Source organism: Mangifera indica, chromosome 8 (assembly GCF_011075055.1).
Source record: "Mangifera indica cultivar Alphonso chromosome 8, CATAS_Mindica_2.1, whole genome shotgun sequence".
Taxonomy (NCBI): Eukaryota; Viridiplantae; Streptophyta; class Magnoliopsida; order Sapindales; family Anacardiaceae; genus Mangifera; species Mangifera indica.
Window position 1 is genome coordinate 3,143,854 of NC_058144.1, and position 137,206 is coordinate 3,281,059.

General features: G+C 35.0%; 22 protein-coding genes and 2 pseudogenes across 34 annotated transcripts in view; 10 read left to right on the forward strand and 14 right to left on the reverse strand.

Moving 5' to 3' along the window:
- The first annotated feature begins 602 nt into the window (after positions 1-602).
- LOC123224517 lies at positions 603-2,637 on the forward strand. Of its 2 annotated transcripts, none has more exons than XM_044648207.1 (3): positions 603-1,744; positions 1,830-2,349; positions 2,443-2,637. In XM_044648207.1, the coding sequence occupies exon 1, from the start codon at positions 668-670 to the stop codon at positions 1,409-1,411; it is 744 nt and encodes a 247-aa protein (XP_044504142.1). In that variant the 5' UTR covers positions 603-667; the 3' UTR covers positions 1,412-1,744; positions 1,830-2,349; positions 2,443-2,637. The 2 variants fall into 2 exon arrangements, with proteins under 2 accessions (XP_044504142.1, XP_044504140.1); XM_044648205.1 differs by having other exon boundaries at positions 605-1,744.
- Positions 2,638-3,579: 942 nt separating this feature from the next.
- Positions 3,580-6,610, reverse strand: LOC123223380. Its single transcript, XM_044646540.1, has 6 exons — positions 5,791-6,610; positions 5,555-5,695; positions 5,015-5,470; positions 4,577-4,936; positions 4,255-4,488; positions 3,580-4,167 (listed from the first exon to the last, which is right to left on the reverse strand). The coding sequence occupies exons 1-6, from the start codon at positions 6,226-6,228 to the stop codon at positions 3,769-3,771; spliced, it is 2,028 nt and encodes a 675-aa protein (XP_044502475.1). The 5' UTR covers positions 6,229-6,610; the 3' UTR covers positions 3,580-3,768.
- A 3,424-nt stretch (positions 6,611-10,034) lies between these two features.
- Positions 10,035-13,540, forward strand: LOC123222690 (probable galacturonosyltransferase-like 7). Of its 3 annotated transcripts, none has more exons than XM_044645594.1 (2): positions 10,035-11,623; positions 13,216-13,540. In XM_044645594.1, exon 1 carries the CDS (start codon positions 10,516-10,518, stop codon positions 11,587-11,589), a length of 1,074 nt encoding a protein of 357 aa, XP_044501529.1. In that variant the 5' UTR covers positions 10,035-10,515; the 3' UTR covers positions 11,590-11,623; positions 13,216-13,540. The 3 variants fall into 3 exon arrangements, with proteins under 3 accessions (XP_044501529.1, XP_044501528.1, XP_044501527.1); XM_044645593.1 differs by having other exon boundaries at positions 10,037-11,623; positions 13,226-13,540; XM_044645592.1 differs by having other exon boundaries at positions 10,040-11,623; positions 13,221-13,540.
- Positions 13,541-17,129: 3,589 nt separating this feature from the next.
- On the forward strand, positions 17,130-19,369 carry LOC123224548 (COBRA-like protein 7). Its single transcript, XM_044648272.1, has 2 exons — positions 17,130-17,715; positions 17,887-19,369. Exons 1-2 carry the CDS (start codon positions 17,190-17,192, stop codon positions 19,299-19,301), a joined length of 1,941 nt encoding a protein of 646 aa, XP_044504207.1. The 5' UTR covers positions 17,130-17,189; the 3' UTR covers positions 19,302-19,369.
- A 242-nt stretch (positions 19,370-19,611) lies between these two features.
- Positions 19,612-21,729, reverse strand: LOC123223390 (two-component response regulator ARR2-like). The gene is made up of 6 exons (XM_044646554.1): positions 21,567-21,729; positions 21,055-21,210; positions 20,635-20,973; positions 20,480-20,565; positions 19,889-20,380; positions 19,612-19,788 (listed from the first exon to the last, which is right to left on the reverse strand). Exons 1-5 carry the CDS (start codon positions 21,727-21,729, stop codon positions 19,889-19,891), a joined length of 1,236 nt encoding a protein of 411 aa, XP_044502489.1. The 3' UTR covers positions 19,612-19,788.
- Positions 21,730-22,992: 1,263 nt separating this feature from the next.
- Positions 22,993-26,500, reverse strand: LOC123223673 (syntaxin-42-like). 2 transcript variants are annotated; one of them, XM_044646973.1, is made up of 8 exons: positions 26,017-26,500; positions 25,154-25,427; positions 24,893-24,982; positions 24,578-24,655; positions 24,208-24,285; positions 24,072-24,137; positions 23,909-23,989; positions 22,993-23,650 (listed from the first exon to the last, which is right to left on the reverse strand). In XM_044646973.1, the coding sequence occupies exons 1-8, from the start codon at positions 26,202-26,204 to the stop codon at positions 23,543-23,545; spliced, it is 963 nt and encodes a 320-aa protein (XP_044502908.1). In that variant the 5' UTR covers positions 26,205-26,500; the 3' UTR covers positions 22,993-23,542. The 2 variants fall into 2 exon arrangements, with proteins under 2 accessions (XP_044502908.1, XP_044502907.1); XM_044646972.1 differs by having other exon boundaries at positions 25,154-25,430.
- Positions 26,501-26,590: 90 nt separating this feature from the next.
- LOC123223672 (L10-interacting MYB domain-containing protein) lies at positions 26,591-29,540 on the reverse strand. Of its 2 annotated transcripts, none has more exons than XM_044646969.1 (5): positions 29,383-29,540; positions 28,571-28,910; positions 28,390-28,483; positions 27,807-28,309; positions 26,591-27,302 (listed from the first exon to the last, which is right to left on the reverse strand). In XM_044646969.1, the coding sequence occupies exons 2-5, from the start codon at positions 28,904-28,906 to the stop codon at positions 26,712-26,714; spliced, it is 1,524 nt and encodes a 507-aa protein (XP_044502904.1). In that variant the 5' UTR covers positions 28,907-28,910; positions 29,383-29,540; the 3' UTR covers positions 26,591-26,711. The 2 variants fall into 2 exon arrangements, with proteins under 2 accessions (XP_044502904.1, XP_044502905.1); XM_044646970.1 differs by lacking the exon at positions 29,383-29,540 and having other exon boundaries at positions 28,571-28,720; positions 28,797-28,910.
- A 1,055-nt stretch (positions 29,541-30,595) lies between these two features.
- LOC123222475 lies at positions 30,596-34,958 on the reverse strand. Of its 4 annotated transcripts, none has more exons than XR_006503637.1 (7): positions 34,336-34,957; positions 33,352-33,548; positions 31,920-32,199; positions 31,704-31,789; positions 31,508-31,599; positions 31,109-31,416; positions 30,596-30,937 (listed from the first exon to the last, which is right to left on the reverse strand). XR_006503637.1 is itself a non-coding variant. In XM_044645267.1 (6 exons), exons 1-6 carry the CDS (start codon positions 34,645-34,647, stop codon positions 31,163-31,165), a joined length of 1,218 nt encoding a protein of 405 aa, XP_044501202.1. In that variant the 5' UTR covers positions 34,648-34,958; the 3' UTR covers positions 30,596-31,162. The 4 variants fall into 4 exon arrangements, 2 of the variants coding, with proteins under 2 accessions (XP_044501202.1, XP_044501201.1); XR_006503636.1 differs by having other exon boundaries at positions 30,596-30,983; XM_044645267.1 differs by having other exon boundaries at positions 30,596-31,416; positions 31,920-32,196; positions 34,336-34,958.
- A 2,753-nt stretch (positions 34,959-37,711) lies between these two features.
- LOC123222518 (nicotinamide adenine dinucleotide transporter 1, chloroplastic-like) lies at positions 37,712-43,066 on the forward strand. 2 transcript variants are annotated; one of them, XM_044645339.1, is made up of 9 exons: positions 37,712-38,091; positions 38,252-38,347; positions 38,549-38,655; positions 39,078-39,126; positions 39,236-39,345; positions 41,663-41,757; positions 41,857-41,945; positions 42,021-42,115; positions 42,515-43,066. In XM_044645339.1, the coding sequence occupies exons 1-9, from the start codon at positions 38,022-38,024 to the stop codon at positions 42,749-42,751; spliced, it is 948 nt and encodes a 315-aa protein (XP_044501274.1). In that variant the 5' UTR covers positions 37,712-38,021; the 3' UTR covers positions 42,752-43,066. The 2 variants fall into 2 exon arrangements, with proteins under 2 accessions (XP_044501274.1, XP_044501275.1); XM_044645340.1 differs by lacking the exon at positions 38,252-38,347 and having other exon boundaries at positions 37,713-38,091.
- A 4,943-nt stretch (positions 43,067-48,009) lies between these two features.
- LOC123223783 (kinesin-like protein KIN-14I) lies at positions 48,010-53,920 on the forward strand. Of its 2 annotated transcripts, none has more exons than XM_044647143.1 (19): positions 48,010-48,583; positions 49,170-49,336; positions 49,435-49,575; positions 49,664-49,900; positions 49,996-50,067; positions 50,191-50,259; positions 50,348-50,425; positions 50,534-50,665; positions 50,769-50,850; positions 50,996-51,091; positions 51,191-51,364; positions 51,463-51,569; positions 51,655-51,833; positions 51,996-52,157; positions 52,239-52,492; positions 52,588-52,751; positions 52,845-52,976; positions 53,064-53,545; positions 53,634-53,920. In XM_044647143.1, exons 1-19 carry the CDS (start codon positions 48,466-48,468, stop codon positions 53,761-53,763), a joined length of 2,976 nt encoding a protein of 991 aa, XP_044503078.1. In that variant the 5' UTR covers positions 48,010-48,465; the 3' UTR covers positions 53,764-53,920. The 2 variants fall into 2 exon arrangements, with proteins under 2 accessions (XP_044503078.1, XP_044503079.1); XM_044647144.1 differs by having other exon boundaries at positions 48,012-48,583; positions 52,845-52,967.
- A 483-nt stretch (positions 53,921-54,403) lies between these two features.
- LOC123223786 lies at positions 54,404-58,002 on the forward strand (annotated as a pseudogene).
- Positions 58,003-58,200: 198 nt separating this feature from the next.
- Positions 58,201-61,231, reverse strand: LOC123223785 (probable polygalacturonase). Its single transcript, XM_044647145.1, has 6 exons — positions 61,001-61,231; positions 59,766-60,083; positions 59,462-59,582; positions 59,203-59,377; positions 59,053-59,123; positions 58,201-58,953 (listed from the first exon to the last, which is right to left on the reverse strand). The coding sequence occupies exons 1-6, from the start codon at positions 61,010-61,012 to the stop codon at positions 58,274-58,276; spliced, it is 1,377 nt and encodes a 458-aa protein (XP_044503080.1). The 5' UTR covers positions 61,013-61,231; the 3' UTR covers positions 58,201-58,273.
- Positions 61,232-62,701: 1,470 nt separating this feature from the next.
- Positions 62,702-78,984, forward strand: LOC123223189 (annotated as a pseudogene).
- A 309-nt stretch (positions 78,985-79,293) lies between these two features.
- LOC123223188 (60S ribosomal protein L19-3-like) lies at positions 79,294-81,968 on the reverse strand. The gene is made up of 5 exons (XM_044646285.1): positions 81,667-81,968; positions 80,864-80,986; positions 80,203-80,516; positions 79,757-79,806; positions 79,294-79,672 (listed from the first exon to the last, which is right to left on the reverse strand). Exons 1-5 carry the CDS (start codon positions 81,776-81,778, stop codon positions 79,648-79,650), a joined length of 624 nt encoding a protein of 207 aa, XP_044502220.1. The 5' UTR covers positions 81,779-81,968; the 3' UTR covers positions 79,294-79,647.
- A 2,991-nt stretch (positions 81,969-84,959) lies between these two features.
- Positions 84,960-86,258, reverse strand: LOC123223187 (ethylene-responsive transcription factor RAP2-3-like). Of its 2 annotated transcripts, none has more exons than XM_044646284.1 (2): positions 85,960-86,258; positions 84,960-85,877 (listed from the first exon to the last, which is right to left on the reverse strand). In XM_044646284.1, the coding sequence occupies exons 1-2, from the start codon at positions 86,129-86,131 to the stop codon at positions 85,144-85,146; spliced, it is 906 nt and encodes a 301-aa protein (XP_044502219.1). In that variant the 5' UTR covers positions 86,132-86,258; the 3' UTR covers positions 84,960-85,143. The 2 variants fall into 2 exon arrangements, with proteins under 2 accessions (XP_044502219.1, XP_044502218.1); XM_044646283.1 differs by having other exon boundaries at positions 84,960-85,880; positions 85,960-86,249.
- A 9,485-nt stretch (positions 86,259-95,743) lies between these two features.
- On the reverse strand, positions 95,744-97,085 carry LOC123224492 (ethylene-responsive transcription factor ERF071-like). The gene is made up of 2 exons (XM_044648173.1): positions 96,806-97,085; positions 95,744-96,719 (listed from the first exon to the last, which is right to left on the reverse strand). Exons 1-2 carry the CDS (start codon positions 96,981-96,983, stop codon positions 96,349-96,351), a joined length of 549 nt encoding a protein of 182 aa, XP_044504108.1. The 5' UTR covers positions 96,984-97,085; the 3' UTR covers positions 95,744-96,348.
- A 2,522-nt stretch (positions 97,086-99,607) lies between these two features.
- LOC123224546 (neurofilament medium polypeptide-like) lies at positions 99,608-101,781 on the forward strand. The gene is made up of 3 exons (XM_044648269.1): positions 99,608-100,119; positions 100,206-100,293; positions 100,456-101,781. Exons 1-3 carry the CDS (start codon positions 99,842-99,844, stop codon positions 101,623-101,625), a joined length of 1,536 nt encoding a protein of 511 aa, XP_044504204.1. The 5' UTR covers positions 99,608-99,841; the 3' UTR covers positions 101,626-101,781.
- A 1,004-nt stretch (positions 101,782-102,785) lies between these two features.
- LOC123223780 (putative GTP diphosphokinase RSH1, chloroplastic) lies at positions 102,786-110,063 on the reverse strand. Of its 2 annotated transcripts, XM_044647139.1 has the most exons (24): positions 109,755-110,063; positions 109,397-109,590; positions 108,593-108,769; positions 108,409-108,474; positions 108,223-108,315; positions 108,004-108,135; positions 107,788-107,889; positions 107,630-107,707; positions 107,476-107,547; positions 107,281-107,388; positions 107,001-107,098; positions 106,570-106,630; positions 106,412-106,474; positions 106,283-106,339; positions 106,069-106,170; positions 105,709-105,867; positions 105,452-105,583; positions 105,269-105,355; positions 105,072-105,143; positions 104,397-104,483; positions 103,833-104,310; positions 103,533-103,594; positions 103,368-103,436; positions 102,786-103,229 (listed from the first exon to the last, which is right to left on the reverse strand). In XM_044647139.1, exons 1-24 carry the CDS (start codon positions 109,777-109,779, stop codon positions 103,125-103,127), a joined length of 2,679 nt encoding a protein of 892 aa, XP_044503074.1. In that variant the 5' UTR covers positions 109,780-110,063; the 3' UTR covers positions 102,786-103,124. The 2 variants fall into 2 exon arrangements, with proteins under 2 accessions (XP_044503074.1, XP_044503075.1); XM_044647140.1 differs by lacking the exon at positions 106,069-106,170.
- Positions 110,064-112,990: 2,927 nt separating this feature from the next.
- On the reverse strand, positions 112,991-115,627 carry LOC123223086 (endoglucanase 17-like). Its single transcript, XM_044646153.1, has 8 exons — positions 115,344-115,627; positions 115,016-115,222; positions 114,658-114,858; positions 114,479-114,571; positions 114,240-114,401; positions 114,040-114,151; positions 113,778-113,941; positions 112,991-113,693 (listed from the first exon to the last, which is right to left on the reverse strand). The coding sequence occupies exons 1-8, from the start codon at positions 115,557-115,559 to the stop codon at positions 113,361-113,363; spliced, it is 1,488 nt and encodes a 495-aa protein (XP_044502088.1). The 5' UTR covers positions 115,560-115,627; the 3' UTR covers positions 112,991-113,360.
- Positions 115,628-118,212: 2,585 nt separating this feature from the next.
- On the reverse strand, positions 118,213-121,897 carry LOC123222422 (pectinesterase-like). The gene is made up of 3 exons (XM_044645184.1): positions 120,927-121,897; positions 120,680-120,840; positions 118,213-119,080 (listed from the first exon to the last, which is right to left on the reverse strand). The coding sequence occupies exons 1-3, from the start codon at positions 121,751-121,753 to the stop codon at positions 118,386-118,388; spliced, it is 1,683 nt and encodes a 560-aa protein (XP_044501119.1). The 5' UTR covers positions 121,754-121,897; the 3' UTR covers positions 118,213-118,385.
- Positions 121,898-126,634: 4,737 nt separating this feature from the next.
- Positions 126,635-128,487, forward strand: LOC123222424 (probable pectinesterase/pectinesterase inhibitor 7). The gene is made up of 2 exons (XM_044645185.1): positions 126,635-127,612; positions 127,687-128,487. The coding sequence occupies exons 1-2, from the start codon at positions 126,661-126,663 to the stop codon at positions 128,376-128,378; spliced, it is 1,644 nt and encodes a 547-aa protein (XP_044501120.1). The 5' UTR covers positions 126,635-126,660; the 3' UTR covers positions 128,379-128,487.
- Positions 128,488-128,902: 415 nt separating this feature from the next.
- LOC123222427 lies at positions 128,903-129,849 on the reverse strand. The gene has a single exon (XM_044645189.1). The coding sequence runs from the start codon at positions 129,590-129,592 to the stop codon at positions 129,011-129,013; it is 582 nt and encodes a 193-aa protein (XP_044501124.1). The 5' UTR covers positions 129,593-129,849; the 3' UTR covers positions 128,903-129,010.
- A 99-nt stretch (positions 129,850-129,948) lies between these two features.
- Positions 129,949-130,899, reverse strand: LOC123222426 (RING-H2 finger protein ATL5-like). The gene has a single exon (XM_044645187.1). It carries the CDS (start codon positions 130,749-130,751, stop codon positions 130,116-130,118), a length of 636 nt encoding a protein of 211 aa, XP_044501122.1. The 5' UTR covers positions 130,752-130,899; the 3' UTR covers positions 129,949-130,115.
- A 4,176-nt stretch (positions 130,900-135,075) lies between these two features.
- Positions 135,076-137,206, forward strand: part of LOC123222425 (epoxide hydrolase A-like) — a 2,901-nt gene continuing 770 nt past the window's right edge. Inside the window, exons 1-2 of the mRNA XM_044645186.1 lie at positions 135,076-135,651; positions 136,787-137,025. Of these exons, the coding sequence (XP_044501121.1) occupies positions 135,187-135,651; positions 136,787-137,025 (704 nt within the window). The 5' untranslated portion in view covers positions 135,076-135,186. The remainder of the gene's footprint in view (positions 135,652-136,786; positions 137,026-137,206) is intronic.

The following is a 137,206-nucleotide window of genomic DNA, read 5'->3' on the forward strand; positions in this document are numbered from 1 at the left end:
TTAATTAAAATAGGCAAAAAATTTGCCGCTTATACGTTTTTAGGCCAACTAACAAATGTTTTACCAAAATAAGCAAACCAATATTTTTTTACCTGTTTTACCCTTTTCTCATTTCACATAACTAATCAATTTGCGCAGCTTTCATCTTATTTCACCATCGTCTCCTCTCTGAACGTTATTCTTCTATCAACACTTCAACGACAACAAATTTTTATGTGTTTTCTCTCTAGCATTCATCATTATCATATATCAAGTAAGTTTCTTTCGTTTTTTTTTTACATAAATAATATCTGTATCCAGAAAACTGTAAAACTCAAATATAAAAAGTTTAAAACTGTAATCAGTAACTCTAAACTGCTTAAATCTTTTTATAAATATTTAGATTTATAGAATCTATAGTTTTATTAGCCAGATCTAAGTAAAAACGGAAATCGCAGTACATTTCTGGTTAATTGCGTGGTATGCGTTTTGCGGCGGTTTGCGTTGCGCGGTTTGCGTTTGCGCGGTTTGCGCGGTTTGCGTTTGCGCGGTTTGCGTTTGCGCGGTTTGCGCGATATGCGCGGTTTGAGTTTGCGCGGTTTGCGTCTTGCGTGATTTGCGTTTTTTCCTTTCCGTTTTGCGTTTTGCATGTCTGCTCATCTCTTTTACAATTTCTTTGTGCAGAAATATGGGTCATCTAATATATTTGCTTGGATACGGTGGACATTGGGTTAACCGAGGTGATAATAGTTTGAAATATGTTGGTGGAGTTCAAACATTTGTATCAGTTAGTAAAAAAATAAAGTTTGATGGATTTGTTGAAGCAGTATGCTCTCGTTTAGCCATTAATCAAAGTTGCAATAGTGTAAAAATTTACATGCAAAATCTGACCACTTACAGTGATTTACCATATTTGTTGAAGGATGATTTTGATATACGGATTATGATGAGATTATCAAAGACACATAAAAGGGATCCGTTATTTCTTACAGTGTTTACAAGGCCTACAGAAGGTATAACTAATATGCAACAACAGCGAACTGAACCTATGGATGATGCAATAAACTCTGTGGATAATATATATTCTGAGACACAGCCAGAGGGTATGCCTGAGGGTGATGGGGTTGAGGTTATGATACATGATGAAATAAGAAGGCAGCAACGCCCTTTACGGGGTACAACAGATAGATGTGATGAGATGGATACTATTCTGAGAGAAAATTTTCAACCAGATGAGGAAGAATATGGTGGTTATACTGATTGGGATAATAGGGGTGATGATTTCAGGGATAATGGAAGTGATAATGATAATGGTGGTGATGAGGAATATGGTGATGCCGATGATGATAATGATGAAAACATCATGCTATCATTCACTCCGTGCGAGAAGTATTCCCAAATGCACACCACGGTTGGTGTAACCACCATATAAAAGGTAATATGCGAAGCAAGTATAAACAGACAAAGCATATAGATGGGTTGTTTTGGCGAGCAGCGAAAGCTTATCGATTACCAGATTTTGAGGGTGCAATGCGAATGATTAATGAAGAAAATCCTTCAGCAGGTGCATATTTACAGGGTATAGACTATGGACGTTGGGCCCGTGCTTATTTCCCAGGTATTCGATATAATATAATGACAACAAATATTGCTGAGTCGTTTAATGCCTTAGCACGACACGCACGAAAATTACCGGTTATGATGCTACTTGAGTTTTTGCGTTCTACCATTCAGAAATGGTTTTACTCTCGGCGCACTATGTCAGGTTTGTTTATAGATTTTTTATTTTATCATTTTTGGGTATGATGTTTGAATATACATTTATAATATATATTTTTATAATCATGCAGAGGCTTCTACTAATAAACTCACTCCGTGGGCTGAGGAGAAAATAGCAGGTCATATCCTAAAATCAGCTAACATGGTTGTCAAACCAATAAGTATGCACCGATATGAAGTCCACGGTGTGGCCCAATCGATCGCTATAGTGGATCTATGTGCGCAGGAGTGTAGCTGTAAGAAATTTCAATTGTCACATATTCCGTGTACACACGTTGTAGCCGTGGCTAGGTTTCAGAATCTTTCGGATTGTTATCAATGGGTTAGTAAATACTATTCAACCGAATATTGGCAAGCAGTATATCGAGAGAGTGTTGAACCACTAGGAGATCCTTCTGAATGGTTACGTCCGGAGAATCTTCCCGAGATCCAGCCACCTCTAATACAGAATCGTCGTTCAGGCCGACCGTCAGAACAAAGAAGGAGACCATCGCAGGGGGAGGAAGTACGTCAACCTGTTTGTAGTCGGTGTCGCGAGCGTGGGCATACTAGACTTACTTGTGCGAACCCTTTATAATTGCGTACATCCAGGTATCAAATTACTATATATTACATTTGCATTTCAGGTTTTTTGTTTTATTTTTTTGGGTCTATAATATTTTATTTTATATTATTTTGTTGCAGATGTTTAGGATGTGCAATTTGAGGAAACTGGGCACTACAGCGCAATTTGAGGATAATGGGAACTAAGGGAAATTATTTTTTCTGTTTGGATGTATCAATAGATTTGTTTTTATTTTGTATTGTTGTGTAATGATATTTTTTGCAACATTTACTTTGTTTGTATCCAAGGGAAGATATACTAGGTGTTTTTGAAAATCTTTTTTGAGTTTGATTTCTTTTGTTATAAGAGTTTGATGACTTTGTTATAGAATTCTATAGTTGGCACAATTTAATTATACTTGTCTTGGTTGTATTCAGCTGCATCTATTAGTATTTCCATTAGGATGTTCTTTGAACGTGGGCATTTAAGATATGGTAGTATTATGACGCATATTGGCATATAATTTTTTCCAATTTGGTCTTTGCCACTTAGTGCATCTATTAGTATTTCCATTTGTTTGACCCACCATAACTTATTCTCATTGTTTGGATGCCACATACCTGGAATATTTGTAGGATATTGTTCAAGCTAGGCCTTCCAGCTTTCCTATATCTTCCCAAGAATTATTCAGTATCCTTGATGATGCTAGTGAAAAGACATTCCTATCTGGGATACAACATTTACTTTGTAAGAATATATAGCACTGTGGACTCCATTTAATTAAAAAAGTACAATCTACCTTTCAACATCCCATTTTAAAATTTTAAAATTATTAAGTGAATGGTTAAATTTTTAAAAAATTTTGACAGAATCTCCCTTATATTATTACCATTATCCAAATCTTCTTCCTCCTGTTAACATTTTATTCAAAAAAATACACTTTTAATCCAATCATTTCAACCAAAAAGCCACATTAAAATCAATCCAATCAATCTAACCAAACCAACAAAAAAGACACTTTAAAATCACTCAACTCAATCTAACCAATCCAACCAACAAATTCACTTCAATAGCAATCTAACAAATCCAACCAATCTAACCAAAAATGCACTTCAAAATCAATCCACACAATCCAACCAATCGAACCAAAATTGCACTTCAATATCAATCTAACCAATCCAACCAATCTAACAAAAAATACACTTCAAAATCAATACACACAATCCAACCAATCTAACCAAAAATCACTTCAAAATTAATCCACACAATCCATCCAATTCAACCGAAAATGCACTTCAATAGCACTTCAAAATCAATCCAACGTAACTCTTTCGCAAAGCATGAATAATATGAAACATCAATAAATTACTATCATGCTAAACAACATAACAGAATAATAAAAATATATGTACTATTTACACATACAATCAAAAAAATCTATAAATTTACATAACTAAGAAACAATATCAACAAGTGCATCCATGAGCAAAAATCTTAGCCGCGATCATCCTACGCAAAGTAATACTATCAGAGGATGTATAGTCAAATTTCCGACCGGTGGCTAAATACTCTATCATCAAAAGTGTGAATACGCCACAATCACCAGAGGCTTTGCCTTGTTGTGGAACATCAGTACATCGCATCAACGTGAATGGCTCCAAGTTAGGGTTATCACCCCTAACCTCCCAGTATCTAGTGGCATTAATGATAGCCGGAAGATGTTGATATCGTGCCATCATATTAATGAACTTATCCGTAGAAGATATGAAGCTAGTTGAAGAGTCGTATACGGTAAAAGTCCACGCTTTGAGATCAATTTCCCCACATGCCCAATGTTGACAATCATAATTGATAGGAATGTACACCTGCAAAAACAATAACAAAAATCTAGTAAATAACATAACATAATCTTAATTAAAATAAAATACTCTAAAATATAACATTTTAAATACTTTATCAACTTTCGCCCATGCAACGTATCTCATATCCCTTTCCTGTTGTATAAGCTGTGGACAGCTCCCTTCGATAGGATCTAATAATAGTCGAGGCCATTGAAAGTCGTCAACATCAGCCACTTCTCGATCTTGTAAAATACGTGGTAACCAACCATCCCAAAACGTGTCAACACATGTCCAATTGTCAGTGGGATATGAATGACGTAACATCACTAAGTAATTATCCATATGCTGAAAAAATGTCAAAAACATAAATTATAATTACTTTATTTTACAGAAATAAAATCGTATAAATATAAAAATATATTGAATTAAGCACCTCATCCGTTAACCAATTGTTTTCAGTGCAAATGTGGTCCCACCAGTCAAGCTTCTTACAAGGCCCATGCAAATAAGTCAAAGCAGTGTCGTTATTGTCAGCATTATCAAACCATTGGTCAAAATTAATATTTATTTGTTGGTTCCCTTCTCGTGGCCGGCGTGGTCTCATAGGATCAGTAAAAGGGCTGAGTAGTGCCCGCCCCTTCTTGATAATTCTTCCACGTAATGTCCTTCGAGTATTCGACCGAGGTTGAAGTGGTGTTTCCGTAGGTCTACACTCAGTAGCTACCTCATTATAATCAGGTGGACAAACATCATCATCCTGTGCTACCTCAAAAATGACCTCAGCTGACTCATCCTGTGTTATTATAAAAGATTATAATTATCATCATCTCATTTTAAATATAAAAAAAATCATTTAGGCATTTTTACTAACCTCATCTCCGGGGGTGGCATAAAACATACGTTGCATATCAGAAACTTTTGTTTCAATTGATGTTTGTCGCTCTTCAAAGTGTCTAAAACGTTCTTCCACTGTTTCCATGAATCCACGTAACATTTCCTCAATACGAACATATCCAGTAGAAGATGTGGATGCAGCATGTGTAACACCAAGGGATCTCCTTGTAGTTTGCCGAGGAGACATTGATGTTCGATGTGTGGATTGATGCTCTGACCTAGTAACTGGTGGTGGAGTCCATTCAGACCTTGCTGGACTATGTACAGATATACTTTGACGTGTAGGGTGAGAAGATTGGATTGCATCACTAGATTGAATAAGCATACGATCATCATCAGATTCTTCTGTGTACCCCATATAATCCATAACTTCTTTGAACCAATCAGATTGCTTTTCCTCAATAGATGGAATCAAGACAGGAGTGACAACATCCTAATAAATATTTTACTAAATGTATCAATTTTTTATATATAACAAATTAACTTAATTTTTAATATAAAAAATATATTAATATACCTGAGAAGTTTCGAATAGGCAGTTAACAAGATCCCACCCTGGTCTCTCAAGTGTCTTCCATCTCAACATACGAGGAATTCTATCTGTAGATTTGCAAGCTACGAAACCCCCTAAGTTATTGAGAGTTTCATATATCCATAGCTGCACCCAAATATAAGGATATTTATTTATAAAATAAATAACTTAAGCATCAAAACAGAAAAAATAATATAAATAATATTTAAAACGAATGATACCTGAAATGCAACTGTAAATCCCATTAATGCATAACATTGCACTGGAATTTTTGGATCGTATGCCCGATGATCATTCATAACTTCTTCATATCGTTTCTCTATTGCTCGGCTCATTGATTCTGCAGTCAACGTCCAAACCATAGTCCCCCACGGATATTTATTGAAACTATCCCAATCATCTACTAACTGTAATATAAGTTCTGATACTACTTTTCGATTATCTGCTCCTAATAATCCATAATGTATCAGATATAATGCAGCCATCTTGACAGCATCTTCATCATTGTTTCCCCACACCTTAGACATGAAACTTTTACTTAAATCCTTATAAGTCACCGATTTATCACTTCGAAAGTATTTATTTTTAAAATTCAATGAATCTGTAGTTATGTAATCAATCATATCTAATTCTTTACTAAACCTTAATCCAGTAATCATAGCAAACTCAATCGGACTAAATCTACAATCAATCCCATTTAACCGAAACCAAAATACTTCTCCCAACTCTTCCTTATTCACTTGTCGAAATAATACACTATGTAATAAAGTTGAACTATATCCATGGACTTCAAGATCCAAAAAATGCCCAAAACATGATTGTCTAAATAATATTTTCTGCTGTAAATTTAATTTTGCTCTTATATGTTGTACCGTATCCTTGTGACTTCGAATATTAATAGTAACTCTAAAATCATGCGCATTATTAAATCTTCTCTCACCAACTTGATTATTAATAGGAAATTTCTGAAAAAAACACGTCAAAAATGAAATGAAATGATATAAGTTTGATTCAATAAATTTAAATTTAAACAGGTGAATCGCAGTGCAGAACGTATTTTGCGCGGTTTGCGTTGCGCGGTTTGCGCAGTTTGCGTTGCGCGGTTTGCGCGGTCTGCGCGGCTTTGCGTTTGCGCGGTTTGCGCGGTTTGCGCGCTTTGCGCAGTTTGCGCGGTTTGCGCGGTTTGCGCGCTTTGCGCGGTTTGCGCGGTTCCGTCGTCTGCAACTTTCCGTCGCGTTCGTCTTCCGACGGCCATACTTCCAGCCATCTATTACCATTCCAAACGCAAATATATAAAAAAAATATACTAGGTTTTACTGTGCAAACCCTAGCCACCGTCTCAAGCATTATAACTACCCTTATATCCACCGTAAATCGACGCACATTCTCATAATCATTCAATCAATAACATAACATCCCAATATTAAGCAATATCCACAATAAATTATTTTCAACCGATCAATGGAGATTACATCAACCAAATAAATAAAATAAATATAAACTGTAGCTAACCTCGGAAGCCATTGTTGATATATTTTATCACTTCGAACAGATTTTGGCTATTTTTCCTCTAATATTCGCCGGTGACGGTGATTTTTGCTCTGTATTTTCAGATTGCTGCTTTCGGCCTCCTTTTTTCCGTTTTCGGCAAAGAAACTTTCAAAATATGTTTTACTAGGGTTTTTAACGTAAGGGTAAAACAGGTAAAAAAATATTGGTTTGCTTATTTTGGTAAAACATTTGTTAGCTGGCCTAAAAACGTATAAGCGGCAAATTTTTTGCCTATTTTAATTAATTACCCATTAAAAGACGATAACAGTACTATTAGGGCTGGGCAACAGTAAATATATTGATTACGTGTCAAACAGGCTCGGGCAACCCATAAAACCAAACGGGCTTATGGGCAAATTGGATTAGGATCAGTTGTTGATCCACATAAATGGATAGTGGAAGCCAGGCTGGTGTACGGACTGGCCTATCAATTGTGCTCTCACCGAGGAACACGCTTCACAAAGTTAATCATGATGCACAGCTGTGTTGCAGGTGCACGTACACCCCACACCATGAAATGACGAGACATATTGTCACGTGGCGTCAAGATATTGGCTTGACCCGATAGCTGTTCTACACTATCGTTAATTTCACTAAACTGGCGAGCCTGAGCGTCTGATATTTTCTGATGGTCATCACTGCTGACTGACTGCGTTTCCTCAGACATGTAGACTTCTTTACAGTATGGAATTTCGTGCAATTTTATTTGCATGTTTAATGTGGGCTAAATGACAAAGAATAGCCAATCAGATAGCCCATAGATTATGCGGCACCCGCTATGCCAGGACAAAATTGTCAATTCATAAATTGTAATTGGTTCAGACTTCTCCAGCGAAATTTAAATTACAATAATATTATATAAATTTATCTATATATTATAAAATAATATTATATAATTAAATAATTATAAACATAAAAAAATAATTATTATATTATCATATCACAAACTATTATCTTAATTTACTGATAAATTAGTAAAAAAAATATATATAATATTACTCTTAAAATAATTGCTAGAGTCAGGAGGTATTTATTATTGTGGAGAATATCCAACACTAAAAGAATGCACCGACACCTTTGGCTGTAGCATTTAATCAAGGATTTCTGGTTTTAAAGAACAAATCATGCTTGAAGTTGGGAGAACATGGTGTTGTACCAAACATACTGACCACCGTTCAAGCAGCCGAGATTAATATCACATGGGTTCTGGATTTGGCTGGCTTGATATCATGTTAATTGCACTATATTATTGAGCGAATTTCCCGTTAATATTTTTCTAAAGGTTTCCGTTAAAATTTTCTTAATATATAATAGTTATGCTGGTCAAGACTGACATTGATATAAATAAATTAGAGTACATGTTTAGATTAATGGTGGATATTGATAGAATCAAATTAATTTTTTTTATTTAAATAAAAAATAATTTAATTCAAATTTATTAAACCAACACTAAAAATAATTTAAGTTTGATTTGAATAAAAATAATTTAGTTCTAATTCAATTTAAATTTATAGTTCAAATATATAACATAAATTTATAATTTAAATTCATAACCTATTCATAAAACGATTTTATTTAATAATTATTTAATATAATTTTAATTAAATTATAAATCAAATATAAACTAAATTAAATTATTTATTTAATTTATAAGTTAAACTAAACTGAAGATTTTATAACTTAAATTTAATTTAATTTTAAAGTGAATTTAGATCCGTTAACTTAAACTTCCGGTTATATTCAAAATAAATAGATTCAACTCAACGCCATTCTCGTTTTACCCCAAAACCAACCCATTTTGGTCCAGCCTTAGTTGGGGTTATCCCAATTCAGAATTCGAAAAATTGTTTCCTTGTTAAGTACGGCAGGACAGAGACGGTTGGGAATAAATATATATTCCAAAATTGATACACCCAATGACGGGAGCAACTTTACTGTAGCCAATTGCATGGTAAAAAAAAAAAGGATTCAGTAGTTGTTACTATTTACCGTCTGCGTTGCATGATTTTAAAATTCACATCAGATTTGTCAGTTCAATTGGGATGACCAGTTCAAACCATTGTATACGTTAGAATTAAAAAAAATTGCATTTATTGTCAAATCTGTGAAAATAATCACATGGGCAAATTCAATTTTAATTAATTATAATTTAAATATTTAAATATACATAATTATAGATTGGGCAAACATGAGAAAGTGTTTGATTTTAGCAATAAAAAATTATTTTTATAATCTATTTTTTAGAAATAACTAATTTTTATTATTAATATTATTTTATTTATTTATTAAATAATATATTATTAATTATAATATGATAAATAATATAACAGGATAATATTATCATATTTTGTATTAACTATTAAAAAATTATTAAATTAATATTAATTTTATTAAAATTTTAAAATAAAAAATATCTTAATATTAATATAAAAATAATTTAAAATAATTATTTAAATAAAATAATATTATTATTATGTCAAATCCAACCGTGATAATTATTTATCCGAATTAAACGATCCTAGATTGATTGTTAATATCATGGGGTTCAGTTCAGTACAAACTTATGTCAGTTAAAAGGAGATAATTCGGGTTGGGCTCAGATTCTGGTTCTGGATCAACCAAATTGTGAGGTTGACCCAAATACAATAAATAGTTAAAATACGTACTAAACGTCAAGAGAAGGGGTGATGTGTACAAGAATCCAAGTGTGCACAAAGTACGTACTGGGCCGGGGACGCAATCGTCATTGTCAAAGAAGACAAGGACAGCTGGTCCTTTCCCTCTACAAGGCTCTTGTCATATATATATATATTTTGCTGTATATTACCATATAATAAAAAGCTACTAAATTAATCAAATTATCCTGCTCGTTAATTGATCTAAAAAGTGAATTAAATTTAATTTCCCGTAGATTTCTATGGTGGAAAACGCAATCTTAGGGAAAACAAAAAATAAAAAATAAAAAATTTTGATTAAAAGAAAGAGGCAGTCTCTCCAGTACCCACTCGTGTTTTTGTTCTGCTACTATCGCCTTCTCTCACGAAGAAGAATTTAACACAAAGAGAGAGTGCGAGTAAAGGGGACAGTAGACGCCTAAACGGCGGACGACGGTAGCGCCGGGCCCTAGTTTTGCGGCCTGGTTCGGTATTATGGATTCTTCTACTTTATCCCTCTTCCAAGGTCGCTTCTTTCCCACGGCAATTATGTTTTGATACCCAGTAAAAGATCGATTCGTGAACTTTCAAATTATCTTTCTTATATATTTATCGGAATTATTCATAACACTGACATACCTTAAAGGAAGTCAAGCGCTTCTTCGATTATCCTCCATTATAGCAGATCGATTTGATTTCAAATCGAAGAAAAAGAAGAGTGGAGGATTTTACCGTGGAAAGATGCTATCTATTTTGAGATTCTCTGGATATTTTTCAGCCGCAACCTTGTTGATTGTTTTATCTCTTTCTTTTCAATCGTCTCCTCCTGCAGAAGCCATTAAATCCTCCCATTTGTACTCCATTGATTCACTAAATCCTTTTTCATTTCGAAAAGCGTCGATATTTCGCAATGCTGATGAATGTGGCTCCACTGCCAACAAAATCACCGGTAGAACCGGTGTTTGTGATCCCTCGCTGGTTCATGTCGCCATTACTCTCGATGTTGAGTACCTCCGTGGCTCAATCGCAGCGGTTCATTCCATTTTGCAACATTCAATGTGTCCAGAGAGTATTTTCTTTCACTTCTTGGTCTCAGAAACCAATCTGGAAAACCTAGTGAGATCCACTTTCCCTCAATTGAAGTTCAAGGTTTATTATTTCGATCCAGAAATTGTTCGAAACATGATCTCCTCTTCTGTTAGACAAGCGCTTGAACAGCCCTTAAATTATGCCAGAAATTATTTAGCTGATCTGCTAGAGCCATGTGTTGGTAGAGTGATTTATTTAGACTCTGATTTAGTGGTTGTTGACGATATTGCAAAACTCTGGACAACAAGCTTGGGTTCAAAAACAATCGGTGCTCCGGAATACTGCCACGCGAACTTCACCAAATATTTCACGGCGGCATTTTGGAGTGACAGAAGATTTTCTTCTACTTTTTATGGAAGAAGACCTTGTTACTTTAACACCGGAGTGGTGGTTATAGATCTGGTAAAGTGGAGACAGGCTGGGTACACCAAAAGAATCGAGAGGTGGATGGAGATCCAGAAGAGTGACAGGATCTATGAACTCGGCTCACTGCCGCCGTTTCTTTTGGTTTTCGCCGGAAACGTGGCGCCGATTGAACACAGGTGGAACCAGCATGGTTTGGGTGGAGATAATGTGCGTGGCAGCTGTCGTGACCTACATCCTGGTCCCGTTAGCTTACTACATTGGTCCGGTAGCGGAAAGCCTTGGATTAGGCTTGACTCTAAGCGACATTGCCCCCTTGATACATTATGGGCACCATATGATTTGTACGGCCACTCACATTGAATCAGCATCCTCTTTTTCTTGGTGGCACATGCTGGTAAATTTCATTCAAAGGCTATTTTTTCAACTTTGCATTTTCTTATTTTTATCTTCTTTATATGGAGTCTTTTTTCTCGTTTACTTTGATTCTACTCCAAATTTTTTCTTTTCTGACTTTTGCTCTATGCTCATATCTCAGCGATATGTATTCTATTCTATTATTTCTGTCTCTTGAAAATAAAAGAGAAAAAGATATTCAATAAATTCTGTGTATATAGAGTCCATGTAGTGTATTTTAGATATAATTCGGATTAGGATTGTAGTTTGAGTAACAGTTGGGATTAGGGCCAAAAATGAGTATCCTAGCAAAACCAGAGATAGAAAAGCTAAGCCTCCCATGGTGGCAGGCTGGCAGCACTACACGTGGGTGTGGTGGCATTAAAGTGGAATGCTTTTCTAATATGCCGTTGTAAATTGTGATTAGCAAATAGGCAACTGGCAAATATAAATTATTAGGCTGTCGGTACTGTTTGTTTGTGGAGAATTTTTCAATTTTCTTTTAGTTATCATCTTCTTTTTATATTTATTTTTCGAATGCCCTTGGCCGACTTAGTGCGGAGAAGGCAATGGATCATTTTCCTCCTTTCATTTTTCTACAGAATGGTACCTGATGGGGCCATTTGGTATTGTTGTACAGCATTTGGTAGGGACCTTAAAGATGTAGCCCTGTAGATTTTTACTTACGCTTTTGTATCCCATTTCTACTAGAACGTTAGTAAGATTTAAGAAAAAGTGAATAAACAATATAGTAATAACAAAAGTATGTGGCGTTTTTAAGTAAAAAAGGTGGAGGGGCATGTGGGTTGAACTGTATTTTGGTTTGTCTATAGTCAATGATGGCCTAAAGGAATCGAGTACAGAACAGAGCATTTTGTTTCTAAATTGGGTTGTGGTGCTGCTTGTAGAACTCAATTAGGCATGGCAAGAATCCAAAAAGCTTATGAGTTTTTATAGTATCCAAGTCCAGGAAGTCTTTAGTACTTAGGTGGCAGCGGCTGAAGAATTATGAACTAGCTCGCACTGTCTCTTGTGCATTTAGGTGGTAATCCCGTTTTCCATTAGATTTATTAATATTAGTTGTTTTAATTAAACTCTCTGTTCTATAGATAAGTAATTATAAGTACAGCTATATGGCACCAGTTATAAAAGGAAAATAATAGAATTGAGAGGCTAACAATTAAATTTATCGAGGGACCCATAATCTCATTGTTGCGTGAGAAGTGTCCAAAGAAAGGATGGGAAGGGTTCTTTTTGCCCTGAACCACACGTGGCCAGTCGCTTGAGCCTTGTAGAATCAACGGGTTACATGTTGCCATTGTTTTATAATCTGCATGGTTGAGATGATCTCACATAGCCTTGACTTGCTTAAAGATTTGGGGATTTCTGTTCTTCCACAATCGTCTTGACGGTTGAGCTTTTCCCTTTCTTTATTGTTTTATTTTTATGTTAAACTCGATTGGAACACAATGTTCCTACCTAATTTTAATATTTTGAAATCATAAAAGATTATCTGACCTTGACAGCTTTGTCTATTTCCCACTCTTCATATATCTTATTCAGATCCTAACAATACCTTGTTTTAATGATTTGGTAAGGTTAGATGGCTCTAGAAGAGGGAGAGAAGTGGACATCAGATCAGAGATGGCCTTCCGACTGATCCAGGGGCATTGCATTGCCTGAAACTAAACTTCAAGTGTATGGCTTTTGTATAATCAACTGTTATACATGGAGATTGAACTGTGGAGTTAACAAATTGATCTGATGCGTTGAAGGTGGATAGAAGTGGGTAATTCTTTTTGTTCATTGGTTTTTTGGATGGAGAGAGTAAATGTTAGTCTTAGTGCCCTACAGCTAATGGATTATGCGTAAAAAAAAATTGACAATTTTGCTACAATAAAATCGAGTTGTTTATCTATTCATGTATCTTTACATTAATTTATTTTGATTTTATGTTAAACAAACAATTGCACTGCACCCTACCCCTGCCTTTCACTTACAACTTCAGAATCATGCGGATAAGAGAATATATGTTGGTTTAGGCAAATTCATTTAGACAGTTAAAAGTAAAACACACTTATGGAGTCGGAAGAAAAGAGAATAGCGAACAGAGCTAATTGGTTGAATTGAAACTCTTATTTTCCTTATTTTATTGTTGAATCGAATTTGTTAATGGCTTAAATTCCAAATATTTATGATTAATAATTTAAATATGACATATAGGTACATAAGAGTAAGAGATTATTTTAAATTTTTGAAAATTCCTTTTTTTTTTCCCATAAGGTAGGTTATTCATGAGGAAGGAATTGCGGGTTGGTATGTGAAATGGAATTTTTTTTTCATTTAAATTTAATTCGAGCTAAATTAATAATAGCACCTGCAGACATGCTGCTTCCATAAAACTGCCAAAAAAGGTGTAAAGAGCCATTACTGTGTTGATAGTCGCTGGAGTAGTACCATAAGACATCGCAATCCAATAAATTTTGGGTCCATCTATGAATGTGGTAAATGGTATGGCAACTGTTATATAATTAGAACCATAAGAAATTTGTCCTTGAGACACAATTTATTGCTCTTGATGGACTGCCTAGGCTTGGATTGGATGTGATCTTAGTCAAATTGGGCTCGTAAAGATGTTTAGCTCGATTTCATAGACATCATTGCATTAAAATTTGTCTCACAAATTGAGAAAGTATTCTAATCGAACTCAAACTAGCTTTAGACTCAGCATATTTCATCTGACTATAATGCTTTCTGGACAACCTTTCTTCTGAAGTAGTAAAAAAATTTGTAAACATGGGTGTTTTTGAAGATTGGTTTTGTTTTCTTTTTCTTTCTTATGAATATTTGTCCTTTTCTATTGCATGTGCTCATAAACAAATATGAAGATAATTTCTGGTATGAACTCCATAGCTTGTGTCCACCTTACTGACCAAGGATTTATAGTTGTAGTAGCGAGTCTGATGGTGACAGAAGCTTGAGGCATCTTTATTTTGGTCTAAAAACATCAGCCAGTCTTTGTTGTGGCATGTGAGGAAAAGAACAAATGAAGGAAAGGGGCAATCACATATGTAGTGGAACTGGAAAGAGAAGTTTGGAGTTGAAGAAACTTTACAGCTAGAAGCAGGGCTTGCCTCTTGGGTTGATCTGTCAGGGGACCATCAACCGTCTATGGTCCACCACATTTTCTTTCTCAACATTTTGTTCACATTTACAAACTGGCCCGGTCTCCCTAATGTGAACCCAAATAAGATATGGTGCCATTGCAAATGAATGGTAATCTCAGTTTTGGGTCCAAATGTGCACTGTTGCATCAAAGTAACGAAGAATTTTGTATATAAATGTTATGAAATCCTCAAAAATTCAGATCATTATGAACAATTTTATAATCGTGATTCTAGTTTGGCAGCCGAAAGTTGTAAGCATCAAAACAAAGTATTCAGTCAGAAAGAAATACCAGGCACTTGTGAGGATCAGGGAAGTGATGGTAACACTGATAGATATTCATATCATATTGGTAGCTGACAAATGAAATTATGGAGGTTTTAGAGTTTGTGGGCTACGGCTGGGTAGGAAGGTTCAGTGAAAGAGATCAGCAACATTCAACATATCAGCCCCACAGCATTTACTAATCGTCGTCCTCATCAAGGTGGACAGGACCGCTCAAAAGCATTGGCTTGCCGATTCTAACTGTGACCATGAGGGGACCCGATCACAATCTATGGCGCCTTGCCAAACATTTTCCTTCCATAAATTTTGTGACAGGAATGGCCAAGTTCGAAAGAAGTCGATTGTTAACTATATGTGTGGGCTATGGATGACTTGTGACACATGAATGTGCGAAAAGGATAGAAATCTTTAAGTTTACAATGATGTGGCAGTACAAAAGACGGAGAAATAGATTCCGTGGGGTGCCCTTGTCCACCCAGTGACCCAGGAGAGAGCTGTTGAGACTTGAGAATTCATAGGAACCACCGACTGCATAACCCACAAGATGAACCCAACAAATAGGACATGACAGGTGCTAAATTTGGATTTTGTTCGTTTGGCTATTTTCTGGTGATTATCATTGAATGCTTGAGGAAGTGTATGAGATTCTGTAAGGTTTGTACCATAAAATAGTGCGTAACAGCATATTCAGATTTATCGAAGTTGTGTAATGGTTGCAAGTAGACGTTTCTGATAGATCCTGCCTTTGACATGGAATAAGAATCTGGCCTTGGATAAATCGACTGCCCCAAAATTTGACGTCTAATGGCCTACACAGATGTTGCATTCCAAATATTAGAATACAAAGCCAGTACCAGAAAAAAAAACTTCACTCAATTCTGATGCTTCAGCTTCCTGGACATCAGGGGAATTGGAACTTCATGTAAACTATTTGAGATTTTGAATTCAGAATTATTAGAAGATTGTTGGAAGATATCCCAAAACAATTTTAGATGGTAGTACGTACGTCTACTTATATGTCCATTGAAGTAATACTTTTTCTAACTGGAGACTCACACAGGCATTCAACTATGGAGGAAAATATCAAGACATTATTTATTTTATGATTCATGATCACTATCATAAATTATACAAAATTTTAGGTTAGGTTAAATAATGATAATGGGTGTAGTCAAAATAAAAACATTTTCAATTGAAAGGATAATCAAGTTTGTTTGATAATGATAAATGGGGATGGGCTCAAGTTGACTTAACATGAGTTTAATTATTAGTTCTTCTTAAACAAGCTTAAAATAAGCTCAAGCTCGAGTTTAAGTTTAAAAATTTTGTATTGTTTAAGTTTGAGTTAAGTCTGAAAGATGTTTAACTTGTCAAATTTACAAGCATGATAAAATTCAATTTAAATTGGTTAAAATAATACCATACATTTTGATTAGTATAAATTAAAATGATTTCGTTTTGATTTAGTTTGACTTGATTATAGTACTGAGTTGAGTTTGAATTAAACTCGTTTGATATTATACTTAAACTTGAGTTCAATTTATCGTAAACTAAGTCAAACTTAAATTTATAAGGAGATTTAATTAAACTCGAGCTTAAACTTGAATTTAACTCTTTCAAGTTAAGCATAACTTAAGTTAATCTAAACTTAAATGTGACTCAATTTGAATCCACCACTAATGATAAGAGCTAGTTTCAATTTCAAAACAAAAAGTGGAGGCAAGGCAACTTTGGCAGCCCTTCAAGGCACCATGAAAGAGACATGCATGATGTCACTCAAAATAATCTTCCCGATTGCCTCATGTTATCGACATGTTAAAACGGTACTCATGCAAGCTGCCTAGCACTTGCAGCCTGCAGGCCGTTCAATCTCTTATGCAGAACACTATTGGCAACTTAGAAAAAAAAAATCTACGGAGAAGGTGTACATGTCGAAACAGGACCCGTTCTCTTTAGACTGCTTCCCATGCATGAAATGCAACAACAAACAAAGCCGGCACGTCAAAACAAACTCAACCCATTTCCATTTTATTTAACTGCTAATGCAAAGCTTTCTTCTTCACAGTTCTTCTTTTACGCACATAATCTCCATTCCAAACTACTCTTTTGATGAAACCATGTCTCTTAATTTTTTGTGCATCATTTTCTTCAGCACAATCTCAATTTCTTTCAATTCTGCCGACGCTCAACCAGTAGATTCACCAACACCATCATCAACCTGCATTGGCATATTCTTATCCTACTCTTACACTTCAGGCTATCCCATTCCACCAATTAACCCACCCAACCAGCCTTACAGGTTCGAGTCCACGCTGACCATTCTCAACAACGGCCTCGATGAACTTAGGTCATGGAGAGTTTTTGTTGGGTTTCAACATGAAGAGGTTTTGGTTTCTGCAACTAATGCTGTATTAGCTGACGGGTCGTCTCTTCCTGCTTTTGTTGGTAACGGCACTGTTTTTTCCGGCTTCCCAAAGAGTGACCTTAAGTCTGCTGTTGAAACGGCTGGGGATTTAAGCCAGATGGAGGTTCAAATCCGATTGGTGGGTACTCAGTTTGGTGTTGGAGCTCCGAATGTTCCCATGCCCGGTAATATCTCTCTTGCTAATGATGGTTATAGATGTCTCATTCCCACCTTTGAAGGTAACGTAGTTTTACTTATGCTAATTCTTTTAATTGTTTACTCTTCATGAAGAAATTACTTTCAGGTCTTTTGCCACTTCTGATTAATGTCATGAAGAACAATTTTCAGTAACAACATCAAAAGAATGATAGTTGAAGAGAAATATGAATTCAAAGTTTGCGGTTTTGTAGGGAACAATCAGATGAACGTATGCTGCATCAAAGATCCAGGTTTTAAAACAAACATCACAGTGGAAGACCAAGCTGGGGATCTTGTCATAATGTATGATGTGATCAGGTCGTATGACACAAATTACTGGGCACAAGTTTCAATCTCCAATTATAACCCTCTCAGGCGCCTTGATAATTGGCAACTAAGCTGGGAGTGGATGAGAGAAGAATTTATCTATGCTATGAAAGGAGCATACCCTCTCGTTGTTGACACATCAGAATGCATCTATGGACCGCAAGGTCGGTATTATCAGGATCTGGATTTTTCAACAGCATTGAATTGTGAAAGAAGGCCTATAATTATTGACCTGCCTCCAACAAGAGCAAATGATACAACTATTGGGAAAGTTCCCTTCTGTTGTCGAAACGGGACAATTCTGCCTAGTAATGTGGATCCTAGCAAATCTACCTCAATTTTCCTGATGCAAGTTTACAAAATGCCACCAGACCTCAACAGAACTGAGCTTTTTCCTCCCCAGAACTGGAAGATCAATGGCACACTAAATCCGGATTATCAGTGTGAGTCTCCTGTTCAAGTGTTTCCAAGTAGATTCCCGGATTCAAGCGGGTTACCTACAGAATCAACAGCAATTGCTAGTTGGAAAGTGGTTTGCAACATTACACAGCCCAAGCAGGGAACAGTGGCAAGAGTGACAAGTCCAAGATGTTGTGTATCGTTTTCAGCCTTCTTTAATGATTCTGCCATTCCATGTGGCACATGCGCCTGTGGCTGCAAAAACAATTCTAGTCAAACATGCAGTGTTACTGACGCAGCTCTTCTTGTACGGCCTGATATTCTTCTTGTTCCCTTCGAGAATCGTACAATCGAAACTTTGGAGTGGTATAAGACGAAAGGTTTTAGTGTTCCTAGTCAACTACCCTGTGGGGATAACTGTGGAGTTAGCATCAACTGGCATTTATTATCAGATCACAGTGATGGCTGGACTGCAAGGATTACTTTTTTTAACTGGGGTGAAACTGATTTTCCTGACTGGTTCGCTGCGGTTCAGTTAGATAAGGCAGTGTCAGGTTTAGAAGGAGTTTATTCTATCAATGGCAGTGTGCTGCCTGGTTCCAAAAATACAATATTCTTCCAGGGTTTTCCAGGCTCGAATTATCTAGTAGCAGAAACGGATGGTGCCAACCCGAAAAAAAATCCACGGCTTCCTGGAAAGCAGCAGTCAGTAATTTCATTTACAAAGAAGACAACCCCTAATATTCATGTGGCTAAAGGAGATGGATTTCCAACAAAAGTAATCTTTAACGGCGAGGAATGTGCACTCCCCACACTGCTTCCAATCAGTGGCAATAAGGAGAATTCTGCTAATACACTTTTTCACCTTGTAACTGTTCTAGCTTTCTTGTTAATGCACTGACTTCCTTGTTGAGTATTCTTCTAGCTGCTCAAAATTCTTAAATTCATTTTAGTGTTGTAACTGTACGTTTTGCCATTTAGTTGTGTGATTATTTCAGAACCTCCATGAGGTTTGCGTTGTTCCTGTGTTTTGAGGTATTGATGGGGAGTTTTATGTTGTTATCCATTTATGTAATATACCAAAGAAAAAAAAAAAAAAGAGGTTTAGAATAAACAGTCTGCAAGCGTACCGATAAGCTATAGTCAAAATAATCCAAAGCATAAAATTTGAATTAGTCGCAGTTTAGCAAAACTGGCAGGTCCCATAAGTTTTCAGGGATTCTAAATCCCAATAACAGATTCAAGATTCAATTCTCGGAAGTTCTTTCAGGATTAAAGAAGAAAAGAAAGAACCATACGCGAAATGAAGATTCAAGAAGACTGGGTGGTGGGATGCCTCTAACAGAGAAGAATTAGTTGGGAGTCAATCTCAGCTAGCACATGCCTTTCTGAAAAAATAAAACAATTAATGATCACTTATTATGAAATATCATGATCCAGATTCATTAAAAAATTATTATGGAGTTTCTATAAGTAGGAGAAACTAACCTACAAAAGTGGACCGTTCAAGGTGGCTTCTTGATCGTCATAGTACCCAATAGGAAGTAAAGACTGATCAGGCATAAACTGGCACATATTTTCACCCTTAAACTCAACCATTGATGAGTTTGTAGAAGTCTGAGCAGTGTCTGTCAGATGCATATATTCAAGTTCCTCAGCTGGGGACAATAAATTTATATATGGAGCCATTACTGCAGCAGTACTCCTAGAAGGATAATTATTAATAGACAAATCAGTTACAGAATAAAAACTTGATTCAGGACTTCTGGAGTCATAGAGGTTCCTTTGATCAACGTAAGGCAAGCCAACTCCTCTGGAGTCAAATCCAGTGGCTTCTGGGATGGCAACACTTGGCACCACCGAAATTGGAGTTACTAAAGAAGAATGCCCAAAAATTGATTTGCCAGGATCAATGTAGGCTCGGGATTGCCCAATCTCATGTGGAGATTCTGTTAGCCTTTGAAGATGCAAACGGTATTTCTGTCATAAGGCAACGATATTCTTCAGTTTATTCAATCGGCATAAAAATAGTAATATTATTAAGATAAAATGTGGTTCATTGTTTACTCCAACGATTACCTGAAGGTGACTAGCCACATTTTCTCTAGTGAGACCAGAAACATTCATCTCTTTCATGCGTTCCAAGATTCTCTTAGGAACAGCCCCTGCATTAATATTGAGTCGTTAGAAGAACAAAGTAAAAAAGAGAGCCCAAAATATGATAAAGTTCATACTATCACGGCCCAGTTGATTCACAGCAGTGACAAACTTCTGATGCAGCTCCTGTGTCCAAGTTACCCGTGGCTTCTTTCCGCCGGTGACCTCTAAGGCCTCGTCTTCTTGATCGTCATTTAATCTTCTTTTCAATGATTGACTGTTTCCTTCAATTTGTAGAAGTTCATTGTCTGCATTTCTGGGTTGCTTTAGTTCTTTAAACCGAGTATATTTTTTGCGGATAACATGTTGCCATATGACTTTTATTCTCTCCATGGAAACAGGCTTCACCAGATAATCACAGGCGCCCTGGATGATACCCTTGAGAACAATTTCTTTTCCATCTTCTGCCGATATCACTGCATATACATAATTCATTATATAAGCAGATGAATAATGATTTAGTAGAAGGTGAAAGAATTAATAGATTGTACACTTACTAACAACAGGCAAATCCACGGACTCCAACTGAAGAATCTCAAGGAGCTTGAAGCCGTCAATCTCTGGCATCCGCAAATTACTTATGATAATATCAAACCTGTTTTTATCCTCCCGAAGCATAGATAAAGCATCCTTTGCTCGACGACATGCGGTAACTTCAGCAGACAGAATCACACAATGCCAGATTATTTTACCATTGAACCGATTTCAATGAAAGGATAAAATGATGAACATAAAAACTAGCAAATCAGTCTCTCTAGTGCATTGATATTTCTTCTTCCTCAAGCCCAAATAAGAACAAATGCCTTGCATTTAATTAATAAGGCTTTTCTGAATCTAATAGCACCTTCAGTTTTCCATCCTAGAAACTGTAATAAGGACTCTGCCTTAGCATATTCAATGAACATTCATAAATCACTTAGCATTCTGGAATCTTGATGGGTTTATGATAAATTCTACGCATTAAAGAAGATAAAATATGCAGAAATTGGAAGTAATTAAATTAACAAACCTTGGTATAGTTTCTGGAGCATAGTTTTGATTATAAAAAGACAAGTGGGATCGTCTTCAACAACAAGAACCCTGAAGGCAGCCATAAATTCATCATAATTACTGCAGCTTCCTAAACAACTGGGTATTGGATTTTCATTGTTTTCGTTAGCAGCAGTTGCCATCGGGAAAAAGAAGAGGAAACAAGTCAAAGTCTAAAAGATTATACATTTATATTCATCAAAATTTCACTAAAATAGTAAGGGAATCGCACCAAGATCATTTTTTCCTTTCCCTTTTCACCTATTTTCCTCTTCTGTTCTCTCTTTCCTAATAACCCTTCCTCTGGCACTTGCTGTTAACGATAAGCTAGCAGTATAATCCGGGGCCGCCTCCACAACAAAAATTACGTGGAATTCACATTGTTCTATTTATAATGCTTCTCCCAATAAAATAGGAGTACAGGACTGCAGTTGTATTTCCTTTTTTTTTTTAACATAATTAAAAATAATTTTATCCAAATTACTTTTTTAAATTTAATTTTTGAACCAATCAAAATCTGTTCAATTTTTGAACAAGTCATTTATCTTTTCATAAATCCTTCGTGTGTTGAGATAGAAATATAATTAATGAGAGAGGAGGCTTTTTCGATTGCATGGGGAGGTGTCGAATGTCACCTTCAATCTAAGCACAAGTCCCATGCTACGTTATTTTAGGCAGAGTCAGATATATTTCCCGTTCCAGGTTTGCTGAGAGAACAAATTTCAGTCTAATTTCATTTAATATAAAATTTTAAATTGGTGAGTTCCTTCAATTAAAGATTATGATGATTAGAAAATACAAAACAAAACGCCTCATTTACTTCAGCCCGCTCCTTCTGTGACGGATAATTTAAAGTTTAACCTAATGATTTAAGCATCCAGTTGCAACCCTTGATAGATATAGTTAAGGCTGAATTCAGCTGTCAATTCAATCCAACTCAAAAGCAAACTTAAGACAACGTCAGGCTTAAGCTTAAACCTAAGTAATTCATTCCGCTAAACTTAAACTCTGAGCTTAAAGGATATTTAATCCACTAAACTCATGAACCTAGAAGAACTCAATTTGAATATGTCAAAATAACTTTTTGATCGATTTTAATTCAATTACTTTTTATCAAACTCAATCCAATATTGTAGTCAAATTTAAACCCAATTCCCCTTGTACCGAGCCAAACAAAAGCTGGTTTGAAAAAAGCTCATTGAACTTAAGCCTTCTTTCAAACCAAATTAGACTCGGAACAGATTCAAACTCAAACTTAGCTTAACTTGTATTCACCTCTAGATGTAGTATGAAACAATAAAACTTATATATAAACAATGATGTATTACTAATTTATTATATGTTATTTTTAATTTTTAACCATCCATTCATATGATCATATATCGTTATTTGTACACAAAATTATACACATAAACTACTCAGTATGAAATTAATTCTCAATAAGAAATTAAATGTACAGATCAATGATGTCTCCATTCAACCGAACAACAGCATATTTATAAATTACTGGATTCAAACATTAAGAAATCCCTCATGAAGAAGAAAACGTTGCCCACACAATAGCATCTTCGCGGCTTTACAACATCAGTCATTGCATCAAGAAAGCTGGAGCTCATACACATCTTCCATACCGAAACTGAATTGCATCCTTACTTTTAATTTTCACTAAAATGATATTTGCAGCAACGAATTGTATTATGAACAGATATATCTTCACAAGAGGGGATGGGAGGCCTATAAATGATGAACTCGCTCCTAATTCAAACATTCTTAGCCATGGGTAATGGTGAAATAAGGAATATATGCTCCAACCTTAGAATCAATGTGGATCATAAATATCTCAGGCTATACTCAAAATTTCTCTCAGTAGATTAGGAGATCATTGCATTTTCCCAACAAAACATGTCACTGTAAACAGACTAAAATCATTAACAGTAATACGATCATGATCATGATTTACAAGAGTAACTCTTTGAGGATCAAGAGCACTAGCATGATGAAGCACATAATAACAAGCACTGTCGCACACATGACCATTCCTCCCTTCTTTTGGGTTTTCTCTGCCTGCAATAGCAAGACACCAATCAAGGGAAGTGTTCCCCATAAACATAGTGTTAACCTAGCAGCCTATTATACAGAAGTCAACACTTTCTCAAAGAACATACAACATTTTACGATACAACCATTTGCCAAAACCTATTGTAAAATGAGTGAAAGATTGGGAGTGTGCATGAAATGAGTATCTGACTAAGTCTATCAGGGAGTACATGCATGTATTTGTGCGAGTGTCTGCCTAAGAAGAGAGGGATTGGGAGGGCAAACCTTCTGCAGCTGTTTATAGCCCTCCTCAACTGAGGTAGCAACATTCTGAATGTTGTGATCTATCCTATCAACAATTGTACCCTGGTATAAGACTTAAACTCATTATTAGCCTTGCTTTGCTAGAATCTTCCTGAATGACATAATACAATGTTGTGATACAAACCTGGTCTATTACAAGAACAGATAGGTCTTTCATAATTTGAGCAAGCTCATTTACAGATTCCACAACCTACAGAGAGATATCGTATCAATTAAACAGGAACTAGCAAGTTGGTCTTAAATTCGATGCCTGCAGATACCTGTTTGATCTCTCTCTCTCTTTCCTCACTGAATTGCTCACTCCTTTTTAACTTCATCATCTGATGCTCATCAAAACCCTGGGTTGATCAAGCAATATATTATTTAATGGCTCGGAAGCATATCATAACCAATGTCAAATCCATAAATGATGTCCATGTGTCTAGCATATATTTTGGTTCCAATCTAAATTTACATAAGAAAAACTGTTTCATTTAAGCCATAGGTGCAGAGCAAAGTCTCAAAATCGTTTGAGGTTTATTCCTAGAGCGTGATCACTCATAACTCACATCTGGATAGATAATAAAAATCTGATTTCATGCATTCAAAAAGATCCTATCAAAGTTAACATTAAAAAGGAAAGCAGCATACCACATCACTAGATCCATCGTCTTCAAATCTCACTTTGTTCACATTAAAGTTCCTCTCCAAGTCAACACCATCATGTCCCTAGAAAACAAAACAAATTTTTATAGAGAAATAATTATATAAACTATTATCATAATGACAATATTTAACTTAGAGCATATAGCTGCAGAATATTAAGTGATTAATAGTTTTACATGTACTAGTCAAATATATGTATAACCATGGGAAAAAATGAAAAGGCTTAGAATAATTATCAGAGGAAGATCAGGAAGGGGATGTAAGCTTAAGGTTTCCAGCAGCCAGATCAATTATTCAGACCTCATTTTGCTGCTGCAAGCGTTTCAAATATGTTGATTGTTTTCTCCGGAGGTCCATTGAAAGTGTCTGAAGATCTGTAGCAAGAGAGCGCTGCCCAAAAAAATAAAATAAAAAAGAAAGTAGAAGAATGTTGAACATTATACAAACATGTATGTTTATACATGATAAGAATTTAAAGATAATAAATCCTAAGAACAATATGATCTAGACCAATACATAACTTTACTCCAAAGAGTGAATATAGAAATTATCAGAACGTACCTGTACATTTTTTCTGATATTTGAGTCCTCTGAAGAGCCAATCAGAGAAATTTTCTGTAATCTCTGCTCTGACCTCCTTAACAAACCGGTAATCTCATGCGTAAGAACCTCTATTGTACGTTGATCTTCTTTGCCATCTCCAAAGGATGGCATTAAAGCCTTCGCATGAACCTTGACTAATTCTGCCATCTTTATCCGAGCACGTTGAATATTCACTGATATTTCTTCAAAGTCATCCACCCATGCTGGTGGTAGACCTACTGTAAATGCTTCTCTACTACACCAAGAATACAATTTTTCACATACAAGGATCTCACAGATTTTAACATGCAGATAACAAAACATATGGCCTCAAACACAACATGTCATATCACAATCTAATGCCTGAATAGCTAACTGCATATTCACTTCACTTGTGTCATGGAATGTGATCATCCACAGCTCCACAGCCTCTGATAAGGAAGGTTCTATCCAATCACTCTAGACCCCACTGACTCTATAAAATTTTCGCTTAATTTTCAAAAATATTACTAAGGTTCTGTTTGAAGTTTATTTTCTAATCTAAAAGTGATTGTCAAACAATCTGAAGTTGATTAGGTCTTATACAAGTACTTAAACAAAACAAAACTTCAAAAGGAACCACACTGCTGTCGAAGGTCGACCTAAATTGCAGAAGAAAAAATTTTAAATACTTGTGTCAAGTATTCAGAAATGAAAAATATAAATTCCAAAATAAAACAAGACAAACATAAGATAATTACCAATTAGATACAACTCAAAACTTCCTTGAAATTTCTCTTTCTTTCCTTCGTAGTCAAAACATGCAAACAAACGAAACTAAAGCAACAGCTAAAAAAACATACCTAGAAGGGCCAGGATCTTCAGTGCTAAGAGGAGTATAAGAAGAGTGATTGGAGCGAAGAAACGAACCGCTCACCATTTCAATAACGGGGCCGGTCGAACCGGACTCCGATGAAGAGAGTGGAGCACGCACGCTCATTGATGCATCTCTTTTCTTTTTGTACAGCGCCGTCCGGTTTCTCGTTGCCATGGAAAACGGAAAGGAAAACGAAATTCAAAGTTAAAAAAAATCTTGGATCGTAATTTGAATCTGAACTTACTGTAAAATTGAAGAGTGAAGAAGTTGTATTTTATAGTTGAAATTAAAATATTAAAGGTTTTGGAAGAAATTGAAATTGAATGCATCTTTGGAATGGTTGACAAGCAGCAAGAACCAGACGCCAGCTTATGCCCTTTTTTCCGAATTGGGCTTATGTTCAAGTGGGCCTAATTTGTTATCGGCTTTCAATAGTTCTGACTTTCTAGAAACTAAGGCCGAAAAAGTATGGCTTTTATTTTCTTAAGAGAAAATGAAGCGACCGCGTTTTAATTTTAGAACATGTGAAGATTAAAATTGCATATATAAAACGTTAAATATTTGATTAATTAGTCAGGGAATTCTTTCATTGCAAAAAGTAAACAAAGTCGGGAGTCAAATTCTTTCTAAGCCTGTCCAGTATAGTGTAAATCTACACAAATAATAAAAACTAGATAAAATCTATAACTGAGGACGAAGCTTCCTTAGCAACCATTTTTTTCGTAATTTAACATCCAGAGCCATAAACGTTTTGGCTTTCACTTCATCCTCTAGGAAATCACAGGCATCTAACACAAAGTCTTCATCCATGTCTGGTAATGCTTGGACTGCTGCAATAACAGTCTCTATGGGTACGATGTTTGAATTTTCATCACCATTCTTCCTATCTGCCGATAAACAAGAAACTGCAGCTGCCATCTCATGTGGAGCATTATACATGCACTCTTCTTTGCATCGTAATTTTTTAAGATATGCAGAGTCTGACAAGTTCTCGAATTGGCGTTTGTTCTTGCTACTACATACAACAGATTTTGACCCTGCATGGGCTGACTCTAGAAAATCACCAACTTCATCTTCACAGGAAATTGATGCCACCGGAGATTGGGAGTTATTTGGTACTCCATGAAACTTCACCTCATGAACATTTTGCATCTCTAAATCTTGAATGGAGAAGCAATCACTTTCATCAACACTTACGTCTCCACATATCACACAGAGATCTTTAAAGTATGGCACAGGTCTGGTCATGAATTGTCGTGCATCTGTATGTGTCTGCATGTAACGACATAAAAATCTTTCTCAGATACTAAGCAGTGAAATGATACCACAAGTCAGTGCCACAGATGGTACTAAAATCCTTTCATTAGCCAATGCTGCACCTGTGGCTGTGGGTTCAAATTCATACAAAGCATGGCTTCAAAATTCACTTTAAGAATAAACAAATAAATACTGGGTGCACTTTTTCAAAGCAACAAGAACAAAGTCAAACTCCATGTTTATTAAAAGAAGAGAATTATGCCTCAGGTAAGTCTTCAACAACAAAACATAGAATCACATATGTAGATCTATTAAAATTGATACATTTCAAAGAGAAACCATAAAAACTTATTGAAAATGTTGCTGCATATACAGAAAATGTCAATTCTACCAGACCCATCTTTAGTTAAATAAGCATCATCAAAATGATTATAGGTTTCCAGATTCAACAGAATGCAAGAAAAAATGGATTTGATATCACATAATTTTCAAACACATTATTTATGTATAAATACATACCTTGACATAGTCTTGCCACACATAATCATCAGCAGTGACCATCTGACGAGCATCATCCCAGACAAACCCATTCAAGTCCAGAAGATTCTTTATCACATTATACTGCCTTCTCAGCGTTTTATAGCGATTTTTAAGAATTTCCACATCATAGCTGAAACCAAACTTAGCATTGAATGATGCAATCATCTCAATCCATGCTTCCTTGCGAAAAACACCATCAATCCGGTTCCCTTTTTGCACTTGCTCTAGCATACAATCAATGAAGTAACGATCCATTGGGGGTTGCCAATAAGTCCTAGAACGACATCCCACTATGGTTCCCGTTACATTTGGCATGACCTCGGGTGCATCATCCACAACTCCTTTTGGCATAGAGATCTTGTTATCTTCATTTAGAATAATTTCACCAATAGCATTCACATCTTCAGTGGCACTACTTGGTTGAGTAAGCATATTTGTTTCCTTCTCAGTCAAATGTGATGATGAATCTGGCATGTTATCACCTGCTTATCCCATTAAAACCTTCCGGTTAAACAACTATACATATATATCTGCCAGAATGGAATAAAGGCTAGATTGCTACCTTTCTGTTCGATGGTTTTATTTCCGTATATCAAACACAGATCATTATAATAAGGGACAGTCTTTATTCTGTATGAGCGTGCATCTGGGTGCACCTGCAATTGTAACTTGTTACAACTCTTAAGAAAATGAAAAATCTAAGACAGTAATTCTTCAAGGAATTCAAACACTTAGCATTATACCTTAATATACTCCTCCCAAACATTATTATCGGCTGTCACCATTTGTCTCATTTCATCCCAGCTAAAACCCTTCTGTTCAAGGAGACTCTTTATAGCCTTGTAAAGACTTCTAAGAGTTTTGTAGCGATTTTTCAGAACATCTTTATGGTACTGAAATTTGAATTTAGCACTGAACAATGATGTCATTTGTTTCCATGCTCGTTTACTAAACAAAGGATCATCAAACCTGTTTCCTTTGCTGAGCTGCTCCAACATAAGGTCAATGAAATATCGATCCATTTCAGGAGTCCAAACTGTCCTCATTCGATCACCTCCATTTTGGGCACGGATGCCCATCCCTCTACAATTTCAAAAATGCTATTAATACAAGTTTCCAACATTCAAAAAAGAAAAAAAACCAAAAAGAATCACTCATTAACCAACACGTCTTTTCCATTATATTCACCAATCCACAAACAAACGTGATAGAAAACTGTTACAGTAAAACAAAGTGATGTCCTTCAAACTTCAAATTGATGCTTTTACGGAGCAAAAACGAAGGAATAATCTCGTATTGCAATTGTCACAGGTTCCCAGCTTATCATATACCCTCATGCAGTGCCAACATATTCAATTCACTTGATTTTCATATAATATTTAAGTCAAAAGTTCGTTAATAACGCCATAAAACGAATTCTCTGACAGGTATATTAATTGCTCAAACAAATTTCTCGATTCCTCAGAAAGAGATGAAAAAAAAAAGTCGATATTGATTATTGATAGATAGTATAAAGAGAGAACCTGGAAAATTAATTATTAAAGTTAACACTTACCTTGGAATTGGTTGGGAAGGTCTAGAGCGAGCAGGACTGGGCTTCTGCGAATTCGGGAATAAGGTTTTCCAGAATAGGGTTGTAACTGCTTCGTCTGTGGAATAAAACACAACCTTATCCCTGGGCGTGACAAAACTTTAACCCCTGATTAGAGTTACCCGTTTGACAAAAGTTTTCCTGATATGGATATAGTTGTCCGTCATGACAGTAATGTCTAAAACCGTCTTTTCCAAGAAAAAAAAATTTCTGCATCACTGCGAGGTCTCTTGTAATCGTAAACCTCTCGCGTCCGCCAAATTCCGGAGATAAAGTTTTATTAGCATCATTAAATACAATAATTATTTACATAAATAAAATTAAAATTATATATAAATAATAATATATTATTATATAATTAAACATTAATTTATTTATAATTTTAAATTATTTAATTATATGATAATATATTATTATTTAAATATATAACATCACTTTTATTTATATATATCAATTCACTCAAATTAATTTATTTCCATGAATATTTAAGCTAATCTCTGTAATAACTTTTTAATCCCATTAATGGAGATTACTCCAATCAAAACCACAAAATAATGAAATAAATATTGGTTAAAAAGTCAAATATACCCTTACCGTCAATTTTAAATTAACGTATGTTACGTTGAAGATGTTTTTATCAACAAAAAACTCGGTACCAAGGGGACCAAAATAGGCAAGTGCATATATTATTATTCTATTTTAATACCGATAATTTGATATTTTAATATTATTAAAAGTCTTAATAGGGCATTAATGTTTTACTTATCTTAGGATATAGTAATAATAAGTAATCTACGGTTAACAGCCTTTTTCCCCTTTCCTATTGGCATTCCAAAGACTTGTACGTACCGTATCCAATATTTAAAAATCAATGCCAAATTCTACGCCCTAAATTTTGTTGGTTTGTTCAATTTAAGTCGATGAATTAAAAACAACTTGCTTTATCTTCAAATCCAATTTGAAATCCCTTTGAAAACCATCGACTAAAGCTTATCCTTGCACTACTTGAGCACATCGTCTGACAAAAATAACACTGTACTAGGCTAAGGTTCTCTAGTCTCAGTCCAGCTCAGTTCAAAATTATCCCTGAAGTCGAATTAGGAGGCTTGGCATCATCACAGTCGATGTTTCAAACAGAAGCAGAAACTATAGGATGATCACCGATACAAAACTTAGCTACTCTAATCATCAGAATCAGATTGTGTGTATTGCCTACTTAAACAACGGTAGCTGCATATATAGGTTCATACGTGCAAATACAATTACAGATGCTTGAAATTTTCGTCATCATCACATAAGAACAGGAAAGAATCACAGAGACAAAGACAACATGAAACGGCCAGTGATTCAGCAATATATTTGCATCATAAAATTCAATTCTGATGTGTGAGAGATTATGTGTGCTCTCATATGGTGACCACAGTTCCTCTACCCCGGCCTCTGCCTGAACTTGAGAAAACAGCTCAACTTGTGCCTAACATCCCTTCATGCACTGGCAGTTTTACAGAATTTTTCCACACTTGACGGGACCCAAAAACACATGCATTTTTCACTTGTGGACACTGCTGCTTTTAGGAAAAAACACATAAACAACTTTAAGGATGAAAAGGCTGAAAATGAAGCTGTTCGGAGGGTTTCTAAGTAAGTGGCATCTCATATTTGAACGTGTATCATTCCAAAAAACTCTCACCTTCAACTTCACAGCTATATGGTATTGCATTTTCGTGGGAAATTTATGACCCTATCATCTCCACCGTGAATTATGTGAAGCAAAGAACTGGAAATCAGGAAGATTAACATGCAAACGCCTAAGCCAGTTATCAGCATCTTGCAACAGAGAGTTTGCTTGCTTCCATTCATTGGATCCATTGGGAGTCAAAATTGAACCTCTCAATTTATAGGAAGCAAGACCAAAAACAGGTAGCGGAATCTTCAGAGAAGCCTCTGCACCATAGACCTTCCTGCTACCAAAATCATTAAACTGTGGCTGATTTTTCACTGTATCATCCACATAATAAAAGTAAAATCAAGACTTTAAAAAGGCACATTCATATTTAACAATTATGAAGAAAGAGAGAGTAACACGTACTTCTAGCTTGTGTTGATAAAGAATGAAAGGTTAAAAAAGATGCATCCAAATTTTGTAAGGTTGGGCCCATAGGTATTCTGTAAATTGGATACCTGAACCCCAAGTTTCAACTTATCATAGATGCATAGGACAATAAAAATAAAAAATAAGTTAAGCAAGAGAGAAATAAGCAGTTCAACATCATTTGATATCTTACCATGCCACAGAAATCCAACTTGTAGGTGATAGGTCACAGCTCCGGTACATCCTAATCTCTGGATTCTGAGATGCAAGACTTGAAACCTGGGAATACAGTTAGGGATCGAGCAAAGTCAAAATGTACTTTATCTTCTCATATAAAGTAAAATATGGAGTCAGAACAAGTAATATTCATGAAAAGAAAGAAAATAAGTCTTCATGTACATAGACTTGCCTTATCATATAAAGGTTGTCGATGGCGTGGTTGTTCTTGCTCCAAATATTCAAATACAAGTGAACCAGGTGAGTTGCAAACCGAGGTTTCATCAATAGATGAACTCGTGGCAGTTTTATCTCTCAGTGTAAGTCTATTTAATCTCTGATAATTCAAGTTCAAGAGATTATGCGGTCCTCCATCAACAACCCCTTTTGCGTGCCTTTCTGCTTCACAGACACTACTTCCACCGCTACTTGTCTCCCTAGAAGACTCAGCATCACTATCTTCACCAGGCCTTCTATGGAATTTTAGGATATTTAGGGGAAAAAAAGGCATTAGTCAGCAACATCTTTATGCACATATTATCCATGGAAAATAAAAGTACAGGAAATGAAGAACAAGTCCTCAAGGCCAAAACTAAAACACAAAATGTCCCCATATAGACTCAATATTTAATGAAGGTCAATTAAAAGATCAGAAGAAAAACGAGCAGTAAATAAGTCCCCACTTTGAAAAAGAAGAAAAACAAGGGAATTGATTAGAATATTCAGTTTCTTCACATGGCAAAAGTTTGACCAACTAGGTGGGTGCTTAAACTCAACTCCTAGTCTACTAAGGCCAATGAGCACCACAATGAGCTCTTTGTGATAATCTCATTTTACCAACCTTTTAAATGGTAATTTAACAATAGTTTTGAGCCCTACATAGAAGCGTTTCATAGAAAATATCAACAAGTTTCAGTATGAACAATTTCCTCCCCAGAAAACTTAAAGAAAGTATCATTTACAGAGATCACTCACTCCTCCAAAGTTATCCATGCAAATTAACCATGTTCTAGGTTTATAGCTGACAAGAGCATGCTAACTTAAATAGTAATGAGACCAAATTAGGTAGCAAAAATATAGTATAATATTAACTAACAATAGCAAACGAAGCAAAGTACAAAATTCAAACCAACTACTGGAGTTTGCTTTTCATCATTACAAGAAAGAGTTTCAGCAACCAAATTCAACAAAACCTCAGGTAGAAATGCTGCTCTACTTTTTAAACAGGGAAAAACATTATCAAATAACTCCTTCCATAGTATGTATCAATCAAGAAGTGCGAATGAACTCATGTTTCTGACTTTCTTTGCTGAATAAAGGAAAAAAATGGATTAATACATGAATGAAGATTCCAAATGTAATAGTGAACATAGATCATCTAAAGTCAAATTACCATTGAGGTAAAGAAGAATGCGTAGCACACAAACAGTTTGGGGGTCTTGAAATAATGTCTCAACAAATCAAATAAAAGTAGACACAACTTACGGGAAGCATTCAAAGAGCAGCAGTTGCAAAAAGATCTATTAAACAAATGACTCATTGCAAGAGTGCCGCAAGGACTATATAAAGATACAAATTTTAAAAGAAGGCAACTAAAATAGGAAGATATAACACAATATGCTCACCTCGGCCGTGGGTCTGCATACAGTTGAATGCCTGATAAGAATGGAACATAATATTGTTTAACAGAGTCACTTCCATTCAACAATAGTGGCACTTCTACTCCATACACACTCCATTCATTGAATGATTCCCACAGATCCCCAAGACTAAAGACTGGATTAATATTACCTCCACGAGTTCTCGATCCCCTCATCATCCTCTGTGGACCCAAAAGCCAACTATCAATAACTTATAATAGTTTTACTGGAACGCTCAATACATAAACAACTTATGGAAATTCTAAATAATTGAATCCTAAATTCTCCATTACACAGACTTGAAGAACAAAAAAGAAAAAACAAAGCAACCAAGTTGAACATTAAGTTCAATTTAACCGTTTTACCCATTGATTAACGTTTTACCCCATTCCATATATTTCACTTTGATAAATAGATGAGGGGAGTTCTTCATTAGGTAAGAAGTGAAACAAAAGCATAAAGATAATTTACAATCCATCAAAATCAATGATATTCATGATCCAAACATTAATAGGAAGGATAAAACTATGTGTACAATTTTGTATACAAACAATAATATATCATTATGTAATTAGATATTATTTTATTTTTAATTTTCAACTATTCAATCATATGATAACACATTATTGATTGTGCTAATAACAGTTCGCTGGTTTGAAATAACCACTATCATCTGTTTAGTTAAAGAGAAAGTAAATGACTGACAAAAGAAACTGACAATTTTTATTGTAAATTTATTCCTTAACTGATAAAACCAAAAAACCCCACTAAACCCATCCAAGCAGCATTTAATTGAGTTCATACTTTATTTTCAAAGCAACAACCACATGAACAATAATACTCAAAATGAAATGCTTTAGAATATGTATGATAAAAGAATGAGATTAAAATCAAATTAAAAAGATTCCAACTTTCTTATATTTTATTGTTTCTAAAAAAAAAAAAAAACAAGGGAAGTTTTGCACCCACCTCGGACAAGTACTGAACCGGAACATAAGGAGTGACGGATTCCATGAGCCGATCCAAATTAGTCATGTCGGCATTTCTTGGTGAATAAGCTGCCGACGGTGAGCAGGCCGAGATAGGCCTGGACAATGTGGACTTGTGGGAGTCAGTCCGAGTCTCTGCCTCGGCCGAGTCGACTCGAGTCTCCTTTCGCAACGGCCTCTGTAACTGCTGCTGCTGCAAGGGCAACTGCTGTTGCCGTCTCATCGCAGGTGGGTTGTAGAATCGGTCCCCGGAGTGAGTACGAGTCACAGCAAAGCCGCCTGAGTTGGACATATTGGTAATTTAGTAGAAATTCTAAGGATCAAGAAAAGACAGTTAAAAGGAATGAGAATTTGTTTTGTGGAAATGAAAAAATGAAAATTAGGAATAAGAAAATTGGGGATACAGTTGGTATTCAGGGGTTTTGGAAGGGTTTTAAGAGTTAATCAAAATTGAGGAATTAGTTCGTTCCGTGGGATTTTTATTTGTGATTTGGAATTTTAGATTTGGTCTTGGGGAAGAAGGGAAAAGAGCATATGAATGAGAGAAGAGGTGATGCCGATGATGAAATTGGCTTTTAGTTTTCTGGGGTTTGACTTAGCAAAAAAAAAAAAAAATGTTCAGAGTACCATTGTCGACACTAATAGTAAAATGGCCATATTGGCCTTATGACTTGAATAGACGCATGTGGCCTTACTTAGACCCTTTGACCTTCTCAAATTACTACAGTGAATTTCAAAATAGGTTTTCCAGCGTTAGCGTTTTCAACGTTTGTGTCCTTGGCAGAAGAAGATTAATATTAACTTATAGCAAAAGCCATTTTCAGCAAATACCACAAGGTTTTATTTAAATGATTGGTGAAGCGCTATTTTTCATCAAAGTTTTAATTCAATATAAAAAATATATTCATGATAGTAAAAAAAAATTAAACATTTATTAATGACCCAACTATCATTAAATTATTTTGTTAGAGATAAAAATAAAATTATTATTTTATTATTAATATTTAAAAGGTATAAAATTTATTCTATTTTTTTTCTTAAATTTTAAAAATTAATAATTTTATTTTTGTTTAAAATTTTTAAACTTTAAAAAATAACATTTTCTCTCTCAAACTTAGGGTTTTCATCTTTTTCAAACTTAGTTATCCTTCAAAATTTTCAAAAACAGCAGTTTCATCTTTACTCTTGAACTTCGGTTTCTAACATCTTTTTCGACATCCTCTTTGGCTTCCTTCTTTGCTTTAGCCAACGAGAAAAGGTGGTGAGACAAAGAGACATAAATCTTTTCATTACACCAATGTTTATCGTTTGTTCAGGTAAAAGAGAGCACCGAAGAGGATGTCGAAAGAATGTTAAAAAGTGAAGTTTAAGAGTAAGAGTGAAATTGCTGTTTTTTAAAATTTTGGGGGCAATTGAGTTTGAAAAATATGGAACCTTGGGTTTGGGGGAGGGGGAATGTTATTTTTCAAAGTTTGAAAACTTTAGGTAAAGTTGAAATTGTTAGTTTTTAAAAATTTTAAAAAGAAAATATAATGAATTTTATATCTTTTTAATATTAATAATAAAATAACAACTTTACTCTTATTTCTTATCGAAAATATATATTAAATTTACAAATATAAAGATTGAAACTTATATTATACAAAACCAATTGACTTATGTTAAGGGTCAATCTACACACTTATATACCACTCATTTTTACTCAAGTTTATTAGATGTGAAGTTTCTTTCTTTCTTTTTTATTTTCAACACCCTTGTTTAAGTACAACCACCTAGGGTGTTAGATCTATCCTTCAGCTCAATTGGTTTTTTGGCTGGGTACGTTGTCACTTGTATCAAAAAACACTTAGGTTATTAAACTCGTCGTTTAGCTCGTACTCTGATATAATGTTGAAAATATATATTGGACTTACATATGTAAAAATTGAAACCTCTATTATACAAAATCAATTGGTTTATGTTAAAGTTTAATCCACACACTTATATGCCACTTATTTTTACTCAAGTTTATTAGATGTTAAACTGTTTTTTTATATTTTTTATTCGAGTCTCCAACATTTCTAACAGAAAAATTTAAAAGTAATTAGATCATAGATGAATATTAAAATTTTTTAACTGTCACAAGTATAATTTTAAGATTGAGTTAAAGAAAAATAAATTATAGATGTTAAGAGAAAATGAAAAGGATGAAAAGAAAAAATTGAGGTATTGAAGGTCAAATTTAATGTGCTTTTAGGTTAGTATTTTTTGTGAAAATTACTTGAATAATTTTTTAAGTCATCCTTTAGTAGGATTTTATTTCAAAATGTATTCAATATCTTTTATTATTTATTTTGTCACATGTTTAAATTAAAATATATATATATATATATATATATATATATATATATATATATAAGATTTGGACTGGAATCCAAATGGCAAGGTAAAACCTCAATTACTGGCTGGTTAGTTAATCAGTGGACACTTTCTGCTTCATCACATGAGTTGGAATGCGGAAACCCGAGTCCGATGGTTCGTCAAGACTTGATCTACATGTCAACAAGGAAAGGAAAATTAGTCTCAGGCTTTCTAGCCTGGTCATCCAAGTATGGTCATATGTATCACAGAAATCAGAATCAGAGAGAGTCATTGACCGATTGGACAATCATGTGGTTGACATTGAGAACAAAGTGTTGGTGCATGGAGCATTGAAGTTGTTTAAGAACATAACTCTCCGATTCTTCAGAACCACACGTTTTCGTATGCCGTAGGTTTAAACAGTTTTGGGCGTAAAAACAATTGTCCCTTTCATTTTCAAGACTCCTTGGAGGCGCAAGGTAAAGATGAAAAAACAACACCCATCTTTTTGTTGGATTTTAGCGTCTGTGGGATAGGCAGAGTTGTCCACTGTTTGCTTGAAAATATAAAAAGATATTAATATTGGCTAATTTATTCCCTTAAGGCAATTGACTGTATCTCCAATTCAAAGATATGGACATTGGACAGGCGTCATCACCCATCAGCCATGTCATGTAGACAATGACTTTTCCAAATCGGTGACAAATTGTGATCACTTTGTTGTCAATTACATTAAAATAACATCACTAATAATCACGTGCCTGAAAATCCAACCAATCCGTCTATGTTTATATGTTATTGTCCTTTTCGGCCGTGGAATTGGACGGAAATGCTTGGAAGTTACTTGATTGTTTAAGCCGACGGCTCAAACTCGCATCAAAGTTTTTTTTTTTTAATATATTATATAAAAAATTAAAAAAAAATTTCCTTAATTTCTTTTCCAGAATAAAATGATTAATATAAATACCAATAATAGTGCTTCGTTCATTCCAATTTATTACTATAAATATTGTGCTAAAAAATAAAAACAAAATAAGAAGAAAAATGAATTTCCTACTCCTGAATTTCATGGCGACTTACAATCTCATCGACGTCACCCTTTGCTTTGCCTCAATCTTATCGACATCCTCCGTTGACTGAACCACGCCTCATTAAACGCTAAACCCAGCCTTAACTCCACCATTCCATTCATATACACCCAACTTTACCATCTTGCCATGCCACTCTGGTTCGCCTCGATCTCCCTCTCCAGAGAGGACTCCTTCAAAATTTTCGCTCAACTCGCCGCCTTCTATTTGATTCTTTATATTTCTTCGCTTTTTTCAAATGCCCGCCGATTCTCATGCCTCTAATGCCAGGGGCCTTCTCTGTAATGCTGCCTCCGGTGCCGCTGCCGGTATGTAGATTTCTTATTTATATATAGAAGGCAGATTGATTGATTGTTTGGATCTGCATTATGTTTCTGCTATGCTTTAAGTATACGATAATATTTAGGCTGTTTTGGGATTGCTTAATGATTATCGCTATTTTTTAAATTGTCGGAAAATTTTGTTCAGGAGTTATTGCTGCTACGTTTGTTTGTCCATTAGATGTTATAAAAACTAGGTTTCAAGTTCATGGGCTTCCAAAGCTCGGTAATGAAAATATCAAAGGTATGTCAATGCCTACACGTGTATTGTCTTTTCCTTTGTAAATGTCAGTGGTTTTTTTTTTGTTTTTGGCATTTTATTTGGTTGGTTTATGTCAAATTCTAATTATATCTTAGCAGGTTCATGGTGCTTCTTGTTGCTCATGAATTTTAGTTGGGTTTTATGGTCTTTGGTCTTTTATTTGAAAGTTTCTGGTTTGAGCAGGTAGTCTGATAGTTGGTACTTTGGTACAAATATTTCACAAGGAGGGGTTACGTGGTATGTACCGTGGGCTCTCTCCCACGGTGCTGGCGTTACTTCCTAACTGGGCGGTGAGTATGGCTTTCCACTGTTTTGATTCTAACCTGTGGTTATTACTTGTTAGTGATTTATTGGGCATGTCGATAATAATTTTGGTCACTCAATATACTTTTTGATGCATCTATTCCAATTCTTTTTTGCAACTCTTTGTTTTAGTTCTATCTATGCTTTATCTTGTTGTATGGTTCCTTCTTCTAAAAAAAAATTCATATGTATCTTGCAGACATTCTGGTTTGAGTTACTACTTACTAGGCTTTTCATAACTAGTCATTTAGTCTTAGAAGACAAAGTAGCTGGGGAGTCACTTGTTTAGTTCTGAATTATTATGTTACATGTGTATTAAACTGTTTTCACTTTACCGCTCTCATCTTTTGTCTTCTTTTTTGGGATTTAGTTTTGCTAACACTTGATGTGATGTAATAACCTTTTGCAGGTCTATTTTACAATTTATGAGCAGCTTAAAAGCTTTCTTAACACTGATGGTTAGTGGTTGACTTATTGCCTTCATCATGGAGATTGACCAATTTAACTGATATTTTGTTTCTGCACTCGAACTTTTGTAACAATATTGTCTTGTGGCTGCATATGTAGATGAGAATCATCATCTTTCTATAGGCGCTAACATGATAGCTGCCTCTGGTGCTGGAGCTGCAACAACCATTGCTACAAATCCTCTTTGGGTTGTGAAGACAAGACTTCAGGTGCATATCCCAGTTTCTTCTCTTTATATATTCTATATAGGAACATTATATGAAAATTGATAGAGATGTGATGCTAGTAGCTTAATGGAAGTCCAATTCTCTTTCTATTGACTTGTGGTTTGTTGCTTTTGATAAGTTGCTTTTAGTTCTCTCTCTCTTTTAATGAAATTATGTAACATCATAAGTGGATTGGTTTCTTGATAATAAAACTCTATGCATTTGTCCAAGATGATCACCCTTACACTCCAAAAAGAAAGGTTCATACTGGTCATGACTAAAGTTTTACAGAACACGGTATGGGAGGAAGAATTATTATAAGTTTAAATGATATATGTAGGAAATTATGGATCAAAATAATCTTAAGATGGGATAATATAGCTACTTTAGAAAAATGAGTAAAAGATAGATTTGTAGATACAAAAATAAAGATATGTAGAATTTTCAATTAAGGAAATTAGTAATTTAGTTTTCTTTTTAGAATTGTATACCAAATTAATATAGGTTGTACACAAATTATATAAATGTTGTAATTCACTATGAATAATATCGTGGGAAGTATTTCTTCTCTCAAGAGAAAAGAAGTAAGATCATGTACCCAACATTCTATATCTTAATTTGTGTCATTTGATAGACTATCTCCTACCTTTTGGGCTTTTGTCTCAAATATTTCAAAGGCTGAGATCCTAAAGAACATATATGAAGCTTTCACAAACTCAGATTGGAAGAAGACTATTTTTGAAGAAGTAAATGCTCTTATAAAAAAAGGTACATTGGAGATTGTAGATTTACCGGATGGAAAAAAATTGTTGGGTGCAAATGGGTGTTTCTAGTTAAACATAATGTAGATGGAAGCATAGACAGGTACAAAGCACTACTAGATGCAAAAGGGATCACATGGACCTATGTTTAGATTACCAAGAAACTTTTGCTTGAGTTGTCAAACTTAATACTGTAAGAGTACTACCCTCCATTGCAACAAACTTTTGAAATAACTAGATATAAAAAATGCATTTCTCAATGGGGATCTCCATGAGGAAGTATATATGGATTTTCCACTAGGATTTATAAGAGATGAAAATACAGTATGCCAACTAAAAAAATCACTTTATGGCCTCGAGCAATCCTTTTGAGTTTGATTCGACAAATTCACTGCAGTTAGAAAACACCACGGCTACATACTAGCTCAGATTGATCATACTTTGCTTATAAAACACACAGGAAGTGGTAAAATTGCAATTCTGATTGTTTCTGTCCATGACATTATTGTGACAAAAATGACCTCAAAAAAATTAAGACCCAAAAAGTGTATCTCGGTAGAGTGTTTGAACTAAAGGATCTAAGAACTCTTAAATATTTCTTACGCGTGGAGGTAGCAGGAAGTTGAGCTAAGATCTCAATTTCTTAAAGGAAATAAATTCTGGACTTGTAACAAGAAACTGGAATTTTAGGGTGTAGACCATCTGATTCTCCTGTGGATATTGTTCTTGTGTTTGGGGAAATTTAGTAACATGAAGAAGCAAAAAACAACCAGTTGTAGCTCGGAGTAGTATTGAGGCAGAATTTTGAGCAGTTGCTTATGGAATGTGTGAAGTAATTTGGTTAATTCAGTTATTGGAAGAACTAAGGATTCCAATTGAGAATCCAATAAGATTTTATTGTGACAACAAAGTTGCAGTGAACATTGCTCATAATCTAACGCATTATGACAAAAAAAGCATGTCAGGATCGACAATTAAGGAAAAGATCGATAACAGGAGTGTATGTATGACATATCTTCTGACAAAGCCACAGGTGGTAGATATCCTCACAAAGAGTCTTTCAAAACCTAGTTTTGAAGTATGAATAAACAAGTTGGGAATGATCAACATATTTAAACCAGGTTGAGGGGGAGTATTGAAAATCATGGGTCAGAATAATCTCAAGATGGGATGATATAGCTACTTTAGGAAAGTGAGTTAAAGATAGATGTGTAGTTACAAAAATAGGGATACGTAAATCCTTTAGTTTAGGAATTTAGTTTTCTTTTTAGAAATGTATACCAAATTAATATAGGTTGCATACCAATTATATAAATGTTGTAATTCACCATGAATAATATCATCGAGAATTATTTCTTCTCTCAAATGGCAAAATATCTTTATGAATGTCTTCTCTAACATGGTGTCAAAATTGTCATATGTTGAAGCCATGATGTTCATGAATCCTTGAACATCTTATCTTACCAATTATGATGATGATACAAGCTAGAATTATTCTTACTTTATTGTATTGGAATTAATCATCTACAGAGCATCACATTTGTCTCTTTTTCCTGCAGACCCAAGGAATGAGAGCAGGTGTGGTGCCATATAGGAGTACATTGTCTGCTTTAAGGAGAATAGCTCATGAGGAGGGTATTCGTGGGTTGTACAGGTTTTGTATCATCATTCGTTAATGTTAAATCATGGTCATAATCTTTTCAGAATTAACTAATTAAGCTTATTGATGTCTGTGGTATTGTGTGATGAACAGCGGTCTTTTACCTGCCTTGGCTGGTATAAGTCATGTTGCCATTCAGTTCCCAACATATGAAAAAATCAAAATGTATTTGGCCAGCCAAGGTAAATTTCTTCTTGTATTTTTGTTGCAACCTTATCAAAGAAAATTCTCTGTTTGATTGAATGTGTTCATATCAGATAATACTACGAAGGATAAACTTGGTGCACGTGATGTTGCAGTTGCTTCATCTATCTCTAAAATATTTGCATCCACGTTGACTTATCCACATGAGGTATGATGACCTATTTTTTCATGATTTTGGGAGTTTCTCATACTTTCTAATATTGTTATTAATTTAGAAACTATTGACTTGAAACCCCCCAATCCAAAAGTAGTTTGTCCAATGGCATTACACTCATCTTCTTGGGCCTCATTTCAAATCTTTTCAAGATTTCTTGGGAAAAGAGAGGCTTACATTTTGCATATGTTCTAAAATGATGTTTCTTTTAAACCTTCATAAAATCCCCTTATTTATTTACAAACTTTCTCCTCAGTTATTGTTTCAATGGAAATCTGACATAAAGACACTCTATAGAGCCTAGGCAAGATAAAAATTGCAATTTTGGGTGATTGATTCATCACCATTTCAATGACTTATCTTCACAGCAGTCTGAATTTTGAAATGGTATAGGTGGTACGCTCAAGGCTTCAAGAACAAGGCCACCACACTGAGAAGCGGTACTCAGGTGTGGTTGATTGTATTAAGAAAGTGTTTCATCAAGAAGGTGTACCAGGTTTTTATCGAGGGTGTGCAACCAATCTTCTCAGGACAACCCCAGCTGCTGTTATCACATTTACCAGCTTTGAGATGATTCACCGGTTTCTTGCATCTCTTTATCCTCCTGATCCACATCCTAACACAGGATGAAGATAAACCATACGCAAAGAAGATGTAACATTCAGTATAATGCATCCTCTGAGAAGAGAAGGTTAATTTAACCAGCTGTAAATTGCTTGGTGGTGAATATAGCTTCTATTTTCCTGGTGTATTATAACTGTGTCTGGTAGGTTTTAGCAACATTCTCAGATCTTGTAGTCACTATTCCTTCATCCAAGGGTTGCAACAAATATGTTATACCAACATTGATGATGGCGATAAGGTACAATTTAGGCATTTATTAGCACAACATTTTTTGTAAGGATTGTTGAATAAATCTTGCTCTGGCATAAATCTTGATTGCGAGCCCTTATCTCTTGCAGGGATATGTTATTATATGAGCGAGTATTATTTTATATTTAATTTAAAATGATTTAATTATATAATGACAAATTATTCATATATTCAATTATGTACTCAAAAATAAAACCATACATGCAATCACAACCCATCTGTTCTCTTGAGATGTGAGTAGATGCTTATATTTGTGTATGTTCTTTTGTCCAAGGGAGGTTTTTAAGTCCAAAAGGGCTTGCTGTTGTTGTTGGGAAGACAATTCATTCTTCGGGGAGGAGGAGAAGGCTTATCATTTAAACAGAAAGAACTTTTTAGGCTATGTTTATCAATTAAACAGAGAACTTTTTAGGCTCATTTAGGTAGCTTAGTTGCAGCTAAGCTTGGGTCAGTTCAGTCATTCATGATAGAGATGTGTATTTGCACATCAGCCATGTTCAAATGTTCCCTCTAGGAGGAATATAAACTTAGTTATGGACAAGTATCTGTGATTTGTGGTAGACATAGAAATTCTCTTACTTTGTCACCACCACCTTTAGCTTTAGCATGTTGAGTTGTCCAATTGGAAAGACCTTTTGGATCACCAAACTTGTCCTATCGTGCAATACTTTTTTCTTGATAAAATGGACAATTTAGAGGATTTTCTTAACAAAATATGCTACATTATTCTTGCTGATATAAGAACTCTTATCCCATGATAGCATTGAATTAGATGCCCTTTAATAGCATACCCCACTCAAAAGTTCCGGACTAAAACATATGGACTTTGATGAGAAAAATCGTTTATCTTTACATCATATTGCCAGTAATAAGACTACTAATAAGGGGGAAATCTCCATGGTTAGAGTATGTGACAGCTCATGAGCCAAGAAAGTTATTCCTTTGACAAGATTTAGACAAGTTAAAGAGACCCATTTAGTGAATCTTCCTTAAAAGAAAATCTTTCCCTTTCTCTTATCAACTGGGATTTTGTTGTTATTAAAAAAAAAAAAAACAACAAATTTGACAGATTAGTTGTGATATTTGGAACAACATACCTAAGCATGTATCAAATATAACAGGAAATTCTTCCGAAATCTTAATTCCAGCTTCATCTTGTCATACTCAGCAGATTATTAATATTTTGGGAGAGGATAGGGTGTGGTGGAAATGAAAGCTGTTTTGTTTGTTGATTTTTTAGTGGGTGATGCTGAAATATCAGAAACAAAATGAAGCTGATAATAATTTACAAGGCATGGCAGAGAGGAACAAAGGGCTGCCCTCTCAACTTCCATGATAGTTTGGTCGGTTCCACATAAAAGATCACAATAGAGGGCATTAAAAGAAATAGGAGTGCAAGGCTTTCATGATTTTAGGGAATGCTAGCAGTCGGTATATAAGCCCCACTTCTAAATTTTAAAGGACGAACCACCTATGATGATCTTTCTTCTCTTAGTTTTTTCTATTATATGCAGACACACGCCCACTTCTTTGGATACTTCTGGCATTGTTGGTTTCTGAACAAGCTGCCTATTCTTTAAAATTAAGGCTTAGATTTGCTGTGGAGTTTGCTTTTCCAGAGTGGATTGAATTGATCCAAGGCAATTAAGTTTCCTCAATTAAACTCTTTACATTCTAGCCAGCTAACATTAATCATTGTAATGATTATGGGTGCTTTAACTTTTGCCTATTAACACAACATGGGCAGGCATTGATTATTTTACTATGTGGCTGTGGCATCATCTTTTACCCTTTTAGTATCTGTGTATTAGTAAATGGCAAGAAGTAACTGACCCAGGAATAAAATTGAATAGGTTAAAGGTTGAATAAAAATAAAATATATAAAAATCAATAAAAAAAATAATATGGGTCAAATAAAATTTTGAAAGTTATATATAAAAATATTTCAAAATTAAATGAAACTAATTAAATTTAAAAATTATATTTAAAATTTTTTTTAAATCAATTAGGGTCAATTAGCCTTGTTAAGGCTACCTCAATCCGTTCTAATAATCTTTCAATCTTTTTTGGTTTTGGGTCACAATTGATAAATACGAATCCACCACTAAACATTTGTTTTGGTGCTAAAAACTGTTTTTTTTTTTTTTTGGGGTTTTTTATTACTAATGGAAAGTATTTATTTTTCTTAACTTACAAGCCTTAATTAATTACATTTTACATAATCTTTAGGGCAAAATTTCCTTACCTAACACCAACAAATTCATAGGATAAGCATGTGACTTGTTTATTTGATGTGGCTTTCCACCTTCACATTCCCACCTCCTGCAACAGAAAGTGACGTGCACTTAACATTTTCCTTTCATTAATATAATCATTTTAAGAAGACCCAGCATAAGCATCACCATTACAATTGCCATGACTGTGGGTTCACATGATGATTCATAAAGAAGCAACCATTAATCCAACAATTCTCAGTAGTCAGTTCCAACCATTTTCTCTCTTATTATTATTATTATTTTTTGTTTTTAACCATATTTTACCTTTAGCTTGGAATCATTTCTAACATAGAATGCCACTTGCAAATATTACCTATTAAAGCTTTCCATTATGAGTACTTATTATTTATTACTATTGAATTTCCCCATTATTTGGAAACTTATTCAATTGCATGACTTCCACAAATAACCAACGTTCATATTATATATTATTTTACTAAAATTTTCATTCCCTTTTATTTATCATATTATTGACCACAAGATACTTTACGTGCTTTGACGAGCGTGTGTTTCTGAATTATAAAATGTAGAACATGTCCAAAGGTTAAGAATTTTAACCAGGCAAAGGACAATATCCCACCCAAAAATGACAAATATATACCCCGGCTAATAAAAACCTAAAGACTTATCTGAGTTTTAATATATATTAGGACATATTTATAAATTTTTTATTAAAATTAAAAGGTATTGTTATTATTTTATTAATAATATTAAAATAATTAAAATATTATTTTTTTATTTAAAAAATTAATTTTTTTTAGATTAAATTTTAAAAAATTCACTTTTTCTTCTAAAGATATTAAATTTGAAATCTAATTATCTTTTCTGATGAACGGTGAAGAAATAAGACAAAATCTTTCAAAAATAACAAACATTGTCTAAATTTAGACAATACTTTACCATCTAATTTGGATGACAACTTGTGGCCAAACAACATACCATGTTAGCGGTTAATGAATGAAGAGAAAGATAAAGAAAAAATTTATAATAAAAAAATTATTTTTTAAAATTTAAACATGAGATAAAATATTAATTTTTAAATTTTAAAAAATAAAATAATATATTTTTTAATATTATTATAAAATAATAATTTTATTTTTATATTTAATGATTTTTTAAAAATAAATAAATATTTAAATATTTATATTTTTAAAATTGAATTAAAATTGGTAAAAAAACAATTCTTTCAACTTTTCAAGCTTTCGAGTATGTGAACAGTGACTTAAGCACCTGGTGGGGAGAAAACATGTTCCACAAGCCATGTAGCTACTGTTAACTTTATGTGAAATATTGAAAGCCTTCCGAACGCCGCTAAGTGGGCCCCAAAAAGCGGCACGATCTACGTGGGCTTTATGGTACCCAAACCTGTTAGCTTTGGCACCGAACCGTTTATTTGAATTTTTTGAACGTTGAAGCAACAATGGTTACACTTGCCCTCCAATTTGAAGGTCATATCATTCGTACACTGCTTGCCCTTGGGTTCAAAAGATTAAGGTTTCCCCCCTACTCAATTTTTCGTTGACCTTAAAGGAGCATTCAGGAAATGGTTTGAGTGACAAACAAGGCAAGAGGTATTCAAGCAATATAGAATTCAAATTTCACCAGTAATATTGATGGTAAGATTGGTCCCTAAAATCACAGTTTGACCATATATATATATATATATATATATAAATATAAATTTAATCTTATATTGTCATCTTAATTTAGTTTAGATTAATAAATTAGTAAACAATTTTAATAACAAAATTATTTTTATTTTCTCAAGTTTTTTGAACATAATAAAAAGAAAATTAAATAAAAGATACTAGGATAATTTTGATGTGAAAACTATTTAGTATTGGTAATTTAAGATGAGTCTAAGAGGTTGTTCGACTTAAAAGATTGAAAAATTACTTTGATAATCTATCTTTCATTACTTATATTATTTTGTTTGGTTCATAAGTAATAAAAGATTCTGATAATATTTTATTACTAATAGTGATGTGACAGATAATATAAAGAGTAATCTGTTACTATTTTCATCTTAGTTATTGAAATATTACTAAGATTACCAAAGACAAAAATAATCTCATTTTCAATTAATATAACAAATAATATAAAAAATATTTTAAAATAATTATACCTAAGAGCATTTAAACAAAATAATATATTAATATTTTTTTATTACTTCTAACTAAATATAATAATTATTTATACCTATTCTTTTTTATCAAAAATAATAATAATTTATATTTAATAATCTTCAAAATAAATATATTTCAATTTTAATAATAAAGTATAATTTAAACCAAAGGTCCCTAACAGTAATGAGTTCCACAGTTGTTGGAGTGGATGTAAATCCACTCACTGTAACAGAAAAATAACTAAATTAGAAAAAAAAATAATGATCTTACTTAGATTGCAAGATCATGATCTGGTTAAATAAATAAGGTTGGTAACCGTTTTCACCCACCATTTCCACCGCTTGAAAGGTGCAGATTGCCTACCAAAATGATCACTCATTTTTATGTTAAAATATTAGATTGTTAGAACGTTAGCTTCTTCGTTTTCAATTTCTTGGCTTTAAAACTTAACCACCACCAGTATATACCATTTTTCACCCATAACAAGATTTTACCGGTGAAGACTATTAAAATGTGAAATTTTGCGTAGAGGATGGAATTTTTATGCTTAATTTGGCGCAATTTGTTGTATCTCTCTAATTAACATTTACTACTTTCCATAAATACATTCCAACTCTTAGGTTTCATGAATCTAATTACAGAGAATCTAGTGGGTGGCGTTAAGTCTATGTGATTCTAGTGTCATCAACCTTAGGTAATCGTGAATACACGCGCTCTGTAAACAGTTGAACCTGCCCCGTTCTCTGAAAATAAATAGATTTTTATTGTAGTTGAGTTTTGAAGGCAGTAGGTTCGGAGAGAGGTTCGGATTACGGATATTGGGAGTAAGAGTATAAAGCAGAGACAGCTTTCTACTTTGTTTTGAGAAAAAAGAGAGACGGCAAAAGGTCATGAAGAATGTGATTATGAGCAAGTGAATTAGTATCCATCACAGCAAACAGCACTAAAAGATCAAAAGGCCAATTCCTCCTCTCCGGTCTTTAGATTTTGTCTCTCTCTTCTCCGATCTCGCCTGTTCGTTTGGAAGTGATGGTGGAATTTTGAGTGGAAGAAGTGAAATCGTTGTGAGATGGCTGGAGAAGGAACGTTAACTTTTTCGCTGGCCTCAGTAGTGGAAGATGTACTGCAACAACACGGCAATAGATTGAGGGATCTTGATTTGGAGTCTAGAAAGGCTGAGGAAGCCGGTACTCTCTTTTGTTTTTATTCAACTTTTGTTTTGAATGTGTGTGAAATTTTATGTTCTGTACGGTGTGTCGGTGTCTGATCTTCTGTCAATTATGGTAGCTCTCAATGCTAAGATAAATTGCTTAGAATACCCAAGAAAGCAATTGATTCAGGAATTTTTGGGACCTCTAAAATAAAATCTTAATTTTAATTGACTTGATTTTTACAATGCGGCTGAGCTGCAGCATTGCAGTGGATTTCGTTATTGAATAGAAACTTTTTCAAATATTTTTGCCTCATGTTTTCTCGGCAGCCAAACGGGAGCTAATTTCTATTTCCGGTTTGATTTTTTTAAATTATCATCAGAATTCCAATTATATTTCCTTTAATAAAACTATTATCTTCAGTGCGTTCTCTAAGGGGGGCACTGAAACAATGTGGGCATCCATCTACAATGCTATTATCTCTGTAGTAAAACATTTTCGAGTGATTGATCCTTCTGTGTTTTACACTCTACTAGGACACCTGTGGATGGATTTTAAAATTTGGAGATTTTGACAATCATAGAATTTTCTAGTTATTACAAAAAGGATTTTTGTTTCACAGCCTCAAGAAGGTATGAAGCCGCCGGATGGCTAAGAAAAATGGTAGGAGTTGTTGCGGCTAAAGATTTGCCAGCTGAGCCTTCCGAGGAAGAGTTTAGGCTTGGATTGAGAAGCGGGATTATCCTTTGCAATGCTTTAAACAAAATTCAACCTGGTGCCGTGCCTAAGGTAAAACTTAAACTCTCTCTCTCTCTCTCTCTCTCTCTCTCTTGTCGTTTGTTTATTAATCTATTTTTGAATGATTTGATTTTTATCATTGTGTTTAGGTAGTCGAAAGTCCCGAGGCTGTTCTCATTCCTGATGGAGCAGCGTTGTCTGCATTTCAGTACTTTGAAAATGTCAGAAATTTCCTTGTGGCAGCACAAGAGTTGGGGCTCCCTACTTTTGAGGCTTCTGATCTTGAACAAGTATGTCTTATAGCTCAAGGAAAGAACAGAAAATGCTATTATGATCTAGTAAATGTCTTCTGTTTCTCATCCTTCACTAAATTTTCAGGGTGGGAAGTCGGCAAGGGTTGTGAGTTCTGTGCTGGCACTTAAATCCTTCAGCGAGTGGAAACAGACAGGTGGTAATGGAGTATGGAAATTTGGTGGAAATATAAAATCTACTACATTGGGTAAAACTTTTGTGAGAAAAAATACAGATCCATTCACGAATTCCTTGTCGAAAACCTCATCAATGAACGAAAAGGCTTTAAATCCTCACTCTTCTGACCTGGACTCTAATAAAATGGTTGGCAAGCTTAGTTGTATTAAATTTCCAGCGGTATTTCAATTTAAAGGGTGAGATAGGAACCGCTTATAACTTCTTCATATGATTCTTTGCAGTTAAGTTCTGGTTCATTGAGTATGCTTGTTCGTGCGGTTCTTTTAGATAAGAAGCCTGAAGAAGTTCCAATGGTAAAGTTTTGTAATTTGTTTTTCCATTAAACCCACAATGTTTAGAGCTACTGCAGCTATAATTGCTAATATTTTATCACTGTTTTAGCTGTTACTTATTCATGTCATCTTCTGCTTGAATAGTTGGTGGAATCTGTGCTAAGCAAGCTAGTGGAGGAGTTTGAGCACCGCATTGCAAGGCAATCTGAACAAGTATGCAACTTTTTTTTTTTTAAATCAATGAATTCATTTTAGAATATGGATTCATCTAATTAATTATCTTTTCTTTTTATGTAACTAGAAGCTGAAAACAGCCCCAAAAGATGTAGCTGCTGCTCATGGCAAGTCTCTGTTGAAATCTGCCATTGTTGATAAAAAGGTGATCTGTTAGTCTTTTGCCTTGTGATCAGGTCCCATGGGGTTACTATTATCAATAAACATGTAACTCAAAATTCTAATGCTTTTTCGTCTTTCTATGATGATTCAGTTGCATGACAAACAGTTCAAAGTCACAAAGAAAGAGGAAAGTGTACATAAAAATTACATTCCTGATGAGGAACTAAAAAGTCAGTCACTAAAACAGCAAATGATCTTTGATCAGCAACAAAGAGACATTCAGGTAAAATAAAGTTTAGATGCTTCTACGCCACCTATTTTCCTTGAGAAGCTTCCTTAATCGATTGGAGAAATTATGGTTTACCTTATTAATTTTTTAATTTCAGGAACTTAAGCATACCATTCATGCTACAAAAGCTGGTATGCAGTTTATGCAAATGAAATTTAAGGAGGAGTTAAACAATCTTGGTAGGAATTCATATATATAATATTGCATTAATTTAGTTTTTCTTTTTAAGAGTAGTGTGTTTGTGGAGAAAGCAAGCTGGGGAGTTAATTGATGAAAAAAGACTGTCTCATGGTTATTAAATCTTTCTTTTATCCTTATCGATAGGCTTGCATATTCATGGTCTAGCTCATGCTGCTTCTGGTTATCACAAAGTTCTTGAGGAAAACCGAAAGCTATACAATCAGGTGCAGGACCTCAAGGGTAAGAAAGTGGTTACATAAAGCTCTGTGTTTGTGCTTATGTTTATATTGTATTTAACAACTTCAATGGATAATTTGTTCTTTTCTTTCATTTTCCCAGGAAATATCCGCGTGTACTGTCGAGTGAGACCATTCTTATCTGGACGGTCAAATTATTTGAGCACTGTTGATCATATAGAAGAGGGGAATATCACAATTAACACCCCATCTAAGCATGGTCAAGGACAGAAGTCCTTCAGCTTTAACAAAATTTTTGGGCCATCTGCAACACAAGGTTAGTGCATCTAAGGTTCTTCCTCCCTCAGTATTTCCCTTCCTAGGTTGGCTATATTCTGAACATTACTTATAGATTGCTATAATATTTTATTCCAGCGGAGGTGTTCTCTGATATGCAGCCGCTGATCCGATCAGTTCTTGATGGATACAATGTCTGTATATTTGCATATGGCCAAACAGGATCAGGAAAAACTTTTACTATGGTACGATTGACTTGAGAAATATTTCAAAATATGATAACAAGTCTCTAAATGATCTTTGATAAAACTCTCCTATTTGCATTTTTAGAGTGGTCCCAAGGTGGTCAATGAGAAAAGTCAAGGTGTTAATTACAGAGCATTAGGTGATTTGTTTCTTCTAGCAGAGCAGAGAAAGGATATGTTCCGCTATAACATTGCGGTTCAGATGTTGGAGATTTATAATGAGCAAGTCAGGGATCTGCTTGTTACTGATGGAAGTAACAAAAGATATCCTTTATATTTGAATTGCTTCCCATGTCATTATGAAAATCTTGTATAAGTCACGGTTTTTGAGCAATTCACAGCTCAGAACAAAACATGTGTGGTTTCTTGAATCTACATTGGGTATCTGTGGCTTTTTTCTGGCTTTTTCCCTTAATCTGTGGCCACATTAGAAATTCGCAACAGTTCTCAAGCTGGTCTTAATGTACCGGATGCAAGTCTTATTCCTGTTTCATCAACAGCTGATGTTATTGATCTAATGAACCTTGGACAAAAGAACCGTGCAGTTGGTGCAACAGCCTTGAATGATCGTAGTAGTCGCTCTCATAGGTAATAATTTATTTCTCTCTTTGCATGATTATTTCACATTATCTTTTTCCCGAGACTGATTTTTATGTTGTCCATCTGCAGTTGCTTGACTGTGCATGTTCAAGGAAGAGACTTGACTTCTGGAATGTTGTATCATGGATGCATGCATCTGGTTGATCTGGCAGGAAGTGAGAGAGTACACAAATCTGAAGTGACTGGAGATAGACTGAAAGAGGCACAGCACATTAACAAATCTCTGTCTGCGTTAGGAGATGTTATCTCTTCTCTTGCACAAAAGAACACACATGTCCCATACAGAAACAGCAAACTCACACAATTGCTCCAAGATTCACTTGGTAATTGAAAACAGATATTTTCATTGAGGAAAGAACTACTTTCCTTCTTGGTTTTCCTGATCATAATTACTCCTCCCTTGGGGTTCCATTTTCAGGGGGGCAAGCCAAGACACTAATGTTTGCTCACATAAGCCCTGAACCTGATGCCATTGGTGAAACAATAAGTACACTGAAATTTGCAGAGAGAGTTGCCACTGTTGAACTTGGTGCTGCTAGAGTGAATAAAGATAGTTCAGATGTTAAAGAGTTGAAAGAACAGGTTTTTGCTGTCTCAGTTACCCTTTTTTCTCCCTTGTGATACTAGTCTGATAATTTAAAATCTTTTGTGCTAAGATTTCTATTTATCTTTCAGATTGCTAGCCTTAAGGCAGCATTAGCAAGGAAAGAAGGAGATCAACCTTTTAGTTCTAACCAACAGGTTGGAGATATATTCAGTGACCAAAACAGCTATCGGCAAGCCATGGGTGATATAGCGGTACTTCCAGTATCCTATCAATCCTCAGTGGATAAAAATAATATTATTCAAATCATTTTGGTTTTGATCTCTTGAGAATCAAATTTGATTTTGTAGGTTCAAACCAACTCTGCCTTACATCAGAAGAGGCAAAGCTTTGACCTTGATGAGCTATTGGCAAATTCTCCTCCATGGCCTCCAGTCGTTAGTCCGAGTCAAAATTATGGAGAGGATGAGAAAGAAATAGGCTCAGGTGAATGGGTAGATAAAGTCATGGTTAACAAACAAGATATTGTAAATAGAGTTGAAAACTCTCCTGGATGTTGGGAAGCAGATAATGGGCATTCACCAGATGTCTTTTACCAGAAATATCTCCAAGATGCTTCCAAAAGTTATCCAGAACAACTCTGCATAGGAAACAACCAGTTCAATGTTGCTACTTCAGATGATCTAGAGGATCTTGATGCCGCTACTAGTGATTCATCTGAACCTGATTTGCTTTGGCAATTTAACCAGTCCAAATTTTCAAGAATAACCAATGGGATTGATTCAAAGGCCAAAAAACAAAATTTAAGATCATCAAAGAACCCAGAAACAAGGTAATTATGAATTATAATACCGCTGCAGTTGTTATCATTGGTGAATTCACTAGTTAAGCTGTTTTCTAATTTGGTCACGTTGTTGCAGGAACCTGAATCCTAAGCTAGGCCCTTCACCTTCAAGGAAACTAGCAAATGGGGTTGGTGTCCCCCTACACAGAGGTGGGAGGCAGCCTACTTCTGCTGATGGGAAACGGAAAACTGGAAATAGAAAATAGGAGTGTTGTTACCCACGGTCCAAGGGTGATTGTTTTTTTCACTTCTCTGATTTTCTTCAAATCTTTAGAGAAAGAGAAAGGTTCATTGGTTTTTTCATTCTTTTGTTGTAATTTTTATAATTTGATAGTAAAATCAAGAATGTTATCCAAACTCTAATTTATTGGGTAAACTGACAACACTAACATAACCTATACGAACACCACCACCACCACCACCACCACCACCACCATCAACACCAGAAGCAACAACTTTTGCTAAAACCTTTATGATTTCCTCCTCTATTTTAGCCAACATAGTAATAGCTCACTTCATGGCTGCAACCCCGCCTGCCTTCTCTGTCATGATGGAAATGCTTATTAATATTAAGCTCCAAAATCCAAATAACTCATCACTGGCTCTTCCTAGTTATTTCAATCAATGGTCAGATTTTACTCTATTCTTGATGCCATTATCTCCGTCCGGACTGTTAAAGCTCCTTGCACGGTTCCTTCGAGTAGGTTATTAGTGTGATGGACTTTCTTGACCATCCCAATTATCCTTCATCTGAAGCTTCTTTATTGGAATTTCAACTGTGGTTTTTTCAGTTTTGATGAAATGTATGGTAGAATATATTGGATTTTTGGCATTTGTTTAAAAGAATTTTGCAACAACCCTATTTTTCAAGAACAATTGAGAGATAATTTCCATCAAAGTGCTGATGGAAAATAGTCCTTCAGCTAATTAGAATATAAATAAAGATTAATATATTTTTTACTCATAAAATTCACATATCTCGGTGGTTAAACTGCCTAATTTGAAAAGAAAATGTACTGGATTTTTACCGCTCTTTTCTGAAAGCTACAATTCGAAGCCCTGTTATCCCTGATGGTTTAGCAAAACTCTAACCGTTCATCAGGCTGTCATGAGAAGTAGAATAGTTCAGGTGTCCGTCATCAATTTTTAAAAACTATATAGCTTTCAACTCGTAAACTAATCTAACCAGCCTGAGAAAATGGAAAGTGGTGCCAAGGAAGATTCTTTTGACAAATTGAAGGGACTCCAAATCACCTCTCTTGACGACGACGCTGAACAAGAACAAGAGCAAGAAACTCTGGATGATAAATTTGATGATATTGATGAAGACGATGATGAAGAAGACGAAGAGCAAGAATCAGTAACATTAGGTTTCGTAAAGAGGCCAAAAACTCGCTTCTCTCTTCTTGGCGACATTTTTCCTTAGTAAAGCCGGAGGACCTCCTGTAATTCCTCTCATATAGTTTATTGAATGATTAAAATATGAGTTATTTTATACGAAGGTTCTGTTCTGAAAAATTCTTCATTTCATTTCATTTCTTTTAGGCGTGGTTGGATCCCGTTAATTTACCATCGGGAAGGTCCTGTCTCTGTGAAATATGTGGAGAACCGTTACAGTTTGTGCTTCAGGTTTAATTCCATTTTTTGTTTTTATCGTAGATGTTAATTAACAAGTTACATGAATATCATCAAATTCTTTCTGTTTCTCTTGAATACCTAGGTTTATGCACCGATTTTGGGGAAGGCTTCTGCATTTCATCGTACGCTATTTGTGTTCATGTGCCCATCAATGTCATGTCTACTTAGAGATCAACATGAACAGTGGGAACGTCCTCTAGAGAAGCCATCCCGAAGGTATTGCCTCAAATTTGACCATTCTTTTGCTTTCAAATTCTTTTATTTGGGTTATATTATAAGAAAATGACTGTGAGTTGAATCTGATTTTCTTATTCTGTAATCTTATATTCTCTTCTATGATTGTATTATGGTTTGTGAAGTGTGAAAGTCTTCCGTTGTCAATTACCACGCTCTAATCCTTTTGACTCAAGTGAGGCCCCAAAATATGACGGTACTGAAAAACCTGGTGCACGTGGATGTAGATTCTAGTCTAAATTTTTTTTCTAATAATTTTATTGTGTTTCTTGCAGTTCTTTAAGGTCAACTATACTATAATGGCTTCGATTTAACATACCATCTGGATCACATTTGGTCATCTGTGATACATAGGAATTATGGAGTTTAAATAATTTGTGAAAAATAATTCATAGTTTTGTGATGGTGTCCACATATTTAAACATTATTATTCTCTTTTCCCTCCATATGAAGTCTTGACCTCTCTAAATCACTAGTTACTTATTGTATTTGTCAGAACACAACTATGGCCTTGATATTTGTTTTAATGTGTAGTTTTTTAAAACATGCGTGTTTATTTTTCATTGCATTTGCTAATTGTTTCCATTTGTTTGTTTAGTTGCCCTCTGTAATTGGTGTGGTACCTGGAAAGGAGAAAAAGTCTCTAGTAGTTGCAGAAGAGTTCATTATTGCTCACAGAAGCACAGGTAAATAGTTTTAGAATGATTTTGTTCCTTTTGTGGACAATCTTTATCCGTGCCACTTATAATTACACCCCTACCCCTCTCCTTTTTCTAAATCTTGAGAGTCATGCACTGGCGATCAGGTCATGAAATTGAATGTCAGCAGCTGAACCTTTCTTCTCACTCCAATTTTGCAAATGGGGGAACCATCAGTAGAGAGACAGATAGGCTAGTAAATTCTTTGGATGGAATACTTATATACCTAGTATACACCTGCATGTTGATAAGATACCAATATAAGTACCTTAGATTATTAACTGTTTATGAGTAGATAATCATGAGGCCTCATGTCACACCTGAAACTTTGCTTCTAGAATGTGCTCAAATGTAGACAGCACTATTCTTACTGGCCTGAGGTCAGTGGTGGTTAAAAGGAGTTCATATGAAGTTCCTAAGAAGGTTATCTATCTAAATCGTTTTTCCAGATTTGATTTCTGATTAAGATTTTGATTTGCAAACAGTTGCGAGCAACAGTCTATGGCCAGAGTATCAGATTGTAATTGAGGAGGAAAGTGATTACGACACAGAAATATCTGAAGATAATGAACATGCTGGTTCATTGATATTGAAGGCAGGAATGGATGATACAATGAAGTTATTGATGAACAATTTTGAGGTATTGACTACATTAATATCATAATTAGAAGTTATGAGATCTTGCATAAATCTCATATAATCTTCGATATTGATTAGGGAGACGGTGACAAAAAGAGTTGGGCCTCTTCCCAAGAGCATATAGCCAAAGCCCCTGAACAGGTTTTAAGGTAATGAGAATCATGAGATGCTTGTGGTTTTCAAAATGACATGTTTATAGATAAAATAGTATTTAACCTTTAGTCATCGTTGCCAAGTTAAATCTAATAATTTTGAATTTCAATACTTTTGGTTCATTTGCACATATTGGTATAAGTTTTGGATATTCTATATATGAGTGTGTAAGTGTATACCTGCGTGCTGACAATTTCCAACTCTCACACACCCTTCACCTTGTTTAATTTTTTGTTTTATCCATGAAAATAACAGGTATTGTAGGAGTGTCAGTGCTGAAGCACTATGGCCCATGTTAAGTGGCCGACCATCAAAGGGTGACATTCCAAATTGCAGTTAATGTGGTGGTCCTCGGTGTTTTGAATTCCAGGTGCGCTATAATATACTCTAGCCTTCTTTGTTCCACTCAAAGCTCATACAATCTTGCAATGTGAAAGAAAAAACAAATCAAACCATGAAAAAAAAGAAAACAGGAAATGAAGGGTTTTTAAATTGACAATTTTGAGTACGAAGTCTTCCTTTATCATTTCTATTTTTGGGCTTTTAATTTTCATGTTTTGTGCCATTCCTTTATGTGCTTTCCTATGGAATTCAAATTTGAAATTTGTAAAAGTGATTGGTTGATTTTTCTGTTGTTATGGTGGTCTTAGATCTTGCCTCAGCTGCTTTATTACTTTAAAGTAAAGAATGATGTGGATTCTCTTGATTGGGCAACTATAGTTGTATTACACATGTGAAGGCTCCTGTGAGACAAGTGTGAATTACGTCGAGGAATTTGTTTGGGTTCAACACTCTTCATAGACTATTAATGTACCTCGATAGATTTTGTGGTCACTGTATTTTGGAGTGGGGAGGGGTTCACACCTCGAAGGGGAAAAATGATTGTCTGGTTGTCTTTTGTTTTGTCTGTCAATTTCAGTCATGGCAGACTTTCACCAACAATTATCATTTGTTTAAGGGAGGCAAATATTTCATCTTTTTCATAGGATTGGATGTCTTTCTTGCTGACATATGTACCCTTTCTCCTGACATATTTGCAAAGCTACCGTTAATGGTCCATAGAAATATTCAAGTTTTTTGAAATTTTTTATCGGGGGAATCAGTACCCAATGTGCTTTTTCGTTGACCCAAATGTGCGCACCATTTTATTTCAATAAGTTGTGGACCAACTCAGGTAGCCATCTATTACACAAGTTTACATAGAGAAATAATACGACCAGAAATTTTATTTAAAAAGAAGGCAAGCATTTAGATATATAATTTATTTAGCCAAAAAAAATGTGAATTGAAAATGTAACTAGAGAAAATTTTACTCTCTCATGTACAAAGGAATTAAATAATTGCAATTTCGATCTTATGAAGATGCAGCATGAGCAAATGGGTAAAAATATAATTGAGAGAAGCAAGGGGAGGATGAATTTGAAAAAGAAGCTTGAAGATTGGAACATGGTTCAGGAGATACTGCCTTTGAGGAAACTATCACGTTGGAACAATACCAGGCGGCAGAAGATTTGGAAGTGATAGAAAGAGTAATATTTGAAAGACAAATTGATGTGAAAGGAGACTCATCTATACCCGTAAAATTCCCGGCAACACCTATATTTGCACCAACCATATTCTTAAATGTGATGCCATTAACAACCGGCAGTGCTTTTGGATCAAATTTATCATCTGGATGCAAGCCGAAGTCGCCTGTAACACGAAGTGCCATTTGAACATTCTCCATTTCGACATCTGAGACAACAATGGCTTTCATGTAACCACCTCTGCCTCTATTTGTCTTGAGATTGATCCCAATGAGTGAATTACGTGAGTGAATGTTCTCTGCGAGGATTTCAGAGATGCCACCGGACATCTGACTGCCAAATGCTAAGGAAGAGCCTGAAGAAGACTGAAGCTGAACTTCCCTGATGTGGACTTTTGTGGTAGCTTTGCCGTAGGAAATTCCATACTCATCCCAACCACTCTTCAGAGATATTGCATCATAACTCATGCTAATGTTGCTCTTCTCAATGCAAACATGCTCAGAAGAATCTGGAAAATGGGTTTTAATTGCTAGTTTTTTAAGTGATAGACATGGTACAGACTATATAATCAGTAAACTGACTAAAAAAAGTAACATTTTGAACAAACCTGGAACGACACCACAAGTGAAAGGAGACTCTGGTGGGGCGTAAGCTGTTATGTTTTGAACTTGCACATTACTGCATAAGGTAAGCTATATTGTCAATTCATGGAATCAAACTCTACCATGATTATAATATAATTTGAAAATAATAGCACCTGCAATATACGGGATGAATGTTCCAGGCAGGAGAGTTCAAGAAAGTTAAGTTTGAAATAGTGACATCATTAGAACCTGTAAATTCCACAAGATGCGGCCGGCTGTATTTCAAATCACCGGAATTGAACAGCTCCCACCAGACAGAGCCCTGCCCGTCAATAGTTCCATTATCACCTGATGCAATTGATTATAAGCTCGTTATAAAAAGATGCCAATGTCAGAGAGCCTAAAGAGACTTGAAAATAGAGAAATCCCTGCCTGTTATCACCACGTCATTTAAATTGTTTCCATTAATCAAGGCACGGTATCTTCCGCCTGGCAGATCGATTCCTCGACCATATGACGGGAGAGGTTCAACTACCTCCCAGTGCAAGTAATCCTATAAAAGATAAGCATGAAAGTCCGAAAATTCAATCCAAAAAAGAACTTCGTTACAAAACAAGAATCACCGCAAATGGAATGCGCCAGGTTTTCTGTTTTATGACCACATTATATTTTAAGCTTAAATTCTTTTTGGAATATTTCCAACTGTAGTAAAAATGGGTAAGATAAAAGAACTCACCTTGGATCCTAGAATGACAGCACCTCTTTCGAGGAAGAGTGTGAGGTGGCTAGTGAGGTTGAAGCTGCCAGTAAGCCACTTGCCCGGTGGAACATACAACTGAGCACCGCCCTTATCGGCAAAAGACTTGAGATAGAAGATTGCATTTTGGAAGGCAACAGTATTTAATGTTTTGCCATCGCCCACTGCACCAAATTCTGTAATAGACACACTGTGTGGTCTGGGTTCCAAAGACCTAGCATATTTACAATGTCCATCACTTTCTTTCACATTCTGTTCGGCAGCCCCACTTAACGTTAAAACCAAAAGCAAAACCACCTAAAAAGAAAAAGGTGCATTACAAATTGCAAAACCTACAATCAAGAACATAAAAAGAAAAAGATCGTGTGAACAAGAAAGAATAAAAGCTTTGAATTTAGTTATAGTATTCTGTTGAAAAGCCAGTGCAGAGAATACGAGAATGAAGTAACTCAAAAGATTCCTGTGATTTAAAATTGAAAACAATGGGACAAACGATTGCTCCGTTTAAGGAAACGACAATTTTATTCGACACCACAACCATTTTATTCAAATGGACTCAGGGAACAAACGCCAAAGTATTTTATTGAGCAAAGCTTCAGAGAATTCCAACAAAGTAAATGAGAAATGAAAAGGTTGAATGAAAATAATTACAGGCTTGATGAACCGCAAGCACAAAAAGAAGAAAACCTGGCAGGATATTGAATATTAGCAGAATAAGCAGGATATCAGCATAAACTACACGACATCGAACCACACTTCTGGAATTTCAATGACATTTCATATTTGCATATTGTTAGAAGAAGCAGGAAATTACAGTACACGCTTTAATGGAAACAAGTGGAAAAAACAGCAATGAACAAAAACCGATACCATAAATCCGAATTTGACGAAACAAATGTTAGCAACTGGACCATAAATCTGATACCAACTACAAAAACTGGCAGGTAACTAACAGAACTGGAGTCTGGAGACTCCACTTCAAAACCAATCTTAGAAGCAGAGTATCCAGAGAGTTTCAGATTCCTTAACTGAATCAAACATGACCTTAAAAAGATCACTGATTACACCGAATTTCGCTTTACTGGCATCAACCTTACCTTTTATTTTACAAAAACTCAACTCAAAGTGGCGAGAATTAATCTGGAAAAATGAAAATCCGATTCATCTATGAAAACTAATGAATCAAACTTTATATATTAAAGCAACGTACTTACTATCCTCTTCATCAGTCTCTTCAACTTCCTCCACTACCAGCCCAAGCCAAGCAAAGAATCAGATACAAAACTTAGTTTAGGAAATGAACAGCAGTATTAACCGAAGAAGAATGAGAAAAGAAGACCGAGAGGAAAGAAGCTCTGTGCGTATAATGCCAACAAACTACATAATACAAGATGGGAAGTGAAAACAACAGCCAAAAAGCAAAGCTAATTTTCTCTCTCTCTCTCTCTCTCTCTCTCTCTCTCTCTCTCTCTCTATATATATATATATGTAAAAACCCACCCGCAAATCATATATAATTACACCAGTCAGAATCTTAAGTAAGTATTTAAAGAATAATTACAAATTATTTCGAATATCAAATTTGAACGTTCTCGTCGAGTGCCGACATATGATTAGTTCAAAACCCGCAATAAAGCTTCAATCATACAAATATGAAATAGGTTCAAGCTGAATTAATGTGTGTAAAAACAAAGAATTTAAAGCATGGAAGGTGTAGAGATCGTGTGTGGCAGGATTAGGAAATTGGGATGCATGTGGGGCCATGGGACCCACGATCAATGATGTTCAAATATTGCCAGGCTGGCGTCACTTAGTTGACAGATCATAGCTCTTCTCTTTCTTGGCCTCTTTTATGGACCCACTCACCTCTTCTTTACGAGTCATTCTCTGTTCTAATGTGTACTGAATCTATTCTCTATCAGTACGACGCGATGCTAGAATGACAATTCTACCCTTATTGATTGGTTGCTCTGATGTCACCATAATAAATTTAAATGACGAAAAAACCTGAGTGTGAGATTATAATAACGAGAAACACCCACCGCCGCGCCGCACATGAGGATGCGAAGGCCAGCTGTCACACAATAAAAATTATTTTGCCGCTAACTTAGAAGGGTGCTCCATGTGTGGACTGACAAGTCCATTTAAAACGACTGACATAGTAAACAGAACTTTTTTCTACTGATGACCAAACTAATGGCCAAGCTACTGTGTAACGTGCATTGCGAAAATGTGAACGGTTGAGATGGGCACACCAGTGCGCTGGTTGTCACGTGCTATTGGCTCCTATCAAGGACGTGAGGAAAGTCCGACTTGATTAGACCGGTCAATCATGATGGTGAATCGACATTTCTGACCCCATCTTCCTGGAGACAAGACCCATAGGCCCCCCCCATTTATCACAATTTTCTTCAATTTTTTTTCTTATTTTAGTTCCCTATAATAAATATAAACTTAAAATAAAAATGTTATAAGCTTCAATTATTTTATTTAAAATTTAAAATATTATTATTTCTCTTAATCCCAGAAGTTGTCTAAGATCATTAATTTCATGTGGAAAATAAGAATTTCATTCGATTGATAGTTTGGCATTCAAAGAACATTTCATAAAGACTAAAAGGGACTTGGGACAGTACTTTCGTTTAATAGTTTCAATTTTTTAGCTTTGCGTGTGGATCAGATGAGATCAAAGTTAAATTTGTGGGCTTCCATCTCTTAATAAACTGAGGCCCAAAAGAAGAGACTCTCGACGTGGGTCTATAGAGCTCAAAGATAGAAATTAATATCTTGGTCGGAACTTGTTGAGTTTCCCAGCCCATACAGTTCTTCATAAAGGCCTTCAAGTCTTTCAATGAGATGGCTGGAGGCCCAAAATTTTCAAATATTCCATACAAGGCCCCCAACTCAAAATTCCAAATTGATGACCTAAATTGTCTTTTCTGCCCCTCTCGATTCTCGAAGACATCACATCACATCGCAGCCTATCCCCTGCATCCATATTTTCTTCATTCACTACTTCGGCTTGATGTCTCTCTCTCTTGTCATTCTGTACTTTAATGTACGTGTGATGTGCTTAACAGACGAGTGCATTCTGTTTTGTGCAGTATCGAGTAGAGCAAGCTATGGCGCTTAATATTATATCGCGGCGAGTCTCCGGTGGCGGGTCAACGACGGCTCAATCGGTGGGGGCTTTGCGTTATGGCAGTTGTTGGAGATCGTATTCCAGCGCGTTTAGGGAAGAAAGGGATACTTTTGGCCCTATCTCAGTTCCCTCGGATAAGTTCGTCTTTTGTTCTGAAGCTATTATTATCCTTTATGTCTTTTCTTCATAACGTATTTATCATACAGTTCTGGAAGGAAAAGCTTGTGTACGTGGCAATAAAAGTATATCGATTGTTCCGTGTATGATGTTTCAGGCTTTGGGGGGCACAAACTCAAAGGTCATTGGAGAATTTTGATATTGGCGGCCCGCGTGAGCGAATGCCCGAACCTATTGTTCGTGCCTTTGGCATCCTCAAGAAATGTGCTGCCAAGGTTGGATATTTTAGTTTCTCTCTGTTACACACACATATATTAGTTTCATTTAATATTTACGGCTGATGTAACAGTTTTGAAACTTGGTAGATGATGGACAGGGTAGCTTGGGTGTATTATATATTGTTTAATGATTGTTTCTGTATGAGAACTTTATTATCGGCTTAGGTGATAAGTAAATTATGTATATGTTGCAGGTGAATATGGAGTATGGTCTTGATCCGGCAATAGGGAAAGCAATCATGCAAGCAGCGCAAGAAGTAGCTGAGGGGAAGTTAAATGATCATTTTCCACTTGTCGTATGGCAAACTGGCAGTGGCACTCAAAGTAATATGAATGCCAATGAGGTCAGTTTCTGTTTTGTGGACTCACATGTTCTTTATTTGGGTTTTGGAGTCTTGCTTTTATTTGTGTGCTGTAGCATCTGTTTCTGTATTCCATAAATATTTTCTCACTCCTTCAGGATTTATATGTTTGAAAAAACTTGTGAGATTTTATATATCAATAAAAACGCTGTACTTATTGAAATGTCCTCTTGAAAGCTTGTGTTTCAACTAATGGTGACCAGATATACTTTTTTTTAAATAATTATGCTCCCTATTGCTTACCGAAATATTGAAAGATTAAGAGTATATTTTACCGTTCAATTGTGATTAAAGTGAGATTTTTTGTCCAGGTTATTGCTAATAGAGCAGCTGAAATCCTTGGGCATAAGCGTGGTGAAAAGTTTGTGCACCCAAATGACCATGTTAACAGATCTCAGTCTTCTAATGACACATTCCCAACTGTAAGTTACTTTTAAACTTGCACTAATTGTAATACCCTCAGGTATATTCCAGGGGTAATTATGTCTTTTGACCCTGTTTTGAGATTTTTCTCATTTTAAATATATATATGTAGGGGTGTGCTTTATATATATATATATATATATATATGCATAAATAAATATATATATATATATATATATATAAATGCAAAAAAAAGGGCAAAAAGGGAAAAGAGAAAAAGAGAAAGAGATAAAGCTTATTAGATAAAGAGAAAGAGAAGACTTTTCCATCATTTTGCATCTTCTCCCGTAAAAAAAAAAACTCCAGCAGCCTCCTTTCATGTTCTTTTCTTTGCTTTCTTGAAGCCAAAGGAAGAAGTTGAAGGAATATTAGAAGATAAAATAAGAAGAAAAGAAAAGGAAGCACTTGGAAGCTTTGGTAACCAAAGATCTCCTTCCTTCTCCTTTCATCTATGTTTATATGCATGTTATGTGAATATGTTAGAGTGTTTTGGTATTGATTTAAAGTTGTCTTGATGATAAAGGAAGCAAAACAAAGAGGAGAAAACCAACTTGCAAAGGTTTGACTTGAAATAAGGTAAGGGGTTTCCTCCTTGATATGTGATATGTTTTAGGGTTTTGGTTCCTTAGATCTATATTATATATGTTGATTTTGATGTTGAGGAATGTTGTTTTGCCATTTGGGATGTCTATGTATGTGATTTTGCTCATGGCAGAAAGTTACAGAATATTTACAGTTTTTGCCACTGAGTTCGTCCCATGTTTTGGCTGCCTTATTGAATGAATTATGAGTGCTATTATATCTTGTTGGAAAGATCTTTGAATCCTCTTTCCAATGATATATAGCTTATATGAATTAGAGATCATTTTGACTGTTAAAGATTGTATAAACCGAAAGGACTGTTTTACTAAAGAAAAACAGGGGAGGCAGTTTTTGCCACTGAATTTATCTGCTGTTTTGACTGCCTGATTGAATGAATTATGAGTGCTATTATAGGTCGTTGGAAAGATCTTTGAATCCTCTTTTCAACGATATATAGTTTGTATGAATTAGAAACCATTTGGGCTGTTAAATTGTATAAAAAGTATGCTGCCCTGCTAAATGTCTGTTCTGTGAACAGTATTTCGTAATTTTATCACTGAGTTTAGCTCACGTTTTGACTGCCATATCTATCGAATTATGAGTGCTATTATAGGTCGTTGGAAAGATCTTTGAATCCTCTTTTCAACGATATATAGCTTGTATGAATTAGAAACCGTTTGGGATGTTAAATTGTATGAAAAAGAAGGTTGCCCTGCTAAATGTCTGTTCTGTGAACAGTGTTTTGCAATTCTGGGCAGGAAAGAAAGAAGGAAAGAAAGAAAGAAAGAAAGAAAGAAAAGGAAGAAGAAAGGAAAGAAAGGAAAGGAAAGGAAAGAAAAGAAGGAAAGAAAAAGAAAGAAAAATAAGAAAAAGAATTTGGGACTCAAGATTTAGGGGTCGTCCCAAGAGTAATGTCTGGTGAGTTATGAACAAAATTAAATGGAAGCAAATTTAGTAAAATATAAGATCCGTATGTATGCTATAAACTATGAGGGGGCACTTTACACTACACCGCCCGCAGTAGGGCACGTCCGCAGTAGGACACGTCCGTAGTAGGACATAGACCCCTAGTAGGGTCCGCTCACAGTAGAGCATGCTCGCAGTAGAGCTCAATTCAGATTCAGAAATAGTGTAGTGAAAGAAAAAGAGCTTGAGCTTAGAAAAGTGTCAAATCCCTATAGTTAGCTTCCAGAAAGTATTAAATAGACACCAGATGGGACGAAGTATGACCCAAATAGTAAAGAGTGAACTAAATTACCCCCTCAATCTCTTATAGAGGTTAGGATGTGGGGTTGAGTCCCAAAAGTGAGTTAGAACAGGAAAAAAAGATAGTTTACTTAATTTTTCCACTTACTGAGTGTTCTTATCACTCACTCCCTTTTCTTTCCTGATTGCAGGTACAGGTGATCGAGATAGCTGCGAGGCAGGGTCAGGTCAGCATAGGTAGATCCGGCTGGAGCAGGTTATCTCTGGTTTATATTACATGCATACAGTGGCATGTTTTTATCGATTTTTGACGTTTTGAGATTATGATACAGTTGCATATGATTACTCCTTGTTTTCAGATGCTTTCATATGAGTATATACATCTTTTGTTCGCTTCCAGATTTTCAGTTTTCTTGGAATACTTTCTAAACACTTTTAATGATGCATTTATTTTAAAGTATTTTTAAATAAGAAAAAAAATAGATGCTACGAATATTAATTCGTAACATTTCTCCTTCGATGGGTAGTACTTCTAGGGAGGGATGTTACAGTTGGTATCAGAGCATGATTTTGGAACCCAAAAGATGTTTTCTAAAACAAAATGGAGTAATCAAAGTAACACAGAGATAAAATACCCTTCAGCCACGCTGACCACCCTCGCAGCCGATCACTGTAAGTTAAGTTTTCATTTATACCTGCTGAGTTTTATGAAACTAATGTGTTCATTTTCAGGACCTATGAGTCAAACACCAGCAGATCCCTCTCAGAGGGGCCAAAATGAAGGAGCAGCCCCTCAGGTACCCCAGGGGGCACTCAGTGCACATGATGTGCGAGAGATTTTCAGAGAAATGATGAGAGAGCACAAAGGTGCTCCTACACAGGGAAGTGAGACGGCTCATACGCCGCCAATCCAGGGGCATGATATGAGGGAGGTTACTTCAGCATCTACAGCAGCCCCAGTAAGGACTCAATTACATCCTATTTTCAACCTCCCTAGTATGCACCAACCTCAAAAATTTGATGGTGCAAGAGACCCATTAGCAGCTGAAGAGTGGTTGGAATCAGTAGAGAGTGCCATGGCCTTATTTGACATGACTGACCAAGAAAGAGTGAGATATGCCACTTATCTTTTCAAGTCAGGGGCAAGAATATGGTGGAACTTAGTCAGGGAGACGGTCAATGTCTCAGAAATGACATGGACAGAGTTTAGGCGCCGATTCGAGGCAGAGTACAGGGGCGCCGATGTTACTTGTATCAGGGCCCAGGAGTTTATCAGTCTAGTGCAAGGGACAGACTCTGTAAAAGAATATTCCACAAAGTTTAATCAATTGTCCCAGTATGCCCCTGAGATAGCTAGCACAGAAATGGGGCGTATGCAGAAGTTTGTGTACGGGCTGGATCCAGAGATAGCTCGAGACGTTATGACTGGGGCACAGCCACCCAGAACTTATGCAGAGGCCCTTGATAGAGCTTTGAGGGCAGAGGTTTTTGTTAGGAGGAGGTTTGGTCAGACTACAGGGCAAAAAGTTACACCTCCTTCTACCATGCCAGCTCCCCCGGTGAGTAGTGGTTCAGCTTCAGTACAGAGAGGCCCTCCTCCAGAGCGAGACAGGAAAGGTAAACGACCTCTCCAGTTCAGAGGCATGAAAAAGAACTGGAAGAGTGGAAAGAAACAAAGAGGACCTGAGATACCAGCTTGCCAGAAATGTGGGAAGCACCATAGAGGAGAGTGTTTGACAGGTCAGACAGTTTGTTTCAGATGTCGTCAGCCTGGACATATTGCTCGTTTCTGCACAGCTGCCCCAGTAAGAGTAGAGCAGCAGCAGCCTATAGGAGGAGCCACAGCCAGAGTTTATACGATCACTCAGGGCCCAGCAGAGGCTAACCCATCAGCAGTCACGGGTCAGATTCTCTATCTTGATACTCCTATTTATGTTTTAATTGATTGTGGGGCTACTCATTGTTTTATAGCCAAGAGTTTACTTGAGAGGTTAAAGTTGCAACCTGTTAGAATAGCCCAGAGGATTATGATTGAGTTACCGGATGGGGGGTCAGTCATTAGTGAGATGATGCTACTAGGACAAAGTATTATGATTCAGGGTCGACAGTTACTAGTGGACCTGATTGTGTTCGAAATGCCAGATTTTGACATGATTTTAGGGATGGACTTTTTGGGGAGATACGGAGCTGAAATTGATTGTAAAAAGAAGAAAGTGAGATTTAACCTAGACTCTGGAGATCAATTCGAGTTCGGTGAAGGTCATATCCGGAGTCTGATGATCAGTATGTTAAAAGCTAGTAAAATGTTGAGAAAGGGGTGTACAGGATATTTGGCTCATATAGTGAGCAAAGTTGAGTCAGGCTCAACTATTGAGGAAACACCAGTGGTACGTGAGTTTTCAGATGTGTTTCCAAGTGAGCTACCGGGATTAGCTCCCGAGAGAGAGATTGAGTTTAGCATAGAGTTGGCACCTGGCACAGCACCTATTTCAAGAGCACCCTATCGAATGGCCCCTGCCGAGTTACAAGAATTGAAAAAGCAGCTTCAAGAGTTATTAGAACATGGTTTTATTAGACCGAGCCATTCTCCTTGGGGAGCTCCCATCCTATTTGTGAAAAAGAAAGACGGGTCTATGAGAATGTGCATTGATTACAGAGAGCTAAATAAGGCCACAGTTAAGAACAAGTACCCGTTACCCAGGATTGATGATTTATTTGATCAGTTGAAGGGATCCGTGGTCTTCTCCAAGATAGATTTGAGATCTGGTTATCACCAGATGAGAGTGACAGAGAAGGATATACCTAAGACAGCTTTCCGAACGAGGTATGGCCACTTTGAGTTTGTAGTGATGCCATTCGGATTGACAAATACCCCTGCAGTATTTATGGATTTGATGAATAGGGTATTTCATGACTGCCTGGATAAATTTATTGTGGTATTCATTGATGATATCTTAGTATATTCTTGCAGTCGAGAGGAGCATGAACAACACTTGAGGTTTACCCTCCAGAGATTGAGAGAAAAACAACTGTATGCCAAATTCTCGAAATGTGAATTTTGGCTAGATAGAGTTACCTTTTTGGGGCATGTGATTTCAGCAGAGGGTATATCAGTGGATCCCAGTAAGATTGAGGCAATAGTTGAATGGCAGAGACCAAAGACAGTCAAAGAGGTTCGTAGTTTCCTGGGTTTAGCAGGGTATTATCGAAGGTTTGTGGAAGGATTTGCCAGATTAGCTAGACCTCTTACAACCCTCACGAAGAAAGCAATGCCATTTCAGTGGTCAGATGCCTGTGAGACAAGCTTCCAAGAATTGAAAAGAAGATTGACTACTGCTCCTGTGTTAGCACTTCCAGAGGAGGGAGTTGAGTATGATTTATACACGGATGCCTCACACGGTGGTTTAGGAGCAGTGTTGATGCAGCGAGGCAAGGTGATAGCATATGCCTCAAGACAATTGAAAGAATTTGAAACTCGATACCCCACTCATGATTTGGAGTTAGCAGCAGTGGTTTTTGCTTTGAAAATTTGGAGACACTATTTGTATGGGGTAAAATGTAATATTTATACTGATCATAAGAGCCTCAAATATTTCTTCACTCAGAAGGAATTAAATATGAGGCAGAGGCGATGGCTCGAGCTAGTAAAAGACTATGACTGTGATATTAAGTACCATCCAGGCAAGGCTAATGTAGTTGCAGATGCCCTCAGTAGAAATGTAATGATATCACAATTGACGGTCCAGAGAGAAATTCAAAGAGAGATGGACCGAGAACAAATTGAGCTTGTGATTGGGGCCCTCACCAGGTTAGAGATTCAATCCACTCTCCTAGATGAGATTCGAGAGGCTCAGACACAAGATGAATGGTGTCAACAGAAACTTCAAAAGGTTCAAGAGGGTCTTGAGATAGATTTTCAAGTATCGAATAAAATTCTCAAATTCAGAGATCGAGTATATGTTCCCCAGATAACTGATTTGAGACAGAAAATTCTTACAGAGGCTCATAGTTCTCTTTACACTGCCCACCCTGGGGGTGTAAAGATGTATCAAGACTTAAAAAGACATTTTTGGTGGTCAGGCATGAAAAAGGATATAGGTGAGTTTGTTACTAGATGTCTCACCTGTCAGCAAATTAAGGCCGAACACCAGAGACCTGCAGGGTTACTTCAGCCTCTACCTATTCCAGAATGGAAATGGGAGCATATCTCCATGGACTTCATTAGTGGACTCCCTAGAGCTCAGAATGGATGTAATGCTATTTGGGTGATTGTTGATAGATTAACCAAGTCAGCTCATTTCCTGTCCATCAAAGATACTACTACCACAGATCAGTTGGGGAGATTATATGTTAGGGAGATTATTAGATTACATGGTGTACCCAGGACCATAGTATCTGATCGTGATACGAGATTTGTATCAGCTTTCTGGAAGAGTCTTCAAAGATCCTTGGGTACTAATTTGGCATTTAGTACAGCCTATCATCCTCAGACAGATGGTCAGACGGAGAGGGTTAATCAGATTTTGGAAGACATGTTGAGAGCTTGTTGTCTAGATCATAAAGCCACGTGGGTAGAAATGTTGCCCTTGGTGGAGTTTGCTTACAATAATAGCTACCAGACGACTATTCAGATGGCACCTTATGAGGCATTATATGGTAGGAGGTGTCGTTCTCCCCTTCACTGGGATGAGATAGGAGAGAGAGATGTGTTATCCCTATCCCTTGGGCCCGAATTGACCCAGAAAATGATTGATGATGTCCAACTGATCAGGGAGAGAATAAAACAGGCTCAGGATCGACAGAAAAGCTATGCAGATCATCGACGCCGAGACTTGGAATTCAATGTAGGTGAATTTGTATTTGTAAAGGTTGCTCCATTCAAGCATTTGATGAGATTCGGAAAGAAGGGAAAGCTAGCTCCCAGATTTATTGGTCCATATGAGATACTTGAGAGAGTTGGTAAAGTGGCTTACAGATTAGCCTTACCAGCGAGTATGGACCGGATTCATGATGTATTTCATGTCTCATCGTTAAGAAAATGTCTTGGTGATCATTCCCAGGTTGTGAATACAGAAGATATTAAGTTATCAGAAGACCTTAGTTATGAAGAAAAACCGATTCAGATACTTGACAGAAGAATTAAACAACTAAGGAACCGACAGATTCCTCTAGTAAAAGTCTTGTGGAGAAGCCAGAAGTTAGAGGAGGCTACCTGGGAAATGGAGCAAACCATGAAGGAGAAGCATCCAGAGTTGTTTTTGTGAATTCCGAGGACGAAATTCTTGTAAGGGGGGAAGAGTTGTAATACCCTCAGGTATATTCCAGGGGTAATTATGTCTTTTGACCCTGTTTTGAGATTTTTCTCATTTTAAATATATATATGTAGGGGTGTGCTTTATATATATATATATATATATATATATATATATATATATATATATATAAATGCAAAAAAAAGGGCAAAAAGGGAAAAGAGAAAAAGAGAAAGAGATAAAGCTTATTAGATAAAGAGAAAGAGAAGACTTTTCCATCATTTTGCATCTTCTCCCGTAAAAAAAAAAACTCCAGCAGCCTCCTTTCATGTTCTTTTCTTTGCTTTCTTGAAGCCAAAGGAAGAAGTTGAAGGAATATTAGAAGATAAAATAAGAAGAAAAGAAAAGGAAGCACTTGGAAGCTTTGGTAACCAAAGATCTCCTTCCTTCTCCTTTCATCTATGTTTATATGCATGTTATGTGAATATGTTAGAGTGTTTTGGTATTGATTTAAAGTTGTCTTGATGATAAAGGAAGCAAAACAAAGAGGAGAAAACCAACTTGCAAAGGTTTGACTTGAAATAAGGTAAGGGGTTTCCTCCTTGATATGTGATATGTTTTAGGGTTTTGGTTCCTTAGATCTATATTATATATGTTGATTTTGATGTTGAGGAATGTTGTTTTGCCATTTGGGATGTCTATGTATGTGATTTTGCTCATGGCAGAAAGTTACAGAATATTTACAGTTTTTGCCACTGAGTTCGTCCCATGTTTTGGCTGCCTTATTGAATGAATTATGAGTGCTATTATATCTTGTTGGAAAGATCTTTGAATCCTCTTTCCAATGATATATAGCTTATATGAATTAGAGATCATTTTGACTGTTAAAGATTGTATAAACCGAAAGGACTGTTTTACTAAAGAAAAACAGGGGAGGCAGTTTTTGCCACTGAATTTATCTGCTGTTTTGACTGCCTGATTGAATGAATTATGAGTGCTATTATAGGTCGTTGGAAAGATCTTTGAATCCTCTTTTCAACGATATATAGTTTGTATGAATTAGAAACCATTTGGGCTGTTAAATTGTATAAAAAGTATGCTGCCCTGCTAAATGTCTGTTCTGTGAACAGTATTTCGTAATTTTATCACTGAGTTTAGCTCACGTTTTGACTGCCATATCTATCGAATTATGAGTGCTATTATAGGTCGTTGGAAAGATCTTTGAATCCTCTTTTCAACGATATATAGCTTGTATGAATTAGAAACCGTTTGGGATGTTAAATTGTATGAAAAAGAAGGTTGCCCTGCTAAATGTCTGTTCTGTGAACAGTGTTTTGCAATTCTGGGCAGGAAAGAAAGAAGGAAAGAAAGAAAGAAAGAAAGAAAGAAAAGGAAGAAGAAAGGAAAGAAAGGAAAGGAAAGGAAAGAAAAGAAGGAAAGAAAAAGAAAGAAAAATAAGAAAAAGAATTTGGGACTCAAGATTTAGGGGTCGTCCCAAGAGTAATGTCTGGTGAGTTATGAACAAAATTAAATGGAAGCAAATTTAGTAAAATATAAGATCCGTATGTATGCTATAAACTATGAGGGGGCACTTTACACTACACCGCCCGCAGTAGGGCACGTCCGCAGTAGGACACGTCCGTAGTAGGACATAGACCCCTAGTAGGGTCCGCTCACAGTAGAGCATGCTCGCAGTAGAGCTCAATTCAGATTCAGAAATAGTGTAGTGAAAGAAAAAGAGCTTGAGCTTAGAAAAGTGTCAAATCCCTATAGTTAGCTTCCAGAAAGTATTAAATAGACACCAGATGGGACGAAGTATAACCCAAATAGTAAAGAGTGAACTAAATTACCCCCTCAATCTCTTATAGAGGTTAGGATGTGGGGTTGAGTCCCAAAAGTGAGTTAGAACAGGAAAAAAAGATAGTTTACTTAATTTTTCCACTTACTGAGTGTTCTTATCACTCACTCCCTTTTCTTTCCTGATTGCAGGTACAGGTGATCGAGATAGCTGCGAGGCAGGGTCAGGTCAGCATAGGTAGATCCGGCTGGAGCAGGTTATCTCTGGTTTATATTACATGCATACAGTGGCATGTTTTTATCGATTTTTGACGTTTTGAGATTATGATACAGTTGCATATGATTACTCCTTGTTTTCAGATGCTTTCATATGAGTATATACATCTTTTGTTCGCTTCCAGATTTTCAGTTTTCTTGGAATACTTTCTAAACACTTTTAATGATGCATTTATTTTAAAGTATTTTTAAATAAGAAAAAAAATAGATGCTACGAATATTAATTCGTAACATTTCTCCTTCGATGGGTAGTACTTCTAGGGAGGGATGTTACACTAATTTACATTGAATTCATTCATTTCTTCCATTCGACTTTGCAACTGCAGTAATTCATAACTAGCCATTTGCTTGGATTGTTCTCTTGTTATGCCATTTCTTTGTCAAAAGCAGGTTGCATCTTTTAATTAGATTTTTGGATGCTTTTTTTCTCAGGTAATGCATATTGCTGCTGCAGTGGAAATAAATTCAAGATTAATTCCAAATTTGAGTACCTTGCATGATTCACTACATTCAAAGGTTTGATTTTTTCTTATATTTTTAAAGTGCAAACAGTTACATGGTGACTCAATTCTGTTCTGTTGATGCCATATGTCATCTATGTATATTCACTGTCTTATTTGAAGCCCCTTTATGCTATGTTGCACATGTAAATTTAACTTTTTGAGCTAGATGTATTGCATGTGACATGTGTGTACTTGTTGCATTTAGATGTCATATGCTAAACGAGCTTGGCAAGTTTAGGAGGTCTTAAACCATCTGGTGCTATGTGAAATCCTAATCATCTACCACATTTCTATTTGTTTTCCCTTGGTTCTGTTATATGCTTGGTGATCTACTTTTACTTTTGAAATATTATAGGTTAGTTGTTCAATAACAAATTTACTAGATTTATGCAGGTTTGAGCCTTCTTTGGCATGCATATCTTGATTTATTTATAGCAATTCGCTTTTGATTCCTACTGCCCCTAACATCAAATGTTTGCTTTGAGAAGCCTTTTGATTCTTCAATTTGTGTGTGTTGTGTTTTGCTTGTTTGTCCAGATTTCATACTTCAGTCTTTCTTGGCATAACTGCTACGTTGTATTCGGTGTTTGAAATAGCATGTCCATGCCTTTACATATATGGTAGTACTGCTGCCACTAATTAAATGTGTATATATTTTTATTTGCCAGTCTGTTGAATTTAAAGATATTGTCAAAATTGGGCGAACTCACACTCAAGATGCAACACCTTTGACTCTTGGGCAAGAATTTAATGGCTATACCACACAAGTATTTATTCTTTCTGCTGCACTTTTTTGGTTCACTTACTGTTGAGGTTCATTTATTTTGATTGGAATGAGTATAGGACAAGCTTGAAATCATTACAGGAGCTAAAGTACGATATGTTTCTGACTTTTTTGCAGGTGAAGTAAGGCATTGACCGAGTCAAGTGCACTCTGCCTTGCATGTATCAGGTAGGCGACATATATTTTTTAATATAAGCATCCTCTCCCTTTAACTCCTGCCACACCTCCTACTTTCAAGTTCTGACACAGTGGAGATTTCATCTGAGCAGCTTGCACAGGGTGGCACTGCTGTAGGAACTGGATTGAACACAAAGAAAGGGTATGGATTGCTTCTTTGAATGTTTGTGTTGTAATTAGACAAGATATGTTCATTTATTTCTGTGAGCAAATTTATTGCTGTAAGTTTGAGGGTGTTGTCTGGTTAATATTGATGTCACATGCCTTGTGGAAAATTTAAATAGCATCAATTAATTATTTCATGTGTAATATGTGAAATTGTAGTGCTGATTTCTGAGCTAGAGTTTAGGGCGCATAGTCAGAGAGAGCCCAGCTTCGGTTTTATGCAATGTAGTCTGGTCTACATGAACAGTTCATGACATCAACTGAATATTGCCCTTGTCAACTTATTGTGTTGCTGTTGTTTCGTTTTGGCTTACTTCAACATCGCTCAATCTTTTAAATATTGTTCTAGGTTTGATGCAAAGATTGCTGCAGCAGTGGCTGAGGAAACAAACTTGCCTTTTGTCACTGCAGAAAACAAGTTTGAAGCTTTGGTAAGTGTGTAATTCTTTAACCATGATTTTCTTCTATTTCTTTTTGGATAGAATTGTTAACTTACTTTATACCAGAACAGTATGTCTACCAAAGTAGTTCACATTCTTAAATATGTCAAATTGTGTAGGCTGCACAGATGCTTTTGTTGAAACCGGTGGAGCCCTCAACACAATTGCTACTTCTCTAATGAAAATCGCCAATGACATACGCTTATTGGGAAGGTTTGTGTAGCATTTGAAAATTTTTTTGTTGGCTTATTTGCTTGATTTTAATTGTTTTCTAAGTGGTTTCTTCTTTATTCAGTGGTCCTCGTTGTGGCCTTGGTGAACTCATTCTTCCAGAAAATGAGCCAGGCAGCAGTATTATGCCTGTAAAATCCTCATCCTCCGTACAACTTATTTGTAACCGATATATTTTCATGTGCAGTAGCTTAGTCTATCAAGACTGATTTGACTGAACTTTTATTTCAGGGAAAAGTCAATCCAACTCAATGTGAAGCACTCACAATGGTTTGCGCTCAGGTAAACTGTTTGGATCCAATTTTGATTCATTTAAATGATATGATCAACAGTAATGTATAGTTTCTGGCAGTTATTAACCTACTTGAATATTAATATATAAATTTCTTACTCTACCATCTAGTCATGAATTTATTTATGGAATGGTGTTTAATTGATATGATACAATAGTTATCTTTCCTGAACGTTTGTTTTTTTTCTCATCTTGCAGGTTATGGGGAACCATGTGGGCATCACAGCCGGTGGATCAAATGGCCACTTTGAGCTAAATGTATTCAAGCCAATGATTGCTAGTAGTCTCCTACATGTATGTTCTTTTGTTGTATTGCTATGATTTTCTTTCAAAAAATGAAATTGGAGAAAATTTGTTTTTAAGATTTGTAGAATATAAAGAATATTAACTAAACTGAAGAAAAGCTAACTTGTTTTGTGAAAATTTTTCTTTGAAATAAGGAATTTGAACTAAGATTGATTTTAGTGAGAAACACATTTATATTTTCTCTTTGAAAATTTTGGGATGTTTTCATCTGGCATCCTCAGATGTGTGCAATGTAATGTTAAAATCTTATTGTAAGAGGGTGTCAGTTGGAATTTATGAAAACATCTGATATTGTAAGAGGGTGAAAATTTTAGACGGAATGTACTTTTTCACTGAACTAACATTTCTTGTTTGTTCCTAACAGTCAGTGAGATTGCTGGGCGACGCAGCTGCTTCCTTTGAGAAGAACTGTGTAAGAGGAATTCAAGCTAATAGGGAAAGGATTTCAAAATTACTTCATGAGGTCAGTTAATTCTACATTCAGCATATACAAACTTTTTTATACCATATGATAGATCCTTAATTAGATTCTCTTATGCAGTCTTTGATGCTGGTCACATCCTTGAATCCCGTAAGTCTTTATCCTGTTTTCCTATCTTCATCCTCTGCAGTTTCCTATTCCTTGAATTATAACATAATTTTATCAATCCTCTCCAGAAAATTGGTTATGACAATGCTGCTGCAGTTGCCAAAAAGGCCCACAAGGAGGGAACTACACTGAAGGTGATAATCATCTTGTTTTTGTATCCTTGTGTTTTTTAATTTTTGTAGACTCCAATTATGTGCACCAAATTTACTTTTTTAATATACTTTTTATATTTTTATACAAACAGTTTTTGTATATAAATAAATATAAAGAGATTACACCTTTGAAATAATATAGTTTATGTCAAAGGGGTAAAATATGTTACATTGAAAAAAATGTCTGAATATGAATATATTTAAAAAAAAAAAGTTTAAGGTGCAATTTAAACTAAACCCAACATTAATTTTAAAAATTTTAAATATTTATTTATCTATTAATTATTGTTAACAGTAAAATTGTTATTTAATAAAATTATTTAAAAATTATTATTTTTGTTATTATTGCCCGCTACTCCTTGGATAATGAATCAAGAAATACTTCTACGACATCTTATTCAATGACTAATTATTCCTTATATTTATGAGGCTGCTGTTGCTCTTTCATCGGCTGCTATTCTGCAACAGTCTATGGGGGCCCATGATCAGCTCATGCAGCAGAATGTTGCTTTAGATTTGGCTAGTCAAGAGGTAGAGAAGGCAATCCACGCTTGAAATGATTTCTGTGCTGTAATGAACCATGCAATGAGGACAATAATGCTTGCAGTTATTGCATTGTCTTCACTTCTCTTAGAGTCGGAAGTAACTCACAAATAAGGGTTATGATAGAGACAGTTTGAAAGACTAGTGACCTCTTGAAAACACTTGATGATGCTCCCGATCTTTCCCGACTTGAAGATGGTAGTCTAGAATTAGAAATTGGACCTTTTAATCTTCAGAGAGTTTTCAGGTAGGTAATTGCTCCTAATTTTGCTCTAAAAATAAGCTTGTTCCTGTACAGTACTCATAAATAAGCATCTTACTTGCATCATTGATTTTTTATTTGTGATTGCAGGTGAATAATATGAAAAAATACCATTGCATCTATAAAGAAGATATTCATGAATATGATTATGGCTCCAGATTTACCAATGTATTCAATTGATGACAAGAAACGGCTCGTGCAAACCATTTTGAAGATTGTGGGTAATGCTGTAAAATTCACAAAGGAGGGTTATGTCTCAGTTAAAGTTTCTGTTGCAAAACCAGAGTCTTCAAGAGACTGGCGACCTGAATTTTACCCAATGTCAAGCAATGGCCACTTCTACCTACAAGCACAGGTTGTTGACTACTGCTTTTAACTTCACTTAGCTTGTTTCATTTGAATTTCCTATTGCTTTCTCCAGGTTACATCTTATAAGTTTGAAGTACTCTATCTAAGATCCGCAATTGAAAACTTGAGGGCAGTTTTAGAATTCATTTATGAAGTCATATAGGTAAGTTGAGGTGCTCATTTAAAGCATTAGCTAGTCTCTTGTTGTTCCCACTATTATGCAGATTGTTCGGGATTTCTCACTATTGCATATCAGTTGTTCTGTATGGACGCTGCAGTATCTGATTATGCATTGCAGTTTAGTGATTCTGGCTGTGGTGTGCTCCCGCAAGATATCCCACTTCTTTTTACCAGATTTGTTCAATCTCCAAGTGGTTCCAATAGAAGTATAGGTGGAGCAGGACTTGGACTTGCCATTTGCAGAAGGTATACCAGAAACTATGCATTTCAATACACTGCAAGGAGAACCATAGTCTAGAAGAAGTTTTCTAACTATTGCTTTCACCATGTTTACTCACAAAAGTTTGAGTACATACCAAGCAAATTCATGCTTGCCTCATATTCCGAATTATTGCCTCAACTCAAGTCACAAATAATTGAATCAGGTTTATAACTCTCTTGGGAGGGAATTTTTGGATTGAGAGTGAAGGTCCCGATAAAGGAAGCACAGATAATTTTCTTATCAAACTTGTGATATGCACCAAGCCGTTTGATTTGTCCACACATCAAGCTGTACCCAAAGGTCGAGTAAATCATGGGAAGTGCAGTTCTCACTGGACACAAACCGGTATTTAGAGATAACGATGAGAGCTGTCATACAGAAGAATGGACCATAAATTGGATACAATTTAACAGTATAGCTAGCTATAAAGGACAATCGGATTCCATCATTCTAATATAGCTATCATATGTGTCTATTGATAAATTCTCAAGCTAATTAGTCTTTTTTCAACAAAGTAACATTATCACCACTGAATGTGCTTGAGAACCCGTCTAGAAAACATCAAGCACAAGTGGTGGAGCCACCAAAGATTCAAAGCTCCGGCCAGCCACGATTTGAAGGAGAAAGACCAATAAATAAATATAAAAACAAAACCGACCAAGTAACGAAACAGTGAGAAAAACAGAGACCCCGAATGTAATTCACTAACATTTGTATTGTTAATAATCTTTATAATTTTTAGGAGAAAAATGTATGTACCGTACCTCAAGCAATCGATATCATTTTTCTGCTTAAGATTTCATAACCTTATAAAATAAGAAATGGGTAGTCCAAAAAATGAAACCATTAATAAATAAACTTAAATATATGAATTAACCCCAACCGATAAGAGTCCATTCTGCGTGGTAAAAACCTAGAATCTGTAAAATCCTGGACCATCTGAAGGTAACTGACATTGAAATTCTCCACAAGAACGTTATAACTAATAAGCCAAGAAAAATTAATAAATCCCGTCGGGAAACAGAAGGTACAAATTAAGCAAATACCAAGAAATCTCCTTTCAACTACAATATTTAAGTAACAAGATCCAAAAGAAACAAAAAGGAACATAGCTTCGACAAAACCACTCTGCCACAGTAACTGAGCACAAATGCTATCTATTGATTTATCCTTCAATGCTTAACGAGCACTCTCACTTCTTGGATTTTTTTGATACCCTGTAAAAAAAAGAAAAATTAGCACATGGAATAACACTTAATTCAACTACATTATTTCATACTCTTTATCATCTATATACTCACTCAGTAGAAGTAGCAGGTGGTGCTGTTGTTGGCTTATCTCCTCCAGGTCCCTGTTCCCAAATAAAAATGATCAGAATCATATTAACTATGACAGTGTAACTTTAGCAGAAAGATCTACATAGTTACATGTTAATATGATTTTGCTTGAACTGAGAAAAATAATTCACACGAACACATCAACAAAGTTTTTACAGGAAATTGTGGCATTGAGCCGGGAAAAATTATTTGAAAAAAAAAAACTACAATACCACAACCAAACATTGAGACAGGGAAAGATTTTTACATGTATCAGAACATGCAAGTCATATACAAAGTGATGCAATAAAAATGCGAGGAGCACAGAATAATCACATTTCTGCAAGGCTTCATGAGATACGTAATCATATGAATAACTAATTTTTATCTCGTTGCATCCCAAAGAAATTAAATGCAGTTAAAATTCTGACCTGAGCTAGTCTTTCCTCCCGCCTAGCAAATTTTCTCTCCCTGCTAGCCTTATTCTTTGCCCTTTTAGCCTCAAACTGGTCAGACAAAGTCTTTTCTCTTGCCTTTTCAGCCTTCGACTTGTGGATACTCTCCATCAAAACTCTCTTATTCTTGAAGACATTACCCTTCACCTTCATGTACATGTCATGATACATGTGTTTGTCAATCTTCTTTGCTTCCCGGTACTTGCGAAGCAAGCGCCTGAGAACACGCATCCTCCTCATCCACAGAATTTTAGTTGGCAGCCTAGCTTCTCTTGTACCCTTACGCTTACCTAGAATCAGAATACAACACAATTTATTATTTCAAGCTGATTTCTTGAAAAAATAAAGTACTATAAAACGTAACAACCAATTTTCTATCTATGCTGCACTAATTGAATACTTTATCTACACTGATTTTAAACTAAAAAATAAGCGAACATAACTCAACTACTAACAACCTGTAGGACCAAAAATATAGTAACTTAGCGAACAACATAAAGTTTATTGAACAAGACCATTGACAATTTGAACTGTCTATCCACAATAAGGTATATAATCATACATGACAAGTCCAACACAACACTTTTTTCAAACCAAATTCCAACAAGTTTATATTTTAAGAATGACAGAAAGATACCATATCCAGAGTGGCGGCCCTTCCTTTTGGCTTCCTTCATGCGTCTTGCACGAGATCGAGAATGAATCTTGGTTGGCTTTCTGATTATGAAACCATCCTTAACCAGCTTCCTGATGTTCTGGCCTGCAATTTTATCCATATAAACCCATTAACAAGTCAAAAAAAATCTAAAGAAGCCCACAATCCTACTATGTCAACTAGTAAAAATTCTTCAGAACTGTAGCAAAATTTCCACCTGATAGCACTGAAACATAATAACACGACTACAATTTCATTCAACCTCCTTACCAAAACTGAGAAACAACAAAAACAATTTACTAAAACATTAAAACAACAAAAACAATTTGATTAAACTTTAAAGTCAACCTTCAGTAAACAAAACCTAAAAACTAATCATTTCCGAGAATTTATTACGACTGAAAGGAAATAGATACCTTGATTTCTTTTATCTTAAACGAAATGGAACTACTGACTACTCTAATTGAAAATAAAGGAAACAGTAAAATGAATTATCATCCATATAAGATAACAACAAAACCCAAAAAAAAAAAAAAAAATAGGCCAATCTACTTGCAAACGACTACAGGAAATTCGAACGAACAAACTTAGTGGAGAAAAAGCTTGTGCATAAGCACAAGTCTTTACTAAGCTTAACAGGTAAATAACACCTCGAACCTAACATCTCAAACACGCTTGTTCAAACAAAACTGTGACTTTCAATTGGTTTGAACCGATAACTTGAGACATACAAAAGAACTTAGACAGAAAACGAATGGGACAAAAATATAAGAAGGAAGACGTACGAGAGTTGGCCATGGAGATTTCATTGACTTCATTTGGATCTAGCCAGACCTTTCCTCTGCCGCACTTGAGGACGCTGGCTGCCAAACGTTTCTGAAGCTTGAGCGAAACCATCTTTCGTCTGCGTCTTCCTTCGCAGCTGCAAAAGCAGAAAGGATAAGAAAAGTAGAGACTGAGGTTATCAATACCAAGGGTTAGCGCTAGGGTTTCTAAATGCCTTTCTTTCTTTCTTCTCTGGGCCGGTTCGATTTTGAGTTTTTATAAATCAATCTTGTGCGATTGTGATTCCACTGTCCTGGGCCTTAGAAGATTCATCTAGATACTTTACAGCCCAAAATTATTAAAGATCCGAAGTGTTATACGAAGAAGGGGGTTGAGTCCAAATATATACTAATGGGCAATAATTCATGGCCATAAATCCGGGGAGATTACAGTTAGGGGAAATTTGGCATTTGGCTGAGGGTATATGATTATTATTTCAATAATCTATTTTTTATTATTTATATTATTTTATTTAATTTATAAATAATAAAATATTTTATTATTTTATTATTACTGGTGATATAATAAGTAATATAAAAAATAATTTTTTTATTATCTTTATTTTAAGATTAAATGATTTGTAAAATAATCTTAATTTTATTATAATTATATTTTTATTTATTTATTTTTTAAGATAAAAATAATTTTATTTTTAATTAATATAATAAATAACATAAACAATATTATAAAATAATTATATTTAAAAATACTTAAATAAAATAATATATTATTATTCTTTTATTACCTCTAATTAAATATAATAATTATATATAACTATAAAATTTTATCAAATATAACAATAATTTATATCAAATAATTTTTTTAAGTAATCTATATTTAAAAGAATCTTTTCAATTTTCGTAATAAAATATTACCTAAACCAAATACATCTTTGGAAGACGTTTGGTTTAGGTAATATTTTATTATCAAAATTATAAGATTATCTTAAAGATAAATTACCTTAAAGATTACTAAATATAAATTATTAAATTTTGATAAAAATATATTAATATAAATAATTATTATGTTTGATTAAAACTAATAAAAAAATAGTTATATATTAATTTACTTAAATATCTTTCAGTATAATTATTATAAAATATTTTTATATATTATTTATTATATTAATTGAAAATGAGATTATTTTTGTCATAAAAATTAATAAATAAAGATATTATTATAACAAAATCAAGGTTAATTTGATAATCTTTTAATATCTAAGATAAAAAAAGTAGTTGGATTAATCTTTATATTACTTACCAAATTTTTTTATTATATATAAATCAAATAAAGTAATATAAATAATAAAAAATAAATTAACAGATTAATCTTTATTAGTACTCAATCAAACGCCTTTTTAGCATTTGGTTAGAGATTAAAAGATACAAAGGGTTACCAATGAAAAAGTGATAAGGGTTAAATTCGATTCGAATAATCTAAATTCAAATTGATTTAAATACATAAATTTTAATCAAATTTACTCTAAATTTAGACTTGATTTCATTAATCTTGAGATAAATTCTTTTTTATTTGAACGGATATTAAGCTTGGATTATTTTGGGCTCACCCGAGTCAAGTCCAAACTCATGAGACAATATTGTTCAACCTTAACGTGTTATCCATATCCGTAAAATACGAGACTTTATTAAATATTTTAATTTATTATTCCTTTTTTAACCTTATAAAAATATATTTTTTTTAAATAGCGGTAAACTCTCGCGGCGTAACAACTATGTACTGTTAACTGAAGTACAATTGTACGACAATGAATGTACTAGTCTTTGAGCGAAGCCCAAACCGAAACCATGTGCGCCCACCACCGCCATTCCAAAACATAAGACTCCCAAAACCAGAAGCGGCTGCGGGATTATTAATTCCACCAAAATCTGCGCTTTTTGCCAGCGCTTATCCACTTCTTACCTATAACTCCTTGGTTTAACAAACTTCATTCATTTGGCTTTAACTTTCTTGGACGGGCTTCTAAATTCTTCCTGATCTTTGTGACCTTTCCCGTTTATTTTAATATCCGAATAAAGTAATTTAACATAATTTTATAAAATATTTACTTTTTTTTTTTTGGCAAAGTCAGGATCATCCAATCGGCAATTCATTAAAATAAGGGTCAATTCAACACGCGACGGTAATGCGGCGGATCCCCACTGGCACCGTGCACAAAAAGCAGATTGTTTCAGGCAAGGTTTTTAGAATCGGATCAGAGTAAAAACTGTTTTGAGTATTGACTTCCGTCAGACCGTTTGGACTGTTCGATTCAACCGAAATTTTAGTTTTATGTAATAACTTAAAAAAATTATATCTAATTATATGTGTTTTATATACTAAATTTTATATTATACATACTTTTCATAATTAATAAAATATATATGATATTGAACATAAAATTATAAATTAACAATAACATATTAACTTGACAAAAATAATTACTCAATTACAAATTAATAATAACAAATTAACTTATTATTAAACAATAAAAATTATAACACAAATTGATAAACACCAAAGCCATAACACAAATTCACAAACACTAAAATTCAAAGCCGGTAAAAGGTAAAATTTAAAATATTACTTGTTGACTTCTTGACCAAGTTATTAGAGAGAATTGCAGTAAAATCATTTCACAATTATCAAAAAAATTGTTGTACACCATTTGACCAAAATTTAAAGAAACTGTAGTATGCTTCAGTGTTGAAAACTTCAAACAAAATTCACAATAAAAAGTTTACAGCAGTAACGGGATTTTAAGCCTTTCAAACAACCAACTACTGCTGTTGTTGTCTTGTAAACCTGTAATTGAAACCAACACCTCTCGATCTCGACGTCGTCGACAAAAGATGAATCAACAGCACTGAAGTTGGAGAAAGTTGTCACTTGCAGCAACTTTTCTCCTACTTGCACAACAAGGAAAGGAAGATGAAAAAATAAAAGATTTTATAGTTTTCGTATGAAACCTAGAACCGGAAACTACCTAAACCAATTGGACCGCGGTTCATATGTGATCCGACAGCTCGACCGCGGTCCAATCTGATTTCAAATCTAAAACGATTTTGTTTTCTACAGTGTTCATCTGCAGTATCGAGTCACGGTCTGTCTGGTTCGACCAGTCAATCCGGTTTTTCAATCCTTGGTTTCAGGGCAAAACAAAACCCAAATATACACGTTGCAATTAAGTCTGAAAGTGCCAGTGTATTAAGAGCATTAAATTGGCAAAAATGAGATAATCAGAGCAAACAAGACGTTAAACGCAAATGGGTTTACAATTTCACCAAGTAAAACCTCCATAACAACATGAGCTTTAATCTTTGATAAGCTTGCTTACGAATTTAAACACGATCCTAGACCTACAGAACTAATGAACATTTTCATGGAGTTTATACACAAAACAAGCGCAAATAATACAAAGCAACAAATACAGGGCATGTTTATGGAGGCGTTAAGTTCGAACGAGTAGCATTGGCTTCATCATCAAAGCTCCAAAGATCACCAACAACACTTTCCTGGACAGTGTTATTGGGGATAGGTGATTGGCCATCAAGATATGGAATCTGATAGAACTTCATGAAATTTTCATATGCAATTAGCTCCTCTGACAACTTCTGCACTTCGTTCTCTTCCTCCTGAGCTTTCCGCATTTCCTCCTCTTTCACCTTAATTTGAGCATCATTCACGTTCTGCGTCTCCATTGAATCATAGACACCCTCAGAACCAGAACCAGAACCAGATCCATAAGTGTCGTCACCAGGAGAAACAATCTGATCAGCAATATTCCCAACCCCATATTCTCCAATCTGGTTCAGATCATAACCAAACTCCAAACCAAATGTATTGGATAAATTATTAGTAAAATCAATAGTTTGGGGTCCATGGCAGGGGGGGTTGGGATTTGGATTATGGTGATATTGCTGGACGGTGACGTTGTCGTCTTCGTTCGGGAAGTTGACTTTGGCTTTCTTGCCGCGAATCTTGCGGGCTTCTCTGTCGTAGGCTCGCGCTGCTTCTTCAGCGGTGTTGAAGGTACCAAGCCAGACCCGGACACCTTTTCTTGGATCACGAATCTCGGCCGCCCATTTGCCCCACGGCCGTTGCCTTATTCCTCTGTAAAGATTCTTCCTTTGCCTCTTTGCTTTCTTTTCCACTTGCCCTTCACCTGGATCAGCTTCTATAAGAATTTCAAAAGTAAGAAACACTTTCTTTTCAAAGAAATGAACCAAAAATTAAAAAATGGGAAAAGCGTACACCTGAAGAGATATTCAGTGGTCGTTTGAGTGAGTAGTCATGCGGATGGGGAAAAGACTCAATGTTGTCGTTACGTTTAGTAGCAAAGGCTGAGCAAGGCCAGAGATCTGAAGCAGTGACACGGCGGCCACCGCGGCGAGGTATGAAGTCTGCTATAATAGCACCGCCACACATGTTTTAAGTTTAAGAAGAGAAAGTATTATTGACTGTAAATTGAGAATAAAGGGTGGGGGTTCAGTATTTTAGGAGATGGCAACCGAATGAAAGGAGATAGAATTGCTTGCATATACAGAAAGAAGATTGCTGGCAGGGGCTTTTGTAGGGGAGGAAAAGTTGACAGCGTGGCTGACAAAATTATTTTATGTGCGTATTTGGAAGTTTCTTCAAATTTACGTGTCCTGGCCAATTAATGACAGGGCCTTTTTTTTCTAGAGTTTGTTACGATTTCTTACCGAATATGAATAGTGTCACTTTTTTTCTTTATGAGATGAACGAATTTTCCAATGACACTTTTTCCAACCCTATTTTTTTTCTTTAGTAAAAATAATACTTTTCTCCGATTGGCCAGATTCTTTTAGTACATTTGGACATTTTTTAAGGTTGACGTAATAAAATTAAGAATCATGAGTTTGACACATGTTAACGTCAAATTAAAATTTTGATTTTTTAAATTGAAAATAGAAATTTAATTGATAAATATTTAAATTAATAAAGCAAAAATATTTTATCTATTTTTACGATATGTATTTAATATCGATTCTATTAATATTTATATATTTTACAAATTAAAAAAAATAAAAAATACACTGTTAGAATTAATGTTTGGATTTTGACAAAAAATAAGAAAATGACATTTATAAAATTTAATGACTAAAAATTATAATGAAAAGGAAAAGTGTCTATTCATTCTTGTTATGATATATGATAAGGTAATTTAAATTTTTTAATCTTAACACAATATTAATATAAAATTATGAAATAAAGTCAGGGTTTTACACTCATTTAATTATTATATTAATTATCCTTTTTTTTTTCAAATGATCCCGCCTAAACATGAATAAAATAATAATTTGTTTATCTTTACAAGCTTAAAAAGTCTATTTTCACATTTGTTCGTCAATTTCATTAGCGTAAATTATTTGGTTTCAACATAAATTATTAGCTTACCCTTTTAGTAAAATTACAAAACTAACTTTAACACTTAATATAAATGTCAATTATCAATCTTTTTTTTATTTTTATTAAAATTATAAAAAAATTAATTATTAATTATAAAAATACATTATTTTATTTTTTTCACATTTCATACTTCTTATCATTCTCACTCATTTCCCTCATCTTCATCTTTCACTACCACGTTAACACCATCACCTCCTTCACACTATTGTCATATTGACATCGTTGTCATTCTCGTATAGTCAAATCCCCATGACCACCTCCTCACATTGTCGCCACCTTGGTTGTGTTATCCAACTATCACCACTAACCTCCTTACATAATTAAACCGTCATCATCCTACATTTCCATCATTTTCATTTGTTTCGCAATTTTTCATAAATTTGCCAACTTGGGATTGATAATCTCACTAGTTTTACACATTTGTCAACTTAGGTCAACAACTTCATAGTCTTTGCCATTTTAAAAATTGGTCTGACATAAAATTGGCTAACCATATGAATTTAGTAAATTGAATTGATAAGTGAATTGATTTTGGTTAATCAATTATATTGGTGTGTAGTGTTGGATGAAATAGTTGAACTAGGTCGAATGAGTGTGCATACCAATAGGCGAGTTCATGGATGATGATTGTATAGACTGTTTGTGGACAAACCAAGTTTGTCTACTTGAAATTGGAATTGATTTATGAATGCTTATGCAATTGGCGGTGGTTTAGATGGCATGGGGGAGGAGTTGAAGATGAAGGATAAATTAATAAACGAAGTATTATTTTGTCAATTCATTTAAAATAATTATGGGCCAAAATTTTGAGTGTTTGGTTAGCGACTATGATTGTCAAGTAAGAAACCAACTTCAAAAGTGAGGCAATAGTGGGCAGATATGACCAACGAAAATTTTTGGCATGACTTGTAAATTTATGGGTCATGCTATGACCTATGAAAAATCTTACGGATTGTTGTCATACTAACCATGAGCCTTCCTGGGAGACTTTGACATGGTCCAGTCCCCAAGTTTTTATTTGTCTTGCTTGTGTTGTGTTTGACAATTTGAAGGCATCGACTGGGTTGTTAAGTGGTGCATGCAGCCGAATGTGATTTTGGTAATAGTTGAGTGAGAAAGAAAAAAAGAAGAAAGGGAGGAAAAAGAAAATGTTGAAAAAATAGAAAGAATTAAAAAATAAAATTGATATTATCACTTTTACATATTTAATAGAACATGTTAGAATTTTAAAGAATCTTGGGTAAAATAGTCTTGGGCAAAAGAGTATTTTTCACCTAAGTTTTAAACTCAATCTTAACAATATATCCAAGACAGATGAAAAACTCAAACAATCATCTATTCTTAAACTGTTATTAAATATAAAAGTAAAATTATCATTTAGTAATAATATTAAAAATATATAATTTTATTTATTTTTTCACTCAGGTTTTAAAAATTAACATTTAACATCATACCTGAACTTTGAAAAATGATGTTTCCCCCCCCAAATCCCCAACTTTTTTTTCTTTACCTCTCTCCAAGCACCAACAACAGATGAGGGCATTGTTAGAGGATAAGCGTCGTCTAGATCTGGACAATGCTCGTAGTCTTTTACTAGACGACGGAGCATCGTCCATTATAGATATGGACGATGAAATATCGTCCATCGAGGATGACTGTTATCATCTTTGGACGACGGTCGTTGTCCAGAGGTCATCCTCTGGATGATTCCATCATGTTTCTCTGTCGTTGGTCCATCATTCGTGGAAGAAAATAACTAGATTTCAGGTTTGGTATCAGGGAAAAAAGTGAATTTTTTAAAACTTAATCAAGAAAGAAAATGTTAGTTTTCCAAACTAAAGAGAAAAATGAAATATAATTTTAGTTATTTTAATATTATTGATAAAATAACGATTTTATTCTTTAACTCTAACAAAAATTTGTGTGTATATCCTAACAAATTAAAATTTATATAAATATTTGAATTTTTTATCTGTTGCAGATATATATTTGTCATTTTATTAAAACTTGAGTGGAAAATTATCCTTTTCCTAATATCTTTTTGTCCTTCTATTAATTAATGGAATTGACACAAGTGGGAAAAATGGAATTGGTGGACTGGTGGGAAAACAATCTTTTCAAACTTAAAAGGTAGGATTTGATAATTCATCAAAGTTTGGGTGCGCCAATAATTCAGCCTTTTTTATTTTTATTTTTTGTTATTTTAAAGAAATATATCACACAAGTGCACGCCAAAACATTATAATTTAATATAATAGGGAGAAGGACTATTTCCCACCCAACTTTTGATACGTTTTCAAAATGTCACACACGCCAGATGAAAATCCAGTTTTTCCACCCATGAGCTGTTAATTTGGATGGTTTCTGTTTGCATAAGGGTAAAATGTCCATTTTACCCTTATTAGATGAAATAACAAAAATACCCCTCTGCAAAATTCATCCCAAAATTGATGTGAGGTTTTCCTTCACCCCCCTTAGGTTTTAGAAACTAACATTTCACCTTACCTAAAGTTTTTAAACTTTAAAAACTAACATTTTCACCCCCAAACCTAGGGCTTCCAAATTTTTCAAAAAAACAGCCACCCCCCATAACTTTCAAAACTAGCAGTTTCACCCCCATTCTTCAACTTCATCTCCCGACGTCGTCTCCGGTGTAGTCACTTGCCTCCTCCTTCTCCTGGTGCGACGGCGGTGGTGGCCGAAGAAGGAAGAGACGTAGATCTCCTTCTCCTGGTGCACGGTGCGACGAAGAGACGGAGATCTCTTCGTCGCACAATGCGACGAAGAGACAGAGATCTCTTCGTCGCTCCACCAAGACGACAAAGGACGACCCCAGACGCTACGACGAAGGACGACGAAGCGTCGTCCTTCGTCTGTTCTTCTAGATCTGGACGACGCTTCGTCGTCCAGATCTAGGTGACGAAGGGTCGTCCTTCGTCGTCCTTTGTAGTCGGAGATCTCCCATCGATCTATTGCAGCGGCCGTCGGTGGTGGCCGGAGAAGGAAGCAAAACCCTAGGGGGTGAAATTAAAGTTTTCAAACTTTGAGGATGGGTTATTTACTTTTTGAAACCTGAAGGGGGAAACGGTAAAATTTTAAAGTTTTAATGTTTTAAATAGTAAATGACGATTTTGCCCCTATTCCTAACTGAAAAAATGGACGGCAGTTTGGTCATGGGTGAAAAAATTGGATTTTCATCTGATGTGGGTGACATCTTGAAAACACATCAAAAGTTGGGTGGGAAATAGTCCTTCTCCCTTAATAATATTCAATCAGGAGTGACGACACATTTGGACGAACTTTAGCCATAAATTCAGCTAAGCAGAATTGTGCGTATCACGTGGCCTCTCGAAGGGTATAGACTGTGGGAAAGAATTGAGATAAACATGGGTTGACAATAAGCCCTGTTGATATTTTTAAAATATCCCCTTACTTGCATTGCCAGCCTCTCAAATGCTAATATCTGGAGAAGGTCGATTGCTTTGACTTCAAACTTTGGAAGGAAAAGTCAAGTCAGAGTTGATAACTAACTACTTCGTGTTGAAAAAATGCTTAAAATATATTCTGTAATACTAACGGCGGTTTACGACAATATAAGGGATGCATGGTTGTCCAATATACTCTACGACGAAATGAAAGAACAACACGTTAAATTATTTAAATAGGCCAAGGGAAGGTTTAACGTATTTTTAAAGTCTCACTGGATAAGTTTTAAAATTTTAAATCTTTATTTATAAATTATTAATCTTAATTAAAATAAAGATAAAATTATCATTTTATTATTAAACTCTAAAACTTAAGAATTTATATCATTTTTCTTTTTGTAGTTTAAAAAATTAATAATTTTTTATCTAAAAGTTTAAAATTTTCACTTTTCCCCCCCTAAAGAATTTTCTTCTTTCTCTGGTGATAGAAATCAATTGCTACCTTTGGTCGACCACCTCAATATCTTCTTTTTTGATTATCAACCTTCCCACTGAAGTAGGTTTTGTCTTTATCCGATAAAGATGATGATGAAGACGAATCGTCTTCGTTCAACTGATAAGATGAATCGTTAGATGAAAACAATTCATCTTTTTCTAACTAACTTACTCTGATGAGAAGGTCAACAGTCAGAGAATAAGATATTGGGGTGGCCAACTGACAGCTACAGTTGATTCTCATTGTCGGAGAATAAAGGAAAAACTTTAGGGGGAAAAATGAAATTTTTAAACTTTTAGGTGAGGGAGAATTGTTAGTTTTCTATACTATAAAGAAGAAAATGATATAAACTCTTAGAGTTTTAATATTTAATAATAAAATAACGATTTTACCCTTTATAACTAACAATTTTGATTAAACTTAATAGTCGATAAATAGGTATTTGAGTTTTTAAAACCTCGTGAATAAAATTTTAAAAATACATCAAAACTTGGGTCGAAATAAATCCTTTGGCCATTTAAATATTATATAACATCATTTTAAAAGGCAACACCAATTTATAGTAACTTTGAAGATCACAAATATGCGTTTCTAAATGACTCATTTTATTACAACGATAAAACTATATATATGTGTACAAAAATTTAATTTGATATTTAAATGATATATATTATTATGTGATTAATAATTTTGAATTAAAAATAAAATAATAAGTAATATTATGCATATTTATTTTAAATATACACTTATATGTGTTATTATGTGATTAAATATTATTTTAGTTTTAACTTAATATAATTCAATCACATGATAATATACATAAATATGTGTTTATTTCTGTGCTCAAAATAATACGCATAGATTTATAATAAGGTAACACCTAAGCGCAAATAAATTTGAGAATCATGATAACGTTCCCGGACTAGAAATTGCAACCCAAAACGATATTTACTATCAAAAGGTTGTATTTATTATGACCGTAAACAAGAAATAGAAATTGAGAGCTTGTTTTGAGTAAATCTCTACGTCTTATACTGTGGACATAAATTTGATTTGTTGTAAATGAATATAAATGACCATTATCCTGATGAGTTAATCAACTGAGGATGAGAGTAGTAGGTTTTTATCCTAGAGCTTTAGTAAGCATGAGAATCAAACGGCCATGGTATGAAAATGATAAAGAAGAAGCTGAGTCCTTCAACCGATGCAAAGCAACATAAATTGTACACTTGAGAGGTCAAAATCCGAGACATCCTGTGAGAGCTCTCCACTACACTTGACACCTGTGGCATTCCAACTAACTTCAATCACAACAAGATGAAATTGTTTGTACGATACCTGGGCCTGTTGGACTCGTAAGAATGACGCTAGCAACAGGACCCAATTGTCCACTCTCTGCAGCCTTTATTAGAAAAAGGAGTTACTACGATACAAAATGAGTGGATGGACAAACTCCAGATTTCCCTGAAAGGTCTTCGAGATTTTGAGGATAGGTCTCTGTCGCTTACTTATATGATATGACAATGACATCATGACCGAGATAGGATCACATTGTGCATGAATTATGTCTTTAAAATGATTATTTGTCTCTATTTATTTTTGAGAATGAAAAAAAAAAAGACTCATCTAGGTGAATCCGGATATTGCTAACATTGCAAGACAAAATTTGTAAAATTTTAGATTTATTTAATATGATGATTATACGTTTGATTATTCAGATTTATCTATCTAACAAATACAAACAAAGTTTTCGGTTATTAAAAAAAAAAACACACTGCAAGACAATAAGATTTTATGTAGATAAAGACTAAGTTGAAATGCCAAAATAAAAAAGCTATTTTAATTCCTTGATCATCAGCTTTGCCATTTGCTCCTCTCGTTAAACGCTTTTGATCTGGATGTTCCATAATCCATTTCCGTCGTGCAGCCAAGTTATATCAACATATAAAAGCCCGTGGCTCTAACCTGCCAATCCTTCCAACAAAAAACAGGGCGCTACGCAAGGCCTCAGTGTCTCTCTTCAAACTCCATCAACCACTTTGCACCAGAATCAGAATTCACGGTTACCGTTTGATGATTGAATAATTAAGTTAAATTGTCTTTTCTAACTGAGTTTGAGTTATCATATTTAATTCCGAGTCTTTGCAGCATCACAAGCCATGAAAAATCGAAGATTGCCATCACTGTAAGTCATACTGATTCGCCGGAGACTCTCTCTATCCACAGTTTGGCCTTGGTAATTTGTCCCTTCAACTAAGTGTTTTCTGTTTATAGCTGTCTTTTTTAAGAAGAAAATCAGTTTTTTTGGCCATGGGGTGTATGAAAATATGTAAAAATTTGTGAAAAAAACCTTCCTGAAATGATTTGTGTTTTGCTAGATAATGCGCTAAAGAAAAAAGTAAGTACAATTGTTAATATCCTGGGTAATTTTATCCAGGGAGATCAAGCTGAGCCGATATTGGATGGAGAAAAAGAGAACCGTAGCAATTTTCATTCAGAGAATTTCTCTAATTTTAGCGCTAAAGAGTTTTCATTGCCAGCCCCTGATGGCCCCTCTTTGGCCAAACCAGAAAAAATGATCAAGAACGAATATGGTGTGAATATGCATTTGAAGAAAACCGTTGAAGTAAAGAAAGAGGATGATAAAGTAGAAACGAAAATTTTGGCAGCAGAAGAAAATTTACCAATTCAATTAGCTCAGGAAAAAGAAGGTGGTGAAGAAGAAGGCGAGGAAGAAAATGATCATGGTAAGAGTGGTGAAGAAGATGCCACTGAGGAAGAGGAAGAGGTAGAGAGCTGGGGAAGAAGAATCTTCATTGGAGGAACATTCACCAATACAATCAGTTGAAGAAGAAGAAAAAAGAAGATGGTGCTGGTGATAGGGAAAAGGAATGCCTCGCAATGAAAGAGGGAGAGAGCTCATCAGGAGAATGGTCTGTGGAAGATGAAGCAAAGAAAGAGAGATTTCAATTTCATAAGATTTCTCTTATCTTCTATACTTCAACATGTTGAATAAGCAAAAGATAAGATTGAATCATATTAATCCAAAATTGAACGTGTTTGAACAAGAACTAGTTAGTCCAAATATACACTAATGGGCAATAATTCATAGCCATGAATCTGTCCGCCTTGCAATTTAAGATTTGATCAAAGATTAGAAGACACTTGGGTTAACAATGAAAAAGTGGTTAGGATTGGATTCGATCTATATTTTTCAAACTCAAATTGAAATTTTGTTTTTAACATGTTCTTTTCAAAATTCTGTTTTTTTTTTTTTTTAAATAATGTTTGATGATGTGCAAAAATTACAAAAATTAACTTATTTGTTTTATTTTGGTGTAGAATATAGCTTTCAATAATAAATGAAAGATTATCCATCTAGTACAGGAATGTTTATCATTTTGTGCTATTTTAAAACACAAGTTACCACCAAGGTTTTCATTATGTGATTACAAAGATATGATCTACTTTCATCGAAGAGCATAAGAAACGTTTCAAAACAATGTGTTTTATAAAGTTTTTAAAGTTGAAAGAGTTAAAATTCATTAAAGTTTTAGCATACTTTATTCTAATGTGAGAAATTGTAAGAGCGAACTTCAGTGATGAGTTTTGGTTTAAATTAGACAGAATTGATATTCAATTTAGTCCATTCAAATTTGCTCTCATTGCAAGGTTTCAATTCAGTTGTAAGACTGAGATGAATCATTATTTTCCCACCTCAAACAAAGATAAGATAAGAGAGACGTACTTCAATAATGAGATATCGATTTGTTTTAGTGATGTGATGATGACCTTCAAAACTAAAACTAAAACTAAAAACTATGTATGAACTATAAAACATAGATTTAAATTATAAATTTTTAACCTTAATCGTGAACCCTTGCCCTAACCCTTAACTAGAAACCATAGATTATAAACTATAAACCATGTAAAACTATATGGTCAAATATATTCATAAAAGAGGGTAAAAAGGACTTATAAAAAATTAGTGTGGAAATTAAATTTTAGTTATTCTAAATTGATTCAAACAATTAATAATCAATTTAAATAATAAGTAAAATTCGTTAAATTAAATAAAGAGAAAGGAAAGAAATTGCTCAAATAATTTATTATGGTTAGGAGCTTCTATCTCAAACCTCGTACATTTATTTCTTTAAAGTAATTATCTTGAAGTTTTACTATTATATTTTTGAACATATACATTAGTTTTTTATATAATTACCTTATGGTTATCTAAGATTTTGTTTTTTACAATAGTTTTGTCAGGATTTTACTTAAATTATGACGTAAATATATTACAGAGAATATGACTCTTACTAGTTTGATGTACAAGTGGCCACACACTTCGTCCAATGAAAACATATTTAAGAACAATGTTTCAGAAAAAAATTTAAACTTTAATCAGCTCTCCAACGGTCAAATTTTGGATTTACTTTTACACTATCAAAGAAAGAGTCGTTCTCCATCTTCGAGCAACTGTTCCAATGTTTTAAATTTGGCGTTGGTTATATAATTACAGAACAAATGTTCGTCATTTGGAATAGACTTATCGAATGGTTATGAGCCTTTTAAAATGAACAAGTAGACCGAATTTATTCTTGCTTCGGAAGAGACATTCCAAACCCTTTTTCTACACCTTTAAAATTGGTAATGAGTTCTATTATATCTATCTTAAATCAACATTTTTCTAAAAATCGATAATTTTTCTTGACTTTGTCACATCAAATAACAAAATAAAAATTTGCTGTAAACACATACGCTGTGACAACTATGAACTGTTCATGAAAAATAGTTGCACGACATTGAAATGTACAAGCTTTGACCGAAGCCCAAACCCACACCATGTGCGCCCAGCACCACCATTCCAATTTCCAAAGCATGAATCCCCGATAAACATTTTTCGAGGAATTTAAATACAATACAAGCGCGGAAAAATTCAAACAACAAATACGGGGCATGTTTATGGAGGCGTTAAGTTCGAACGAGTAGCAATGGCTTCATCATCAAAGCTCTTAAGATCACCACCAACACTTCCCGGACAATATTATTGGGGATAGGTGATTGACCATCAAGATATCTGATAGAACTTCATGAATTTTTCATATGCAATTAGCTCCTCTGACTACTTACTGCACTTCGTTCTCTTCCTCCCAAGCTTTCCGCATTTCCTCCTCTTCCACCTTAATTTGAGCATCATTCACGTTCTGCGTCTTTATTGAATTATAGACCGTCAGAACCAGAACAAGAGCCATAAGACCAGGAAAAACAATGTGATCAGCAATCCCAACCTCTTATCCTCCAATCTGGTTCAGATCATAACCAATCCGCAAGCCATATGTTTTAGATAAATTACTCCTAAAATCACCAGTTTGGGGTAAATAGCAAGGGTGGTTGGCAGTTGAATTATGGTGATATTGCCGGAGGATGATGGTGTCGTCTTCGTTTGGAAAGTCGACTTTGGCTGTCTTGCCGGAAATCTTGCGGGCTTCTCTGTCGTAGGCTCGGACTGCTTTTTCAGTGGTGTTGAAGGTACCAAAACAGACTCGAACCGCTTTTCTTGGGTCACGAATCTCAGTTGCCCATTTGCCCCTTGGCCGTAGCCTTATTCCCCTGTAAATGTTCTTCCTTTGCATCTTCGCTTTCTTTTCCGCTTGCCCATTACCTGGATCAGCTTCTATTAGAATTTCAAACTCACAAACGCTTTCTTTATAAAGAAATAAACTAAAAAAACATGGAAGAAGTGTGTACCTGAAGAGGTATTCTGTGGTCGTTTGATTGAGTAGTCATGTGGATGGGGAAAAAACTCAATGTTGTCGCCGTTGAGCTTAGAAGAAGAGGGTAAGTCAGGCCAGAGGTCTGAAACAGAGAGGGCTCGGCAGGGAACTCCGCCAGGTATGAAGTCTGTTATGATAGCACCGCCACACATGTTTTAAGTTTAAGAGGAGAAATGGGCAAGTTTTTTAGGAGAAGGCAAAAGTGCATAAGGAGTTAGAATTGCTTTAACAGAGAGAGAAGTTTGACTGTTGGGGTTTCTGTAGTGGGAGGAAACGTGGACAGGGTGGTTCACAGAATTATTTTGGCCAAAAGAGTTATTCCCAACCAAGGTTTATTGCAACTTCAAAACTGAGTAACTCAAAGAGTCTAAATATTTATTTAAATGTTAAATTTTATTATTATTATTAGAGTTAAAATTATTATTTAAAGATTTTATTTAAAGAAAAAAAATTATCTCATTTTTTCACATTACTTTTGAAAACTTACAATTTCTCTCTATTCTTATATTTTTTATGTTAAAAAACTGACTTTTTTTTTCTATGTCTAAAGTTTGTAACCTTTATATTTTTTTCATTCACAATGACCCCCCACCCTATGAAAAATCTCAATTTCAACCCCTTTTTCACTTTTAACTTTCTACACATTTCAACGATTTTTCTCCGACAAACTCTTCTACCTGAGATCATGTCTCATTTTCCCTCCTGTGTTAATCTAGCCTCCCTCTTCGACAGAGTCTCTTTCTCTTGATGAGATTGGGAGACGATAGTTCTCTTTGTCATTACACAATTTTTGTTTATCGTTGATATTGTATGTTACCCACGTCTCTTCATCAGCTCTTAATTCACTATATGTATATATTTTTTATACATAAATAATATATTATTATATAATTAGATAATATATTATTTTTAATTCAAAATCATCTGAATAGAAAATCATGATAACACTCTGGCGCCAAATATTGCAACCCAAAATCTGATATTCACGATCAGAAGGTTGTATTTATTATGAGCCTAATCAAGAAGTTGGAATTGAGAGCCTGCTTTGAGTAACTCTGTACGTCTTAACCTTTCTAAGCCTATACTTTGTACTTAAATTTGATTTGTTGTATATGCATATAAATGACCATTATCCTGACTGAACCATAACTGGGCCTGTTGGACTTTTAAGTAAACGCTCCCAATTGGATCCAATTGTCCACCATCTACAGCCTTTATTAGAAAATGGATCCATACAAACTCCAGATTCTCCGAAAGGCCTTCCAGATTCTGCGGACAGACCCCTGTTGCTTACTGTTTTCAAAATGATTAATTGTCTTTATTTATTTTTTGAGAATTAAAAATTGACTCATCTAGGCTCAATTCAGATATTTCTAACACTGCAAGGCAACAAGACTTCATGTATATATATGGTTTGTCCGGATATTCATGAAAGACTACGTTGAAATGACAGTATATAAACATGGCTAAAGGACAATTTTGATATCAAGTTTAGTTATATTCCAGAACCCATATTTATAAGGTTTTTAAAATTTAAAATTTTACTCATAAGTTAATTATTATTAAATTTTTTTATTAGAGATAAAAATAAAATTGTTATTTTATTAATAATATTAAAAATATAAAAAAATTATTATATTTTTATCTTAATTTTAAAAATTAATAGTTTTATCTTTATTTAAAATTTTTTAACTTAAAAAAATCATATTTTTTCTTTATTCCTCTGACCATCCTCTCTAACACTGACGATGACACCCCCCCCCCCCCTCTGCTCTAAATAGTTGGACAATGCACGAAAAGTAATTTGAAACTGATCTCTTCATTGGAGACGAAAACATTCAACGACAAAGAGATTTTCAGATCTTTTCATCTCCAATAATGAAAAGATATGTTCTAGATTATTTCATGTGTACCGACTAACGGTTTAAGGTGAAGAGGAGAGATCATTGACATAGAAGATTGTGACAAAAAAAAACTAAGGTTTGTAAGAGGGGGAATGTTATTTTTTAAAGTTAGAAAACTTTAAATTGAAGTAAAATGTTAGTTTTTAAAATTTAAAAGAAAAAATATAATAAATTTTATATTTTTTTAATATTATTAGTAAAATAACAATTTTATATTTACTTATAATAGAAAATTTTAATATCAATTAATTTATGAGTGAGATTTTGAAAATTTTAAATTTTGTAAAACTTTGAGTTTTTTAAATTTTATGAGACTTTCTTGGTGATTAGCTTTGCCTTTTGGCATGCTTAGGGTTGGATTCTAGCCGAGTCGAGCTCGACTCGCTTTATTTAGGGGCGGCTCGAGTTTGGTTTGTTTTTGGCTCGACTCGTTTTTTATATCAAACCGACATCGTTTTGTGTATATATATAGATCAAAACGACGTCGTTTTGTATAAAATTTTTTTAAAAAAATTTGCCCTGCCAAACCGAGCCAGCTCAAGCTTGGCTCGAGCTCGATCGAGCCGAGTAGAGCTCGGCTTGTTTCAGGCTCAAACCGAGCCGAGCTCGAGCTCGAACTGGCTCGGCTTGAATCCAACCCTAGGCATGCTCAATTATAGGATGACTTTTGTAAAAGAATTGGCCTTAATTGAAACGTAAAAAAAATGATGGATCAGTCAATCAGCCTAACTCCTTTTGGTTTCATTAATCGCCGCCACCTGGCACCTTAAACAAGATTGTAGATGAATCTAGAGACAAAAAGAAACTTGGACACTTGTTCAAGTGGGTGAGAAAATATATGCGACAGACAGTGACAATAACAGAATCTCAGAGCACGCGATTGGGAAGGAAATGAAGATGCCAAGTACCAATTCCGCTGCCAAAGGGAGGTCCGCTTCAAACTCCGAGTTTCATACATCACTCCTCACCGAGTCAATACGCTCCAACTGCTCTCCTTTATTAAAACAACAAAACCGTTGCATTCATTGAAACCTATTATATACATCCAAACATCACAAAAATTACCATCAATATTTAACACCTACCATCAAGAATTGAATAAAAGTATGGAAGAGAGGAATAAGAGCTCCAATGGGAAGAAGAACAAGTCACAGCGCCTAGGCTTTACTGTTGGGGGTGGCGATGGTGTAGGAGGGATTGTTTTGTTGGGTGGAGGTTTAGCTGTTGCAGGTTTGATCACAGCTTTTTCAATCATCAAGAACAGCAATAGGAAGAAGTATGATGGCTCCGCCAATCCTTCCAACAAAAAACAGGATGCTACACAAGGCGTCAGTTATTTTCTTCAAACTCCATCAACTACTTTGCAACAGAATCAGAATTCATGGTTAGCGTTTGATGAGTGCATTATTAAGTTAAATTGTCTTTTCTACATGAGTTTGAGTTATCATATTTAATTCTGAGTCTTTGCAGCATCACAAGCCATGAAACATCAAAGATTGCCGTCACTCTAAGTCATTCTGATTCTCCGGAGAGACTCTCTATCCACAGTTTGGCCTTGGTAATTTGCCCCTTCAACTGTAATGTTCTCGGTGAACCTTTTTTTTTTTTTTGGAAGAAAATCATTTATTGGCCATGGTGTGTATGAAAATATGTAAAAATTTGTGAAACAAACCTTCCTGAGAATACATTATGTGCTAATATCCCTAGTAATTTAATTCAGGGAGATCAAGCTGTGCCGATATCGGATGGAGATAAAGAGAACCCTAGCAATTTTCATTCAGAGAACCTTTCTAATTTTAGCGCTAAAGAGTTTTCATTGCCAGCGCCTGATGGCTCCTCTTTGGCTAAATCAGAGGAAATGATCAAGAATGAATCTGGTGAGAAGAAAACCGTTGAAGTAAAGAAAGAGGATGGTGAATTAGAAACGAGAAATTTGGCGGTAGAAGAAAATTTACCTATTCAATTAGCTCAAGAAGAAGAAGGAGAAGGTGATGAAGAACAAGGCGAAGAAGAAAATGATGATGGCAAGAGTAGTGAAGATGTCACAGAGGACGAGGAAGAGGTAGAGAGCTGGGAAGAAGAATCTTCATTGGAGGAACATTCACCAATACAATCAGTTGAAGAAGAAGAAAAAGAAGATGGTGCTGGTGATGGGGAAAAGGAAGGCCTTATGATGAAAGAGGGAGAGAGCTCATCAGATGAATGGTCAGTAGAAGACGAAGGAAAGAGAGAGAATGAGTCGGGGGAAATGAGAAAATTGGCAGTAGAACAAAATTTACCCACCCAATCAGTTGAAGAGGAAGAAAGCGATGATTGTAGCAAACATAACATAGAGGAGGAAAAGGGCTTAGAAGGAAAATTTTTGGTAGGGGAAAATGCAGCAATAAAATCAGCTGAAAAAGAAAGAGAAGACAGCCACGACAACAATGATGAGGATAGTGCTGAAGAACATGTGATGGAGAAAGACGAAGAGAGCTCAGAAGGAACTGTAAGCTCTTCCAATGAATCTAACGTTGAGGCAATATGGCCAGCAGAGATAATAGAGGCCTTGTCACAAGAACTCAAAGAAATGAATGCCATCAACAAAAATTCAGGGGAGAAGACAGCCAACAAAACAGAGAAGTACGATTTCTTAGACTGCAAAATCAAGCATGAAGACAAAGGCAATAAGGAAACTACTGAAAACACAGCAAACGTATTTCACCAGAAACCAGCTCAGTTGGTCGCCATGATTAATGATCTAACAGTGAACGATCTGAACCGGCGAATTTGGGTTTGGTCAATTTTGGTGTTACTGTTGCTGCTGCTACTTTTGCACATTCATCGCACACCTGCCGCCGCCGAACTAGTTTGTCACGATCCTGTCATGGTTCTACCACGGGTTGAATAATTTGCCACCGTCAAAAATTGAATTTTCCATAAGTTGATGAATGGTAATCAAATAAAGGTTTTGATTCATATACCAACTGCTGTAAATAAATGTAAACTCGTATGGCCATTAATTTATACATAGATGTGGCTGATGGAACCATATGATTAAAACATACATGCATGTAAAAATAAATGAATCTATATGCTATGTTATACAATATAAATTTAACATTCCAACTCTCCTCTCTTTTTAATGATAAAAGATTTATTTCTAATGTTGACATATTATCAGCAAGATTAATGGAGATATCTCTCCAACCTTTGTACACATGAGGTCAATGAAAATTGATAAGATATAAATTAATGCATATGGTCATAAAATAGCAAAAAGTGCATATATTAATTAAATAGCAAAAAACGATTTTGAAATAGCAAAAAATGCAGTTTCTACCTCCACCATAATCACCAAGGCAGTCTTATTTGTACCGTAATTATGCTCGCTAACTGCCAAACATAATTCATGATGCGGCTGAGCAGGAGTGGATTCGCGCCGGGCGAGCCCAAAAACCCTTTGATTTGAATTTAATTCAAATTAAAAAACGAATTAAATCTCCTTACTTTAATTGAGTTTAAATTTTAATCAAATAAATTTAAATTGAGTTATATCAAATTGAATTAATTTTTAAAATTGAACTGATTCAAATCATGTCCAAACTTGCTTCTGTGCATTGAAGATCGTCCCATCTGTACATCTAATTAGAGCATTCCAAAAAAGACTTCCTTATTTAAATGATGATAAACAAAAATAAAATCCAAAAAATATAAAAATAAAAATAACAAATTTGAAAATAATTTGATAAAATTTTTATTATAGTAACAATTGAATCCTTTGTAACTAACACAAGCGTATCTATATAAAAAACTACATTTAAATATTCTTCTTCAAACTGGATACTCCTTAACTCGAGTTTGACTCAAATTAAAAAACAAATCAAATATTTTAATTTAAATTTTAATCAAATAAATTTAAACTAAACTAAATCAATTTTCAAAATCAAATCAGCGTGACTCATATCCAGACCTACAGCCGAGTCCAGACTGTAGTCACCAATTACATGCACAGCGGAACACTGCATTGCACGTTTCTCAAAAAGGGAAAGCAATGCATAAAATCACAAATTTGGACCAACAAAAGAGGATTCATGTATAGCAGCAAGAGATCCGTACAATGCTTTGCATATATGTATTGCCACCTATTATAGCATGTATCTTTGCGAGTGTATACTCACTTCTATCTACCACTCTTTTTCTATATACAGTGCCCTGAATCCACAGAACTAGCTCAAGTGGCCACTGCGGGTTTATTTTGTTGCTAGTGTCCAACAAATAGATGAGAACTTTGTCATTAACTACCAAAACTATTATGAGAAACCAATCCTCCGGGACGAAACTTCATACCCAACCTTGCAATCGTTGGGTGAACCAATTCAATAGCGTGAAACTGGCTCCACCGATGGCTTAGCATTCAAGAATTTGATGGTTTTCCACTGAGCTCGGCCAGCTACAGCCGATGGACCATCCCAAAACACCCAGGACTAGATCCACACTGGAGCAAGCATTAACCTGAGTGAAAAGATACAGTTCCCATTATCAGGACAAGATGGTCACATTGCCATGAATATAGAAAAATTGGGAAACAAAAAAGGACAACATTGAAGCAGTGACATATGAGAATCAGCAAAGAATTATTGGGCAAACTACCAAACTCTGCAGATTCCCTTCGATATGAAACAACATGGCAGCCATTCCCCTTCCTCTATCAATTTCCGCCTAAACAGAGGAAGTACAGTTGTTAAAAATATCAATCATGGAGTATAACTAAACAAACAGGTTTAGCTATACATTGGATAAATTTTTACCACTCACCACACAAGAACATATAGTGATGCCAGCAGCTGCTAATGCCGTTGTGACCTCAGCCATCATGCCTGCAATATAGCATTAGTTAAAAGTTTTAAGCATTATAACAAGACACTCAAATCTAAGCAGGCAGTGGATTTTTAGTATGGAAGGTATGAACAAACACAGTCAATGCACTTCCCCTACCCCCATACAAATATTTTGTCCACCACTATCCACAGATGAATTTGGAAACAAAGCCAATCTAGGAAAAATTCTGATTAAGTTCATAACTTGCATGACTTAATTTTTCTAAGCCAAAATTACCTTTTCGTTCTATGCATACCACACAAAACCACTGAATGGAATGCCCCTCAAGATTGTGCCAAGCAGCAATTTTACTGGCTTGCCAACTTTCCAAACCAGGCAAGACTTCCTTATACATAGGAATATTTGCTGACATCATTTTGACAAAACCATTTTCTTGTGAAAGCAACTCTCCCTTGGCCTTTGAATTGACATGTTGTACATGCTTGTTATGTTTACCATTGACCTTTGGACGCCAAAGACTTCCACTGTTGACCTGAGGTATATCTTTAGAACTTCTGATTGGAGATGACATGTCAACATTATTCATTAGGATCTTCTCCCACAAAGGTCTGCTCTGTTCCCACAGAGGTCTGCTCTGTTTGGAATTACCTAAAAGTTCTTCTCCTTCACTCTCCTCTTCAGAATCAGCAATAAAATCACTGACTGTATCTGCTGTTATTTCGGCAGCAGACATTGCTGCTTGCTCCTTTAAAAACTGTTCACAGATGAATCTCAGATTATTAGGGAAAAAAATATATAGAGGCCATACTAGATAATAATCCACATTCCAAGTAAACCTACTTTCATAATTTTGTGCCTGGCAGAACGTGTCTTAGCATGTTGCAACCATTGCTTGTGCCTTTGAAAAGCTGATTTGCTAGAGAGTGCCTGATAAAACAAGAAAGCAAGTGAAAGCAGATTATGGGGTTGCACTTGTTAATTAATGCTATAAGTAGATGCAATATGATGAACTTCCAAAAGTGAAAAATCAGAAAATAAGCAACATATGCAAGTAAAATTAAGAAAATAATCAATGTATAACTTGCTGGGTCTGCAGAAACTATATTAACCAATGGAAAGATAACTAGCCTTGACACTGTAATTGAGCACAAACCATCAAACAAAAATTAAAACATATAACTGGTTCTCTGTGATGTAAAACCAGTTAATCATTTAAGACAGCACAGATCTTTGAAAGAAATAGATGAGTTGCACTGTTGGCTGCAAAACAATGACATGCCACGAAGTAGCATGTCAACAACGACAGCTAACCCTGATAGCAGAACTCTAACTCTGTTCATGATCTTTTCAACTTCATGAAGAGAGAGACAGAGAGATGAAGAAGAATATGAGGCTTCATTAACTTTCATACAATGAAAATATTACCCTAAATGCAATTCCCAATACAAAGAAGTATTTTCAACTCTAGTCTATAAGGTCAACGAAATAGTAACTATAAGACAAATGAGCACTAACCTTATAGGTGATTATCTCCACAACTTCGGCATTGGCAAGTACATGTGTAGGAGAAACAAGATTACCATTGACCTGCAACAAAGAAAATCGAGGACTAAAAATCTGATCTATAATTCTGTCAAGTTTTAGGTTATGATTTGTAGGTGTGACGCCGGACTGAAAAATGAACACCAGAGAATTAGAAGTGAGAAGAATACCTTTGCCGCAACCATCTTGTTCCCGATTTCAGTATGTATCATATAAGCATAGTCAATAACAGTTGCTCCTTTAGGCAAATTTTTTATCTATGCATATATTAAAATAATTATAAAGAGCATAATCAGCCTAATTTGAATATATGTAAATCTCTGTAAAAAAGTGAATCAATCCACTATTTTTACCTCTCCCCTGGGTGTGAAGACAAAGACACAACTACCTAAGAGATCTCTTGTGATGGTTTCTACAAATTCTCTGGAGGTCATGTTGCCAACAAACTCCTCTTGCCATTCTCTAATAGCATTGAGCCAGCTAATCTGGAGGAAAGAAAGAACTTCATCCATAAGATTAGCATCGAAATCAGGGAAATGGTTTATCGTGAAATATTTAGTAAGGATGGCTGGTAATTATATTGATGCATTAAGGTACAGGAGTAATATACCCTCAGTGCAATGTTTGCATTGTTAAGGCAAACAGTCTTTCCCCTTGAACTTCTACCATTAGGCATTGCATGTCCAACTAAGCCAGTAACAAATACTCTCCCACTATAGTGAGCAGCAATGCCTCTTTCAGCTATCAGATCCATTTCTTCAGTTCTTATCTGCCGAGAATGGATAAACAATTGTGCATAAATATCTTCACAACAAACAAAACGACCAATTCTGATTGACTTTTACAATAATTATAGCACATACTGGCATTCAAAAGAAAAAAGAAATTAACAATAACCAATAAAAAAAAAACTTCATTCTCAGCTATGTAGACAGAAAGCAATTGATAAAGAAATGAACATCCAGACCACCTGAACTTCCAGTCTTAACATGCTTTCATACAAAAACGGAATCACAGTGGTATGGAGACTTTGATAGCCATTAGGCTTTGGGGTTGCGATGTAATCTTTCATCTATTATTATGGAAAAACAAATATTAAGATATCAGTAATTTCTTAACATAACAACTATTTACTTCAAGATTAAAGAAAAAGAAGGAAAAAAAGGAGAGGTAAGAATACACACAGCTCGAGGAATAGGCGTCCAGATTCCATGAACCAACCCAAGAACATGGTAGCATATCTGCAGAAAGCACATACATGAGAAAAATACCATATGCCACACCAAGAACACAGTTCAGCAAAAGATACCTACCTGCTGAGTACTGCACAAAGGCCCAACTCCAACACATGGCTTGGGTTTTATGATAATGCGAAGCTGGTCATCACCAACAACATATTAACAAGTACAAACAAAAGAAAGCTTCTTTATAAGAAGTTATCAACATATTCAAGACAAATACCAGAACAAACCTGTGCAATTTGGTTAACCTCATTGATTGAACATGTTGACTTGAGCACAGATTTATAAATACTGCAAGGTAAAAACAAATTTCCAATTAAAAATCAGCCAAAATCAGTTTCTTTGAAAACATAGGAGATCTCAATATCACATCTATGCAAAAAGTTACCTTACCAGTATATTTAAACTACATAAAGATGAACACATACATATATTACAGTCTTGCGAAAATATATCCATGCAGATAGTCATGTTAACCAGGGAAGCTGAATGTGTGAAAACCTTAGTTAATTTATGTGTTATACTTCATTAAATGGTAACAGACCCATCCAAAAAAGTTATTAAATCACAGTGGATGAGAAACAAGAGACATGAGTAAACATCAGCACACAAACTAAACAAATGCATGAATGAATAATAAAAGATTGATCCATGGCTCCACCTGTAAGGCTCCTTACATACAGAGCGAACTTCAGTTTTCACAGTCATGAGTTCTAAGAACTGATCATCCTCAATCTTCTTCTTTAAAATATTGTTTGCCTAGTATGGGAAAAAAAAAAATTTAGGAATCACACTGATATAGACTTAGCTTTAGAGACTAAAAACTTTGACATTCAAAAAAAAATGTTAACAGTTGACATGATAGACATGTTGAACAGCTTGTGATAAAGATAACTTTTAACCTCTACCCACCGTTGTTGTAAACAAAGTAGGAAACGTACCTCTGCAAGTTCTTTCTCATGTTCTTTATAAAGATCCACAACTCGCCTTTTGACCTTCGCATAATCTTCAGCGTTTGTGTACATAAAGGATAGATTTTCAAGTTCAGACTGCCATAATGTTAATAAGAGTTCAGATTATGAACTACAAAGGCACAACAACAATTACAAATGTGAGAATGAAGCACAAGGGAAAACCTTAATTTGGTACATCCCTAACAATTTTGCCAAAGGAGCAAAGACCTGCAATGTCTCCATTGCAATGCTGGACTGGATACAAATGAATAATATTAGAAACCATGACAACCACATAACTAAAAACCAAAAATTTATTTAATCAATAACAAAGCACCTGCTTATGAGGAGGCATGTGAGAGAGAGTGCGCATGTTATGTAATCTATCAGCTAACTTGACAATGATAACACGGACCTGAAATGGTAGCCATTCAGTTGCCAATTGGCTTTCAAAACAGATAACAAGGCATTAAAGAAAAAACTATAAAGGGTTACCTCCTCTGTCATGGCTAGAAACATTTGCCGAAGATCATCAGCTTTAACATCCTGCACTGAATTGTTTTCCTTCTTACACTTCAACTTTCCGAGCTTGGATACCTGATCAGGAAAAAGATGAAATGAAAACAAGAGTGAGCTCGTATTAAAAAGCAGAAGTTCCAACTTCCAACTGTAGCTGAAGAAAACACTTGGTTGAAATAAATTATAAAGAACCTTGGTCTCCCCTTCTACAATGTGTCTTACAGTAGCACCAAACTCCTCCTCTATTCTCTCAAAAGTGACAACATTTGTATCCTCAACTGTGTCATGGAGTAATCCAGCAGCAATAGATTCCCAGTCTAGTTCCTGCAGCAGTTAAAGTCAATTTAGATTGCAAAATGCAACATGAATTACATTCCAAACTTGTGTGATTGAATATTTTGCACAACGCACAAGTTCTCCGAGAATTCGTGCAACTTCAACAGGATGAGTGATGAAAGGCTCTCCACTGCGTCTTTTTTGACCATCATGTGCCTCATAAGCGAGCTGTAACAACAAAAAAGCTACATTTAGACAATCACCAGAAAGGAAAGGCTTCCAAAGGAGGGATGCTACAACTTGTGAAAATAAAGGCCTTACCTTAAGCGCGTTATGGACCAATTTCAATTCTTTAGGCGAAAGATATGATATGGTGGGCCTGAGATCCTGAGACCACAGTTATATGATGATAAGTATGGTCCTGACCACAATGGATAAAATATAGCCCATTTTCAGGACAAGAAAAATTAAGACAGTTAGCACGTTAAACAAGAGACAATTATACCTCCCACAACCTTTCAGGAGAAATGCTGCTGAAATCAGTTGAAGAGACATGTGGGGAACAGCATAACTGCCATCTTTTACAAGGAACATTAAGCAACCTTGATCTGAAGAGTTTTTCAATAAGTACAAAGTCTGAATCATCTGTGCACCAACCTCCAATTTCAATGGCTTCCCATCTCTGGCAAGAATTCAAGATAGAACCATTATAGTACAGAAGACAATCCATCTATACAGCCTTCTAAAGGCTTGTAGAGAATTTCACAACTTTAAGGGGAAAAAAACAAAAAGAACTAGAGAACAACATATAATACTTGTCCAGCCATAAACTGATTTTATTGCTTGTATATTAGCAGCAGATTTTAAAAGGTTTCATGAAAGAAAAGCTGCCTGTTAGACGAAAAATCTGAGTAAGTGCTACAAATCCCTTTTATGATACCCGGAAAGACTTTTTTCTCCAATTTACAACACCACAATCCCAAAATTTATATTATGCTGAAAAGTAAAAAAGAAAATACCTTCTCAATTCCTTAGTTGACTGGAACTGAAATATACCATTACGGTAACAACATCAAATATCTAAAATCAACATTCTTTCACTGTCATGATTAAGGAACTTACCGAATACTCAATTACTAGACAGTAATATGCAAACCTACTGAAACACAATTCAAACAGTCCTCAAAACTAATTGATTTTAAGTATTTTTTAACTGGTCCACTAACCGAACTATCATAACATCTCGTTAAATTTAGAGCAAAAATATAAATAGAAAGAGAGAGAGAACTCCCAAGTAAAAGGAACTTGCCGAATTGATTCGATTTCTTCTTCCGTTAGAAGAACAGGACAGAGAAGAATAGTGAGCAGAATTTGCAGAGCTGGCCAGAAACCCAGTCAGAGCTCTCGGCGCTTTCCAAGCACATGAGAAAACGCTACAATCATAATATCTTCCACTGGCATCGCCTTTCGGAAGTTTGCAGATGTTCACGCATTCCACTGACACTACAAAATTAATTATCACGCAATTCACGCCCCAGTCATACTAAAAAACCTACTCGTATTGGGACAAATTAAGTAAATTACTCTACCGAATTTAATTTCCTAGATTTTCTCTGCAGCCAAACTAGCATGTAAAAGTGTTAATTGACAAGAAAGTGATCACGAACCTGACATAGAAGGAGCAGAAGCCATTTGTAATGACAGAGAACAATCTCATTGAATCGAACTAAGCATTAAACAACACACAAACATAAGCAACAAAAACTTCTGAATCAAATGCTTAATAAGCTTTCTTTGATTGAAGAGAAAGACGATTATAGTTATTAAGTTTAGTATGGGAGAAGAGTTGTGTATGGGCGGTCTTGGACAAATAAGCGATGGATTTCAAGGAAGGAGGTCAAGAGATAATCTAGAGGGAGACAGAGAGATTGAGTTTCGCGGAGGCCACACAAATACCGTTCGATAGAGATATTTATTTTCTTTCCGTTTTTCTCCTGACTTAACATTACATAGGTGATGACAGAATTTTTGAATTTTTATATTTTTTAATAATTAAAATTTCTTGGTTATTTCCCGGTGTCATGTTGAAAATTTCCTCGTGCCTGGATCTTATTAGACTTTGGTGACAAGTCGGATGAAATTTGACGCCTTCCAGTCCAGCAAAAGACACGTTGGCAACAGCTACATGTTTTTTTCTTATTTATTTACAATAAAGTCCTTCTATTTACATTAATATCTAATTAAATAGGTCCATATAAAATATGCCACATCGGGCCGAAAGCGTGAAATGAAAATGATATCATGACTGGGGAAAGATTGTCCGATAAGACTGGAAAAATAATAAATTCTTGTTTAGAGCTGGGTTGGGTGGGTGCACAGGAAGATACTAAATGGCAATGCTATCTATGATTATTTGTATCTCCTTTTGGTAAAAACGACCAATTAATTTCACTAAAAGTTTACGATTTCTATTTAAGAACGTTGAAGGCGGCTGGCATATATACTGAGAATATACCTGGGTTTGGTCTAAAGAAGACATCTTTTTTATTTTTGTGTGTGAGAGTGAGAGTGAGAATGAGAAGGGCATATCTTTCTTCTTGAAAAGTCTTAAGGGAAATATGGCACATGCATGTATCAAGGATATTTTATGGGGAAACAATTTAGTGACAGCACCAAGTGTTGGCCATATGTTTTTTCTTCCAAATATGGAAAAAGAAGAAAGACAAATTGGTAACTAATGCTGATAAGTGGATATTACTTGTTCTTTTGTTCAAGCAGCTCAAATTTAGATTAGTATGATTCAATTTTATTTATTCAAATATGTTGAAGTTTGCATGCCAAGATGGACTATTCAAAAACCCAACAAGAAGATTTTTAAGTAAACCAAATCCAAATTGAATTTTTACCCGAATGAGGTTAAAAAAAACACCGGGTAAAAACAAAAATTTTCAAACATTCGAAAAAAACATATACATGAAAGATAAGGGTTGTGCTAACAAAGAGGGAAGGGTCCAAAGAAAGAAAAATATGCTGAGGCTTTAATAAGATAGTCAGGAAAAGGGGAAAGTACTCGAGGCTAGCTTGGTCGCTATTGTGAGGATAAGATTACTCATCTTCAGCGTGGTCAGAGGATTTACGAAGGCCGATACTTTCAGTGTCAAGTCGGTTTCATAGTCAAAGAAAAAGAGAGAATTGTGGGACAAAAAATAGAATCTGAGGCATCTTCTTTAGAGAGAGAAAAACGTGAAGGGCGTGGCTTCTGGGTCGTCCATTTTCAACCTCCTCTTTTGAAATTGAAACTAAAAACTCTGAAATGAAGTACTCACAAGTTCTTGAGTTGTGTTTCCTGTAGAATAGTCAAGCTCAAATGAGATAGTGCTTGGTTGCCTATAAGCAAATGAATAAATCAAACTGGTTGTTTGCAATTGTCTGAAAGCGATTGTTGGGTGGGAGTATTAATGTAAGGTCATTTACACTGTAACGAGTAATGAGATATATCCTTTGGAAAGTTATCAAAGAGTTGACTGTCATTAAGGTTGAATCAAGTCAGCAGCAGCAGAACCATTTTGATAAAATAATTTTTATTAAGAAGGGACCACATTTCTGAAATCAACTGTAAATATTTTACAGTATCTAGAATTTGTATTCTCTAACATTCAGAACTCTCAATTCTTGAAATTTTGTTTTTGGGCAATCGAATCTTGTATTCAGCCCTGGGAAATATGTTTCTGCTTCCTCTCAATAAGAACTGCTACTAGATGGAGATGGCTCTATATCACTCTGAAATTATCTCCTTTAAGAATTGAAATCACCTAGATGAATAGAAAGGGAAAAACAAAATTATGATAACATAAGAAGTCACTCTATGAAAGTGGAGGAGCTCATAGCAACATGAGAGGTTAAGAAGCACCTCACTCAATGAAAGGGTCGTGAAGTTGGCTTAGATTTGGTGCATTGAATTGCCGCAGCCATCACCCTGTAAAATGCATGCATGTCTGAAGCCTCCCAGTTCTGCTCTAATAATTCGTGGAATTTCCTTTCCAGCATCAAAGGCCGAGCCTGCCAATTTTTCATACAGAATTGCACATAAAATTGCATCAATATTAGATTTAAAGCCAATTCAATGTGTTGGTCATCTTGGGCCATATTTCCGCCTATCTTATCTAAATTTTTGAGGTGAAAACAGATAATAAAACCGTCGCATCATTGAATTTTGGGTTAAAAAGTATGAGGTTGATTCAAACGGGCCGATTCTTCCAAAGAGAAGCGTGCAGAATTATTGGGTCGTCAATTAAAATGTGAATATTGATGATAGTAGTACTAATTATTGGTTTAGACAATCCAGCTTCTCAGGATATTCTGAGATCAACAACCGCAAGATATGTTCTATTAATAACTTCTGATCGGGTATATTGTTTTTTTTTTTATTCCTCTTTCACTGGAAACAATGAAGTGATGTCGTTCTCTTTGTGTGAAACAAATCACAGTTAATTAATTGGTGATTTATAGACAGTGGGAATGTCTCTCGAATCCCCTTTCTCACATAGATACATCATTTCCGTAGACAGTCACGGCTTTGGGCTCTCCTTTATCTCCTTGTTTTCAAAGCTAAAGCCCAGCTCTGACACTTCTGACAAGCCTAACCAGCTTTATTGACCAGCCTTCAACAAGCCCACATGCCTCACTCCTTTCATCTCCTTCCTTCCACTCTGTACATTCAATTACTCTGCCCATCAACGTTTCAATATTCAATTATATGCTAACCACATTATCCAAATATCCATTGACAGTCTGTTATAGTTTAAATTTTATTCCCCTGGTCAGAATATCTTCCCTCTGGTCGTTCTGTCATGTTAATATGTTGTTAGTTTTGCTAACATATTTAATGTCACAGAGAGAGGAGTTAATACTAAACAACAGTTTTTGCAACTAAAACACCGTAGACATATTTCAAGTCCCAAAAAACAGGCTTACAGACTCGAATACAAACGTCAGGCTAATTTTATTCCCACCTGACCACAACTAAAAGCCATGTATGTTCTTACAAACGCCGTTCCTGTGTCGACACTTGCACTCACAACATACGTTAAATCTGTAAATCATAATATTAAAAATAAAAATAACCGTTCCTGTGTCGACACTGCTGTGCTTCAAGGTTTGGAGCTCGAGCCCTTAGGTGTTGACTCCATCTGCCCACCTCGTGCACTTTCAGAGAAAATACTAATTTAACACTTAAAACGAGTTCCTATAATCGCCAAGTCACTAATTTAGGCTTAGAGCTGGCCGAAGGAGTGAGCAAGGTATGATAGCGCTCCTACAAGGGGTGCGTTCATGTAAGTAGACGGCTCTGATTGCTCGTAATCTGACCGTTGATCTGCGAACCTATCATGCAGATCAGGCCCACCAACAACTGCACCCACTAGGATGTTGGGGTTGGGAGATTGAGTGTTCAAGAAACTGAAGCCTGAAGAGCATTGGATCTTGGCTGGATGTGCAGAAACAGACGGCAGAGATGATCCCCTGTGGTGTATCCTTTGTGGGTACCTTGGACCATACCCCACCATGTATGACATCTTCAATGGGTTGTCACCAAGCATGTAGTCCACCTGATAGATAATGCATTTTTACACTCAAATTAATCATTATTAATTTCCTTCAGTAAAAATAACTAATGTGTTTATATTTCATACCTGTTTCTTGGCAATGGCCCGGAGCCTCTTAGGAGTTACAGTTGTACCGCCGCAGTTAACAGCCATGTGAGCGGAGGTTAAATACTTAGCATATATTAAGAGCAAGAATGAAGCGGAGGTAACATACTGCATGTTGCAATCACTCATTTTGAACAGCAGTCCACCTGTTCACATTACAACACAGAAACAAAACTAGCCGTTACAATAAAGGTTTCACCGTCTAGTCTCTGTGAAAGACAATGGATGAGGGAAGATGGATAACCTGGAGTGTATTGGGATGAAGAAAATGACGCCCCTGGAATGAGAGAGCAAATGAAATTATCTGCATGACCTTTGTAATCATGGAGGGATTGTAACTTTTGAACAAGAAATGCCTACAAATGAAAGATTAAACCATATATTAAGACCCACATTTATCAATATTAAGTGAATAAAAAACCAAGTAGTGAGATTAAATGGGACCTTAGAAAGAAGAATCCTTGCTCCAGCATGCTTGTTATCCCACCCAAAGGTGTTATCAAACGCAGCAGCTCCGAGGGTTTGTCCATTTACTTGAATGTAGTTGAGATACATTGGGTTCTTGGTGGCTTTATGCAGCCAAGCAGCACCCCACAGCAGCTCGTCCTTTAAGTTTACACACATTTTAAATAAATCACTCCTAAAATGAAAATGGAAAAGTTTTCAAAGTGCAGAAAATTTACCTGATAACCAGAATAAGAGCAATAGAATGGACAGACATATTTCCTTAACCCATTGCTGTAAGCTCCCCTGTATTTGTCAGCAAACTCGAACACCTTTACGTAAATACAAAATAAATCCAAGGTATAAAGAGATATATGAGATTGTCACAGCTTTGGTTATGTTCCAGTTGAAGTTTTACCCTCATAGCCCTCCTGGCCAAAAGCTTGGAGTAGGTTGGGTCGCATTTCCTGAAGACCAAAGAAGCCGCAGCCAGAGCGGCAGCAGTTTCTCCGGCCACATCAGAACCGGGGGAGCTCCTGTCTATCTTGATAACTGTTCTTGGTGTGTCCATATCTTCTGGTCTCTCCCAACAAGAATGTTCCTTGTTGGCATCACCCACCTACAAGGAACAAACCCAAAATTAGTCCTGCTCTGTGTATTTTTACTAACAATTGTCTATAATGCACTTCACCACGTAATATCAAGAGCCTTGTTTGCATTTTCTTGCAAAAAGAAGAAGCTTAAAATTCTAAGAATGCGCTGAATACGGAATAGACCTGAACATAGATAGTGTCTGGGTGTGCAGTAGCTTTCAGAAGATAATCAGTACCCCAACGAATGGCTTCTCTGGCATGCTGCAACTCACCTTTCATCAACCCACCAAACTCAATAACACTCCAAGAAAGCATGGTTACACTGAAAGCCATTGGGAATCCAAATTTCACATTGTCCCCTGCATCATAGTAGCCCCCAACTAAATCAACCTGCATTTTAAGTTCCGAATCAGATCAGCAAAAACGCGCGAAACAGAAGAAAAAAATACAAAAAAAAAAAATGAAGTCCGAAATGGAAGAGAGAGGGAAAAGAGGGAATGTGCATGTATACATGCATTGCAGCTCCATCTGAGAGACCGGAGTCTCCCCTCCAGGTAAGTCTCTGGTTAGATGGGAGCTTCCCTGACCTCTGGCCTTCGAAAAAGAGGATTGATTTGGTAAGAGCATCTCTGTAGTTGTGGGTAGCAAATCGAGGGTAGTGCTGGTGTTGATAAGCAGGGAAGCCATTACAGAGAAGCCGAGAAGAAGTGAACCAAGTAAGAAGCATTAAGAGATAAAAGCCGAAGGAGAGAGAGTCATTTTTTCAGGCTTCCCAAAGAATTCAACCCAGCCCAACCCAACCAGCCGAAGTGAATAACATAGACCAACCTTTCTCAGTATTTATAAAGTAAAAGCTACCTCCGTTAACTTCCTGCTTCGTTACTTTAACGCTCATCAAACCGCAATCTTAACAGCCTATAGCAGAACTGCCCACATAGGATTTTAATAACATGAAGATGGAAATTTTTGTTAAGTCTCCAATACCGTTATGACATGTAAGCACTGGACTACACATTTGTAATGCTTAGATTGGAAAGGTTGCAAGAACGGATCCTTTTTTAATGTCATTTGAATAGGGATTTTGTTGAGTTAAAGTGATTACATTTTACAAAAAGTTAATGCAATGTGAGTTGTAAACGAAGTTGGTCTCACTACTTAAAGACCAGTCACGGGTTCAAAATGTGCCAATTAATGGAAACCTAACAAGTCCTAAAACAAACATAGTAAGTCTCCTCGTCGATTGTAACGAGCTCCAGCTATTTTGGAACAACTCTTGCCCACAACCTGAACCCTAATTTGCCCGGAACTCAAAATCTTTTGTCCAACAAACATGGTAAACATAAACATGGGCTTGATGCTGGAACTCAACACTTATTGTCGGGCAAGGTGATAAAACTCAAACATGGGGCTGATACGAACAATCTTTGAGTTCCTCGGGTGAGTCACAAAAGTGTGAATGAAGGCCCATGCAGAAGCTCTACTTGGTGATGGAGCACTTAGAATTAGAAATCTGATATGTCAATAAATCTCTTATAGTACTGATCCTCGCTAACATTAAGCCAAAACCACCATATCCGGCCAAATCAACTCCACAATTTCTGAGACCAGACAACATCTCTTACTGATTGTTTATCCTTGTATCCATTCTAAATTATTCTTCTTCTGGATTGATCTTTTGAGTGCGTTGAATAATTGAAGTGTAAACAGTGTTTTCCAGCTAAATTATTGGGAACAGCCTGGTAATAAGATAGGCAACGTTTTCAACCCAATTGCTGACAACGAGCTTTTGTTTGGTTTCTTATTACATGCAAGGCTCACAATGTTGAGAAAGCAGTACCATTTCAGAACTGTTGCTGTCGTCTTGTCAATTTTCAACTCTGAAATTTTGATTCCAACAGGAAGATGAATCGTGTTCACAAAGAAATCCTTTGAGTGAACCCTCTCACTCTTGACGGAAGGAGATTATTTTAATCTCTCAAGCTGGAGAGCTTTTGTCAGCTAAAGAAAATGAGATAAATTCTGTGCAGATCATCCTTTGACAAAGCGTGAAACTGCATGTGAGGGACAATTATTTTCTAGAATCTTTTCTTTTAAATGATTGGTCTGTCTTTGTTTGCATACGGCATCATTTTTCTAGAAATTCCCTTAATTACTACATTTATACTTTGTGTGGATGCAAAAGAGACGCCTTTATTCTTGCTAAATGATCGTGTAAAAGGGGAAGGAGCAGCAAGGACCCAATGCATGTTGTCTCAACAGAATATTGAGCAAGTTATAATACAAAAGGTCCAACCCAAGGAAAGAAAGAAAAAGTAGCACGGAGTAATCTAGCCAGAGAGAGCTCTCCATTATTAAATTTACACGTAATAGAGCAATGTTTAAAACTGGGTTTTTATCTAATTTACTTATTTAATTATTAAATATAAAATTTAAATTATATTTGATCAAATATATTGTAATATTTTAAATATAACTACGTTTGTCGTTATTTATGTTAATTGAACCGACAAATCCAAACCAGATTTGAAATACCGTAATAAAGCAAAAGAAATTTAAAAAGTTGATTAAAAGATTGAGAAACAAAACAAGTGTCAGACATATACATACAGTTCTTTATGATAAGAAAGCGAAGGATTGACCCACTCAATATTATCATGTGCTCTTCTGATATCCTTCCGCATGCAATCATGTTCATCTTTTATGTGCTTCTGGAGCTAAGAGTTATTAAAAAAACTGCACCAAAAAGCCGACACCACATTTCTCTTTGGGGGTGTGCGAATGCAGATAAATGACTATATATAAAAATTAACTTGGAATTTTTTATATGGTTATTTATGGACTGAAATCAACCTGGACTACCAAATGAATGTTTTCAAAAATGTTGTGAAACTAAACGCCGCTCAAGGCCTTCAATTTTTTAATCGGTATACTGACAATGCAGCTAGCTTGTTATAGAATTTGGCTCCCGTAAGTGATTTTGCAGAGTTGTTATTACTCTTCTTAGACTCTGGCCTGTGACCGTCATATGCAGCCGTTTCAGGGACCATATACATTAAATTATATATAATTTAAATCACTCTTTGCAATTGTAATCTTCAACAGTAATTTAAATTTGTGTCAAATTCCAGTAAATCTTGTTGTTTGTGGGTCGGAAGCAGGATCTGATTTTAAGATACTATATAGGCTTAGTACTATGTCCAACGTTACCCACGAACCTGAGAAGTGGGCCTTAGCAACAGCCACTTCCTCCTCGTTGAGACTGGTGAGGCTCAGCCCATGTAAAACAAACTCCATTTGCAGAAGTTAATCCTATCCCCAGGATGTGTTCGTCTGGTTCAAATATATTTTTTTTATGTTAACGGTATGTCTCGAGCAGAGAATTTAAGGGGCATCCTTGCTTCCAACTGTTCACATTAATACCTAAAAATAAAATTGTTATTCCAGTACATAGTGGTTTACAGAACACTTTCCTCGGTAAATGGATATAATTCTTTCCAGACGAAAGCCAGTTGTTGACTGTTGAGACATCATGGGCAAAAATAAAATATTGTGCTCAACCAAGATTAAGAAAGAAAGGAAAGCCAGTAGAATTAAGCCATTGACTACCCTGCAAGAATCCCTCAACTGTAAACTGACTAGCCACACTGGAGTTATTAATGATTCGATAACCAGGCCACGTCACCCTAGCACTTGTGTTAGAGCCAGGCCCTCTATTCTTGTACTCCCCATAGTAAAGTGTAGACACTGCAAATGTGCCATTCCATTCAAGCCATCCCGCCGGATCCACCAAGTCACCAATGTAAGATTGAAGATAAACTGTCCTAGAATACTCTTTCCAAGGACGACCAAGATATGTCTTAAAATTCGTTTGATTTGGTATTAAATCAGCAGCAGCAGCAACTTTGCAATTCAAGATGGATATTCCTGTATTCTGGTTGGGATCTTCTCTTCCTTGAGCAGTAAAAATGTTCTTCTGGTTTTCATTTGGTTTACGAGCATATAAGCTGCAATTTTGAAACACCACAGCGGCATTGCCGAATATGAAGTCAATTGTACCGTAAATGTCACAGTCTCGATAGAATTGTCGAAGGGAGTGAACGTATAAAGTGTCTTGGTAACCAACAAAGCTGCATTGATAGAATGCAGAGAGATCTGAGCCACTTCTTAAGGCCACAGCCTGGTGCTTACTAGGGCCAGCCGAGTTTTCAAAGGTTATACCCTTTGCAATGAAACCGTTCCCCACCACAGCTGAAAGCAATCAAACATATAAAGAATTTAAATGTGTTAGATAATAATGAAGTATAAGTGCTAAACCTACATGAAATGCTAACCAGCTAAGCAATATATTGATATTTCATATTTACTCTATGTGGGCCGTAATCTGCAGGGAAGATCATCACTCTTTCCTTTATCAGCCACCCCGATTATGGACCCAATGTTACCCTTGGACAAGTTAGCACCTTCTTTCCATGCATTATTATTCATTAATCAGACATATTATATTTACTACTATATATTTAAATCATTCAACATTAGACAAAAGCATAGCATAAAAAATTTCTAATAGAAGAAGGAATAAAATTGTCTTAATCCGTTTCAGTTCTGAACCATGTCTTCCTTATGGCCCTCATTAATAATTCCCTTGAAACACATGCGAGACCAGGCGAAAGTTAAACCTGAAAGCAAAGAACAGTACTAATTAAAAATGAAGAAGAAGACAAAAAATCTTTCGCTTTCGCGCGCGCCCCCATGACCCAAGAAACACGGTTATCCTATTCTATTGATCCAGCACCGACAAACAAATGAGTGAATTAACATGTTGTTGGTAACAGCTAAATTCCAACAACTGTTTTAGTGCCTCATCTATCCATTGGGAGCTGTAATATAAAAACTTCATTTAACCTGTTTAATCATGAGCCTTCAAATCAAATCTAATAATCCATTTCACTAACTATTTTTACCAAGGCTTACAGTCACTTAAACCTGTAATTATACATCATATAAACTTTATTATAATATATAATATTAAGATCATTCAAACATTAAATATTTATAAATAACCATTAATCCTTCTAACACTTAAATCAACTTTTGATCTATTTCTGAACATTTGTCTTAATACTTCAAATCAAATTCTTTTTTCACCCGAACTACACAACTATCCGGGACTAAAAAATCCAGTCTCATGAGGACAAAGCCAAAGGCTCCCTAAACTACGCTCACTAGCACTTCTATCACGTAAGAGATCACGAGACAGGCCCTGTGTTGTCGTATTATGGTTTCTAATAGGGTAAGTATAACTAAAAACAAAAGAAATTATCAAATCGAGCTTCTAAATTAACTTACTGAGGTCACTGAGCTCACCACTCCACGCCAAAAGCCTAGCTTCGCTCAGAAACCACCGTGCAATTGTGAAGGGAGGCACTTTGTTCCCGGGACACCCGCTATCTCATCATGAGAAATCTTTTTGTTATTTGATTTCTCTTGAGGGACAAAACTAAAACAAATATTTTAATCAAATAGGCTCACAATACTTGATTGATTCCTCCATTAATTGGGATCGCTTTATAATAATTATATCTTAAGATCTCAGTGGAGCGAGCCGGCGCAACGGGCTCACCTGAGTTTTAAACATTCTGATTATTAGTCTTTTTCTTCTTCTTCTATTTAATTTACGACAAAATTGCATACGTATGCTGTAATATTCTCGTGATTACTGATCGAAATTGGACGTCACTGGTCCTACAAGTTTGGTGTTATACTGTACAGAAACAACTACAATTTTCGGTTGTTCACAAGTCGTCAATTCAAAGTATATCTCCATGAAAATGAAAACTTTAAACTCACCTACTGTGGCCGACCGGAAAGTAGTCCATCCATCAATAACATTTCTACTGGCTTTCACTACTGTTTTCCCGATACCATCTCCAAGAAACATCAACATTGTCTTCTTTCTATCCACTTCCACGTTCTCAAAGTAGGACCCAGCTTTAATGTAGATTACAAACCTGTCATGCATAAATATAATTTTTATTGTATTTATAGTTGTGACTCGTGAATTATCTAATACGGGTAATGAACATGACCGAGCTACCTGGTAGTGCTTGAGTTGGGAGCTGCGGCCACTGCATCACCAATGGTTGTATAATTTCCAGTGCCATCTTTAGCCACTATCAGATCATATCTGGTGCCATTTTCAGTAGTCTGCAACAATTTTCGATCTTTTGAGGACAGCCAAGTTGGCAACCCTCTCTTCATTCGTCCATACTCTGGGAAAACGTCCGACTTTAAGGACATGTTAAAACCGGGGACTTTCTTCAGCATGACCAAAGAGTTACTTACATGTCGAGAGATGTTGTATAAGTTGTACTTGATTATGTCTCTCACGTTTCCGTTACTGTAAGCAAACCCGTCAAGACATGTGTCCTGGTTAGTCATTGCACCACTAAACAAAGTCTGCAAATCCTGGAATTGTTTGGAGGTTGTTTTTCTAGGGGAAAGATCATGGAGAGCTGATGTGAGCTCTGCAATGGTGTCATCAAAAAGTTCAATACAGTCAGTGAGAGCTCTATTTTCAAGTATGTTGAGGTTTTTGTGCTTTTTTCTAATGCCAGTGCAATTTGAGTAGGACGCTCTAATCTCATACAATGTGCGGTCTATGGTGGCGGAGATGAGTCGATGTACAGATTTGAAAGCAAGATCCGGGAGCGAAGAGAGAGTTGAAACGCAGAGCTCTGGGTAGAGTGTGCCTTCACATGCAGAGTGGGCAATTTGGAGGTGTCTGCGGATGTGTAAGCGTGAGGTTTCTGTGGTTTTAGAGGTCTTTTTAAGAGTGGTTGATGCAGAGAATATGAGGAAGACAATGGTTGAAAAGGGTAAGAGAGTAAGCAAGAGTTTACTTCTTCGCTTTGAACTAAACATGGTTGGTAGTCTGCCAAAAGAGGTAATTGAAGAAAGAAACTAAATAGAGATAGTATGGGCTGCTGAGAACAATAATGAGACGGGTGTTGTTATTGGATCTCACAAGGACGCCATGATAGAGGACTTTTTTGCGGTTGTGCTGCGGGGCCGTGTGCCCTCGATCATATCACTCATAATCTTTGCTTGAAACTTAAATCATTATTAGTGGAAATAAGTGAAGGGATAGCAATAGTCAACTTAAATGTCAAAGTAATCAAATCATGTCTCCTAATTGGTTCCACAGCCTCTACAGGACCACATTATCTTGGCCAAATTCAAACATGCATGGCATATTTTCAGTAGAAATAACTTCACAAAATTATTTCAATACTCAATTATTTAGTTCAGGGTGACAGGATCGTTTCATTGCTAATTGAATGAATGTAATAATTGAAAATAAAGGAGCCCGAAGTGCACATGCGCTTTTCCCTTTTTTGGGCAATACAATATAATTTTGTTATAAGTTTTTTACTTAAGGGATAATTAGTAGCCAAACAATTCAAGTTTTAACCAACTGGCTTATGGCTATGGGCTACATACAGACTGTGATCCGATCTTATCCACCCTTTAAAAAGGAGCGGTTCACAAGAATACGGTCCTTATTTTTGCAGGCTGTACAGAAGACTTTAGGATTTAACATGTGAAAAAACAAAATAATTTAAAATTAAATATAATACAACAAACTGATCCATTAAAAAGTCCACGAAAACAAGGTCCAGGAGTTTTGGGTCATGCTGCGGGTTGATACAGGTCTTGACATGATACAATATGACTCGTAAACATGACAGATTACACCAAATCTGACTCAATAAGGCCCATAGCCTTGTCCAGCTAAATTGGACCCGAGATGGGCTGAAACTTAACTGAGCCCAATATTGTTAGTGATTACAATTAATTGGAATACTTGCTCTGAATGGTCCCTTCCTTGTAGTTCTATTTCATTTGAAACAAATAAATTATCATAAAGTGGCATGATTTTGTCATTTTATATTATAATAAAACTATCTCTACCTATTATATATATATAAATAAATATATATTATTATATAATTAAATAATTTAAATTAAAAATAAAATAATATTTAATTATATATTAATATATTTATTTATATACTTAAAATAAATATAAATTATACTGCTCTTCATATTGCCGAAAATTATTTTCCTGTCAATTTATTTTGGGACTTAGTTAACAGTGTAGTTTGAGGCCAAAGCGCAGGCAGACCAACAAAAGACGAAAATGTTTCTCTAATAAGGTTAAGCCTAACAATAGGCCCTCTCTTTTATAGCCCACCTTTTTTAATAAATCCAATAAGGCCGAAGACTTATTCCGCCAAGTTTTACTACGTTCCCAAATTCTTATTTACAGAGATCTTCTAAACACTTATAACACTTATTTATAAGATATTAATTTTCACTAAAATTATTAATTATAGGAGATAAAATTATTATTTTATTATTAAATTTTAAAAATTTATTTTATTTTCTCCTATAGTTTTCAAAATTAAATTTTTTTGTCCAAAAATTTGAAAAGTTTATTTTTTCCTTTAAAGTTTTTTTTTATTCTCTGGCAATAAGAATTAGCTATCATCCTCAGCCGATTATCTTAGCATCTTCTTCTTCAGCCATTGAGTTTCTCACCAGAGCAGATTTGTCAAATGAAAATGAATAATTTTTGTTTAACAAAGAGACGATATAATACATATTATCAATATAAATCTACATATCATTTTTTAAAAAAATTATTATATAATAAGAATGTATATGAAAAATTTTAAATTTTTAAAAGTATATATAATATTTTTTAAGATGATAATATATAAATTAAGAATTATCATTATTTTTATTATTTATTTTTAAAAAATATATTATTCAATAGAATACAACATTTATGATAGAAAAATAGGTTTTTAATAGGAAATTCAATATCTTATTCAATTCGTATGACATGTACTCCCACTCAAAGTCAACAAATAAAAAATAATTATAAATATATCTCTAAAAGCAGGAGCAGGAAATTGCCGGAGTTTTATGTGAATAACCCAGGCAGGCACATACTGAACCTGGAACCACCGGCAGAGCTAGGAGAGGGTTCCAAGTTGTATTTTATATATATATATATGTATATATATGTATATATGTATATATGTATATATATATATATATATATATATATATATATATGTATATATATGTATATATATGTATACCAAACTAATTAATTTTCTTATATTAAGGCAGCATATGATTTAAGTCTTACGTGTTTGAATTCAAACTTTCCGCCAGTATGCAAGGAAAGAAACCGTGTGAGACTCTTGAAGCAGATTTAAGCTTAGAACAACCAACCTGCCTTTTGGTCAAACACTTCTCTTTGCCTTCTGTATATCGGTACATGTGAGGAAGAATTTACTATAGTCAGAAACAAGCTGAAAGAAAGAGCATTTTAAAATTATTTTGAGGAACCTTCATATTACTCGGCGAGCACATTTTTCAATTCCGCGTTAAAAACTCTCTGATTTTACGTTAACTTTTTTCACTACAAAAATAGAATAAAAACAAGTTGAAGGTGGTAATCAATCATCTTCCATCAAAAGAAAATCTCGTTTATTCAGTGTTAAATCAAATCATGCATGGCAATAGAGTCGATTCTACCAAAGTTTTTGAATTATTTATTTTGGGAAATTCAAAATTTTGCCATTTATGGCCATTTATACAAAGCTATCATATTTTTGTATTTTAAACATTTATAAACACTTTCCAAAATACCTAAATATTTTATTAGCATGTAAAATTTATACAAAATTACTGTTTGATTACGTAAAAACTCATGTATTTCTATTATATCTCATAAATAACTTTTTTTTAATCTATACAAAGACATCGAGAATGAATTGAAATTGAAATTCTGAATTATTGATTATTGATGACTGAATTTTTTTAATTAGATTTAAGTTTTAACGGCCTTTTAGTTGAAAAATAAAAAATGAATTGAAATTTTGAATTGTGTATTTATAAAAAAAACAAATTAGTGATCTTGTCAAAGAGTTAGTGATATTCTCAACCCTATTTTTATTCAAAGTTAAAGATAAGAATAATTTAAATATCATATTATTATTATTATTATGGTGTAAATGTTTAATATTTAAAAAATGTGATAAATTTATATAAACTTGTCCATTTAACTATAAAAATTTCAAGCTCCCACTTATTTTTGTTAATTGTCTAGTTTTAGCTGCTTTTTTTTTTTTTTTTTAAATTTTATGGAGCATTGATATTCCCTTTTTCAGGTGGTCTGATAAATATTTGGATAATTTAATTATAATTTAGGCCAAATGACTATTTCCCACCCAAGGTTTGATGTTTTCTCAAGTTTTCATCCTTTAACTATAGAAACATCAAACACCCACCCATGGTCGGTTAAATTTAACAAAACTTTAATTGTGGTAAGGATAAAATCATCATTTTCTCTATAATATTAAAAATAAACTAAAATAGAATCTAATTTTGCCCCCCTTAAACTTTAAAAACTAAAATTTTCCCTCAGCCTAAGTTTTAAAAAATCACAGTTTCACCCTAGGATTTTGTTTTGAAATCTCCGGCTCCATTGCCGATGGCCTCTCCCTCCCGAAGCATCCTCTCCTTCCGGTGATCTCTTTCCTCCCATTTGGACTCTCGATCGAAGTCGGAGAAGCCGTGGAAGATGAAGAACTTCGTCGGGGAAGACGAAGTTCTTTGTCTTCCCAAACGAAAACGAGACGACTCGTCGTCCTCTAGGAAGACGAGTCGTCTTCATCTGGAAAGACGATCGTCTTCCCAAACGACGAAGACGAGATCGATCGATCTCGTCTTCGTCATCTGGGAAGACGATTTCTCTTCCCAGACGACTTCTCTCTGCATCGGATAGGTTGGGGTGGAGTTGAGGGGGGTCGTCGGTGGAAGATAAACCGTCGGGAGGGGAAGATGGCTGGCGATTGTGTCGGAGAAAGTGAAAGGGTTTGGAAATAAACCTTAGGGGGGGAATGTGATCTTTTCAAACTTAACTTAGGAAAAAAATGTTAGTTTTTAAACTTTTAGGGGGGGAAATGAGATTAAATTTTTAGAGGTTAGAGTTTCGTTAAATTTAATCGACCATAAATGGATGTTTGGTGTTTCCATAATTAAAGAGTGGAAACTTGAGAAAACATCAAACCTTGGGTGGGAAATAGCCGTTTGGCCTATAATTTACTCCCAATTGATTGCCAGTACGACAGGTAGAGGCATTTTAACCTTAATTTTTTTATACTACTTATTTTCAATCAATATAATAATGCCCTGCCCCGAGTTGACAATGGAAACTGATCAAAATTACGTCTTGCTTTGGCCAAGATGATTCTAAAATAGAAGGAATACATGCATAAAAGTAGCTTCTTTTCTCCCTTAATTAGGTGTAAGAGAATGTAAGCTTTTCCAGGCAAATCAACTTGATTAAAATAAAAATTAGTCCAAATCTTCAAACATTCGATCCTAATTAACCATTATTATGTTAATCCAAACTAACTAAAAAGATGAACAATTGGATTTGAGGCATGTTTTGAGATCGTGGAAATTTGTGGTGGGAACGAAATTAAGCAAGGTTCGCAATTTGAAGTTGAGCAAATGAACACAATATGTCTGCTTGATATAATAAATTGAATAACAACCTCTTCACAAATTCCAATTGGCTTTTCTCTCTGTCCATTACCTGTTTTTGATTAAGCCTTTCAAGTTGACTTTGCAAAATTCATTATCTCACTAATCAAAATCAAATATATATATACCACACCACCACCCCTCTGCGTCTAACATAAATCATTCAAACTCCCATTTATCTCTAAACCCTTGTCAAAAAAATGGCTTCAAAGCTCTTCTTTCTCATAACAATACACATTGTTATGGCTCCCATGAGTTATGCTGTCTCACGAGAAACCCTTTGCAAATCTGCTCCAGACCCTTCCTATTGCAAATCTGTTCTTCCAAATCAAACCGCAGATGTCCACAGTTCTGGCCGGTACTGCTTCGGTAAAGCTTTATACCAATCTCAGAAATTTGTGAGATTAGTTGACAAATATCTTCAACGCCAATCCGAATTGTCAATGCCAGTTATTAGAGCTCTGGAAGATTGCCAATTACTTGCTGGCAATAATGTGGACTTTCTTTATGGCTCTTCTCAGGCTGTCAATAAGACCAGTAAAACCCTTTCTACCATGGCAGCCGATGATGTTCAGAGCTTAGTCAGTGCCATTTTGACAAACCAACAGACTTGTTTGGACAGCCTGGAAGAAACATCTTCGTCTTCTAGCTTGAAGAATGGTATATCAGCCTCTCTCTTTAATGACACAAAACTTTACAGTGTATCTCTCGCCCTTCTTGCAGAAGGGTGGGTTCCTAAGGAAAAGAAAGCGGCCGCATCGCAGCCTACAAGGAAGCAACTCTCTTTTACAAAGGGACGTTTACCGCTGAAAATGTCTAGCCAAAAGCAGGCTCTTTATGAGTCAGTGAGCAGAAGAAAACTTCTCCAAACTACTGATGAAGTCTTGGTGAGCGATATAGTTATAGTGTGCAAGGATGGCACTGGAAATTTCTCCACCATCAATGATGCTATTAATGCCGCTCCAAACAATACTGATGGTAGCAATGGGTACTTCTTGATTTATGTCCAAGCGGGTATCTATGAAGAGTACATTTCCATTGCGAAGAACAAGAAATATTTGATGATGATAGGAGACGGCATCAATCAAACAGTGATCACCGGCAACAGAAGCGTCGCTGACGGGTGGACGACTTTCAATTCTGCAACCTTCGGTAAGAACTCGTTGTTGTAGTTGTTGTCCAATAAAAACGAGCTTGTTCTAACTATTTCATGATCAAATTTGCAGCTGTGGTTGCATCGAACTTTGTTGCAGTGAACATAACCTTCCGCAACACGGCTGGAGCAGCCAAGAACCAGGCCGTGGCGCTTCGCAGTGGAGCAGATTTGTCTATATTTTATAGCTGCAGCTTTGAAGCATACCAAGACACCTTATACACACATTCTCTAAGGCAATTCTATAGCGAATGTGACATTTATGGTACGGTTGATTTCATATTTGGAAACGCTGCCGTTGTTTTCCAAAACTGCAACATTTATCCCCGGCTGCCGATGAGCGGACAATTTAACACCATCACAGCACAAGGCCGGACGGACCCTAACCAAAATACAGGCACATCAATTCAAAATTGTACTATTAGAGCAGCAAATGACTTGGCTTTCACCAATCAAACGGTGAACACGTATCTGGGGAGACCATGGAAAACGTACTCGAGGGCGGTTTATATGCAGTCATTTATGAACAGTTTGATAAATCCCGCTGGTTGGCAGATATGGAATGGAACTTTTGCTTTAAGCACATTATATTTTGCTGAGTATAATAACACAGGACCCGGATCAAACACCATCAACAGAGTCACATGGCCTGGTTACCATGTGATAAATGCTACAGATGCCGCAAACTTTACTGTCTCCACTTTCCTTGTTGGGGATGCTTGGCTACCACAAACAGGAGTGCCTTATACTGGCGGTTTAATGTAAGGCATAAGATGTACTGATGTAGCAGTTTGATTTTTATTTATTTATTTATTTATTTTATTCTTTCATTGTGATTGTTTCTCAAGGTAGCAACAAGGAACATTTATTACTCAACCTATTCAAACGTACAGCTGGGAATTCTTCCAAAGTTTTCAGCAATTTTATATCTATTGAGTTTCAACTTGTCCTAATTAGTCCTACTATTAAGTTCTAAATCTTAGGGGGGCTTGAATCAAGACTTCACATGTGTTGCTAATACTCTAGTTCAAGTCTCAAGATTTGACTTTTATAAGGTAGAAACTAGAAAACCAATTAATTATCATAGGACTATAGGTCATATTAAAACAAGTCGTTAGATTGACGAATTAAAAAAAAATTCTTGGGAACCCTCAGTCTTTTCCAAACTGTCTCCAATTTTTTTCATAGTTAGGCTCCAAGCTTTTGACAAATAATATTTGTGTTCTCAGCTAGTCGACAACCAGCTGAACTCTATGTAAGTATATCGAGCTATGTCTCAATAATACAAATATTGATAAACTTCATAATAATAATAATTATAATAGAAATATGATATAGAACAAAGATTGAGCTATAGAATTTACAATTAATGAACGGTGGAGGCAGACATAAGATGATCACTTTTCCTCCAAAAGTTTAATGATTAGCAAAGCATTATGACATAATTTGCGGAAGACGTTGTTGTAATGAGTTAACACCCACGACGACTTTCCGGAAGATTTTGTGTACCCGTTTTCGCATGTCCATGCATCAGTAATTGCTACCTGCACCCAAACACGCACATCTTTATATGAATTTGCCATTAAACCAGCAACGGAGTCATCAAGCTGCTCAGTTGCGTCCATGTAATTGTTGGTGCAATCATCGAGCCTCTGCTCTACCACAGGACCTAATCCCGATTCCTTTTGTAAAAACTCGATGTACTCCAAGATACTGGAGGCATTGGAAGACGTGATATTCAGCGCAATCATTCCAAGGCTCGTTAGGTCATGAGTTTTAGAGCTCTCAGGGTGTTTCTTAAAGCTCGAGAAACACAGCTCCTCGTCTGTTGATTGCTTGCAAACCTTCTCTAGTAAACTGCCCTGTTGCGCACCATTTTGGGTGGTGTTTTGGGTTTCAACAGCAACGATTACAAGAGGCTGTAGGGCGAGGCAAAGGGTTAGAGAAAAGAGGAAGATAATGCTTGTTGAAGACTCCATTTAATTTTTCTTTCTTATTCCTTACTCGTCTTCATGAATGAAATTTATTGTAGTTTCAAATATTAAAAAGACACAACTTTTAGTTAAAACAATACAACTTTTTGAAATTCTTCATGCTATTACCTATGTGGTTGTTTGTAAAAGAGAATCAAGGACCACTAAAGTCAGAAGAAAACGCTTGGCCAATAGCCACCAACGCAATCTGTTACTATAACATAAAAATTTTTTAATTTATATTTATTTGTTAATTAATCATTTCTGTAATTATAGATTTAATTAAGATAAGCATAATTAATAAATAAATAGATATAATAATTAATTGCTTCATAAAAGTAATATGAGACAAGCGTCGGAAATTGACTTGTCAATGTCACCTTTAATATCAGACAGAAGTTGGTCAGGCTACAATGAGCGCGTATGACTTTACTATTTACTTTCCTAAAAGCGCCGATCGATCGATCGTCTCTTCAAAAAGCTAGACTTTCATTTTCTTCAGGTGAAACTATCACGTGTCATCCAATCCTCAACAATCTACTCTAGGCATTTCTACTATTACTCCAACTAGCTCCACTGGGGGGAAAGTAGAAGACGAACAACCCGTTTCACCCTCCTCCGCTGCAGTAACTGAACCGACCGGTTCAATCATTGACACCGCCTCGTCCACCGATATTGTGGATGGGCGGACTGGATTATCCGGTTGAACCGGTGTTCGACAGAGTGGGCAATTAGAGTGAGAGTGAAACCACATGTCGATGCAGTCAACATGGAATGAATGGTTACAAATTGGCAACACACGGCCTTTCTCCTTGTCTTCAAATTCTGATAAGCAAACAGCACATTCCGCCTGATGTTTGTGGGTGGTAGAAGAGTAAACAAAAGTAGGAATTTTTTTTAGAGTTGAGAGGTCTAAAGGTTGATTAGAAACCGCATCTATATAATCATCGTCGGTAATATCAGTGGTGGAGGAGAAAGAGAAACGGTGTTGGCCGGAGGAATGGCCATGACGACGGTGAAATAACCTCTTGGCGTGGCTGTGGAACCATACCAAGATTACAACTACAACGAACATGATGACGACTGAGCTTAACATAATCTTCCCATTAAAATCGTAGCTCTTCTGATGACTGGTTACTGAGAAGGTAGTTGTGTTATGGTCCATAAGTTGAGTTGATGACAGCTTTGTGAAGTAAGGAAGGTTTTCTTATTGGAGAGTGGGATGGGAAAGAGAAAGGAAGGTTCCTATGTGCTCAGTCTGATTTATTTCCTTCTTTGCTGGTTCCGAGGTCTGTTATTTGGCGGGTTTTATTAATGTTTTTTGTCTTCCAAAAGGCCAAAGTAATATTTTTCACCCAAGTTTAGAAGGGTTTTCAATGTCTAAAAGTCTTATTCGGAAGTTAATTTTCATTAAAATTTTTGTTAAAAATAAATATAAAATTATTATTTTATTGATAATTTTAAAAAATATAAAATTTTTTAAATTTTTTTCTCAAAATTTAAAAAATTAATAACTTTACTATATCTAAAATTTTTTAACTTTAAAAAATCATATTTTTCCTATCTAAATTTTTTTTACCATTTTGATCACCATTTTTTATATCGACAATCTCCTCTCTTTATTATAAACCATTGATTGATGTACAAAAAATAATTTAGAATAGATCTATTTATTAAAAACGAAAAGATTTATAGATTTCTTTATCGATGAAGAGATTGTCGTTGTCTCTTCATCGAAGGCGAAGAGATTTGGAGATCTCTTCATCTTTGATAAAGAGATTAGTTTCAAATTGTTATTTATACATTAACCAATGATTTAAAATAGAAAGAAAAGGTCGTCAATATTGAAGATAATGACAAGAGTGAAAGAAGAAAGAAACTCTAAGGGGTCGTTTGGTTATGAGTTTTAAAGATTACCTTGATAATTTATTTTTTATTCTTTTGTTTGGTTTGTCAGTAATAAAATATTACAATAATCTTCTATTACCTATATTAACGTGGTAGGTAATATAAGTGGTAATCTGATTACCACTTTCACCTTAGGTATTTAAAGATTACCAAGGTAATCTTGATTTTATTATAATTATATTAGTATTTATTAATTTTTTGAGATAAAAATAAATTTATTTTTAATTAATATGAAAAATATTTAAAAATAACTATATTTAAGGGCATTAAGTAAAATAATTTACTAGTAATCTTTTGTTACCTTTAACCAAACACAATAATTATTTATACTTATCAAATTTTATCAAACATAGTAATTATTTATACCCAGTAATTTTTTAAGTAATCTATCTTCAAGGTAATCTTTCTATTTTGGTAATAAAATATTACCCAAACCAAACGTCCCTTAAGATTTGAGAGAAAAATATAATTTTTTTAAAGTTAAAATACTTTAAATATAAATAAAATATTAATTTTAAAAATTTTAAAAAATATATAATGGAATTTATATTTTTTTAATATTATTAATAAAATTAATTTTTTATTATTAATAAAAAAATTTAATCCAAACTAATTCATCGAGAAAATTTTGGATTTTAACTAAATTAATCTTTGGCGGGAAATAGCCCTTTCGCCTCCCCAAAAATAAAAATGTTTTTGTATTCTCTGGTTACCGCAAGGGTTGGCTGGACTTCCGGAATTAGCCATCAGGAATCTACGTGTTGGAGTTCGTGCTTCTGGCCAATTTACACTTAACTTAATCCACCAAAAGAAATTTCTTGCTCAAGCAATAATAAATAAAGGTGAATTTATATTTAAATTCATTATTTTGTTTTAAATAATAAAATAAATAATAATTTATTTTTTATTATTAATATTATTTTTTAAAAATTTATAAATAATAATAAAAATTATTATAATATTTAATATAAAAAATAATTTAATTATCGTCTTTATTTTAAATATTAAAATATTTTCAAGATAATTTTTATTTTATTATAATTATATTTTTATTTATTAATTTTTTAAGATAAAAATAATTTAATTTTTAATTAATATAATAAAAATTAAAAATAATTATATTTAAAAATATTTAATAAAATAATATATTAATATTTTTATTTTTTATAATTAAATATAATAATTATTTATATTTACTTAATTCTTTAAATTTTATTAAATATATTAATAATTTATATTTAATAAATTTTTTTAAAAAAATTATTTTTAAAATAATCTTTTAATACGATATCTTCCAACCTAGACGCTATTTAAAGTCAAAACTGAAATTTTGTGAGGTGCATATGTGTCCACACGCTTTCAAACATAGCTTTCATGATGTGTGACTTATCCAAACACAAATTATCTTGTCTGAAGTACAATTATATATGATCCAAAACAAGGGGCGCATCAGATGTTGATGTGTCCCAAAACAAGATACTTAATCCAAAACCTATTAAATGCAGGGGCAAGCAATTTTGGACGAAACGTCAAAAAGGTTTTCAGATAATACATTATATAAGCACTAAATAATGGCCATCAGGATGAAGGATGGAAAGGGACAATTTCCCACCCATTTTTTTAACCCTATTTTAAACACATACTCACACCTAATAAAAAACTCAAACACCCATCTAAAGTTTAATCTGTTTACATTCACCCAGATATTTTCTGTTAGATTAAGGGGTAAATTCATTATTTCATCAATAATATTAAATAATTAAAATTTTATCTCATTTTTTTCTTTTTAATTTGAAAAACTAATATTTGTCCCCTTAATTAAGTTTTAAAAAATTTACTTTTCCCCCTTGAAATGCAGCCACTTTTTTCGACGATGGCGAAAAAGATTTCGTCTAGAGGTTGATCACCTCTGGACGACGATGATCGTCGTCTAAGAAAGACGATCGTAATCCAGATCTTTGGACGACGCTCCGTCGTCCAGTGAAGCTCAACGAGCTTTGTCTATTCTCTGGACGACGCTCGTCACTCTCCCTCCAATCACGTTGTCGCTGGTGGGGGGGGGGGGGAAAGTGAAAAAAAAATTAGGGATTTGGGGGGTTAAAAGTCACTTTTCAAAGTTCAGGAAAGGGGTAGAAGTTAATTTTAAAATCGGAGAAGAAAAATGCGATAAAATTATATAACTTGAATGTAAACAGTAAAATGATGGTTTTACCCCTCTATTTAACAAAGAACTTAAATGCGGTTTAGAGATGAGTGGGTGTTTAGGTTTTTCATCAGGCATGAATATGCGTTTGAGATAAGACTAAAAAATGGGTGAGAAATAGTCCTTTTCCCGGATAAAGGATCCTATACCTACACTACGATGATTAATTGGACCATTGGGAACATACATATTGATTCAGTTCCCGTTGTTTCATATTCCCTCCAACCCAAACCACCTAAGAAAGAAGGAAATTACAGTCCAAAAGTAACTCTTCGACCTTTTTTTTTTTTCAAAGGTAGTTTAAATAATAAAAAAAAAATTATAGGTTTTGTTTCGTTTCATGTTACCGGTTTATTTTTTAATTATAGGTTTGTTACATTTTTATGTTGGATAATATGATTTATTTAAGTGAAAATTGTTACTTTTATGATAAATAATCTGTTTAAGAAGGAAGACGATGTAATTTACCATGCTTATTGGAAAAATTACTAATAGTTTGTTGAAAGGGGGTAAAATATATTTTTCTAGGTATGTAAAAATGAAATTTAAAATATAATTTTAGGTAAAAATATAAAGAAATTTATTTGGAAATTCAATTAATTTTTAAATAATATTATTATAAAATCAACATAGAAATTTAATTATTTTCAGGTAATATATTTATGAAATGAATTTGAAATTTTAATTATTTTTAGGTATTAATTTTGTGTTAGTTATTTTTTGGTAATAATTTATAATTTCCAAATAATTTGATGACATCAATTTGGAAATTTAATTAATTTTAGGTATTAATTTTATGTCATTTATTTTTTGGTAATAGTTTCTTGAAATTCATTTAGAATTTCAATTACAATTTCCAAATAATTTCATAAAATCAATTTAGAAATTCAATTATTTTTTGGTTATAATTTCATGAACTCAATTTGGAAATTTTCATTTATTTTTAGTAAATAATTTCAATATATAAATTTGAAAATTTATTTATTTTTTAAAGTAATCAAACTCAAGTTTGGGTGGCAATACTATCGAATTTGCCCTTACTTTTGAGAGTGTTCAACTCGTAATTTTATAAAAACTTAATTTAAAATAGTTAAAACAATATTATTTTAATAAATGCATAATAAAATTTGATTGTTCAGTTGTGCCTAATCTTGATTCGGTATTGTAATTAAACTTAAATTGAACTAAAGTCGAATTTCATTTTAAAGGTGTTCGACTAGTCAATATATATATATTAATACTCCAAAATTCTATTTTTACTTATTTAATTAACAGGGTACCAAGTTTATATGAAATAATAAATAGTATATATTCATTTATAGAATTAACAATTAATTTCCAAAGTCCTCTTGGGGTGGTAATAAACTTTCCTTCCTTTCTTCTCCTGCCTTTTGGAGGGAGGACAAGCACAGTATACAAACTACTATATATGTAACTCCTTCCTTCGTCACAGTTGAATAAACACATTATTCAAAATTTTCTTTTCAAGATGGAGAAGATAGAGCACTCCACAGTGTCTACCAATGGCATTAACATGCATGTGGCCTCAATAGGCACAGGCCCACCGGTTCTGTTTCTCCACGGCTTCCCTGAACTCTGGTACTCTTGGCGTCACCAGCTTCTCTATCTTTCTTCCAAGGGTTATCGTTGCATTGCCCCGGATCTTCGAGGGTACGGTGACACCGATGCGCCGCCCTCCGTGACGTCATACACGGCTTTCCACATTGTGGGTGACCTTGTTGGGCTTCTTGATAATTTGGGCATTGAGCAGGTTTTCTTGGTGGGTCATGATTGGGGTGCTATGATTGCTTGGCAGTTTTGTTTACTTCGGCCTGATAGAATCAAGGCCTTGGTCAACCTTAGCGTCTCATTTTATCCCAGAAACCCAAAGTCAAAGCCTCTGGATGGCTACAAGGCGTTGTTTGGTGATGATTATTATATTGTAAGGTTTCAGGTAATTACTACTTCTCCTTATTCACTTTGTACCTTTTTTTTTTTTTGGTTTGATTTTTGACTGACATGATTGGGAATCATGCAACTCTGTTTGGTATAGTATTGTGTCCTTCGACTTTCAAGTAATCCATACAGAATTCGTTCGTGTCCCATAATTTACTGCATTTAGTTGACACTTACGTTTTAAGATTATTATGAATTATGTTTACAAATGGCTTTAGTTGATTTAGCCTACAGTAAGTCTCTGTTTAATTCTGGAGCCACCGGGTTTATATTTATAGACTTCATATGGCTGCTGGTGATGATGCTGTTGCAGTAATTATTTTGTTAATTATGGCTTTTGTTCCGCCAACTCCTTTCCCCAGTAAAAGACAAACAGTAATCTTAAACAAGCTTAAGAGAGATATGGTTTTGGTGAATTTTATTTAATATCCCTTAATTTGACTTGTGACCCGTTAGCTAATTTGGCTTGCTAAGATGATTTTTAGAGTCGGTTAACCTGTTAATCTTAGAGTAGTGTTACCTTTAATATGAAAAGTGTATTACTAGTTACAGATAATAATTGACAGGTCCCACAAATTTCTTTCAGATCTGTTTTTCCTTCATTCGGTAAATTTGTTTGAGATGTCAAGTGTTGATCTTGAACCAGAGATGCTAATATTTGTACGTTTGAAAAACTCCTACAGTCCTGCTCTGTTTAAATTTAGCTAAATTGTTTCTAAAATGTCACTTTTTGCATCAGAACTGCTTTTTAGATAGTGGTTTGTTAAGAACATTTTATATGACTTGTGAGAGAAGAAGATGATTAGGTCCTCCAAAATTAAGCATTTAACTGTGGGACCTGGTCAAATTTTTAGCAATTTGTCCTGACAATTTCCTCTGGTAGTATTGAAAGCACTGGTAATAACCCCTTTACATGTTAAAATCAACGAGCAAGAGCATTATATTTGTTCCTTCAATATATAATTAATTTTGATACAAAAATGCCTTATGATCCAACTACAATTCTGAGTTTGGTTCCCAGTTATTGCATAATTTTCAGAGTTTTTCTTCTAGATGATCTTTTTGGTTTTTTTCATTATTCTTGAATCTCTTAAATTAATTTTCTTACTAAATATTGCTAAATTGTGCTGTAGGAACCAGGAGAGATCGAAGAAGCCTTTGCTAAATTTGATACTGCAAAGCTGCTGAAGAATTTTTATTTATCTCGCAATCCAGAACCTCCTCGTTTCCCCAAGGAAACAGAATTTAGAGGTCTACCTGATCCTCCCACCTTGCCCCCTTGGCTGTCTGAAGAAGATGTCAAGTATTACGCAACAAAATTCGACCAGAAAGGCTTTACTGGAGGATTGAACTATTACCGTTGTATCAACTTGTATGTTCCTCAACATATATCATGGCATAAGAGAGTTAGATATCATCCTTACATCCAAGGTTTTGTTATATAGGATCATCTTCCAAGTCTTACATATGAAGCCTGTTACATTTTTCTGAAAAATTTACCTTGTTTGTTGATGGCTGCTACAGAAAACTTTAACCTTGCATCTATGGCTGCC

Coding starts and splice junctions, on each gene's coding strand:
- LOC123224517 (XM_044648205.1), top strand. CDS start 1,420: ATGCGAAGCAAGTATAAACAGACAAAGCATATAGATGGGTTGTTTTGG. Junction 1,745..1,829: donor CTCTCGGCGCACTATGTCAG/GTTTGTTTATAG, acceptor ATAATCATGCAG/AGGCTTCTACTAATAAACTC.
- LOC123223380 (XM_044646540.1), bottom strand. CDS start 6,228: ATGATTACTGGATTAAGGTTTAGTAAAGAATTAGATATGATTGATTAC. Junction 5,696..5,790: donor GATTTACAGTTGCATTTCAG/GTATCATTCGTT, acceptor ATTTGGGTGCAG/CTATGGATATATGAAACTCT. Junction 4,937..5,014: donor ATGCCACCCCCGGAGATGAG/GTTAGTAAAAAT, acceptor ATAATAACACAG/GATGAGTCAGCTGAGGTCAT.
- LOC123222690 (XM_044645594.1), top strand. CDS start 10,516: ATGCTATCTATTTTGAGATTCTCTGGATATTTTTCAGCCGCAACCTTG.
- LOC123224548 (XM_044648272.1), top strand. CDS start 17,190: ATGTCTCTTAATTTTTTGTGCATCATTTTCTTCAGCACAATCTCAATT. Junction 17,716..17,886: donor TCTCATTCCCACCTTTGAAG/GTAACGTAGTTT, acceptor GCGGTTTTGTAG/GGAACAATCAGATGAACGTA.
- LOC123223390 (XM_044646554.1), bottom strand. CDS start 21,729: ATGGCAACTGCTGCTAACGAAAACAATGAAAATCCAATACCCAGTTGT. Junction 20,566..20,634: donor GAATCAACTGGGCCGTGATA/GTATGAACTTTA, acceptor ATATTAATGCAG/GGGCTGTTCCTAAGAGAATC. Junction 20,381..20,479: donor ATGTGGCTAGTCACCTTCAG/GTAATCGTTGGA, acceptor GCCTTATGACAG/AAATACCGTTTGCATCTTCA.
- LOC123223673 (XM_044646972.1), bottom strand. CDS start 26,204: ATGGCAACGAGAAACCGGACGGCGCTGTACAAAAAGAAAAGAGATGCA. Junction 24,656..24,892: donor GCTTGCAGCAGCAAAATGAG/GTCTGAATAATT, acceptor TTTGTTTTCTAG/GGACATGATGGTGTTGACTT. Junction 23,990..24,071: donor CTGTTCTTGTAATAGACCAG/GTTTGTATCACA, acceptor GTCTTATACCAG/GGTACAATTGTTGATAGGAT.
- LOC123223672 (XM_044646969.1), bottom strand. CDS start 28,906: ATGGGCATCCGTGCCCAAAATGGAGGTGATCGAATGAGGACAGTTTGG. Junction 28,484..28,570: donor TTTGGGAGGAGTATATTAAG/GTATAATGCTAA, acceptor TTACAATTGCAG/GTGCACCCAGATGCACGCTC. Junction 28,310..28,389: donor TAAAACCATCGAACAGAAAG/GTAGCAATCTAG, acceptor TGGGATAAGCAG/GTGATAACATGCCAGATTCA.
- LOC123222475 (XM_044645266.1), bottom strand. CDS start 34,647: ATGTCCAACTCAGGCGGCTTTGCTGTGACTCGTACTCACTCCGGGGAC. Junction 31,790..31,919: donor GACAACCTTTATATGATAAG/GCAAGTCTATGT, acceptor CTGTATTCCCAG/GTTTCAAGTCTTGCATCTCA. Junction 31,417..31,507: donor TTTATCAACACAAGCTAGAA/GTACGTGTTACT, acceptor TGGATGATACAG/TGAAAAATCAGCCACAGTTT.
- LOC123222518 (XM_044645339.1), top strand. CDS start 38,022: ATGCCCGCCGATTCTCATGCCTCTAATGCCAGGGGCCTTCTCTGTAAT. Junction 39,346..41,662: donor TTGTGAAGACAAGACTTCAG/GTGCATATCCCA, acceptor TTTTTCCTGCAG/ACCCAAGGAATGAGAGCAGG. Junction 42,116..42,514: donor CGTTGACTTATCCACATGAG/GTATGATGACCT, acceptor GAAATGGTATAG/GTGGTACGCTCAAGGCTTCA.
- LOC123223783 (XM_044647143.1), top strand. CDS start 48,466: ATGGCTGGAGAAGGAACGTTAACTTTTTCGCTGGCCTCAGTAGTGGAA. Junction 49,576..49,663: donor AGGCTTCTGATCTTGAACAA/GTATGTCTTATA, acceptor CTAAATTTTCAG/GGTGGGAAGTCGGCAAGGGT. Junction 51,570..51,654: donor CAGGAAAAACTTTTACTATG/GTACGATTGACT, acceptor TTGCATTTTTAG/AGTGGTCCCAAGGTGGTCAA.
- LOC123223785 (XM_044647145.1), bottom strand. Junction 59,583..59,765: donor CTGTCATTCTAGGATCCAAG/GTGAGTTCTTTT, acceptor TATCTTTTATAG/GATTACTTGCACTGGGAGGT. Junction 59,124..59,202: donor ATTCATCCCGTATATTGCAG/GTGCTATTATTT, acceptor TACCTTATGCAG/TAATGTGCAAGTTCAAAACA.
- LOC123223188 (XM_044646285.1), bottom strand. CDS start 81,778: ATGGTTTCGCTCAAGCTTCAGAAACGTTTGGCAGCCAGCGTCCTCAAG. Junction 80,987..81,666: donor AATCTCCATGGCCAACTCTC/GTACGTCTTCCT, acceptor ATAAAATTGCAG/GCCAGAACATCAGGAAGCTG. Junction 79,807..80,202: donor GGGAGGAAAGACTAGCTCAG/GTCAGAATTTTA, acceptor ATTTGGGAACAG/GGACCTGGAGGAGATAAGCC.
- LOC123223187 (XM_044646283.1), bottom strand. CDS start 86,131: ATGTGTGGCGGTGCTATTATAGCAGACTTCATACCTCGCCGCGGTGGC. Junction 85,881..85,959: donor ACCACTGAATATCTCTTCAG/GTGTACGCTTTT, acceptor AAATTCTTATAG/AAGCTGATCCAGGTGAAGGG.
- LOC123224492 (XM_044648173.1), bottom strand. CDS start 96,983: ATGTGTGGCGGTGCTATCATAACAGACTTCATACCTGGCGGAGTTCCC. Junction 96,720..96,805: donor ACCACAGAATACCTCTTCAG/GTACACACTTCT, acceptor AAGCTGATCCAG/GTAATGGGCAAGCGGAAAAG.
- LOC123224546 (XM_044648269.1), top strand. CDS start 99,842: ATGGAAGAGAGGAATAAGAGCTCCAATGGGAAGAAGAACAAGTCACAG. Junction 100,120..100,205: donor CAACAGAATCAGAATTCATG/GTTAGCGTTTGA, acceptor GAGTCTTTGCAG/CATCACAAGCCATGAAACAT. Junction 100,294..100,455: donor CTATCCACAGTTTGGCCTTG/GTAATTTGCCCC, acceptor AATTTAATTCAG/GGAGATCAAGCTGTGCCGAT.
- LOC123223780 (XM_044647139.1), bottom strand. CDS start 109,779: ATGGCTTCTGCTCCTTCTATGTCAG. Junction 106,631..107,000: donor GTATGTAAGGAGCCTTACAG/GTGGAGCCATGG, acceptor TTTACCTTGCAG/TATTTATAAATCTGTGCTCA. Junction 103,595..103,832: donor GGTATGCATAGAACGAAAAG/GTAATTTTGGCT, acceptor GCTATATTGCAG/GCATGATGGCTGAGGTCACA.
- LOC123223086 (XM_044646153.1), bottom strand. CDS start 115,559: ATGCTTCTTACTTGGTTCACTTCTTCTCGGCTTCTCTGTAATGGCTTC. Junction 114,572..114,657: donor TGGCCAGGAGGGCTATGAGG/GTAAAACTTCAA, acceptor ATTTACGTAAAG/GTGTTCGAGTTTGCTGACAA. Junction 113,942..114,039: donor TTCATCCCAATACACTCCAG/GTTATCCATCTT, acceptor TAATGTGAACAG/GTGGACTGCTGTTCAAAATG.
- LOC123222422 (XM_044645184.1), bottom strand. CDS start 121,753: ATGTTTAGTTCAAAGCGAAGAAGTAAACTCTTGCTTACTCTCTTACCC. Junction 120,841..120,926: donor CCCAACTCAAGCACTACCAG/GTAGCTCGGTCA, acceptor TATGCATGACAG/GTTTGTAATCTACATTAAAG. Junction 119,081..120,679: donor TTTCCGGTCGGCCACAGTAG/GTGAGTTTAAAG, acceptor GATTGCTTTCAG/CTGTGGTGGGGAACGGTTTC.
- LOC123222424 (XM_044645185.1), top strand. CDS start 126,661: ATGGCTTCAAAGCTCTTCTTTCTCATAACAATACACATTGTTATGGCT. Junction 127,613..127,686: donor TTTCAATTCTGCAACCTTCG/GTAAGAACTCGT, acceptor TCAAATTTGCAG/CTGTGGTTGCATCGAACTTT.
- LOC123222427 (XM_044645189.1), bottom strand. CDS start 129,592: ATGGAGTCTTCAACAAGCATTATCTTCCTCTTTTCTCTAACCCTTTGC.
- LOC123222426 (XM_044645187.1), bottom strand. CDS start 130,751: ATGGACCATAACACAACTACCTTCTCAGTAACCAGTCATCAGAAGAGC.